Source organism: Sander vitreus, chromosome 12 (genome assembly GCF_031162955.1).
Source record: "Sander vitreus isolate 19-12246 chromosome 12, sanVit1, whole genome shotgun sequence".
In the NCBI taxonomy this organism is placed as follows: Eukaryota; Metazoa; Chordata; class Actinopteri; order Perciformes; family Percidae; genus Sander; species Sander vitreus.
In genome coordinates this window covers 9,070,731-9,192,626 of record NC_135866.1, presented here as the reverse complement: position 1 = coordinate 9,192,626, position 121,896 = coordinate 9,070,731, and the positions used below count along the sequence as shown (strand labels likewise).

Here is a 121,896-nt window from a genome sequence, read left to right as displayed (position 1 = left end):
GATTCATAAATTGTTTCACACCCCCCCTTCCCAGATGCCTTGGAAATGTGCAGTACTCAACTGAAGGAAAATGGGCTTGATCTGTAGTGAATGTTGGGACATGTAGTTTCGGGACTTTCTTAGCTTCCCATGTCATGAATAATGTAAATATCCAACTTGTCAAAAATACATTAAACACTAGGCTGTGTAATGATTGTTATTAGCGGTGGCACTAAATCAAGAAAGTACATAAAACTGATTTAAATTCCCAGAGTGCTTTGAGAGCTGCGAGTTCCTTCTGGTATTTGTAGTCCACAATCAGAGTTGTTTCCGTGTATCTAGCCTACGTGAGTTAGGTGGTGGAATCTGCTCTGTAAAGACAAACACATGTGAAATCATTGAACAGGTAAGGCAAACAGCTTATTCTGCCGGCTTCCGCCTATTGAATTTGTAGTTTGGCTTAAAACTGCCAGTTAATTTCTTATGGTCAGTCCTTATTTGTCCGTTATTCTAGAAGCTAAAATCAGTGTGCAAAACCAGCGCTTACATGGCGATGCATTTCCTTTTGTTCAGCTAGCTTATGTGTAGAAATGTTTAAGCCAAATTCTCAGAAATGTAAGTCATTTAAAATAAACAGTGACTGAAAGGATTCATTAACGATGGCTACCTAGCTGTTTCCTATTTTAGACACACTGTAGCTACACATTCCCCACGACACGTCGACATTAACGTCAATTTAGCTAGTCTCGGGGAAGTTACACATTTATTAGCCATATGGTTAGCTGTATTATATACTGTATAACCTGTGGTTACTTGGTGTATTAGCATTGAGCTACGTTAGTTAGCATTAGGCTTGTCGCAGCTAACGTTACGTTGTTTACATCGCGCGAATGCGGGTCTATTGGCTTATTTGCATGGCTGTGGTTGACTGAGACCTGCTGGGTAACATAACTGTTTGCTAAAAAAAAAGAATATTTATTTATTTAAATTAATATGAATTAAGGTTAGATAACAATGTAAGCGTCAGCTGGTCCTGTGATATTCACTTACTGAACTGTCTTGTGTCTTACAGGGTTGTGCGAATTTATGGAAACATGTCAAAGAAACGGGGCAGGTAGGATCACACAGCACGTCTGATTAAACCCCCTTTACCCTGATGTATTTCAGTGTATGACAGTTACTTCTCTATGTACATAGAATGACACAGCAGGAAGTACTCTTCAAACCTAATACCTTTTTTTATTAACAACTTTTTAACCCCAGCGTTTCTAGTATTCCTCTTATATTAGACTGCAGCCTAGTTGCTTTAAACTTGGATAAAAACATTATTCCAAAACAGTTTTGGCCTTTGTATTTAGATTGTAATCATAATGTAATGTGGGGTTGGCTTTTGTTAGTAAGCACAACATGAGCCTGTAATGTTGAACCTGCCAAACATCTTTGGGGTTTAAGGCATTGCCATATCATAAGCACTACAGATACCATTAATAAGATAGATAAGACTGACTAGTCCGACTAATAGATTTACAAACACGTTTTTGCTTCCATTTTACAGTACTATTGTTTACAGTGTGTTTGTTTGCTCCAGTGTGTTTGTTCCCTCTGTGCCATGTTTGCAGACACTTGGTGAAGTTACGCTGCCATTAGTAATGGCATGTTTAGAGGCACTAAAGCAAGTTTTCCTCAGTGGGAAGATGACTAAACATGACAGAAATTGGTTAAGCTGATAGCATGACACTTGTATATTAATATATGACAGATTTATACCTTTGTGTGCATAATAGAGATGTGGATCTTCACTGATCCCGATTCGATTACGATTATCATGTCTTCGATTCGATCAAATACATTTTTCTATTAAAGCCATATAGGATATTTAATTCCTAGCTTTTCAAGCTTCAAAAACAAAACATTCTGCAGTGCTCTAATACTAAATACATTGGATACATAAAACTACAGCACTGAACACATGGCACTTCCTGATTGTGCAAAACATACCAGAATATGTAAACAGAAAGGTTGTTAGGCATACATTAAATTGTAAACAGAAATAATCGATTATGGCCCGGCCGATTATCGATGCAGCATCGTCCATGTCCACGATTCCATGCATCGATTATTTGATTAATTTCAACACCTCTAGTGCATAATATGTAACATTTCAATGTTTGGGGGAATATTACCCATTTAGCACCCTGGATGTTTGGAAAAGGCCTTTTAGATCTACAACTACTACATTAATATTAATATGGACCTAATTCCCTCCATGTTCACAGGAAGCGAAGCAGTGGAGAGCTGAGCGAGAGCTCGGCGTCGACCCTGAGCCCAGACCCTGACAACCTGCTGGGCCGTAGGATTCAGCACACATGGAGGGAGAAGGGTAACGTGACCAAGTGGAAAGGCACCGTTCTGGAGCGCCTAACTATGAACAGCTCCCTCTACATGGTCAAATATGACGGCTTTGACTGCGTTTATGGCATTGAGCTCTTTAAAGACAATCGGGTGTCCAACCTGCAGGTCTTGTCAGAGAAAGTCGGTAAGTGTGTCAAGTTCCATCTCTAATCATTGACACATTTTTGCTTTGCTTTGGGTGTGCATGTGTAAGCACTTAAGTATTTAGAAGGTGTATTTTTAGCTTTTTTATTTTGGTAACTACTCTGGTCACACTTGGTCATATATAATGTTTCTCAGTACAGTTTCTCAGGAATCACTTTGCCTATTTCTTAGAATTTTCTGTTTCATGCTTGAGTTTGTGTCTTCTAATCACACCACTGTTTTGGCTTCCTGAAATGTGAAATGTATCACTTATTTTGTACCTGATTATGAATTAATGAGTTGTAGAAAACAACCAAAAGGGACAATCATTTATGAAAGAATGTTATACACTTGAAATGATAACACTGACAGTGTGAACACTTTAGCCTAGTCAATACTGGACATTTTTTAGTGAGAAGAATAAGTTATCTGATACATCTGCCAACAATTTTTGTTCTAGTCAGTTTAAAACATTTCTTTTTGGCAGCATCATAGGATAATTAGGGCTCGACCGATATGGATTTTTTTTTCAGTGCCGATACCGATTTATTATTATTTTTTTTTTCAGCCTTAGCCGATGACCGATACGGGCTGCCGATTTTCTTGAGCCGATACTGCTTTTGCTCCCTCAATTTACATCATAAAAATGTAAAACCTGCCACACTGGATTTTTATTCAGAATCTGCTCTGCCATTTCTTTAAAAATAATAAACAAAACCACAGATCAGTGTCACTTCTGCAATCATCATTCATATCACCCAAATAATGTGTGCAATGTGCATCATATGGGTGGTTGCACTGCATATGATTAACTGTGCAAGGGTAAAAGGCTTTCATCAACATCTACAACACAGCCTTGATGATGCATTGCTTGCTGACATATTATAAGACTGATATAATCAGGTCATCACAAAATGTCCTTTGTCAACAGATTTAAATAATTTAAGAAAACAATAAACCTGAAAAGTAGCCATTGAAATAAAGTGCTTGATTTGTAATTTAAGCACTCTGCTAGTGGGGGAGGGGCAGTGCATGGTCTGCACGTGAACTGCAGCGTCTCCAGCAACACAGAGCTGCCTGTGGATGCCTGCCTGTAAATAATGCCGGGGAAAAATCGGCGAACGCAGCAGCCGCGTATCGGCCGATACACGTAGAAACGCAAATATTGGCCCAATATATCGCCCGGCCGATAAAATCGGTCTATCGCTAAGGATAATATTGTAATTAGGGCTTCACAATATATCGTTTTTTTTATTGTCATCGCAATATCAACTGGCGCAATATACATATGGCGAAAGGTTGCGACATATCACGATAGACACGAGATTTTTTGTGTTTAGTTTAAAGAAAATATCAGTAGAAAATTGCACTTTAAAATGTATGTCATTCTCTTTTAGTAGTGCCTCAATTCAATGTTCAATTTGTTCAATAAGAGAATGTTAGAAATGATTATTTGTTTTAAATTTGACAAGCAATTTGTATTTTAAAAGAATACTGAAAGCAACAGAAAGGCAGAACTGAGTATACTCTAATATCTGTTAATTTATTGCAAGTGATATCGTTATCGAGATATTCAACGTTATCGCGTATCGCATATTTTCATCATATTGTGCAGCCATAATTGTAATGCCTTACTATACTGGGATCTATAAAGTTTGCCATTTAACACAGACTTATCAAAGTGTCTTCTTCCTGCAGTGAACAATAAGATTAAGGTGCCTCCCGGGGCGGAGGAGCTGGTGGGCCGGGCTGTGGAGCATCTGTTTGAGAAGGAGGACGGTGAGAAAAATGAGTGGCGAGGCATGGTGCTGTCCCGAGCCCCCATCATGACCCACTGGTACTACATCACCTACGAGAAGGACCCGGTGCTCTACATGTACCAGCTCTGGGACGACTATAAGGACGGAGATCTACGTGTCCTGCCTGAATCAGGTATATTAACAAGCGCTTTATTGTTTGTGTGCATAAAACTGTAAACGTTTCGTATTTTAGATGCTCCTGGGAGGCTGGGAGGAAGAGAGCAGGACACATTAACGTAGTCAGCAGTTTCTGCTTTTGTGAGAGAGTGTTCTGTTACGAGCACTTTGTGTCTTCTCATGAAGAGACAATGCTATCTACTAGGGCTCATGGAACGAATTTGGAAAGTTGAATATAATTTGAATAGTAAAAAATACTATCGAATGCTGAAATTACAATTCAAATGTGATTTATTTTTATAAATAGGTTGGCAAACGTTAGCTAATCTCCCTCTTCTCATGTCACGTCTGATGAACAATAAGTACGGGAGTGAGAAACACACGGCATTGTGAGCTAACGTTACGTACCGAGTAACGTTAGTACAGGGGGAGTGACGGGCTGCGGCTGGAAATTGGAAGAAGGATGGGAAATAGTTTTAACATGACTTTAAAATTGACATCCACCGAGCCACAATGCTTATGTTATCCAGAGCTCCAGACTAACTTTTTTTCACTAGGAGCACAGTTGCCCCCAACTGAAAATTTTAGGGGCGCAACCAGAAAATGTAGGGGCACACACCGTAAATCAACATGCTAACCAAATATTCACATTCTACTAACTGCCACTGTATTACTAATAAATATTTATAATATATTAAATGCAGAAATTACAATGTGCTGTTTCAAATTCAGTGTCACATTTTATTGTGCACTTTTGAAGACGCAACATAGAAGGTAAACCGACAGCACCGTCGCTGTCATGACAGTACAAATATTAAAATAAATATACCATATATATACATTCAAAATAAAAAAAAAGTGCTTAGTAACAAAGTGCTTAGTAACAAAGTGCATAGTAACCTTTCGGTCATTTCACAGTTAAAAACAATACTTAACAAATGTATGTAAACATTAGGGGTCGAGCTGACTTTTGAATTTGGTGAAGGGTAGTTCCTCCTTAGCAATGAAGTAGGCCATGTTCAATTTCAACATCACCTCTGCCTCATCTGCGCTCTGATTTACAGCCTCTCGTCTTCTAAAAGCAACCGGCAGTGGCGTTGCTTTTTCATTTATTAACATGTCACGGCATACTCTATGCTTGAGGCTAAGATTGTGTTTAACTAGTGTATTGTGTTTAAACAACGCGAAGTGCCTGCACTGTCGGCAAACTTCGTGTTCCCCGCAGTTCTGGGGTAGCGCTGCAACATTCGCAGTTCATGGAGTTCGTCTCCTTGCAGTACCTCAACCAGCTGAATTCTGACAGGTGACAGCCAGTCTTCCCGACAATGGTGGGTTCGGGCATTTTTCGCCACACAAACCTCTGAATCATCATCCGACTGTGACGCTGTAGACTCTGGCACAAGCACACTAGCCGCAGGTCGGAAGAACGGGTAAATAGCTGGCTTGCTCGTTGTTCAGACGCACAGGGCAGGTTGGGATATCTGTCTCCTTCCCACAGACAGACGTTTACGCGCTCGGTTATCTCTAGGACCCTCCCCCTCCACACATTAGCCACTTACAGTGGCCATTCCCTATCCTTCTCTTACTCATTGTCCTGCCACAGATTCCGGATTCATTGACGCGCCCCTTCCACAGGGTCCTGGCGGGTCACCTCGGCTGGCGCCTAGCAGCTGGCTTAGAACTGGATGTAAAATTTAGGCGCACACTCTCAAATTTTGGTCGCAAAATGCGACCATTTGGTCGCAGTCTGGAGCCCTGTTATCAATAGTTAGTTAGCTCGTTCTGGTTTCTTAACTGCGTCGCAAGTTATAGGAGCTTAGGAGCTTCATGGAGACAGCTAAAGATTATGTTAGCTGCCCTACAGCTGTCGGTTAGCTTCGACTTCATAGATTACCTTCTAATAGCTGTATTCTCAGTAACATGACAATCTGCAAGAAACGGGTTGCTTATAAATCACTAAAATAGTTGTTGCAGCACCGTTTGGCTTAGTTATCAATGCCGTTAGCATCGTGGCTAACACTATTGTTTACTTTATGACAAATCGTTTTGACTGTGCTTTCTAACATGATGTCATTGTGCTAACCGAGCACTGTTAGCCTTTACAACAGAGCCGCTTTACTAGCTACAGTTGTTAGATAATGTTTCACTACAGAGTTCTCTGTTGATTTGTGTTTGTCGCTGTGTGCTCGTGGTGGAATATAATGTGAACAGAGAGCAGCGTGCCAGAAATGCAGTGCGCCTTGACGTAGGTCCCCTTCATGGCCAGGCTGATGTTGGAAGTCCCTCTAGTGGACAGAACGTGTAACAACAACCACATGCTTATGGTGGCATTGACAATGCATAAGCCTGAGTAGTGTAGTACATATTTAACAGGCTGCATTTGAGCATTAAATATTGGAATATTTAAAAAAATAACAAATGAAATTCGAATGGTATTATAGAGGAAGACAGCTGTACTATCTACAAGGAATCAGAGGAGACAAGGAGAGGTGAATACATGAACTTTTAGGAGGCAATGTTCAGCTTCCAATTGTAGATGATTTATTATCTTAACCTTGCAGGTTTTTTTTCCCGCAAATGTTTAAGCTTTGCTTAAAAATGATAAAGGAAGAAATTGCTTGCTCTCGTTCTTATTTTGTCTTTCTCTGACTTATCTGGCCGTTATTTATCTGTCCGTCACCCAGAGAACAAACACCTGCTGCCAGCCGACAGGAAGCCAGGTGAGGAGCCAGAGAGCCTCGTGGGTAAACAGGTGGAGTATGTCACAGATAACGGTCTGAAGAGGACGGGCTTGGTCATCTACCAGGTCCCAGCTAAGCCCACAGTATACTACATCAAATATGACGATGACGTCCACATCCACGTCTATGATCTGGTGAAGACCACCTAGAACTGACTGTCCGATTCATCTTCAGCTGACGGCTCATCTCTGAACCTACCAGTCGTTACCTGTGAAAGTGTTACACATTTCAGTTTTCCTCCAGCGGGAGGCGATGTGCCGAAGATCAAAAGCCACGTCTTTTTTTTTTTTTTTTTTTTGGGGGGGGGTGGGGGAGGCTCCAGAGGCTTCTTTCATTCTCACATCACCAGATATCTCGGTTTTTGATTCTCAATTTTAAGTTGACCTTCTTGTATAACTGTGGGGTCCTCATCAATGTAAATAAAGCAGGTCTGAGACCGATTGTATAGCCCAGCAGATGAAATGGAGCTATAAGTATGTTTTGGTTAAATCATACTTGTATAGTGCAACTTTCAAACTCCAAATTCATACTTTTTGTAAGCAACACATCAAACAAATAATTCAGCTTTCTTACCTATATACCTCTGTGTTTTACTGTTATTTCATTTCACTTTTATATATGCCTGTGCTATTTATTCTGGAATACCTGGCTGTGCTGCTGGTGACATTTTGACAAGACTTGTCAGCTGTGCTTTATGTGTGTCACTGGGTAGGCCTCAAGTTTGTTGACTATAGAATTAATATTCATTTGACCAGTGTGCTTATCTTACCATCGCAGTGAACCGCGATTTCATTTCAAGTGTTTCAGGTTTGATGAGACTTGACAGTCTCACATCATGGTTATAAAACATGATGAAACAAGATATATAAAACAAGTCATTTATCATAGTTCTGTTTCATCATGTAATCTGCAAGTTTTCTACATTACGATAATATATGAAAAATACTGATGTTGATGTCAGGTTGTTTCAACGGTGTTTGTGCTACACACTTTATGTAGTTCAAATTGGCTCCCAACATTGTTTAGTGTTTTGGACTAAAGTCTTTATTATTTGCCAAAATATGAATGATGTGATATGATATATTCACGACTCAAAATATTGTTCATTGTGACCCTAAATATGTTTGTTTTTTTTGTTTTGTTTTTTTCTGTAAATATAATCAAACATTTTTATGAACGTAAAACTAAGCTGCTTGAAAATTATTTTCGCGTCAAGTTCTTGTTAAAGGCTGCTTGTGTTGCGGTGGCTGTTTTGTTCATTTGTGTGAATGAGTTCCACCATGGTTGAAAGTACAGTACATTAATATGATTGTACTGTCAGAGGTGATCAGGTAGTGCTTCTCTTAATTAATAGCATGCTACACTTTACACTTCAATTCATAATCCAAGGCTCTCACCATGTGACCTCCGTATTGTCTATATGTTGCTGATATAGTGGCACAATTGACCAATTCAGAATGTGAATATTATTAGAATTAAATGTAGGCTCTATGTGCGTATCTAACTGAATGTTAAATTCTTCTTTTTATACAATTTTGGGTTCTGAAGCCTCCTTGGCCCTCGCTGAATACAGTCATTGGATACTCTACATTACGCTGTTTTTTCCCAAAGCACCCATCTTCACCTTTCAAATGCAATTGTCAAATAACTAGTCCTAGTAAGTAAAATATACCTTTTTGCCACCAACTTCCGAAAACACAGTTTTATGTTATGAACAATTAGGGCTGGGCAATATATATGATATATATCTTAGATTTTTGGATATCAGAAGTGTTGTCCTGGTTTTACAGGCTGCATTAGAGTAAAGTGATATAATATTTTCTGAACTTACCAGGCTGTTCTAGCTGTTATATTATTTGCCTTTACACACTTAGTCATTATATCCACATTATTGTTGATTATTTATCTAAAATCTCATTGTGAAAATATTTTGTTAAAGCACCAGTTGTCAACTCTACAATATCGCCATCACTGTATCATTTACATGATATTTGATAGTGGGGGTGGCGCAGTGGATATGACACATGCCTATGGGGTCGGAGATCTGGGTTCGATTCCCACTGCAATACAGCAGCCAATGTGTCCCTGAGCAAGACTCTTAACCCCTAGTTGCTCCAGAGACGGTCAACCTCTGACATACATAGCAAGTGTATGTCACTTTGGATAAAAGTGTCAGCTAACTGACATGTAATTTTCTCCATATTGCCCAGCTCTATGAACAATACACATTATAGTAAAAAAACAATTCTTGTAGCACAGTATGAGACAGATTTAACAGCCTACTTTGGTCATTGCAAGAAAAAAAAATGTATATCCTTATTTAGCTTCTTAAACAGATAGATTCTGACATTGACACTGATGCCTTCCATGTTTAACAGTGAGGCAAAAACTGTTACAAGGGGATTGACAACAAAATAACCAAGATAATATTGGTCAAAAACAGGCAGTTACACATAAAAAAAAAAGAAGTGTAACAACGAGAAATAACAACAATCAGTGATGTGTGTCATGCTTTAAAAAGTTCGTAACTAACAGTTTAAAGTTTGACTCGACGTTTTCCCTCTAGTTCTTTAACTTATTTTAATCAGATTCCTGATACGCTTCTGTATTTAAAGGCCAATGAAATCAGGGGAACATAAACTATTAACTTACACAGTTGATAATTTGGCATCAGCAGTAGACACTCTGTATAAGCTAAACATTTTCATAATCCTGTGCACACATTGGCCGTGCAAAAGGCCTCTATTTTGTAGTGAATAGCTTTCCCTTATTTTCTGTAAGCAGCCGTTATTTGTCCTACAGTATTGCAAATTATTCATCATCAACAAAAAGATATGAGCGATGACCCTGCTTGGATATTTGTAATTATTTAATGCCAAGCACAATCTGCCATGAGGTGGAGCTTATGTCTGATAACAGGGTTGATCAGTGTCTGCTCATCAAACGTCAGCCCTGCTTTGATGACGGGCACCCATGTTCTCTCCTGATTCCCGTGTCTCCTGACCACACATGTAGCCACATGCTGACTGCCTCTCCCTCCCCCAGAGTCCCACCAGGGTGCCAGGGTGCTGGTGACGGGTGCCAGTACAGACAGCGGGGGAACAGTTGGCATACCATCACGCCAGGCTGGGTGCCCAGATAGTAATAACGACGAGGAGGGAGTACATGCATTACAGAAGGTCTGTGCTCTTGAGAATGTGTCTGATGCAATTTGTCAACTGTTGTGCACTTCCTTTTACACATCCATCATTATTTTCTAGCATTTTCTTTCTTCGTGAAACCATCTGTCTGGACTCTTGGCAACTGCTTTCATTGTTCAGACACAGTCATTATAAACTCAAGTGTCTTTGACTGTGAATCCATCGCTTCTCACAAGGTTATACTAGTTTTGTTAATTCAGGCGAAATGAGATAAATAAAGCACCATATGTGCATGGCGTCCTGTGCGTGGCAGAAGTTCTTGGGGCCCAGAAGGCTGCACATGTAAGGGGGCATGCTTTGTTCCTTAGATCTATATCTTTATTAATAACAATAGGCCAGAACGTAGCCAGAGTGTGTTATAAAATGGTCAGGTTCACTGCTGACCACCTCAGTAGATTTTAAATGTATAGAGCCTCTTTCAAGAGAAAAAGGTTTAGCGATAATTTTTCTTGTTCTGTATGGGGCTACAATCAACAATAAATCCAACACCTTTACCAAACAGGCTGAGAGCTGTTCATGAGCTCTGTGAAGGACGCGAGGCAGAAACATCTTTATACACTCATATGAAAAGGTTCTTCTCAGAGAATCCTCAGCTCTGCTTTGTTTTTTCTGAGAGTTACATTAGTATAGGACCTTCCTTGGAAACCTTGAAACTTTGTCTGCATTCTTATTGGCCAATAAATAAATGCACTTTACTCTTTTGTGTTGCTTAGCAACGCAAGCCAGTCCCTGGTTTTTATATATGAAAAAACAGCACGTCGCCAATCTGGAGACTTACAGGGTGCAGTGTGAATGAGACCAGCCACAATGCATATTTAATTTAAACGTTGCGAGCTTTTCTGAATTTTTAAGTTTACTGTCAGTGGAGATAAAGATGATTCGTCGTTCAAATGTATCATTGGTTTCATGTCAGCTTTGGGTTTCAATGATGCTAAATCAAGCAACCTTTACTTTGCATTTATCTGAAACATTTAACGTAAATATCGTTTAAAAAAAAAAAAAAAGAATGTGCTTTTTTCATTTGATATGAGCTTGCCTTGTGTTCTAAGCACCGTGTTTGCCATGCACAATAAAAATAGGGATCCTGTCAGGTCACTCATGCAGGTATCCTGGGGGAGGGAGAGGCATGTGGTGTGTTTGTGAATGTTTAGTGTCTAAAGCCTCAAGCCTTTTCCATCATTTTTATCCAATCCTTTTACAATTTCCCATTTCTAAGAAATAATTGTGCTCACCTCCACTTCTTTTTTTTAAATATATTTCAGCACCTCTGGTAATTTCTGACGTAATGCTGAAGAAGTGTGATTTGAAGTCTTTTAATTGTACATCTGTGTCTGTTACTATATTTATTCTTCAGTTAAATTTGCTCATCTCTGTGAATACAGCATCAGCCGTTACACCCGCACTGGAGCAGTGAGCAGGATCTATCAGACTTGTGTCTTCTTTAATGTGTGAGCTTGCCTCTCAGGCTTCTTGGTTGACTCTAGACATGTTACTGTATATTTTGCTCAGGTCTGTTTACTGATATTAATCAAAGCTCAGAAAAGGCCTGGCTCTGCATTCAGAGACTCATTCCCTAATTATTTCTGATCTAATGGGCTCCTAGCCAGGGGTGTCGGACTGGGGGGGAAAAGGGGACTGAGTACCCAGGGCCCTCATGCGAGGAGGACCCAAAAAGATGCTAGAATGAATAGCTGTGGATGCGGGGAGGGGCCCATAGAAAATGCCTTTCTACAGAGCCCAGAATTTTGTGCTACGCCCCTGATCCTATCACTGCTGCTAAGTTCACACTGAATGCTTTCTTCATAGCAATGTGTCAGTCAACATGCACGCAGTCAGGTCCGCCTCCATACACTTCTTTTAATTTAATAATTAGCATGATTTCCTGCATAGCTGGTTTTTGTGATATCTTTACCATTTGGTGTGCGTTAGAATTTAGTTGCATGCATTCATGTATTTACACAGCAGCATAACCTGATCATGACCATCACCTGGTCACTCAAAACTCACACGCACATTCTGAAGAAACTACTAAAGCACAGCGGGAAGCAAGTGCTCTCCACTGTCCATTACAGTGATTGAGGCAGCCACTGAAGAGGGATTGAGACCCCTCTTATTGATGGTTGACATGTATTTCAACCTCTGAGCACTCAAAGTGTTGCACATAGTACATCGTTAAGTAAAGCTTTCTGGCAGAAAGCCATCTCATCTAAGAGAGGTTAGGTTGGATTGGGGAATGGAGTGTGTAGTTAGTAGGATACAAGAACAGGATAGACCAGTTTTCGTTTTTTTTTTTCCTTTTGGAGCTCCTCAGCACCTGGTGTGTGTTGTATAGTGACATTGTGACATGTACATTCAATGCTGTCACGTTGGTGCCAATGTGAGGAAATGCAGAAATACACATAAAAGGTTTACATCCGTCTTTTATTTCACCAATATAAAAAGCTAGAAATAAGGTCCAATGCAGATTAATTAAGGAGCAATTAACATTTACACGAACAATTACATTCATGTAGCACAATTGGAAAGAAGTGAAGTGCAGAATAAACTATTGGAAAGGGAAAGGGAAGTGAGTAACGCTGGGTTATTGGGTCTGTTTTGTACGGCGTGTGCTGCTGTATGTCATTATTTCAGTATTTCCCTGAGGTTTTAGAACAGTTTTCATTGTGCGTGATTCAGTTCAGAGTATCGCTGATTAAACGGTGCTTTTGCAATTTTAAACATAGACACATGCAGGCAGGGATGAATCAGAACATTTACACATTTTTTTTTTTAAGGACAGGTTACATATTGTTGAAGCTGAATTAAACATGAAAACTCAATTACAATGTCAACACTGAAATGTGAACGCATTCTCAATTAAAGAGCCGTGCACGTTAAAGCTGACGTGGACTGAAGAGCACTGCTTGTGCTGAGAGGCAGACTGGGACTTGTTGTTCTTTGATCAGCGTCACAACAAAATCACTAGTCTTCCACTCAGCACTACCAACACTTTGGCAAAGCATCCTCTCATTTGTGTTTGGAGCGCCACATCCACTGCTTCAATCTGTAATGAAAGAAGAACTGTTGTAACACCATGGGGCCTTGAAATACTTGAAATACCTGTGAATACCTGTTAAACATGATACATCAATCTTGCATTGTCACCCAGAGTTACAGAGCATTTCAGGATATGCATGTGTCACAGGTGTTGCCGAGCACCCGACCACTGGCTAGGGGTGTGTGACAGGTTGTGAACTTCAGATGTCGGAGATGGAAACACTAATGCAATTCCTATATCTATGTTTCCCTCAACCCATTTCTCTCTGAAGCCTGTTGACATTCCATCCTTCCTTTGTTGTTGTAATGTCAACCTTTCAGTTTCTCTCAAAAGAGGGAGACAGGAGGAGGAGGGGAGGAACAGAGAGGATCACAGCACAGCACTAAACGCTGTTCACTATATGCAATGAACAGAAAACCCCAAGCTGTGCACAGTTTGCAATTACACCCCCATTTCGATTGAGAAAATAGAAAATCAACTCATTGATATGTGATTTCTTTCCAAAAAAGTCACATTTGGACTGAAAGAGAAAAAGAGGGAGAGAAAAGAGACAGACAGATTGTCCTGCATCTCCAGTATGTTTCTGAGCTGGTAGCTATGCAACAAGACTGGGAGCCAGTGGAAGAGGGGGATGGGAAGGTGGGGACAGTTAAGTGAGAGGAAGGAAGCAAGGAAGGAAGGAAGGAAGGAGGGAAAGGGGGGTCCTTGAGTGTAGAGTAGAGAAAAGAGGAGTGCTGAGCAGAGACAACACTATTTAGACCAAATGGAAAACCCTAAAAGAGCTAATCAATAATGTTCACCAGAGTCATTGTATCCTAGTATTGATAAACACAAATTACTTAATTTGCTGTTGCTCTTGCAGGCACACATTCAAGCATCTGCAGCTCAAAAATCGTCCATTTAGTTTCCAAGCAGCGGGGACATTTAAATGCTCACCATTAGGTTGTGTTAATATTCGCTAGACATGTCAACAGGATTGAAAATATAAGCTATAAAAGCGAAAAAAGAAACCTGTCATTCCGTCCAGATCGCAGCTATAGAGAAATGAGTAGCCCTCGACGTGGGAGCTGTCCAGCGTATTGGTGCTGAAATGACGCCCTACTTTCCTCCGGGTCCATCTCCTCTTCAGCATCTCGCCTCGATTCCGGCCCGGGAAAAGAAAAGAAAAAACATGCCACCTGTTGCTGCACCGAAGTTTTCTCTCAGGAGGTTATAGAGCCAAAAGACCTCTGCTATTTGACACATATAATGTGCAGGGACCTTACTCCCGGTCTAAAGTAAGGTCAGTTATATTTCTCTCTCTCTCTCTTTCTCTCAAATCACGACAACATGACGACATGATAAACATTTTCCCCTGCCAGGCGAGGCAGGAAGAGGAGGAAGGGGTTGCCATTTAATTTCCCGTAGACGCTGTCGGGGATTTCGACAGCTATTCGTGTTTTCTTTTTAATGGCTCGGAGGGTGTTTTTTTTTTTTTTGCTTCATCATATTTGTTTTTCAATCCTGAAGTGCAAAAAAAGAGAAAAGGTTGTGGAGCGATACACAATGCAAACATATGAATATCCTGCAGCCTAACATTGCATTCGCTTAATAAAAAGGAGCAAAGGCTGTAAGTGCTGGACTCACCGTGTATCGACCTGAACAACAGGTGATGCCGACATAATGCGATGCAGCGTGTGCTGGATGGGCAGCCAAGGCTGAGTCTCTTTTTCTGTTGAAATCAGCCACGATCTGAGGCTGTTGCGCCCTCCCATCTGAGCTCCACGTAATGGTTATCGTGATGTTACTGGGTAGGCTGGAGGAAGATGGATCAGCGTGTTTATATACGTCTGCTGCCCGGAGAAGACAAGGCGGAGGCGGAGGCGGGACGAGGTGGAGTGACGACTGCGAGGGGAGGCCAATTGACGTGGATTTTTTCCTCCAGACCTCGTTAAGGGTGCGGCCCAAACCAACATCCACGTTACATTATATGGTTATAAGGTTACGATGCTTATGAATAAAACATATGGGGAGATAGAATGTATGTCGATGGAAAATACCCCTTAGATTTCTATTTAAAGATTAATTCCTGTAGGGTTAAATCAACGCAGTTTTCTGACCTCGTGTCAGCGCGTAATTTTAATCTGATCAAGAAAACACCTTTCTCTCTCTCTCTCGCTCGCTCACACACACACACACACACACACACACACACACACACACACACACACACACACACAACGTAAATTGAAATATTGTGCCCCAAGAGTGTGAAAGACTGAGCACCTGTGTATAGTGAGGATCTGAGATGTAATTTAATTAAATCTGAGTTGTGCAGATCAGGACTATGCATCAAATGAATTGGTGAGGGAAACAACAAGAGTGGAACGTTACATACCTAAAGGGCTGTGGAAATTGTAAATGGTAAAATTAATTGCTTTGGAAAAAACAATTGAGCTTAACACAGTTTAATTTACCCTCCTGCTTGGAGCCAGTTATACACTTAGACTTAGCCTATTGGTTAATTTTGTTGAAACTAAAAGCCCAGTGGATCTGGGAGATTCAATACTTTATTGTCCTTTATTTTCAACATAGTTGATAGTTGCTTTTAGCTGACATAAAAACATAACCATCACACACAGTAACCACACTGAGACATAAAGCAATTGATAAAAACTTAAAATGACCATAGTCAACAATAAAATCTGTATGCATAAAATGATGAATGAATGAATGAAGAAATTTATTTCAGACATATCCAAATAATCCAAACAAAACATTACACAAAAATAAAAACTAACATAGACATGTCTGAAAAGGAGTAGGAGGAAGTATACACTTATTTAATCCTACCGCTTTTCCATAACTCAATAACTTATTGTAATTATTTCATTTAACACATACGTCGTATTCACAATTATCTTATTATATATAACCTATATATCTACTATTCATATACATAACACACATAAATACATATAAATACACCTACAAACACACCAACTTACACACACACACACACACACACACACGTCAACGAACATACAGTATATATTGCAGCTGTTAATGCCCTCCTTTCATATAATCTTTGAAAATCATTGCTTTGCACCTTTTTAAAAGAATATTAAAACAATAAATAAATACAACACGCATTCCCATGGGGATACTGTCAATGCCACAACCCAACTATGATGTATACCATTGTGTAGATACCATTACGGTGTCTTGTGGACAACAACACCCTTGGGTTGGTTTTGATACTTTTTTTAAGAAGGGAGGAAGCTAAAAAAAAGATGTTTTGCAGGGTGAGAGGAGTCCTGAATAGTATCAACTTTAGTTGTAGTTGTAGGCCTGCAGGGTGCAAGAGAGTGATTTAAATGTGCAGTTGTTGTACCTTTAAGAGTTTGGGTTTAGTATTATTAGTATAACATTATTTATCATTATTTTTTCTTCTAGTACAACGACTGTAAAACTGAGCAGCATTATCACAGTCAGCAGAGGTGCCTGCGGTTCTTTCGTGTTTTATGACTCTGCCCGCTCCTCACTCATCCTTTCTGAACCAGAGGAAAACTGCCAAACAATGACCCGTCAGAAGTGTGTTAAACAAAGAATTACAAACCAAATTTTAACATTTTTGGTTTATGTAAGGATTGGATTGTACCTCCTTGTGATTTAGAATTATAAAACATCATTGTCAGTGAGCCACGGGGCATTAAAAAGCTTTGTCAGCAATTAGACACTTAGGCGGCATCTCCCTTATGAAGAAATAGTCTATGAGTAATCTTTCCTTGGCATATAAACTGTTACAAGCAAATAAAAAACAACAGTTTGAAACCAATTCATATAAAACATATATAAACAATACGAATCCTGTTGATAATTCCATGTGAGTTTTATGCTTTACATGTTGACAAGTCTTCATTTTAGGGCTCCTGTTTTTACTTAATCTAGAAAATATCAAAAATGATTCTTAAATTCTCTTCACAAGCTACCAGTCCTCCTTGATGTAGTAAAATGCTGTTGTCCGTGTTCAATTTACAGTGACATGCATTGAAAAGGAAGCAACTCTTTATACTTGCAAAGCTGTTCTGAGCATTTTTATTTATATTCATCAATAATTGAGCAGTCACCACAGAAGGGCTTGATTTAAGGACGGAATAACTTCATTTTCCAAAAATAACAAGGACACCTTGACTTTCTTGCTCCTTTTAGGACCCTGTGTGACATTTTAACGTTTTCAATAGCCTCAAGACAATCAGGCACAACTGAACCTTTATGCTGCTCTGACCTTGTTTCAGCTGTTTTACATCATGGCATCTTCTCTGACAACTGCTATTTGAGGGCTCGTCACAGTCTACAGGCGGTGGAAGAACACCCTGTCAATCCAGCGTTGAATGAATGCAAAGGTGCTGCTGGGGTGAGTGACAAGAGTCTATTTGTGAAATAGGCACATGGGTGCTCTGAAAGAAATTACCCAAAAGAAGCCTGGGTGGCTGCAGCCATTAGTTCTCACAAAAGCCTTGTTCCTTTGATACAGCAGTAGTTCGGTTATCAATACATCTCAAGAGTCGGGCTTAGGGAGGAACCTGGCGGAAGATCCTGCTCTCTGTGTTGTGAGGCTTTAGTTGTATAACGAACACCCCACTCTGTGCCTCTTGATAGAAACATCAGGAGGTAGGATTATGCATATTAACACCCCCCCCCCCTTCTCTGTCCTCCCCTTTGCTTTCAGGCCTTAATGTTAACATCTGCCCACCGAGAGCCACAGATGAGTTGGAAGACTGTGTTGAATGTCTTCCATTCAGATGATTTATCTGATCACTATAATAGACTATGCATGTTATTTAGATGACATTATAATGGAGTCTGAAGGGGAGAAAGGCTCGGGCGTTGAGACAAGCTGAATCACGGAGGCCTACAGCCTCCTGATCGAAATAAAGACTAGTATTCAATATCAGCCATTTTCTGATTTATAATTGTAAATTATAGCAAAACCCACAGGAGCAAAATCATTTAAGATCCCCTGATTCTTCATGTATTTAGACCCTTCAGCTGTTTTTTACACTGAAAAAATAATCCATTTCCTGCTTAAATGTGTAATAGTGAGTTTGGATAGGCCACAGGGCACAAGCAGAGGTGTAGGAGCATTGGGAGGCGGAGAACATTCATTGTTTTTCATGCTCTGGGTAAAACATTATGCTTGTGTGGGCTGAACTGATAATATGATGAACATTTGCTGATGTTCAGGGAACAAGGTGAGGCCACAGGATGTTTTGCTGCCGTTGAAAACTCTCGCTCTTACATTGTGATGCATAATCGAGAACAAAATGAAACCAGATACAATCTCCGTTGGGATGTTTAACCTTCCTCAAAGACGGTTATAAAGCCAGTCAACATTACTGGCAGGATTTTTCTTTTAGTGAGTGTTTGAGGAATTTCTACTCCTGCACCATCGAGAGCGTCCTGACGGGGAACATCACTGCCTGATACGGAAACAGCACCAAACAGAATCTCAAGGCCATGCAAAGAGCGGTTCGACCGGCTGAACATAAAATAGGCGGTGCTTTACTCTGCCTAAAGGATATTTACACCAGGCGCTGCTATAATAAGGGTAGAAAAATCATTAATGATCCCAACCACCCGGATAGCAGCCTTTTCTCCCTGTTGAGGTCAGGAAGAAGGTTCCGATACACCAGGCCAGCACTGAGAGGCTCAGGAGGAGCTTCTACCCTCAGGACACTAGGAGTACGTGTCAGGTCCTTAAATTGCATCCACGTTTCCTCCACTTGCTTCCCTTCCTCGCGTCTTAGTCCGTGCCACTGAGAAAGCATGGGAGAGACGCTAGGAAATCAGGGGAGGAGAGGAAACGATGAAATGTGTTTTTAGAGGGATGAGACATCCTTTCCTCTGAAGCGTCACGTGAATTCATCGGCTGTGCGGATTAGCAATGGCTTTCAGCTGCACGGCTTCCGGGAAGGCTGCTCTCATGTATCCTCGCTCATAACTCCTCAGAGATCCATCCTCGCTCTTCACTCTGCACTCTTCGCTCCTCGCTCCTTGAGGCAGGAGTAAGAGCTTTGAGACGGCCTTCACAAAGGCGGACCGGATTACAAATCACTGGAATCATATTTTATATGATTTCATCCATCCATTCAACCGCTTATCCAGGGTCGGGTCGCGGGGGCAGCACATTCATCAGGGGACCCCAAACTTCCCTTTCCCGAGCCACATGAACCAGCTCTGACTTGGGGATCCCGAGGCGTTCCCAGGCCATGGTGCAGATATAACCTCTCCACCCAGCCCAGGGTCTTCCCCGAGACCTCCTCCCAGCTGGACCTGCCTGGAACACCTCCCTAGGGAGGCACCCAGGGGGCATCCTTACCAAGTGACCGAACCACCTCAGCTGGCTCCTTTCCACACAAAGAAGCAGCGGCTGTACTCCGAGTTCCTTACTGATGACTGAGATTCTCACCCTATCTCTAAGGGAGACGCCAACCACACTTCTGAGAAAACTCATGCCGACTGCTTATACCCACGATCTAGTTCTTTTGGATTGATTGATTGAAACATGGTTAAGGTTGATTGTGTGGGTGTGGTAGCAACAGTGTAGCACTGACTTGGAGCTGCTCATAGCATGGCTCCCTCTGGTGTTAACTTTGAATTTGGACAACACAGGAAGCCACATCTTCGGACAGGACGGGGACAAGTTAAAGGAATTATAATAACAATTCAGTTGAACTTCTTTTGGGATCTTTTGTAATTAAGAAGAAAGATAAAGGACCTGTGTGTGTGTGTGTGCGTGTGTGGGTGCAGACTGCAACTTTTCCAAATGTGGCCTCCAAACCTAGTATTGCCTCAGGTAACGTAAAAACGTTAAAGGCCCTCTCTCCGTTCTGGGCAACTGTAGAAACATGGCGGTGGAACTGTAACATGGCGGACTCCGAGGAAGAGGACCTGCTCCCTATATGAAGGGCTCATCCTAAGCTAATGAAAACGACTCTTAGTTTCAGGGGATTATATACTTAAATGAACATTATGAATATTTTATACCAATCCTGCCAATAGATCCACATAAATCCTACACACTGCTCCTTTAAAGGACTAGTGTAGGCAATATTGTGTTTATTTTTTTTATTCTTATTTACTTTTTTGACATTCCTACCCTGTGTGGCACGCTTTTCTCCTTCTGAAGATGTAAATCATTAAAAACAGGTCACAAGTGTGTAGTTTCCTTTCTAAACTAAAAACGGCTGGGCACTTTATCTTTTAGCTAACATTTACAACAGTTACTATTTCCGCCTGTGGAGAAATACACATTCGGTTCTCTAAAGAATATTTACGCCAAACTGAATTAAGAAAAACTACAATGCCCATGTTAATGGTAAAGAAGGAGCAGGTCATCCAGTGCAGCTCATTCATGTGTTTCGGAGCTCTATGACTCTATGAGTCATAAGCTATATAAGGCTTTGCCTACACGTTTCTATAGATCAATTAATTGATCTGATCTTGACTGAACTAGAGCATCATATTACAATGATTTCACACCTTTTACGTCACAGTGGCAGACTGATTTTATAGATGTATACTGTCGAGGTATGGGACAGTAAAACAGCGACGACCTGAGGTACAAGATATGATCATTTATTTGTTGATTATCTCTCAGTACAGAAATATTTTTCTTTTTAACATTCTTTTTGTAATTCAAGTTGGCAGCAATGTCTTGATTTTGAAGTGGCATTAAAAGAAATAAAGTCTAGCCCATCAACCTCCCTCAAATAACATTAGTAAACAAACAAGCCATTTCTGTACAAGAACTTTTCTTCACAACACAAATAAATAGCATTTGTTTAAATGTGACGCGCTAGTTGACTCAAAACATTCAAACAGGGGGGAAATAATCAAAACTGGGAGAAAACAAATTGCAGATGACATGTTTTTTTCCCCCAGATAAAAACAAAAAGTATAACTGAATGCTCAACACAGAAATGGTCTGAAGTAGCAAAAGACAACGTGCCCTGAGCTTGAATATCTAAGACACAGCACAAAGCAGGAGCTCTGCACAGAACAGCATTTCCCTCTCATTTACCCACATGTTTTACCGTGTGCTTTCGTTGCTGTTACAAACTACGCTGATAAGCCAAAGTGTGTTCATATGAACTTTCCTTGCCTGATCTTCCATTCAGGAAAGTCGGAAAACAAGATGAGTGAAAAGCATCTACACAAGTCACATTAAATCTTCTTGCTTTCATGTGAACTACTTTTGTAAGCGACCGTTCTACAGTGCTAGATTTGCTGTATGCCATAGCAAGAGAGATTATAAAACAATGAGCCAATACTGCTTAATATTATTACTAGACTAAAATTAACTTAATGCAAGATTAAAAAAAAAAGGTCCTGGTCCATTCGTCCAATCCTCGTTAATAATCAACAGTTCTCGAAATGGCATAGAATTATCTAATCGGTTATCAGTGTAAATGAAACATTATTGTTCCTCAGTAAAATACAAAAAGACAAGCTTGGATTTTTCTGCAAACCTGAACAAATCCAAACACACTCCACAGATCAGACCAGAAACTGCAGTTACACACATAAAAAGGAAAAAATCTACCAGCATTTGAAACACACTAGTAGGAATATATGTTAAAAATGATTTTGTTTTTGTTTTTAAAACAAAAGAAACCTAAATAAAATAAATAAGACAATCAAAAACGACAAACTCAAATTTTGGCAGGTAAGCACGTCAGTCTGTAAACAAAACATAATCACGTGGGGAGGGAAGCGACCCCAAAACTCTCCTCCTCTTCAGAGATCACTGGTCTGATGGAGGAGGCCGTGGCTCCATCGTTCAGGAGGAAGTGGAATACTGTACGTACGTGCGTGCGTGTGTGTGTGTGTGTGTGTGTGTGTGTGTGTGTGTGTCCTCTGCCCTCAACACTCTCCAGCTCTCTCCCACCTCCAGCTACAAATAGGCTAAACAAATAAGGGCAATCGAAGGGGGGGGGCCCTCTGTAGACTACTGTGGTGAAAACTCAAAGAAAGGGCCCATTTACAGCTTGATACATGCAAAGATGAATTCCCTTCCTGGCTTTATTCCATCATAGTACAGAGGCTTGCTTACTACCGGATCCTGGTGAAGAGGTTCAGCACTGACACAGATTCCTAAAAGGTAAAGAGGGAGGGAGACAAGAGAAAGAGGTAAGACAAAGACCACGGGGGAATCCAAAAAGTGAAAGACAGAGGAGGGAACAAAGAAAAACGAGTTTTTTTTGTGATTGGTGCGGGCAAAAATCCTTGATTATGCGGCACGTTTTCTTAAAAAAATGGAATATGCGGGATATTTATGCAATTTTATGCGATGAAATTGCGGGAACTTGCAAAAACTGCAGTTTCATCGTGGCTTCATCGCGGGGTTTGCAGCTTTTCGATTTTTTTTTTAGATGTTCACGTCGCGTAATTACGTCACTTCATAACGTTCCCATGGCAACAGGGGAAAATGGCTGCTCTTGTGTGAAGTAAACAACATTTTTCAACTTTCTGCTAAGATATATGTGACTTTTTTGCAACGAAAATGCGGGGATTATGAAATCATGCAAGCCCCGCATATTTTTCACGGAAATCGGCAATTTATGCAGCGAAAGTGCAGCGTATTTGAAAAAATGCGCCGCCCCCCCCCCCGTATAAATATACGTTTTATTGGAGGGACTGATCTTAGACGTAAAGTGAGAAGTAGCGAGGATACCTTAGTGGATCTCATCTTGCTAAAGACGTTCCAGAAGCGAAGTGTTTCATCTCCAGCTCCAGTCACAATGGCTTCTCCGTCAGGGGACATGGCCTGCACATGAACTCATTATCATACACTGAATATACAGCATCATAACAGTAGAACATCAAAGTAATCAGGGGTATTTCTTTTTGTTTTAGTTCCCTTCTTGCGTGGGACACTTCATAATTTCACTTCCGGAACAACATCCCGACATTTTGTTTGTCAGAGTTGATTCTATTTCCTTGATTTGCAGAAATAAACAAAAAGGAGAATTATAATACTTCATCGGCACATTTCTCAATTTTAATTAAAAGGTTTCAGTGAGTGCACATATTTTGTTTATTAGATTGTGTCGTATATTCATTTCCCAGCAATGTTTTTAGCACCTAGTTTGTTGCTTCACTTTTGGGACAGACAGACAGATATAAGTACACACTGACCAGGTAGAGTACTCTGTAGGAATGTCCGGTAAGTTTGGCCACTTGAGTGAGAGAGGGATACTTCCACACCAGGATCTGGTTCTGGGAATAGCCATGTGTGCTGACCTGCAGAAAACAAACAGTGCTTTTCACATATTTGCCTCAGACGAAGAACATTGTTCGTTTGGGACATATACTGCCTGCATACTGTCAAATAAAATCATTACAAATGCCATAACTCTGCTTATATTACAGAGAGATGCTTTTAGCTTAGCTCAAAGGTTGGAAGCAGGGTAAACAGTTTTCTTCAGTCGACCTTTCAACAACACTAGAATTGTGTCATTGACATGATGTATCTTATATCCAGGAGTCACCTTGACTTAGTTCAGTTACTACAGTGTGCAAAGACCGCAGTGGTCCGAATATAAGACGACCCCCCCCCCTTTTTTCAAGACTCATTTTTGGAAAAATACATATAAAAGTAATAAATACTATAAAAGCCAAATAATGTTTTCATAAAGAAAATAATTTTATTTGAAAAATAATTCTAATAAAAACACACTGAATAAATCAAGGTGGGCTGTTGTTTTGAACATCTTTTAAATACAATAATATTTTCAATATCTTTGATGAAAGTGCCACATTTAAATCAATGGTAAATATTTCCAAGGCCTTCAGCTGAAGATCTGTAATGGGCATCCCATCATTCCATTTTTTCTGTCACGTAATCACACACCCTCCTATCAATCCCTTGGAGGCGGCCGCTTTGAGGACCACGGTAATATTTTCTCTGGCTGTTTGCATTTTTAGACAGTATACCATCTCCGTGACAACGCCTCGTTGTACTTCCGTTCCACTTCAGACTTCCAGGCTTTTTGTAGCTGGATACATCATTTGTTTCGTCTATGTCTGAATGTGGATAACGTTAGTGATAGTGAGATGCCTGCCACAGTTACACTTCTAGTGATGAGTCAGCGAATCTCTCTCACTGCTTTTTCGACTAGATGTTTGTAACATTAAAATAAAATGGATTATGGATCATTTTATTTCTATAGTTTATATCTGACTTCTCTATTGACTGTTGAAACAGGTGACATCCCTTACGCTCTGCGACTTGAACAGCTGAAAGTCTAGACCCCGATTATAAGACGACCCCACTTTTTCAGACTTTTTTTCTAGGAAAGTCTATATTATAGTCTTATATTCGGACCAATACGGTAGCAACTTTACTATGAAAACATAACGTATAACATGCTGTATGCATGACTAGCAAAACTTCCAGTGACTCACCAGTTCATTGGTGTGCTTGGACCAGGCCAGGTTGCAGACCTGAGAGCCGGTGTCTGTGCACTGTAAGGGCTGCCCGGTCAGAGTGTTCCAGAAGCGGATGCAGCGGTCGGCGGTGCCGCCTCCAGAGGCCAGCAGGCCGTGCTGGTGGGGAGACCAGGCGATGGCCTTCACTGCAGCCAAGTGCTCTGTGTACTGCTGCACCGGGAGGACGCTCGAGTGGTTCCACACAAGCAACTACAGACAGGTTGAAACGAGGGGAGAGGAGGTCGAGAAACGGGACGTTGTATGAAAAAACGTGGTCCTGATGCTGACGTGTAGCTCACAGACACATACCTTGTTGTCATTTCCACCCGAGGCTAGCAGCTGGTGGTCTGTGCTCCACTTGAGCCCGCAGACTTCCTGTCTGTGTCCTTGGAGACGGCGCTCCGACTGGAGAGGCGGGGCTCTGATGTCCCTCTGCAGGATCACGCGATCGCGGCTCCCAGACGACAGCTGGTCCGCGTTCCATGCCAACGCACCTGGCAGCGAAGAATGAAATCGAAAGGGAAAGAGGATTCGCCGACCGCGAATGAGAGATGTTGATAAACAACTGTGTGTGAAAATGAACAAACGGTTGTAATATTTTACTCCTGCGACTGTCTCCGCCTCCATCTCTCCGGCCAATCCACTCACCCACTCTGGCTGTGTGTCCTTCTAGTACGGAGAGCTTCTTCCCTGCTGCTGCATCCCAGATCTGTACATAGCCTTTATGAGTCCCCACCGCCACCAGGTTACCCTAAAAGTAGACAACACACTCTGAATATCACACTGATATGCCAAGGGTCTGTAATGACTTCAAAACAGCATTTACAACAACAACAAAAAATACAGGCATTTGAAACACAGCCTGCACACCAAAACTAAATTTTCCTTTTCCATGACTGATCTTTGCCGGGTCAATCCGAGTCCTTTTGTCACCAACTCTTTGCTTGATCAGTAAAAAAAAAAAAGTGAATAGAGTTTTGCTGTGCAGGTTCTACCACAATCGTATTTTAGATGTTGAATGTTGTATATATTGTTATGTAACCCTGACAACAATTTGAAAAAAAGATAATAGATGACAGTGAAACTCACCCTCTCGGACCAGCCCACTGATGTTACAGAATCTCCTTCTACAGAAAGGTCACATAGGCGTGTCACCTAAAAAGACAAAAACACAGATTAACATGACGTCCAAGAGGCAGTTCAATGACATCCTAATACTCTTTTAGTAAACATGTGCGGTACGCGGGTGTTAACCGATCCCACACGCACACACCTGGCTGGTGCAGGCACTCCACAGGTAGACACAGGTACCCAGTCCAACACTGAGCACGTTCAGAGAGGACCAGTCCACTAGGTTGAGGTAGAAGTCGTCCTGAAGCTCTGGCGCATCCAGGACTTTGAAAGGAATTTTGGATATTTTGCGGGTAGGTTTCCTTGGCGACCGCAGCAGTTTCTGGCTGCAATGCACAACTCAATTTAGTTAAGGAATACGACGCTACTTCTCCAAAATGGAGGAGGAGATGACATTTGAGGAATGACAAGGAAAACACACTACCTGTTGCTACTGACAGGTGACAGAGAATATGGAGAGACCGTGTTTCCATCCTCTTCTGGCAGAGCCCTCTTAGCACTTACAGAATACTACAAAACACAAAGAGAGGATTACTGATGAAGGAAAAACTCCCCATGAAACCGATGCATTGAAAGTTATAGACATGTTTTTACACTAAAAAGGCTTCTCTTGGCAGGAGTGGATGGCTGCAGACGGCGGTCCTCTGACTGGGGGTCCTGGACTTTCTCGATGCCCGCTCCTAGCAGCTCGTTCTTCAGCAGGGCTGAGTAAGCCAGACCATCCGCTGAAGGCAGAGGGAGAGACAGAGGGGAAATCAGACCAGGCTGTCCAAATGATTAAGTTCAAACACTGTGCTCCCTCCGCAATTTTAGCTCTCTCTCTCTCTCACATCTGTGAAGATCAGGGGGAATTTTTCACAAAGCTTTGTTTCATCCTTATCTCCAGTTTCCATTAGCCTGTCCAGGCTTAGTAAACAAGAGAAGGTCAAAATGATCAACTTTGACTGGAGCAGACAGAGATACCTGCAGAAATGATCTGACAAAGGGATCCGACTCACACCAGCTATTACAGCCAAAGGATAACTCAGGGTTATATTACTATCAGGATCATTTTCATAATCAAGGTAATTCTGCAATGCACGATATACAGAAAGGCAGTCATCTCTAGAGCTGAAAATTAATCTGCAATTTTGATAATCACTTAGTCATTTTAAGCAAAAATGGCAAAAAATAAATAAAAAATATTCAAAAGGTAGCAGCTTCTCAAATGTGAATATTTTCTAGATTTCTTATTGTTTTATGACAGTAAATTTAATATCTTTGGGCTTTGGACTGTTAGTTGTACAAAACAACACATTTGAAGGCATCAACTTGAGACAGGCATATCTTTTTGCAATTTGCTGACATTGTATAGACCAAACAAGTAATGTTCAATAAAAATGAATGCGACTGTAGTTTCCGCACAAGTAGTCTTTAATACATCACAGCAATGAAACTGAAGAGAGAAAAATACACCCTAAAAATGGTGAAAAATCTTTTCTAAAACATAAATCCACCACATACTGTACTTATTCCTGCATTATAATGCACTTTTGGTCATTGTCTTTGTAACATCCAGCAACATGCATGTCATAAAATTATTCAACTGTCTGCAGTAAAGGAAGGATGCACCTGTGCCTCAGAAGCAGAGCACAATATTCCATATTGGTGCAAGGGTACCAATAATAACTGGCAAGACACTGTATCATGATCTATTATTATATTAACTTGTCCCATGCCTAGTCTCAGGACATAAAGGTGGATTGATTACCTTTGTTGCTGTCTGTTGTGCCATCTTTGGTTTTTCTGTTTTGATTGTGCGACTTTTCAATTTCCTACATCAGAAAGTGGAATACATAAACATTCATGGGAGGTAATTACAGGCAAGCAAAAGAAAAAACGGTTTGGGTTTTTTTCTTCATAAACTAATATCAACACTTAGATCTTGAGAACACAGCGGAGTCCTGGGTGGATTGCAGCGGACTCACATTGATGCGGTGGAAGTTGACACTCCAGTTGGCTCCAGCCCGGGAGGGAATAAAGCGATCACCATGCTTGCTAGGGGAGGACAGGGGGGAGCTGGTGGGTGTCAGCGCTCGCACCGCTCCTAACGCTTTCTACACAAGTGGGGAGAGGAGAAAGCCTTTTCTGACTGGAGGCCAAACACAAACAGACCTTGGACAGTGATGTGGAAACTTGGTAACAAAGCAGAAATATCATTTAGGTGGCAGATGGTACTTTTGTCTGAGGTGGTAACAACAGGAGGCATCATTCACAAAACACAGTCATTTGGCCGGGGAGGTCTTGTTTTCACTCAACACTAGCGACATCGTCAAAAGAAAGAGACTGGCCTGTTAAACCGTTTATTCTTCCAACACATGGAGAGTAACACCATCTCAGCCCATCTTGAGTCCTTTGCTAGTTAACAATCCTCTTTGGGAGGGGTTATCATCATGCTATCGTAGAGCTAATGACCTAAACACACCAGTGATACTAGTCAACACTGTAAGCCCTGAATAGATGAGGCAATTTAGGTTAATTTTTTTAGGAACTATTTGTTACAAAGAAAACACAACTCCTTAATATACAAGTGTGCGTATTATTTACTTACTACAGGGCTTGCATTCTCATTTTGAATGTTGATCTGTCTGAGCAGCCTGCACTCGTAGTCCTGATCCATGATGCCTGAAAACAGATTAAGACTGATCATCAACACATTTATAACATCATATAACAGTTTCCTGAATGCACATCTCAGATGACAGGTTAGTGAACTGACACCGGTACACTCATAGCTATGACTTGCTGACTTCTGGTCAGTCCTTTTGACACTGACAACTAAGCCTATTGTGCGCATACATGACTGTTGAGCAAAAGATATAATGTCACAGTTTAGGGGTTTCAACTAAAGATTTTTTTCAATCCATCAATCTTGATCTACTTTTTTTTTTTCTTCAATAAATGAATGGCAAAAACATTTCGTTGTGCAATCTAGTAGTGCACAATGACAAACCTTGAATGGATTGAATTGATTATCAACATTGAGTTTTCTGTAGATTCGATTAACAGACTAATTGTTTTCAGCAATACTGCAGTGTAGCATTAACGTTATATGTTTTGGCATGGCAAAATAAATGAGTTACTTACTACTAAATTGACTTATAAAGGCTGACTGAAAAAAAAAAAAACAACAATAAAAAGTATCCCTTCGATCCCGCCATGTAACGTTATTTCATTTGCTATTCGGTAAAGAAAATAAGAGTAATTCACTTGACATCACATTTAACTGGATAATAATGAAAAGACAAACTAACAGTCACCTTCAGGAAGCATTCCTAGAGATATAATGGCATAGCATAAGACATCGATCAATCCGATTACAAAGAGAAACAATCAAGTGTTAAACTCTAGTACCTTAATTTAAAACCCCCTAAAACTAGCTAACTAGGGGCAAATCTGTTCGCAAATGACAATGACATTAATTACAGTGCAAGTAATCAGCTGCGGGTGGGCTCAGTCTTCTGCTAACAACACTTAATGTTACCGGTAATTATCTTTGTGAGAACTAGCACATAGTTTCCTGTATAAACCATCCTAACTGCAGGTATTTGCTTGCTGGTTCCATTAGAAAATACAGTTGTAGTGGCTATCGATGATCGGTAATCGTGACGCTAAAATTATATAAAAAAAGACAAAAACAAATAATTATATAATCCAGCATACAGAGCTCTGCTAATGCTAACGCTAGCTCAGAAGTAAGAGACCTAACGTAAAATACGCTAGCTGTCCGGCTAATGAATTAGCAACATTGTTTGTCCACAATCTACTCCTGTTTTAACACCTACCGCTCCCGGATACACTCTCCTTGTTACGCGCCGTTGAATTGCTTTTCTTAGTGGTGTCAATTCCAGTTGAAATGTCTTGTTTTATGCGTTTGACTCTTTAAAACAGAGCATGCTAAATACAATTGTTTTCTTTTGCCGAGCGTTCAATTTGGGTTCGCTAAGCATCACGGGAAGGATGTGACGTCACTATTTTTGAATCACACATTTTGCGTTGCTAAGGAAACCATTAAAGAAACGTGTCAGTTATCAACAGAGTATCCTACATTTTCAGCCGACCGGTTATGAAGAGAAATTATGTCAAACAAAATAGCATTTGACGAATCAAACATAGCTTATTTTCAGTCAACTTATATAAAAGATATGAATATATTTCAAATGTAATTTTTTTTCTTGTATTTAATTTGAGTGTTATCAGGTATGCACATCTTGATAGTTGATTTGTCAAATGATCATCTGAACTGGCATAGAGTGATAAAGCCTCTGTTTTTCACGATAAACTAGATATCACGGAGGGTGACTGTCTTATTCAATCTATGTCGCAGCATCATTGCCAGCCGGCAGGGGTGTCGGGACTGTGAGAAGGGCCCAAAAAGATGCTACAATGAATGGGGAGGGGCCCATAGAGAATGCCTTTCTACAGGGACAAGAATTTTGTTCTACGCCCCTGCCAGCGGGTGAACGCTTTGTTGGACAAACCATGATTACATACACACAATAATTAAATAACGTTCTGGTGTTGAGAAATGTATTCTAATTAACAGAAGACACACTGCATCGATTTACAGTCTTTCAAATGGCTTTATTACTAAAAGAAAAATGGAAAAAAGTGAAACAAATATAATCTAACGAAGTAAAAACAGACTAAACACATTCCATGTGCAAAGGTTTGAAATATATACATTAAATGACAGATCCTGTATGTGGTTAGACTCCTGATCAATATCTTACCAATGTGCAGAATAGTAGTCTCACATTGCCAGACCTTACTCTACCAGTAGCAGAATAGTGAAATAGGAATGAGAGCAATGTTTCAACTAAGCATTAGCTGCAACTCTGTTGTAGTCAAAGAAGTTGGTGTGATATTCATAAATCATGTCAAGAGCCTGGTCCAACAGCTTATCTAAAATAAATCTGATTCAAAGTGCCACAGAAAAAGGTACAGTAGGTTCAAGTAAATGAGTGGAATTAGAATTAAAAAAAATCAACATCCAGTAAAGTAGTGTGCAAAAATATAGTTTTTCAAACTAAATAGTCTAAATGGGCTAAATACATAATGGGATAGCTAAAAATATCTGTCTCACAAGCAAAAATTTAGTGAAATGGGTGGCTCAGCTCAGCAAATCAAAGGGCCCATGCAGTTTAAATTGGGATAGTAAATACTGCCAAAGATTTTCTTAATTGGGCACTGTATTTAATAATCATAAGCTTCTTCAAGCAGCGTACATTTACTCAGTTATCAGTATTCATATGCCCTGGATTGATTCTTGTTAAACCCAATAGTGCTCATATTACAAACGGTCCTGAAAGAAAGTCACAGCTCTACAGCACATCATCAGACGCTCTGAAAATCACATTGTCTAAAAGTCCAGTAGAAAACATAGTACAAAACACGTTTATACAGACAACCAATTAACCAAGACAAAGTCGGAAAATGGCATGTAATGTCCCCTAAACCAAAATTAAGCATGCCCACTTTTCCACAGCCCCGTGTAACCTGTGATGATTTGAAATGAAAGAAATAATCAGCATTATCATTCCATTACTTTGCATGGCCTTAGATATCCCGCTATAAGGCCGCGTTCAGTCTGCCTGCGTCGGCCGTCCTACAAAAACGCAGGTCTTTCCATTTATTTTGAATGGGGGTATTACGTGTAGGCTGTAGCGGGGGAGATCAGACTTGTCAGAGTGTTTTGAGCTATGGTTTGAGGCGGTGTGAGATTCCCGTGTGGTAAAAAGGAAACATTACTGCCTTTATCACTGCCAGAAGAAAGTTTTACAACACTATGAGGGTAAAAGAAATGGGTGTGAATGCCCGGCAACAATAAATACATTCAGAGCAGTGAAGATCTAAAAAGTTGGTGTGCTTATGGTAATGCAGGGCGGACTGAAATGAAAATAAAGTACATCTGGACACAGGTAGCTGCTCTACAGGGAGGAGGTATCTCTAGGCATAAGTCGCAGGCCATTGTTGACCTGGAAGCGAGTTTCATCTGATATACCGTACTGCTCCAAGGGGTCCTGTGGAGAAAGGAGAAGATGAATGAAGTAGAGGCAAAGCAAAATCAACCTTTAAATAAAATGGTTAGAAGTTTGAGACTTCTGCCACCACCAAAATACAGTGTAGGTGATTGGAATTTAATTAGCGGCTCTTACAGCATCCAAAAATTACATTTGATAACCTAAACAACCATATTTCTTTACAGACTTTGCTATGAACAGTTTTCAGTGAGAACTATTTGAGGTCTCTGGATCATACAGGAAACATTTTCTGAAAAGACATATTGCTTTTAAGTTTTTCTAAAAGTACATAATATATGCTTTGAGCACCAAAAAAGAAATTTCACGTTTCTCTTTTGTTTGATGGAGTGGCATAAATCTCAACAGCAAAACCTTGTTGAATAAAACCTAAACTACTGAATTTTCCTATCCTGAGCTATCCATCTATCTTCTGTTATTGCTGATACTGTGCATTTCAGTGAGTCAAGCATGGCACAAATACACTTCACACCTAAATCCTTGCTAGTACAACACAGTTGGATACCAGCACCATCTGTGTGGCATTTAGTGCATCAAGATTGCTGCAATGACGGGTCTTACCTTGCCAGTGAGCCTGTGGATTTCAGTTCGATAGAATATAAGGTTCTTCCTCATGAACTCGTAACTGCAAGAGATGAGATGACAAATTAATTTGACATTCGAGGGGGGATATAATTCATGGTTTTCCCAAGTATACTTAAACACAAGGTCAAGTAGTGATGAATCAGTTAAAAACTGTTCAACACAAGTCACATTGTTGACATTGTGTCTCTGGAAACAGCTACATCATTCATTTGTGACGGATTCACCCATGTGAGTCTATTACTGGAGGCGAAGACACAATGAGGTGTAAATTCTCACTGCACATTGAGACCAGCCAAGCTGTTTATCGCTGCAGGTATGTGACCATATTCAGGTAGTATTCAGTAGAGAACACAGTTGCTGTACCGTTCATTCATATGGCCATAGTTGTGTAGTAAAGTTGGAAAAATGCAGACATGCTGCTTCTGCATTTTGTTTTATTTAGATTACTCAATGACCATATGCAATAAGCAGGGCGCCAACTACAGGGGAGCCAGGGGCCTCTTAATAAAACATGAGCTCCTGTAAAAACATGATTTGCGAAATGTTGGGGGTTCTCTTAAATATTGACAATATGTTATTTTTGCCATGCACTTGGATTTTTCTTCATTATTATGGATCGCGTGTACAATGAGGCTATCATTGATGTATGATATATGCATGAGGGTGATTCATGTGGTCGTTAGCTGATCATTATATTATTATTATTATACATCAGTTGTGCTGACATAGAGCAAGTAGGCCACAACTATTGTAAGGTTTCTTTGCAACAAAAGTCACATTCATTCTTCTCTTTGAGTCATGCATAAACAATTTAGTCTTTAAAATAAAAACATAAAAAGCTGACAAATTGCACAGTGATTAGTGCCTTAAACTGTATTGTGTTGTTATCAGCCATAGAACTCAAAGTCTTTAGCTTGTAATGGAGAAATTCTGGTATTTTTACTTGACAATTGACTGAAATTACTGATTATCAAAATTGTAATCAATTGATTGTCTTCCAGTTACCGCCAGGTCATCAAACATGTGTATATGATCGTGGTGTCTGTTGTAATAAGATGGAAAAGAGTCAGTCTTACCTGGCCTTCATAATCGACTCTACCCACTCCCTACACTGCTCTTCTGAGTCACACTCAAACAGATACTTCCTCTCTGCTTCATCCAGAAATGCTACAAAGAGAAACACATAGAATTACTCAGGAATAAATCATACACAAGCACAAACGGTAACTGTAATATGTTACAAACTGAAACTAAAACCAGTCAACAGGGAGGGCAGAGCCAGGCTAAGAAAGTGTAGGTGAGTCATGTGAATGTGAAATGGAAAGTGTAACTCACCAATAGAAAAGCTCTGTCTGTCCTCTCTTTCCACCCGACACTGCTCCAGCAGCAAAGCTCCAATTGGCTGACAAGTAAATAATGACATTGTTTCACTTTCTCAAGAGGAACAGGAGGAAATACAATGAATACATGGATGGAAATGCCCTACGGGCAGGTGAAAACCGTAGCCCAACTGACCTCCTCCTCATCAGTTCGGAAATAAAAGAGAAAGTTAACGACGAGTTTCACCAGCCTCTTCTTTACAACTGTAAAACAACAAAAGGGAACTGATATGAGACAGTACAGAGACGGTATACAGCTGATGCATGACATGAACATAAACTATATCTGATGGATGCTGATGCTAATATTAGGTATAACATGAAACGGAAGTAGGTGTGATAAGAACTGAATTGGTATGTAATGAAGCCTGTTACCGTCTCCTTTCTTGGGTCCTCGCATCCCCAGCTCGGCTGCCATCTCCGAGGGCTGGCGGCTCAGAGACACCAGCTCCTTCTCGTTGAAACGCATCACGTTAACTGACGCAGTACAAACTATGAGTAAAACACAGGTTAAAGGGGATACTTTGGCTACGACTGAGCCATTCCCACCGACAGCATAATGATGGAGTGAGACAGCAATAGTAGCTACGTAACGTTAGTGACAGAGTTGTCTAGCTATACCGTCGGTTAAACGTCGCCGTATCGTTATCTGGTGTACTCGAAATATGACGTGTGTTTGCTCATTTCTGCAGTCAAGCAAACACACTTCTCCTTTATGCTACACACTGGACACACACAACACTCTTCTCGGGTTGGCACCGCAGTGACGCGTTTCGCTAGTAATAGTACGGTAGTCGGTGAGGGTCACACTAGGCGAACAGTCAAGGGGGTAAGCTTCGGTTCAGAGATCTATGCGAACAGCGTTTCTTCTTCTTCTTTCTTCTTTATGTTTTTTTTGGCGGTTGGCAAACCAACTTAAAGGTGCATTACTGCCACCAACTAGACTGGAGTGTGAACGAGAGATAAATGCAGGAAGAAAAAAAAAATTAAACCTAAATCCTCTTAACTAAATACATTTTTAGTTTTTGAACTATAGTGTGAAATTGCAAGAACGTGTTGAAAGTCAGAGAGGAAGTCTATTTTATTTGTGATTGTTAGATGTGTTTGTGATTCAGCTGGAATAGTTTGTTTGAGAGGTCATAATATAATACAAATGTTGTGCATGGGGCAATAAAGACTACCACAGATGTCGCAAGAGAAGGTATAACACATGTTTACTCTGTACGCTCTTCTGTGGCTTTATTCAGTCATTCTCAATTTTTTTTGCTAAGCTTAACCCGAATATAATCGTTTTTTTTTTTAAACTGCATGTAAACGCACTGAGTGTGTCAGACCCATAGAAATAATTAAAATTAAAAAACATATTTCTATGGTCAGACCAGTACAGGAGGGGGCGGTAATGTACCTGAAGCCGTTTACCAACTACTGCCAAAAGCCAAAGAAGAAGCTACTTGGGCATGCGCACTCCAAATATACATGGGCAGGATCCTAACGTTGTGGAGTCGGTGAGTGTTTTGAACAGTAAACTATTTACAATATCACTTCATGTATAGCTAATTAGTTATTTTTTTGTCGTGTAACTAACCACCGTATTATCACACATACATAGCTAGATACGTTTTACTTCTAGTTTGATCGTTCAGATTTGTTAAAATCCATCAGTTACTAGCTGGTAACACGTTAGCTTAGCATTAGCGCAATGCATTCAGTAGGTAACGTTAGCGTTGCGTTATGCTAACATACTGCAGCTAACTGGAGTTCGTAGAAATCATTAAAAGGAATACATTTGTGTTACAGCGTGATAAAACCCCTCTTGACTGTGGTAAATGATCTGAAGTAATTCAGAAATATTTGGCTAAATAACTGTGCTGTTACCTTGTTGCCCCATTAAGAGAAGTTAGCATAAAGAACCTCAGCCAAGAAGGGACTGAGGAGCCATTGTATTGTCTTTAAAACATGATATGCAACCTAGATTAGAGTTAGGATGTATTTGTTCTATTCTCTTGGAATTAAAGGGGCACATACTTTACTTAATCTGCTATGCAAACTGTGTACATGCACATAAGATATGAACTTACATTCAAATCATATTATCTGAGCAATAGAGTATATTATTAATACAGTAAATACAATCCAGTCAATATTCTTGCAATGTTTACTCATAAGTGTTAGTCTAACTCCACACCTCAGTCCAGGAATGCATAGTACGGTAATAACAGTAAATATTATTCTTTATTTACATCCTTGGCAACACTGTGTGCTTTATTTTTCCTCAGATAATCAGGAAGGAGCTACGTTGAGTACCCATCCAGTGTTAACTGGGTAAACAGGTGTGGGTGTCTGTGTGATTGAACCCATCACATTGCAAAGATGGATTTCCAGCACCGAGCTGGAGGGAAGACGGGGAGCGGTGGGGTGGCATCTGCCTCTGAGAGTAACCGTGATAGGCGAGAACGGTTACGTCAGCTGGCCCTGGAGACCATTGACATAAACAAAGACCCCTACTTCATGAAGAATCATTTAGGATCATACGAGTGCAAACTTTGCTTGACACTTCATAACAATGAGGTGAGAAGGCACATGATGACACTTTCCTAGATTATGTTATCTGAACTTGGTGTTATTTCTTGTTATCCAAGTATCTTGTTTGACAAACTGCTCTCCTCTGCATCACAGGGCAGCTACTTGGCTCACACACAAGGAAAGAAACATCAGACCAACTTGTAAGTGCAATTTCTATTTCTATCTATTGATTCTGTTTATGTTGTGTTTTCTGTGACTGATTTATTCTACCACACCTTCCCATGACTGATAAACTTATCAAACCACACGCCCACTTTACATATACTCGACTTGTGTGTGGATCATCAGCTATTTTATGGTTGCTGTGAATTGACGGAGCAACAACCCACTGTGTGCACTGCATTGATTAACAGTTAAAAACTGTTTATTTTGTTTGTTTCAGAGCGCGGAGAGCAGCCAAAGAGGCAAAAGAAGCTCCTGCTCAGCCAGCTCCAGCGAAAGTAAAAGTTGAGGTCAAGAAGTTTGTCAAAATTGGTCGACCAGGATACAAAGGTAAGCTGGAATCAGTGTAGTCATTATTAAGTTTATGCTGATTGTGGTTTCACTGCACATGTATTGCATTTTAATATATGGTCCATGTCTTTCTCTTCTTTATAGTAACCAAACAGAGGGACCCAGAGACCGGACAACAGTCCTTACTTTTCCAGGTTAGTGTGTTTGGTGGGAATCCCACAGTAAAATCTGTTGATTTGAAGTTTTTTTTTTTTTTTAATTGTTTTGTGAAGATTCTTAAACAAAGCAAATTAACATTAAAGCTCCACTTAAGATAGTTGCTGGCTTTTGAGTGTGGTCTAGTCTCACCCCTTACAGCTGAAACAGCTGTAAATAGATGTTGTCCAGCTCCTCAAGCCTCATTCTCCCAAGTCTGGCTATATACTGTACGTCTAAGAACCTGACCTTTTCTCAGTCTGAAACTGCTGTCTAAAGACCGTTTTATGGTTGTGCGTAGAGTCGGCGGCGTACCCCCGCAGACCCCTCTGCGTCTACGCCGGACCCTATGCCGTAGCCTGACGTGCACCTCTCGAAAAATGTAACTGCGCGTCGCAGCGACGCACGTCACTCGGCCGTGGCTTGGTAGCGTTGAGTTTCCCCCGACTCATTTCCTGATTCTCCTTCTCCATAAACAACATGAAATCAAGGAGAGGGTTAACTTTTCCTGCTCCAGATTTCCCACTGTGGTCAGAAAACACAGGGGAGACACTTTGTTTCTCTCACTATGACTCTAGAGTCACAACTAGCTCCGGAGCTAATCGCCGTCACTCTCTCACTTCTCCCTCGCTCTACCACACACACACACACACACACACACACACACACACACACACACACACACACACGCTGGCTCGATGCACACACCGCAAGTTTAAAGATCAGGCCACTTACGTAGGCTACGGCGAAAGCTCTGTGTGCAGCCTCCGCAGAACTGTAAAACAGGCTTAATACATCAATTATTTTAGTAGTCGAGTATTCCACAGATTATTCCATCCATTAATCGAGGACTCTGATAAGAAGTACTTTTATTAAACAGCAATTGTAAATATACAAAAGAGAAAATAAGAGCTGTTACGCACCAACCAGACGGCCAACCGTCGGCGGAAAAGGCAGTCGGACTGATCAGTCGGGTCCCCGAGGTCCAAAAAAATGCCTCAAAACACACTGAGGCGACGCTGACTTGAGCGTACGCTCTGCGCTTGCGCAAAACGTAATACGTCTCCATAGCAGCAGGCGGCGCTTCTCTGTATTGTTTGACAGAAAATGAAAACCGGCAGCTGATAGGACGAACGAGTCACGTGGGGCTTTTTTCTCCGGAAATTCACAGCCAGACTGTCGTGGCGGCTTGTTCAGAATAGGATCGAAAGGTGTTTCTAAAAACATTTTAAGCGAGAAATAGGCCGTGCAGTTGCTGAATCTGTCTTCATTTCAGATCGACAAAGGTCAGTTTAAAAGATTTTCGTCAGATTTTGAGAGGCTCATCCGCTCGCCATTTCCGGGTGAGTCCCGACTGCCCTGTCTCCGACTGAGCATGTCGGGTCGGCCAAAATAAAGGCTGACGGCTCCTCCGATGGACGACGGCACGGAACACACCGAACAGACTCGAGTCATAAACGGGTTGGTGTGTCAGGGCCATAAGACAGATCTCTTAAAATGAACAACTAACCCAATCAGCTAATGTAATGTTAGACTGGATGCTTTCTGCTGAAATTCTGAAGCATTAAAAGTGTGCTATTGTGGTAGGCTAGTTGAGTTTTACAATAGACATACTGTATAGAATTTTCTTCTTCTCCGTCTTCTTCACGTTACCTGTACACAGCCCGTAAGCGTGTTGTGTGTAAAGTCGGTACTCGCTGTTAGTTTTTTTTTTTTTGGGCATCTCTTCGTATTGGAGGAGCTTGCAAGCTTGTGGTTCACAGCAGAGCAGATGTTGATAAGTTTGGCTTTTTATTCTACACAGTTTGTGTCTACATAAAACCAAAGTTGACACAAACTTGACAAATTTGGTCCAGCTGGCCAAATGAAGTAAGCGGCTGTATACTGAAATAGTCCCAGATACAAAGCATCATCCCACGTTTCAACAAACAAAATTGCTTACCGCAGCAGTAATGACTAAATTTGGCTGTTTTTAGTCGTCGTGGTTTGACTGTAAAGGACAAATCTATAACTACCTGTTGTTCTTATCTCTGTTCATCAGATTGACTACCCAGAGATCGCTGAAGGAATTGGGCCCAGGCATCGTTTCATGTCTGCCTACGAACAGCGCATCGAGCCCCCTGATCGTCGCTGGCAGTACCTGCTTTTGGCTGCTGAACCATATGAGACTATTGCCTTTAAGGTAAGTGGAAGCTGCACTTCTACTGTGCTTTTATAATATTTTTTCTCCTCGCTGTGATATAACGTCAACATATTTGCTCATTTAGGTCCCGAGTAGAGAAATTGATAAAGCAGAAAACCGCTTCTGGACCCACTGGAACAGAGAAACTAAACAGGTACTGATAAGCTGATTAACATTTGTTACCACAAAGCCAACCTGGGTATTTTATCAGGAAAGTGGAAGTATTCGGTCAAACCAATCTTTCTTGTTATTTTCCTCCTAGTTCTTCCTACAGTTCCACTTCAAAATGGAGAAAGCTGTTCCCCAGTCCAGCGGACCCCCACCTCCTGCAGGTGTGAAGCGTCCTCCTCCTCTCATGAGTGGAGTTGGACCTCGCCCACCAAATGATTCTATGCCCCCTCCCCCACCAGGTGGGATGCCCCCTCTCCCACCTGGGGCTCCGGGTAACCCCCATATGCCCCGTCAGATGCCCATGCCCCCCATGCCAATGAGGCCACCTCCTCCTGACGGTCTTATGTCTAATAATTGATCCCTACTAGCGTATCATGATTGCTTTCTTTCATGGTGTTTTCAGTTATGTTTAAAGTCCTACATTTAGTAAATCTTTATACATTTGTTTGGTTTATGTTAATGTGTAGGGCAGTCCGTATGACCACACTGTTTTGTATAAATGCTTAGATTCGGTATATGGAGCGATGATTGAAAATGGCTCCTCTTTTAAGATTCTGTTTTTGTAATTAAATTCCATGGAGAAAAAACATCTGCCTATCAAAGTCTGGGTTTTTACAAAGACAGAAATATTAATTGATGTATCCTGTGATTGTGTGAATAGGTCGTAGCAGAAGAGAGGTCCTTTTGAAGTGCTCATATTATGCTCATTTTCAGGTTCATAATTGTATTTAGAGCTTATATCATAATAGGTTTAATTTTCAAAAAACACCATATTTTTGTTGTACTGTACATTGCTGCAGCTCCTCTTTTCACCCTGTGTGTTGAGCTCTCTGTTTTAGCTACAGAGTGAGGCATCACGTCGCACATGCGCAGTAAGTACTGCTAGCCAGTCAGAAGCAGAGTATGAGGGCGTGCCACGCTAGCTGCTAGGCGAGCATTATAACGTGTGTTACAAAGTGACGCACGTTCATCACGGAAGTAAAGGCTGGACTACAACAGAGCTGTTTGGAGCAGTTTGTGAACAGTGTTTTCTGTTGGAGATGGTAAGTCCCTTTGGGGTGGACTTTGGGCTTTTTCACTTTGTAAACCTATAACATGCACAAAAAGATATATAAGACAATAAAGGAAAGGGGAAAAGCCAGAAAGCATAATATGAGCACTTTAACTGGGCTGAAGCAGCTCTCAGATGACATAAGCTTGGTGTGTCAACAGTGGGTCAAATTATTGATGACCCCCCCAATCTCAATCTTTTGTCAGCCATGTTCAGTGCCTACCAGCTACATACTATTGACAGTTTACTGAGCTGGCATGATTGACAAGCAGTTTATTAAAGCTGTTGTAGATCTTTCAACACTGAAGAAAATCAAATGATCACATGGATATTTTAAATAATGCAGTCAGCACATTAAATGTCTTTACAGGTAACTCAAAGCAAATCTGTCTAGCAAAGCAACAATATCTGTAACACATTGAGGTCATTTAACTGAAAGCACACATTATTTTTGAGCCTCATGATATTTGAAAGATTTGATAGAAAAGATCTTTCATTGAGTTCAATATTTCCTCCTTTAATAAATGTTATCGAATCTATTCAGGTGAACATTGTTTAGAAAATGAAATGGCCACTGTAGAAAGAATGAACTCATCCCTTTTGAGTCTTTTTCTTCTCTTTCTTTTCCTCCAGCTTTTTATTCTTCTCTGGCTGTTCCTCTATTCCTTCACCCCCATCTTCTTCATCTGCTGCTTCTTTAGGTTCCTCCTTTGTATCTCTTTCTTTCTTGTCTTTGATTTCTTCGTCCCTGGCTTTCCTGGCCCTCCTGTCCTTTATTTTCCCTTGTTTTGGTTTCATGAGTTTTTTGTCTGGCAGTGGCTTGTTTCTGAGACCTCTGCATGCTCGTGCTGTCGCTCCTCTCTTTGGCTTTCCTCTTTTGACTTCTCCATCGTCGTCATCGTCGTCTTCCTCATCCTCTTCATCATCAAGGTCTGGCAGCCACCAAAGCATGACCTCCCAAAGAGTTGGCTCGGGCTAGAATGGGGAGAACACATGAAGTATTTGACACAATACAAACTGTGGTACATGAACAGCTGGATGATGAAAGAGTCTAATAGGTGAATCCAAGTTACTTGTTGATGTCTTTACCTGTGGTGGTTGTCCCCTGTGTCGTAATATGCCTGACCGTCTCACTGTCAGTTCAACTTCTTCGTCCTCCTCTGCTCTCCCCTGACCACGCAGACTTTCTGTTTAAAAAAAAAAAATATGTATATATATACAGTCGTGAAAAAATTAGGACACCCATGCTAAAGTTGACTAAAAAGAGGAATAAAAAAATAATATTTAGGAAATTGATCTTAATGCCTTAATCTATCTATCTATCTAATACCTAGAGATTGGCATGGGGTACTTTCCATAAAATCATCTCTCAATGCAAATCAAACCAGCCATTAGGCTAACTGAAATAAAACCATGCCAGTTTCTAGGTATGGTGAAGGGTATGTGATGATGTGGGGCTATTTTAATTCCAAAGGCCAAGGGAACTTTATCAGGATGCATAGTATCCTGGATACATGAAATAACTGGCCTTTAAAAATAAAAATCTGCCTGCCTCTATGGGAATTCAACATAGGGGTGTACTTACTTATGCCCCCTGTATTTTAAGGAAGAACATTTATTTATTTACAATACATTATTCATTCACAAAGAAAATTGGTGTCCTTAAACGTTGGATTTTTCCTCTATTTTTTTAAGTAAGGCATTAAGATCAATTTCCAAAAGATGATTTTTTTTTTTTTATTCCTCTTTTTAGTCAACTTTAGCATGGGTGTCCTAATTTGTTCACATGACTGTAAGACCACTCAGTCACAGCAGGCATGTCATTTTGTAACAGTGGTGCTAATTTTGGTTTACTTCCCATGAAGCCTGTGAAAGCCTGAGGTGAGCACCAGGATGGTAATGGCCACAAACAGACAGCGGTTGAGGGTGACGTTCTCCCACGGTCTGTCAACCTGGTTTAGGTTTTGGCTGGACACAGCTTTATGCAAGGATGCTTAAGGAAATGCAAGAAAAAGGAGGGGACACTTTTATTGTAATCCAGTGAAGTAAACATTGAAAGCTGACAGGGGTTGAGGAGAAAGACGGTAATGACTCACTTGTTCTGGAGAAGCTGGGTTCCCTGGGTAAAATCTTTGGTTCTGCTCTTGGTTGCTGTGAAAATGGAGGCATTTCCTGTCGGAGAACAACATGTAGCTAATAAGAAAAGATGTATTAGGGATGCGAACACAGTACAAAAAAAAAAGTATGTTGGTGTTTTCCAACTAACCTCTCTGACTTTCCTTGTCGTGTACATTTCTGAAACAGACAGATGGACATTTACGGAGGGATTATATCACAAATCTTATAAACCACAAACAACCTTTCCCTCAATCTGGAATGTATTTATGAAACATTCATTTGATGCATATTCATACATTATTGTTGGCTGACACTTGCTGCATTTTATTAACCTCTCATTTACATAAAATTACAAGTCTACTGTGCCAAAGTTTTTTTTTTTTTTTACAAGCAGACAAAACCGGGGTCATCCCTATGTTCCCTTAGTTCCATGAAATGTTCCCACTATCCAAATTAGGCCCTGTGTCCCTCAGCCCTATGTTCCCTCATTTCTATTAAATTTCCCACACATCAAAATTAGCCCTATGTTCCCTCAGCCCACCGGTCATATATGATGTTTTGGATAAGTGACGTTGTATTCATTGCTGCAGTAATACTGATCATCTTGGTTTAGGGGTTAGGGCTGCACAGCGCTAGGGCTGAGGAAACATAGGGTTAAGGGAACACAGAGCTGAGGGAACACTTGGTTAAGGGAACATACTGTAGAGCTGAGGGAACATAGGGTTGAAGGAACACTGGGTTAAGGGAACGCAGGGCTGACGGAACATGGGGGATAGAAAAGTCGGGAGACCAAAGTCCTTAGGATTCATTCTCTGGAGACCTTAAAAGACTACAAAATTATTTCAGTCTGGACCAAAGTGCTGGCAACTAGATTATAGACTTTTAAGAGCTCTGCTTCACAAGTACTTTGTGTGTGTTTGGAGAGAGTGAGGCTGATTACACCCACCATCCATTCAGCACTTCTGAGCTGTATTGTCACTGTGTTGCCTTTGACCAGGAGTCATATTTCAGTCGCTGCCAATGCTGCTGCTCCCAAGTATTTATAGAGTACATACAATATATGCACAATGGATGAAGGCTTTTATATGCAGGCATTACAGATTCTGTGTGTGTGGGTGTTTGTGTGTCACCACCTGGTCTGCAGATCTGTCGAACAGGCTTAAGTGGAGGAGGATCTGCTCTTGGTGGCCTTAACTCCTCGTCAAATGTGTCATAGCTTTCTTCCATACCTTCCCTGAGAGACAGAGAGGGAAGAAGATGGACGTGGCTTAAAACTGAGTTTGTTTAAAATTGATTCAGCAGATTTAGACGTGCATATTACACAAAGCTTTGCATATGAATCTGACTGTAGTCAGAGGCCAGTTCAGATTGTTGGTATTTTTAGAAGTGCTTTTCTTGCCTGCTTTTACCTTCCAGAAACAAGATGATTCAAAGGATCACAATGTCTTTACAGCTGTTCTTATTAGTATTCTTGACTTTGTAAAAGTTATTTCCATTGTCTCATCAGTGTTCCACATTGGCTGCACAATATGATTTAAGTAAAAGGTCAACTTCTCTAGTTTATGAATAAAACTTCAAGTTTCTTGACCTTCACATTTACAGATGAATGCTGTGAGGCCCTGATGTCTTACATGACATTTCTACACAGACATTGAGCTAATGTCCTAGCAGCCCTATAAATAGATGAAGCAAAGTCACTGGAGAGACAGATGGATGCACACCGCATATAAATACACAAAAAATAAAGGCCTGATACCCCAGGCTAGCCTGTCCCCGTGATGAAGCCTAACCTTTGAACCTGATTGAAATAAGGACCTACCTGCCTCGACATTTGGGGTCCCCCTGGGCAGCGTCTGGGAACCTTTGTCACAGAGCCTGTTGTTCCCCTGCAGCGATGGCAGCAGAGTCACGCTCTGAATTCTGACAGCCAAGCACAGGTGGCAGAGAATGAAAAAAGAAAAAAAAATTGAATGTCAATCACAAGTGTTGACCGAGGGAGGGTGACATTAACATGTGCCATACAGCTTTAAAATCCCAAGAGAGGGCTGAGATGGTAAGAAAAGGACCACATCTTATACCAAGTTTTGGAATAATCATATAAAAATGTTTATTTTATCTGGTAACAGTCCCACAGATTTTGAGCAACTAGGACAGCATCCCTATAAATAAAAACTGGTTTTGTGTTTTGAAAACAGATAGAAAGAACAAATGGAGCTGCTTATGGTAAAGATATTATTTTAAGATGCTTTCACATTTTTGGTCTGAAAATGTGGACATTATAATGGACACTTTTACTAATCTCACCAGCAGAGAGTGCCACTGTACTTAAAAGATGTTTCAGGCTGCTTCACAGATGAAGTCTGTAGTCTGTCACACAGATTAACAGAAGGGCTGACACGTCTCCTTTTTATGAGCTAACCATCAGCCGCACCCTCTACATGAAACACTTTAGACACGCATGACCATTTTGTTAATCAAATTACAACCGTTATGTTGCCTTAGTGCATTCAGCAATCCTATCAACAGAATAAGGCAAGCGGATATTCTCATAGTGTGTGTGTGTGTGTGTGTGTGTGTGTGTGTGTGTGTGTGTGTGTGTGTGTGTGTGTGTGTGTGTGTGTGTGTGTGTGTGTGTGTGTGCCTGCGTGCGTGCGTGGCAGTGTAAACAGATGTAAAGATGATTGGGTTATAGCAGGGTGAGGTGGTTGCAGGCCACCTTTATGTGGGAGGGGAGGGGAAGTGTTAGTAAACAGACTTGTGGCAATGTTGATGACTCATACCTTTGCTGGGACTTTGCCCAATTCCAGCTGAATCACACATTGCTGTACCCATCAGGAATCATTTTGTAGTGGACATAAGCTCTGTAACCTTTTGCCGTGCGTAGACTGACCAAGAGAAGGCCGGGATCTCAAATGGTACACCCAGAGCTGAATCATATCACGTAATGTCCAAAAACTGACACAACCAATCTTTTTCAGTTGTGGTGCTTTTTTAAATCAAAATTAGGTGGCCCACCACTTTGGTCCAGAATGAAAGCTCTCAACAACTAATGCTTGCTCTTGGGGGGAATTGTTTGGTGTCTGTAAATTATGGAGTGCGGTCTAGACCCACTCTATCTGTAAAGTGTCCTGAGATAACTTCTGGTATGATTTGACACTATAAATTGACATTGATGTTTCCCTCAGGATGATTGTAACAACTGGTGATTCTCTCATGTTTTCATCTAGCGCTGTCATCAGATTAAGATTTCAATTCCACATCCAATTTGCATAGTTAGGTGCTGTGCACATGTGCTTCCACTAAAATCAAAACCAACCCTTTTCAGATTTTAAACAGTTTATTGTGTTCATTTAAGACGTAAAGTGTACAATATTGTATGCATGTTGTGCTGTAGGCTCTCCTATTACAGTATACAGAACACACACTGAATATTATAGTGGCATCATGTCTTCATTTAGTGTTATTCTTGCTTATGATGAGCTTGTCTGCAGACTTAATGACCAAGTACACACTCTCACCCCACTGATCTGTCAGTGCTTACACTGAAGTCCCAAGGATACGGCCCCATCACTAGTTAGAGTGCATCATGAGGAAACAGTTCTAATTCAAAAGCACATTTGATTTGGATAAATTAAATGAGCTCCTCCAATTTTAAACTGAGCCTTTAGATTTCCTTCTTAATGTCAATTAGTAATCTGAGCTCTTTCTATTTTATTCTCAGCACGTGTCGAGGTAAAAAGGTGAAACTCTGCCAAGTTTGGGCCAAAATCTTAAAGCAACTACAAGGAACTTTCATTTTGTGTTGATTTTGGCAGACCCCTGTGGACAAAAGTCCACCGCCTCGTGTGGTAAAGATGGTGATCTGGCTAGTGCGTGCATTTGTTTTCTTCTTTTGTAGTGAAAGAATGAGGCAACTTATTTTTTTAAACTATTACTATTAATACTGTTTGCAGGATGCATAGCGATAAGGTAATGTATCTATTTGTGGCTATGTAAGATAAATAACTGTAAAATGAAAATGGTGGAATACCTGGGATGAAGAGGGCCAATTCAGGATTGGTTTAAATCCTTTCAAATCCTGCAATTATCTCCATCTGTTGAATGACCGACCAAGGTTGACATGTGTTTTCACCTTTGCTCAATCAACTGTCCCTTTAAGCTTGGGTACAAACCCAAATCTCATTCACTGGTACTGTTCCTTGCTTACTAACAGGCAACAGCTGGTCAGGGTCAATAACACCTATTCCACCATGGTCACAACCAGCTGTGGTGCCCCACAAGGATGTGTTAGCTCTCCTCTGCTCTTCACACTCTATACCAATGACTGTGTTATCCGTGCACCCAACCACCATATCATCAAATTTTATGATGATACTGCACTGGTAGCTCTGATGAAGGAGGGGGAGGGGGCTGACCTCTATGTGGAAACAGTGAATCATCTGATAAAATGATGTGACTTAAATGCCCTCATCCTCAATACACAGATAACTGAGGAGATTATCTTTGGCACCTCTCATGAGTGCCACATCACACCAATAACCATTCACAATCAAACCATGAAACAAAAATCATTGTTCAAATACCTTGGAGTGCACATGGGCAGTGACCTTTCCTGGACCCACCATGTAGACTATATCTGCAGCAAAGTACAGCAGAGAATCTACTTTTTAAGGAGACTCAGGTCATTTGGAGCAAGCAGCAAAATCCTGTCTCTTTTCTTTGTGTCAACAATTCAAAGCATCCTGCAGTATGGAGGTGCAGTGTGGTTTGGGGGCCTCTCAGCTCATCTGAAGGCCAGGATTCGACGGCTCCTGGGAATCTGTTCCAAATTGGTGGGCCACTCAGTGGAGAATGCGTTCACTGAAAGCCACGTACTGCACACCGTCAGACTGGCTGACAAAATCTCCCTGGACTCTTCCCATGTGTTGCATGGGGAGTACCAACTCCTGCCCTCCGGGAGGCGCTATAGGTTCCCAGACTGCAGAAAGAACAAATATAAACACTTATTTGATCCTCTGTCAATATCTCTGCTGAATCAACACAGGAGGGCAAAGAAGTGATAGTTCCCCCCCACTTTCATCTTTATATTTATGACTATTAAAGACCACTATTGCAGGGCAGGTCCCCTCTCATATTATCTATTTATGTTTTTTTTTTTTTTTTTTAATGATGCCTATATGTTTTTAGCTTTTTGTCTTTAGGTTGTTGTGTTGTAATTGGGTTAAGGTTAGGGTTAGTTGCCTGGAAGGCGCCGTTGGAGGCAAAAAAAACACCATCGAGCTTGTATTGCAAGACAAATTTCCGTGTCTACGGACAATAAAGTGCTATCTATCTATCTTTGTTTTGTTCTTCAGTCAATTCTTTTCTTTTTTTCTTTGAGGATCCTGCCCCAGTGTCAGCCATAACCACAAAATATAGCATTAAAAATAAAATTCTCAAAGAAATAATCTCCTCCTGCTTCCTCTTAACTGCTACTCACTGTGAAAATGTAAACATAGGCTCTTCTGGCCTGCATAGCGTAAATGGTTGTAGTCTGATTTTGCTGGGAATCGACCCGGGGACAAACACTATGAAGAACAATATAGAAATAGCCAGTCTTCTCGCTGATGGTTTCGTTTGCTTATGTAGGTCATGTAGAGGCATCAGTATTAAATTGAGACTGTTTCATAACCAGTTAGCAGTAGCTGCTTTAAAGAATGTTTCAAGGACAACACAAGCCCCATGTGGACACGTCATGCCCTATAAGATGAGCAAACATTGCTCGCGGACATCTACGTTCCAAATTCAGTCACTGGAGAGATCCGTGCTGTCCCCTTTTTGTCCTTACCAAAAGTGTGAGCTGCTCTATGCTGCTCTATGCCCTCGTACACCAGAGATGGGGACTTGAGTCTGAGACTCGCACTCGAGTCGCACTTAAGTCGCACAAACAGCAGACTTCAGACTTGACTTGCGACTCGACCCAAAAGACTTCAGACTTGACTCGGACTCGAGCTTCGAGACTCGTCAACCACCTGTTTTCATGCAATTATTGCTTTTTAAATCAAAATGTATTCATGTATTTCTATTTTCTTTTATTGGTGCATATACGGGGAAATGTATGACGAACTGTATGTCCCCTGCCCTTTGCCATAATGTGCAACGTAACGCATGCGCCTATGTGCGCGCACTCACATATCAAAATATGCATTGCCGATGGCGACAACAAATCCTCCTGGAGTTGTGCCTTTTCCCATTAGTTTTGCTTTCAATTACTTGGTAAACAGAGGCAGCAAGCGAACAGCTACATGCAAGGTGTGTGGCACCAAGATAAATGATGCCGGATCAACAACGTCGAACTTCATCAGGCATCTCAAAACGCACCTAAATAGGTCAGTCACTCACACACTAATGTTAAAAGAGACGTTACATTTAGCATATATCGTCACAGGTAACAAGCTAACCATCGCAAAGTGTTGTGCTAATGCTGGGAACAGGCAAATTGTATCTTATAATTAGTAGTTGCTGAGGCTAAGAAATCCATGGCGCACAGGAGGCGGGACGCTGTGTCGGGTGGGCAAACTCCTGTGATGCGTAATTGATCCCGTGGATGATTTGTAGGCTATTGAGTGAACAAGGTGTACCCGGTCCACCAAACACTGGGCCGTCTTGACTGTCTTAATTCTGCACATATTTCTGTTACTGTAGTCCTATTTACTATTTCATTATTTCATTCATGCGTGGCGCAGCGGATCCGTGCGCACTGTCACCTGCCGTGGAGACGCTGGCCTCACTAACCTCTCCTCCTCTGAGTCGGGTCTCCCTCGCGCTGGACTCAGTTTCACTGAGCCTACTAACACTTAGAAAATAAATGGCATTACATCAGTGAGTTCATACTGCTTATTGTGCGTAATGCATGTTGTTCTGTAACTGGTGTTACATTTAGCTATATCACCACAGGTAACAAGCTAACCATCGCAAAGTGTTGTGCTAATGCTGGGAACATGCAAATTGTATCTTTATAGTTGTATCCATATGATTCAGACTTCACAGACCACAGATCACAGACTTAGGTTAATATTTCACCAGGTCCGAGGTCTAGAGGGATGTGTTAAGTAGACCCCATAAAGTTATCCTACAACTGATTTTTATAGTGTACTGTATGGATGGTAGCTACAGGACATGCGTTGAATTCATAAGATTTAACAATACAGTGTTAGGGACAGATCAGATGGCCAGAGACTTGAGACTTGACTTGGACTCAAGCTCAAAGACTTGAGACTTGACATGGACTTGCAAAAAATGACTTGTGACCATCTCTGTCGTACACTGAGGAGTATGGTGGAGCTTGAAACAACATTGACTGTGTAGTCTGTCTCAAACTAACATGCTTGAATGACTTACGGGGACTCTAATTAATATTGGATTTAATGTCTGCAGTCATTGTAAAGGCATATGTGTCTCTATAAAGCTAACGCTGACAGATTATGTATCCACAGCAGTAGACCTGAGACTTTGACTGCAGCCAGACCATAATTGGCCTCAAACAAACTGCTTCTTCGATCCTGTAAGTGTCAAAAACCTCCTCACCGCACACCTTTCTAACGTCAGGAGGTGAGAAAGTATGCAGGATGTAAACTTCTCTCTCAGGCTCACTTTTTGCATTCTACTTCTGCCACTTTTCATGTGTACACCTGAGCTCAACAGCATGAAAGCTTTTGAGGAAAAAGTGTACACCTTTTTATTCCCAGTTGTACAATTCATCACATCTCCCCCTTCTCTTTGACGGTCGGCTTTTTTGTCCCACCTGTTAGTGTGGTCTTTTGCAACAGCTGTAAGGTACTCTTGCCTTTCAGATCAAAAACTGTACGAACTAGGTATTTTAAAGCATACTTAACCCTTTAAGTTAGAAAAGTTAAGGACTTCACTTTTACTTTTCTGAGCCTTGATTTGCTTGAGTGTTTACACCCTGGCCTTCCTGACAATGGCGAAAAAATCTTATATATTTTTGACCCCACAATTATCCCCAGAGAGGGGCAATTATTCAAGGGCAGGGATAAATAAAATGTATGTTAACGCTGAATGAGTGTTCTTGTGTTTATTTTTGTGTATCGTCTTTGGAGAACCAAACCTATGGGGGGGTGGTATGTAACAGTTAATGCTTAATATGCTTAATATATTTGGTACCCCTAAAGCGAGCATGTCTCATGTATTGCCGTGGTAAAACCAGGAACAAATAGAAAAATAACACTGAATCAAACAGGCCTTGCATGTCTATACAACGTCCATATTTAACAATGAGGCCTATTGACTTGGTGTCAATTATGTAGCAATGTAAAAAGACTATTTATAACTTGGTCTTGCAAAGTTTGACAAAACAATCACAACTCAAAGTCTACGAAGTAGCCTTTTCCGGGGCTCTCAGTCGGTTTTTCTCTTTTGTCACACAGATGAGTCTGTTAATATGCATGCGTAGTAGCTGTTATGATTTTAGTCGTATTTCTTAAACATTTCCCATTTTGTGTTGGCTTTCAATTTAAGAATGAAAGTTAATTCGTGGCCTTGGAAATAGCAGTTCAATAAAACAAGTTCTATAACTTTGAATGTTCTGGGAAAAGCTATGGGCCTTGATTTGAGATTGTTTTGTGATAGTATTTATACAGCTTTGAAAGAAAAACCTCAAAAGCCGTGTCATTTTATTGGTCAGCATTCAAAGACTTGCATCTTGACTTTCAATTAGCAAAAGACTTGTGACTTAACTCGGCATTGTCCTGAAGAATTTGAGATATGACACAAACAAAGTTTTACATTGCAGTGTTTCTGCATAATATATGTTGTTTTTTAGCATAAATGATGCCTTTGCCTTGTGTGTGAGTGTTGTGAGTACTGTCTACAAACACCTCCCCTTATAGACTATACTTTATGAGTAGAACACCCATTACATATATATTATTTATCCTATAAACCAGACTTTGACTGCTTTTACTCTCATTTTGATTTATTCTGTCATTTTTATTGCCTCATTAGCTTTGTCCCTAAATGCCATTTTATATAATAAATGATATGGCCAAAACAAGCAGCTGCCACCATGAGAGTGAGTTAAGTGCGACGGAACCAGCAGCCCTTATCTACCAGACAGCCACAGATATCTGCCTGTGTGTTAAACATCTGCCCTCTCAGACATGTTGACAGTGTAAAACCTGTATTTGAAGAGGAATGACACTGGATCCAGCTCGCCTTTCACTTTGAATCTCAAACCAGAGCCTTCATGTTCTCTTGGAGTCACTGTGGGACTTGTGTGTTTCTCTGTGTCCCTTCAGACAGCTCGCTCAGCCTTTGATCTTTCGGGGGACCACAGCACGTAACTGACTGGATCATGAGTGCGAGTCCTGCCAAGTTCACTGGGGGAGCGCTCTGCTGTAATCTGGACTGTGCCCTTAGGCAGATAAATGTTCCAATATATGAACTGTCTCTTGCTGAAGGGGGAGGCAGAGGTGTAACGTCCAGAGAGATACGTCTGAGAGAAAGGAGCTGGAGTGAGACGCTGGCCCAGAGGAATGCTGGGACATTGGATGGGATGATCTGAGAAGAAGATTAGGCGAAAGATTTTTATCATGTGTAGGCTATGCATTTTACCCTATTGATCTTTTTCTCCAGATATCTTGAAGCCTCGTTTCATCATTATGGCGCAGGAGATGGAGGGAAGGTGAGAAGCAATGAAAGAGTAATTGGTGAGAGATATTGGATTTCTTAAAAGACCCGGGAAATCCAATTGATAGTGTTTGACTGTGAACATTAAGTTTAACTTTATCATCTCCCTGCTAAAGAGACCATTGCCTATTTTATGTAGCCTAACTTTGATGCCAAGGTGTTATGATACTGCAATCTTTTGCTTTAGCCTGCCACTTTAATCATTTATCATATATATATATATAGATATACATATCCTTCTCTCTGGTTTTGTTTTCTCCTCATTGTTCACTTTTGAACACTTGTTTTATGTTTGTCTTTCTAGGGAAGCATGACTTTCACAGTCAAATACCCAGAGAGTGTGCTTGCACCCCCCTCTCTCTCTCTTCTCTGTCTCTCATTGTGTCTGTAGGCCATTTTTATTGATAGGGTAATTTGCCCTGAGATTGTACTGCAGTCTCCCGGGTGCTATGTGTATTAATTACCATCTATTCATCTGAGGCTGTTCAGCCTTTCAGCGTGTTCCAGAGCAGTGGTTCCAGGCCAATGCTTCGCAGCTTCTGTCACAACCTTAATGCTCCGGCAGAAGCGTGTGTGCCTGTGGGAGACCAGTAATGTGAAACACTAATGCGCTGAGCAAGAGTGTGATACATTACTGCTGCTTGCCGATGACCACGTGAGTCTGGACATGTACAATTTTGAGCTTTGATCACGTGATATCACGGATTATGAGACGCTTTTTGGGCTTTATTGATGTCTTAACCCTCCACCTCCTTTCGATCCATGCTCTTGCAGCGACCTGTAGCCTATTACAGATAAGTTGTTAGGAATTTGTCAAACTGCTAATCACTTTCAGAAGAAGCTGTCATTTGCCCACAGTGAGAGTGAGACAGGAAGATGGAGAGAGACAGAGGACAAAAAAAGAGCAGGAGAGACTTTTGTTTTGTTTCTGGGAACTATTTGATGTAAGCACTGACAAAGACGCAATTTGCACTCTGATTCCCACTCCACTAACACCGCTCCTCTGTCAGGTACACGCACACAAGAGCTTTGACATGTATATTTAATAAGAAAAACATACAGAGCTGATTAACCCAAGCCTCTCTGCTTATTGTTTGTGCTCTCTTATCCTCTCTGACAGTCAGACATATTCAACAATAGCACAGTTAATTATCTCCCTTGCAGAATTCAAGCTCAGTTTGATCTCAGTTGTTCATTTATGATGACTGTTAAGAGGGATGACTGCCGCATGACAACATCCTAAACACTCTTATTCATCCATCGCCCTCTCTGCCTAATCAAGGAGCCTACATGCACTTAGTTTCTCTCTGCCTGTCTGAGCCATCAGTGGCAATGTTCAACCTGTGAAAGAATTTGATCTTCTATGGCATTATGGTCAATATTTTGTAAGTGGCGGAAGGGAAAGTGTGACAAAATACCGTGCACAAGTTGCAGTCTTGTGACTCGACCTAAATGTTTTACTCAAGTAGGAGTAAAATCAATGTAAACATATTCAATCAAATGTGAAAAGTAGGTTGTGTAAAATGTTGTGTTTATCCTTCAAAACAACATTTGGTATAGATGGTGTTTTTTGGGGAGAAACACAGGAAATACGAGGTTTTGTAGGAGACAGAAGGCTTTGGTGAGTCATTCCTGTTTTCATTTTTTACTCTGATTAGTATTCACATCTGCTGCGGCTTCATTTGTGATCTCAATTATAACTTGTTTTTCACAACCTTGCCAACTGATATTGAAACTAACATCGCCACCATTTTCTTTTCTTTTCCAGAGATATTTTACCCTCCGTGCCCCCTCGATGCCTCTTTCCCTCTGCTGTGTTTGTGTGCGAGCAGCCTTTCAGCCAGCCCCTGGATGTCAACTGATTGTAGATAATTACAGCTATTTGACTGCAGCTTTTACAGCCAGTCCTTTTCTGAAGGCACTTACAGAGGGAGAACATGCCAAGCAGAGGCCCTTAACTGCCTCTGCGGATAAATACAGACACAATGGGAGATGAAAAATGAATCATATATCTGGTGCTATGAGGTATTTCACACATAAAGCTGTCTTTTATTCTGTCCAAAACTCAATATCTAAACAGAAAAACTTTGCATCAGCAAAGACCGTGTATTATAACAATTTTAAATAATTTCCTTTTTTTCAAGCAGGAATGTTACAAAATGTAATTTAAAGTCTTTGAAATGTAACAAAAAATATCTGCACTTTAGATATTAAGGAATTAAGAAAAACTCTGGGATAAAATAACTAACAACTATGCATAATTTGGTGTCAGTTTTAATGGAAATTGAGTTCTTTCTCTCTGTAGCCTTGTAGAGACTGACCCGTACTCTCACATATTATGAGACTAATCCTGATTTGAAGGAATGTAATTGTTCTTGAGCTGTCGTACATCAGCTACATGCCTCTCAGCTCAGTGCTATATCCAGAACAGTAGGAATGAGTCAGAGTCTTTATGATGACAGCTCTCCTCTCTATCTCCCTCTCTTTCTCTCAATGCCTGCGTGAAACTTGTTCCTCTTCCCCTTCGTTCTCTTTTCTGTGCTCATTGTCTTCTGCGTCTCTGTCTCCCGCCCTCCTCCGCCGCCTCCTGCTTACATAAGCTGCGCCGTGTGCGGTGACAGCGGAGACTTGAGCACCCATCACAGCCCTCACTCAAACAGAAACCCCACTTTCTGCCTGCCTCCTTGTTTCGTGGGGAGCCATGACAGCTTCACACTTGACCGCAGGCAAAATACCAAGAGAGATCAAAGCAGAAAAAGATAACACAACACACACACACATGCACTTTCTCTCTCCCACATACACTCCTTCTCCCTGACTCTCACTTGACATACGTAAGGAATATTACTTTCAAAAGGGACCCAAAAGTAAGTTTAAATCAAGAATTTGTTGTTTAAATGTTTTATGATTAGATTCAGTGAAAGATGTATTAGACTTGTTCAGACATTGTCCCCATGATGAAAGGAGATGCAGGGTTGACAAGTTGGAAGTAAAAGAGGGATACGGATCCCCAACTCCTCTGTAAATGTTACAGTCTGAGTTTAAAGAAAAACTAAATGGTAACAATCACAAGCAAACCACCAAATCTATGATTGCATTACATTGAATTTTTTTTCATATACCAATCATCAGTACAATATCAGTCTGGTTAAACGGAAACACATTTCCAGGATAATTGCCTGACATCTTCCCTCTCTGTGTGTTGCCGTTCTCAAAATCCCAGTAGCCAGACCTTACTCCACAGCGCTGTGGAGATAGGTCTGGCAATGCGAGATTAGTACAATATAGAACCAATGTGACACCTATGTATTTATATGTGATATGTACAGTATATGAATCTTCTGTAAACTGCTTTGGCTAAATGTTTTTTGTTTCATGGCAATACAACAATTTGAATTTTGAATACATGAGTGTGCTTGTAGACATGCTCGAAACAATCCTATAAGTTACGATTGTAGATTTGTTTTTCACTGACACTATAATATGGTTCTTTTTGTGTCGACCTTGTAAAAAACAAGAACGTGTAAGTAATCAAAAACCAGTTCTGTCAGATATTGAATTGTTGAGCAATAGAGCTTAAATTATGACAGTCTAACAAGAATACCAAATGCTTTGGTGCGTGCCCTGATAGGATGTTTTTTCCTTCTTGCTGCTTTAGCACTGGTCTCAGTTTGTATTTATGGGCTGTGAAATGAGGCAGCCAGAGGAGAAGCAGGAGATAGAAGAACTATGGGGGGAAAGACGGCAGTAAGTATACAATTATTGAACTGAACTGTGCCCCTGGTCTCCTTCAGGCTTGTATTGTCCTGGAAGGTAGAGCACAGATTTAGATACACACACACACACACACACACACACACACACACACACACACACACTGATAAAAGGGCAAGCCTTGCTTTTTGTTTATCTCGCCAGTGCAGGCACTCTGATTTCCCATGCAGGCTCACATATGTGATTGTTATGCCCACTGAGTGTTTGCTGACGCCTGACGGCAGATTTCTTATTGCCTGTCTGTTGAGTGTGTGTTCACATTGTACATGCCTGTGCTTATTTGCGTGCAGTGATGAGTATTCTTTCTAAAAAAAACAGGGACCATCACTCGAGCTCAAAGGATGCTTTCAGCAAAATGTTCACCCCCTGTCCAGCTGTCTATATTCTTTTGCATGTGTGAATGGTTGCATAGATGAGAAGGATTTGCTGCCGCTTCCTTTGATTCATCCCCTCTGGGCTATTTGCATGATTGTGACCCTGTAGTGCCATCAGAGATCATCTAGAAATTTTGGTGATTATTCATGTCTTTTTTGCTTCTTTAGCGCTCTGGAGTTGTGCTTTTATCTAATCTGAGACTATTTGGCATTTACAGTAATCCAGTGAGCCAGATATACAGCCCAGTTCAACATACAACTGCAGCAAAAAATAACAATCGATATGGGATCAATACAGGAGGGAGATGTGTGACAAGCTGCTTGTAAACTGTATGTATAATGAAACATCTGCTTGACTGTGCACTTGTGTGTTTGTGTTTCTGTGGACCTGCAAATGGTGGTGAGAGGGTGATCAATGTATGCCTTGTAAAAATAGTCCAAGACTGTTTCAGCTGTGCGTAGGAGGCCCATGCCAGGTGCCAAAATAAAATAAGATTACCATTTATTTTCTCAGTGCAGTTAGAGTGCCATGATTAATGCAAATCTGAGCCTCATTTATCAATGTTTTCTCTTCTGTATGCATGAAATGCCATTGGTGTGAAAGTAAACAGAGCTCAGACTTAGCACACCTTGTGCCAGAATCAACCTTTCTACAGATGAGACGCATTATATAACTATTTTTCTGCCGTTGCTTTGGCAAGACTTAGACAATAACTCACCGTGTATGTGCCCTCTATAACAATGAGGCCTGTATCAGCTGTGGCTTGCTGTGTTGCTGGGACCCTGGTCTCAGGTGCTAGGTGGTCATGCCAGGCAGAAAGCAGCCCTGCATCAGAACACATCATCTATCCCCCTCTGTCTCATTCTCCACTTGGAGATAGAGCGCTCATCACTCACTGCTCTCCATCAGCCCAGGTGATTGGCTTATTATCAGATGTCCTGCACAGACCAAGAGTGGGCCATGCATCACTGCACACATCACAACACTTATGAAAACCCTTTACACACACACACACACACACACACACACTGACTACACAATTTGAAAGGATAATACCTTTTTTGTCTGTCAGTTGTAGCCTGGGTAGAAACAGGCATTACACACACAATTGAATGTGAATACACACTGGTGCACACACGGGAGAGTAAGCATCTCAAAGGACAATAAAACGATGCCTATTCAGAAGCTGCATCACAAAACCCACTTGTCGTCATTGTCGTTACAGTGGTTACCTTGATGGCGTGTTAAAGGGGTACTCCACCAATTTTGAATGTCAAAGTCAGTTTCCTAGTCATGGCTAGTGCTATCGAGCTCTTGAAAACAGTCTTATAATGTCCTCTGTGGCTTGTCACATCTGAAAAAATAACCCTGATGATGTCATAGTGATGTCATCGGGGTTGTCCCCACTTGGCCTTGGATAATTCAGATTTATATTCAGATTTATAACAGAAAGCCTGCATTACAAACTGGGGATGTAGAATTAAAAAGGTAGTGAGGGTGTAACAAAAGATGATGTTGAGTTGCATTATGGGAAGTGCAGGATTGAATGTTTTTGGAGCTTGACATGTACAAGGGACTACAAGTCAGGATATGTGGGCCTCTGCTGCTTCTTTTACTATTATTTTATTAGTCTGTGACTCGTTATGGAAAGGTTTGCTGGTTGTATGCTTACTTGCTCTTCACTTGGCTTTGGGCCCCATCTTCTACTTTAAAATCTTTATATAAAATCATTACCAAAGGGGAAACAACAATGAGTCAAGTGGTGAGGGCCTGTGCAGTTTACTGGCCAAGCAGCTCTTCACTGGAGGCATCTGCAGCAGAGCGTGGTTTTGTTGTAACAAACTGCAGTGTGCTTCAATAATCTCTCCGTGTTTCATGCCTGATTTCACTTCAGCCATAGAGAGACAGAGAGATGAAGACAGAGAGAGAAAGTGTGGTGGCACGGGCTCAATGCTGGAGTCATGGGTCCAGGGATCAGCATCCTACCTTGTGTGTGTGTGTCTAAGTATGTGTGAAAGAGAGAAAGTGAGCGCATGCACGTGGGTGTGTTGTTTTGCCTATAGCAGAGGATACATTTTCTAGTCTGAGGTGAGCAGAGGTAACAATCTTCGACAGTCTCCCATCTTCCTTCTACCTTATCCTCTTTGCACAATCCTTTCATTTCCTGGCCTCTCTGCCATCGTGTCTCCAAATGCACTCTAATTCTGCAACCAATTTCATACTGTATTTATGCCAAAGCATCCATTTTTCCTTCACTTCTACCCACTCACTTATCAATCCTCCTCTACTTCACGTTTCATATATTCTCATTTAGACCTCCCTCTTTCAAGCCAGTTAATCTCTCCCTCTGCTTCTCCAATCTCCACTTTTCACTTTCCTTCTTTCCAGGATCTTTTTCTCTTTCTCTGCTCCATTCCTCTGTGTCCTTCTCCCTGACCTCTTCCAACCTGGTTCTAAGCCTTCCTTCTCTAAACCCTGTGAGAGGCCCCAAGTGCTTAAACAGCCTGGCACTCTTCCGCTTTTCTGAGGGCTCGGATAGCTTGAGGGTGTGAGGTTTAGTATCTTTAATGTTTATGTGTGTGTGTGTGTGTGTGTGTGTGTGTGTGTGTGTGTGTGTGTGTGTGTGTGTCTTGTTTAACTATATTCGTGGGGTCCAAAAACCGGGAGTCCAGTATACTTGTGGGGTCCCGACAGCTTTGTGGGGCCAAAATGCTGGACCCCACAACTTTAAAGGGCTGTTTGAGGGTTAAGACTTGGTTTTAGGATTAGGGTTAGAATTAGGTTATGGTTAGGGTGAGGGTAAGGGTTAAGGTTAGGCATTTAGTTGTGATGGTTAAGGTTAGGATAAGGGGCTAGGGAATGCATTATGTCCCCACAAAGATAGTGCCACAAACCTGTGTGTGTGTGTGTGTGTGTGTGTGTGTGTGTGTGTGTGTGTGTGTGTAATACCAGTGGTGATTAATGCGCTGTCTTTTCTCCCCTCATGCAGATCAGACACCCTGGGAGAGGGTAAAGGCAACACAAGGACAGGAAGTGGGGCAGCAGTAAAGAGGAAGTCAGTAAATTAAAGAAATTGTTTCCACTTATTTTAGGGGAGAAATGTGCCAATTTGTCCACACTGGTGAGTTAATGCAGGGCAGCAGTGGAAGTGTAAAGATGAGTAAAGGTGAAAGAATCCTCGCACTGTAAGGAAAGTCTGGGCAGCAGAGTTAATCTTGGGCAAGGTTGTTGAAGGTCAGTAATTTGCATGTTTTTAGCCTATCAAAACTGCATATATCTTCCTATCCTTCCAAACGGCTGCTGGTTTCCACTCATGTATCAACAGTATGAAAATGAACTGGTTAGGGTTAGGCAAAACACTTTGGTTAAATCCAGGGAAGGATTAGGGTTATCCACTTTATAAAAACAAGCAATAATTGCAGGTCTGTGATAGAACAAGAACTCCAAATTGCAAGGTGCAGCATTGTCCAATATGGACACAATTCTCTGGGGATAGTGGAAACTTTAGGCAGATGCTTTTTTCAAAGCAAATTTAGCACACTTCAGCAGAAAAGAACAGCAGGAACCATGGATCGACCCGCCAAAACTACAATTAAACCATCAACCATCTGTCAACAGACAACCCCCTCTACCACCTGAGCCACACCTGACAACTATAGCTTTAGAGTCACTTTTGATAAATCCTTTTAAACTGAATTCACATTATTCTTGTCTTCTTGTTACAACATCCATGATTCCTTATTTTGGCCAAAAAAGAAACCTCCCATAAATAGATATATACATAAACAGATTAAATAAAGAGTCAGTTTTGTCACATACTTTCAATATTGGACATTGGTGTTGGAAAGCAGTGTAGCCTGCAATTTAAAACATTTTCAATTTGTAGATAACGTAATCGGCTAAAACACATGGTCTTTCAATCCCCAACTAATCTGGCCACCAGAGCTGTGTGCTAGTAAATGGAGAATATTGGCACGTTGGGTAACACTGAGGCGTGAATATATTTACCTGTGGAAGTGTAAGCTAAAGCGCTGATGGAAAGGGTATCTGTGCTCAGTCCTCAGTTTCTGGATGAAGGTTTTAAAAGAGAGAACTTGGGTGGATGAATGTGGTTATGAGGTGTGATAAGGGCGTTGAAGAAATAATTGCAATTCTCCCGTCATGGAGGCTTGGGCTTGACTCCAGGTTACATTCTGCCTGCTACGACTATAGAGCAGGTGGATGGAGGGAGATATAGACGAAGAAATTAATTAACATTTTCCCTCTCCTCCCCTTCTGTTTTCATGCATACATAAAACTGCTTGTGACCACAGGGTTGAGAGCCGCAAAACTAAGGGGAGGCAGAAAATGAAAGGTTAGGGTGAGGAGAGAGGGTTATACTCAAACTGAAAGAGGCGGAGAGAGGTAGCAGAGTGATGAAGGTGAAAGATGAATAACCATCTTGTCCGTCGCTAACAGGCTACTATATGTAGTTATATCCTCAGCCATCAGTATGTGTGTGTTGGCATTTATTAAACCTTTATTTATCCAGGGAAGGCTTACTGGGCTTGGATATGACATGTGCTTTACCTTTACACCTGGAAACTGCCCAAAAGTTCCTGAACCTGAACCAAGTTTTTATTATTGTGACTAGGACGAACCTCGCCAAACCTTAATGATAATGTTGTCACATCATAAAATGATGTGACATCAGTGATTTGTAAGTTTCGGTAGGCGGAGACAAATGATGTCGTCTTGCTGATGTTTTATATTATGGTAATTGGGATTAATTAACTGTTAATGTTACAGTTAATTAACAGTTAATGATACACTTTTTCTTATGATTAATACCAAATTACATGCAGCAGTCCTTTGCAGACACCTTCCTATGAATTTACAGTTATCAGTTCCTTTCTAGAGTAAAATTAGGACCTGTTAAAGATTTTAACATCCACTCTAGGATTCAAACCCCAGTAACATCATGTGATGTGTGTCAACATGATCCTTTACAGTGGAAGATTGTACCCTATAACAGGGATCTTCAACAGAGGGTCCAGGACCCCTAGGGGGTCCTCAGAGTCAATGCAGGGAGGCCTCCAAATTATTGTTAATTTTAGAGAAGAAAATTAAAAAATTAAAAAGTCTTAACATGAATCCAACATATTATTAGCAAATATAAATCCCCCACTGCTTACTGGCCTAGGTCCTAGGTTCTGCTTACTGCTTACACCTTGTTCAATTGTATTTGTCTGTTCTGTATGTTCAAAATTATAAAACAATAAAAAGTTGATCTAAAAAGAAAAGGAGCACAAAACGGCGAAAACAACCACTGGATGGGAAAAGAGTATTTTACAATAACTGAGAATGCACCACGAGGCTGGCGAGGCGAGGCTGAGTCTGTGTTTTTCAGACAACAGCAACTACAGTCTGGTGTTAAAATCCGCTCCAGTGAAATACAGTCACACTTTACACCGTTTAGCTGTCAGTATTTTAATCGTGTTTACTCCAGCTGCTAGCTAACAGTAGGTTAGCGTTAGCTGCTGCTAAGTGTAGTGTTGACTAGCGTCCCGTGCGGCGATGTTTCAGTTCCCTCTAACGTCCGTTTTTGGAGCATCAGAGAGAAGCGCAGGCATTTAAGTGGCACCGAAATACACGTTGCTATTCGGTCCGGTAGATAACGGTCGTTAAGGCATGGTCTCGGTCCCCATTCAAAACGGCGATTTTCGCCAAAAAGCGACTAGTTTGCTACTCTTTGGCCGGCTCGAAAGCCCAAACAAGTGTGTGCAGCGTGCCTGTTGTTTTGTTTCTGGTCTAGCTAGATCCGGTGTGGTGTTGTAGTTTTTCTAACGTTACTAGTTGTTGCAACAGCATGTGAAAAAAACTACAAAGTTTGCTAGGCCAAAAAGAACGTTAATCTTGCGGTAAAAAAATTTACGCCATTAAAATGGGTTTGCGTTAACGCCGTTAATAATGCGTAACTGACAGCACTAGTATAAAGGCTTTAGGCCACCTTGCAAGTTATTGTAGGCCCAGTTTAGTATGCAACTTAATTTTATACAATATATGTAGTAGGGGGTGCCTGTTCCATCTCTGGGGTCCTTGGCTTAAAAAAAAATGTTGAAGACCCCTGAACTAAAGAAAGAAAAGGTTTGGAGAGAGTAGTTTTAAAAGCAGACATGGATTGAGTGTGTGTGTGTGTGTGTGTGTGTGTGTGTGTGCTTTCATTGGGCTTTTAATCAGGGCGTCACGCTCTCAGTTCCGATTAGGTACAGCAGGCAGGGCTCTCCAGTTGGCTGCTTCTGAACAACACCCTCAGATAATGCTTCGACACGCAGACACAAAGAAAATCAACAACTCTGCCTCTCTCTCTAACTTCTCTCTCCTTCTCTCTCTTTCTCCTCCACATCTGCGGACTGCGGTCTAAATCAGATCGTTGCTAGGAGAAAATGAAACTCTGCATTAACAGGAAGGAGAGAGCGGCCTCAGGTATGAGATGTCTTGGGTCACGTGACAAAAAGAAAACAAGAGAATCTAATATGAGGAACAAACAATATGATGCATTGCTGTGTCCTCTGGCTTTTCACACAAACCATTTTCACACACACACACACACACTGCAGAGATGCACAGCTACAATAATTGTGTTTTGGTGTTTGCACATCTGCAGTGACAATATTGGAGCCTCGCACTTTATTTCACATGTCAAAAGACAGTATCCTTGTTGCTTCCCATTAAATGACTCATCTTTCTTTCATTTCATCTCTAGCCAGTGTGTACAAGGACTCATCTCCTGGCCCTGCACCCGTCTATTGGAGACATTATGACGAACAGAAAAAGAGAAGCAATGAAGATGAATATGTGCATAAACGATTGTGCTTCATGTGTGCCTTTTTATGAATAGAAAAATTAAGCTTAAATTTTGAGAAAAAAAGCAAAGTGTATCTCTGTGTGCCAGCAGCTTTTCATCTAGTCAAGTTAATATCATGAAATATGAGAGTAGCTCTTATAACAGAGGAGAGACAGCAACAGTTCAACATTGTCTTTCCAGTGTGATGATATTCATAAATACAATTCAGCACCAGCCACGAAAGATGCAATGCACACCTGGAGTCCCACACAGTATCACACAGCAAAATCAAGCCTATTTGAAATTAGTAGAAAACACAAGTGTGGGATAGATTGTAATAAGACAGGACTAGTTAAAATAAAGCTTTTTGTTCCAATTTACAAAAAAAAGCAACAATTACACAGTGTTAGAAAAATTATGCTTACTATAGTTTTTGCTTCTTTTTAGCGTTAAACTATTTGCAGTTGAAGTCTGTGTGCAACTATTTCTGTTTCTCATGAGATAATCATGAGGGCCACTGACCTTGTGAAAAGCACAGAATGCCCCTGAGGGCAGAGCGCATGTGGAGGAGACGCCAGGCCTGACCAGAGATAAGAATAAAGCTACTGATCGCATGAACCGAATAACTAACTTGACTCCCAACTCCTTTAAAAAGCCACTGTTGAGAACACTCATCAGTCATTTTCTGTACTTATGCTGAAGTGCTGTAAACTGACTCTACTTGCTGCAAGTAAACAAACTTTTAAGATAACTCCAGTGATTTTGTCCATTCTTTGATAGATAATTATCCTAACACACAGATAAGTTCTCCTCGGGCTACATTTTGGGCACCTTATTAGAGGGCTGTTTTCTTCTATCTTACATTTATACATTTATTGTTAATCTCCCTCTGTGAATCCATTATAAACTCTCTATTTCAAAACCACAATGATTATTTGAATATGTAGTTCTAAATAACAAGACTAAGAGTCTACAGCTATGCTAGCAGCTCTGTGAGGCTGTACTTAGGCACAGTGGTACTTTGAACTAAATGCTAACATCAGCGTGCTAACATGATCACAGTGACAATGCAAACATGCTGATAATAAGCAGGTATAATGTTTACCATGTTCATCTTAGTTTAGCATGTTAGAAAACATTTGCCAACTACCTAACACTAAACACTAAGTATAGCTGAAGCTGATGGGAATGTCATTAGTTTTATCATTATTTGGTCAGAAACCAAAGTATTTTACAAATAAAAATGTTGACCTGATGATGGCTCTAGATGTGGATCACCAAAGTTAACACAATTTGTCCTGAGAGACAGGTGAATGTCTGTACCAAATATCATGGCAATCCATGCAATTTGAGATGTATTTTAGTCTGGTCCAAAGAGGTGCACTGACCGACAGACATTGCCATCCCCATAGCCATGCTGTTAGAATGGCTAGAAATCGTAGTATTGTCTGTAGCTGTGAATGTGAGCATGAATGTCCGCCTGTCTTTATGTGTTGTGACACCTCGCCCCTCACCCAATATGAGCTATAAGTTCTTGAAAGCAATACTTGAGTAAAAGTACATGTATCTTACCAGAAAACGACTTTGGTAGAAGTTAAAGTCACCTTTTAGAATAGTACATGAGTAAAAGTCTTAGGCTACGTTCACACCGCAAGTCTTAATGCTTAATTTGGATTTCTTGCTCAGATCCTATTTTTTGTTTGGCTGTTCACATTACCTTTTGAAATGTGGCCTATATCAGATTCTAGTGTGAACTGTTTGCGGTTTCGAACTGACCCGCATGTGCAAAAGAACAATAACAATGACATCAGACGCAGCACGCTGTTGCACTAAAGTTAGGGAGGTTATAGAGGAAGTAAGCATTTTCGCTTTTATATCAACATGTTTGTGTATTGGCAGCCGTAACATTAATGAGTAGGTGCTGAGGAGGAGAAGAATGTGTTATGAGGTGCAGGGAATGGTGAACCCAAATGCAGAGAGCAGGCTGAGGATTAGTTGCTTGAAGATTTATTTCCAACACAAAAATCCAGGGTACAAACCAACAGGAATCCAAAATTGCAAAAATGCAAGAAACAACACAAGGAGTACAAACTGAGGTGAAGTACTGAAGTCCAAACTGCTAAAAAGGAAACAGAGCTGAATAACAAAACAAGAGCATGGAGACCGCAGGGAAGACTAACACATAACTCAGAGACTGGGGCAAACACGGACAGGAACAAACACAAAATGATCTGACACAAGACAAAGGGAACACAGGGGCTAAATACACAAGGTAAAGAGCAAACAAGGGACAGGTGATACAGCAGGTGAAACACATCAGGGCGGGGCAGGACAATCAGACAAGCGGGAAAACACAGGAAGTAAAACTAGACAAGACGAAACAGAAAACCAGACTACCAAAATAAAACGGGAAACAGAAACATAAACTACTCAGAATAATACACAATCCAAACAGAAACATAAACAATCCCAGAATGATACACAATCAGTATACAAAACAGGGAACAGCAACAGAAATATACAAACAGGCAACAGAAATATCCATAACCACAACAGTATGAAGAGAAAGAGAGCCAAATTGGCTATTTTGGCCTTTTGCGGAGTTATAGCTGCAAATTCACTACAGAGGTCTGTGTGGATGCCTAGTCCAGTTTTTAATTGTACTGTCTGTGTCTAGGGCTAACTCTTGCCGGTGCATAATCTTGACAAATGTCGATGTAGATTGACGTAAAAGTCGCATCAAATCCGCCTTGGTTGTTCACACTGCGGTCACATTGAATAAAATCAGACCTGGGTCTGATTCAGGACCACATATGGAAGTGGTCTAAATCTGATTTGAAGTAGTGTTCACACTACTTCTGAAGAAGTCTGACCTGGTCACTTGACCCCCAAAAAAAAATCAGATTTGGGCCACTTTTGCCTGCAGTTTGAATGTAGCCTTAAATGTATCTGATATTTACTGTAAAAGTATCAAAATTAATTTCTGATATTAAATGTATTTAATTATTAGAAGTAAAAGTTAAAGTTATTAACATTGATTATGAACTTAATTGTGGCTTCCTTAAAACAGAATTATAATTTAGGGTTTCCACCGGTGTTGGCCGGTCTCACGACCACTTTTTGAAGGTCTCAGTCTCGCCTCGGAATCGACCACATTTTTACTTGGTCTTGTCTCGGTCTCGGTTGAAAAGGCCTCAGGATTTTATTTCAAGACCACAACCTCAGGGATATCACTAAATTGCCTGTGTATCTTCTGATTATGTGTTAACATCATTACTGTGATTGGATGTAAAACTTCCTGCTTCAAATGCAACCATTAACTTGACTCATTTCTAGTTTGAAATGTGTTACTGTTAAATGTTAAAATGTAGGTGACAGGAGAAGAAGCTCTGGCTGTCTGGGAGATGTCAGCCAAATCATCGGTAATAACATTTAGTTTATTACATTTTATTATTTATTTTTTTTGAAAGACTTTATTTACAAAACAACATCTAACAGAAAACACACAGCGTTGTGTAAATTCTGCAATGTAACGCTAACCGACACAACTGGGACCACCTAAAATATATATCTGGGCTAAGTAAGGAAGCATAAAGAAAGGTAAGTGACGCTAACGACGCTAGCTAGCTAAAGTTATCAATCTGCCTCTGTACCAAAACTATCCAGAAATCTCTTCATCCCCATCCAAAGGGATTTAGCAAATATAACTATGTTTCAGTTGTATGGTCTGGTCTTGGTCTTGTCTCGATACACTCTGGTCTTGGTAATGACTTGGTCTCAGTTTAGGTGGTCTTTAGATGGCCTCAGGTGTGTAGCATTATCTTCATCACCACCCGATTCATCATGTTGGTCATCGTCTGTTACGTTGGCTGCAGGACTGGTGCTTCCATGACGCTATCAGTTAATATACTTCCATCTCTTCTTTAGTTTTGCACTATGGTTTTGGCGCTTGGCAAGAAACAGGCATTACATCATCATCTGGAATGGAGCGTGCATTAACTTGCAATCTAGGAGCAATGATTCCCCAAGCTGCTTTTTTGCAGTCTAACAAATTTCTTCTGATTTTATTTTGTAGTAATGAGTAACGAAGATGCTTGGGGGAAATGTATTGGAGTAAAAGTATATATTTTATTTAGGAAATGCAATGGAGTAAAAGCTTCCAGAAATATAGGCTAAATAACCAAGTAAAGTAGCCTACAGATACGTGAAAATTCTACTTAGGTACAGAAACAAAGTATTTGTACTTCGTGACATTACAACACTGCCTGTGACCCTGCACAGAATAAACAAGTAGCTGTTCATTTATTGTAAACTGTATCGAATGCTGTGGCACATCCTCAGCACGATCACTTCTGCTGCGATCAAAGCACAGAAACACAACATACTGTAATGAAATGGTTAGTTAAACCCAGAATTTGCCTATATTCCATATGGTCCGGAGCAGCTACGTGATGAAATATTTCATGAGCAACTGTGACTGCCTTCTGTTTATTCCAGCCACATTTTTGATCATGTTAAATCAGCAGGTGATGTTCAGAGGTAGTCAATCAGCCACAACCCCACTATCGACCCGCCGACACACACTGCACACCAACGTTTTCAAAGTCAATGAGGTATTATGTACCTCAAGCTGGACAATTGAGTTGTGAAAGCTGAGACAGACACTATTCTCCTCTGGCTCCACGTGTCATACTGATGAAATCTAAACACACATCAGACGGCACTCTGCTGCTCTCTTCTCTGCAGTGGCCCCTAGTGATTTTCAGATTTGATAGTAATGTTTTAATTAGCGCATAAAACGCCTCACTAGACCTTCTAGCTGACTCTGTTTTCAAGCTGCTATTTCCTTATATTCAATAAGATGGCACAGAGGTCCCCACAGGACCCCAGACCATTAGAGTCAATATGAAACTCAAGATGCAGCCAAGTCTTTATTTTTTAGTCTGAAACTAATAGAGCCTCTAAATCTCTGACTGTGTTGAAGGCAAACAACCTCATGGTCTCAGAGATTATGTTCATACATTCATCTCTTCTCTAATGGCTGTTAGGAGGATACCCACACTTCACATCTGTGAAGATTTCAATATTGCGCATTCATAGAAATGTGTAGCTCCATCCATGGACACAGTGCGGTCTCACTGCAGACTCTGCTCAGACCAATGATCTGATGGTCTGTGGGTCGAAGAGTAAAGACAGGTGGGGTAACTGGTATTTAGGCCATCCAAGGCCCAGTTTAGCCCTGTGTGAGGGTGTAACAGATGTAAATGAGCTTTTAAGCTGTGGCTAGTGAAGTGCCATTCTTTTGAGCTACCTCATTTATCCCCCTCATCCTTTCTTAAGCTGGGGATCCAAACAGCCGTTGGTGCCTGAGTTTTTGCGAGGGAGTCATTTGGGACGGTGACCCAGATACCCTGATCTTTTGTCAATCATGCCTCTCTGTTTTGGGCCTGAAATACGCTCATCCTCAAGAAGCTATGCCCGTCACTGTCTGGGCTCCCATCAGGAATTTTCTGACTAAGATCCCTGTGGTCTGCAGTGGCACGATAACAAAAACATCTCTTCCCTGTAAGGCTGCGAGCTCTTCTTCCCCAATGGTAAAAAAAATAAATAACATCAGGCGTGGATTATTAAAGACAGATCTTTGTATATCTGAAAAGATATTTAGCATCTGTAATTGCACTGTCAAACTTAATGTAATGTGTTCCCTACGTGTGTGAAGCTAGTGGCTGTTGGATTACAGTTGCTATGGTTTCTTCTGTTTTGATCATTCTTATGTAATGTTATTGGTGGCTGGTTGCTGTGAAAAATGAACACATACACACACACACACACACACACACACACACACACACACACACACACATCACAGTTTGTGTCAGTAAATGTTGCTAACCACCCCCACATCCTTGTCCTTCCTCGAAGAGAGCAGCCTGAGGACAAACAACAGCTCCTCTCACATCATCTTGCGCTCTCTTATATTCATCACACCCTCTCTTTTTCTCCTTGTCACCCTCTCATTCCCTCTCTCACCCCTTCCCCCTGCCTCCTTTACTCTTCTTTCGGTTTCATTGTCACCATTCTCCCTCCATCCCTGCCCCAGTTCTCCATCAATCCACTTTATCTCTCTCCAGTCATAGCTGTATTGATTTTTGCAAGGTCTCTCCTGTCATATCTCCATATCTCTTAATTCTCACACTCACTCCAGCTCTCTCCACCTTGCAGGGTGTTGTTTCCATTTTCCCACAATCACACAATCTCTGCCTCCCTCTCTATCATTATAATATATCTATCTTCAGCTATCTCTGTGGACCACACACTCGATCTGTCTGCCTCTTCCAGATATGATTATTCTTAATCTCGCTCTAAAATATCTCCATCCCCCTCATTTAAAAAAAAAAATATGACACTTGTTTTCATTTCCCCTCTCCTCACCTTTTTTCTTATGGCCGAGCTTTTTTTGCGACTTTCTGTTGTACTTCACACACACTGGCTTTGGCTGCTTGCTGTGGCTTCTGAGCGAGGCAATGTGTGTTTGCAGTGCCTTCAGGGCACGCTGCACAGCTGCACTGTGTTTGTAGGGCAAAACGCCAATAATGCCCTTTTCTTTCTGATGGTATCACAGAGAAAAACACAGCGTCCATGCCATGCTGAAGATTTGCATCCAGTTCAGAGAGCTTTTACTGCTCGTTACGGCACAGCAGTTGCTGGGGAGGTAAAGGAGAGAAACACCTTACAGCCATCGCATAGCAGTGAATCCACAATCTTGCCTGTACTGAAGGTCTGTGTGAAGCCCATGTGTGAAGGCTGAAACGTGCCACATGTATAGCTTTAGTGCCATATATGCCAAACAAATGCTGATTGGTTGAGCAGGGTAGGATAGAAAGTAGCACGGTGGTTATAGGCCAACATGGGACTACAGTAAAACAAGGAATCAAATTGGAAAAGCACTCCGATAGCTTATTCTCTTCGTTTTGTAGTTTATTGCTACTTTATTATTTTTCATGGTTGAAAACAACTTTTTATGTATGTATTTAAATCGATTAAAAAATGTAATCTAATTAATTACATACTATGTGATTAATTAATCGAAATTAATCGCATACATAATTAACGGTGCCTGAACCGATACTTTCTAAGAAAGTAAAAAAAGAAAAGAAAAAAAAGGGTACTAAACAACAGTTGGTGACATTAAAGAACGGCTTGTTTATTGCTAAGGCCATATGGTCAAAATTAAATGTTTAATAATAATGTATAACAATAGCAATAACTTATTTCACTTGTAAATTGAACGACAAAAACAACAACCAGATAGGAAAAGGACATTTACAATAACTTCAAATGCACCACCAGGCTGTAGTTTACCACTTTCATTGAACGCACCGTCTGTGTTGTTTCTCCGACGGCAGCTGCAGATTGTTACATCCCGGTGTTGAATCCTCTACAGTAAAACACAGTCACACTTTACACCGTTTAGCGTTAGCTGTCAGCATTTTAACCGTGTTTAATCCAGCTACTAGCTAGCGGTAGGCTAACGTTAGCTGCTGTTGAGTATAGTGTTAACTAGCGTCATGTGCAGCGGTGTTTGTGTTTCCTGTAACGTCTGTTTCAGAGCAGCAGAGAGAAGCGCAGACATATCAGTGGCACCAGATTTTCGTCTGTATGCAAACGTCAATATGGAATGGATTAATCTGCGTTAATTTTTTTAACGCGTTATTTTTTCTCAGATTAATTAATCGAAATTAACGCGTTATTTTGACAGCCCTAATTTAAACTTTTTAAATCCACTTTTATTTTCACAGATGACAGCGAGGTTGACTGGAGAACACAGGGAGAAAGCAATGGCGACAACGTCCAACAAGGGTCCTAAGACGGAATCGAATCAGTGATGTCGCAACCACATGGTATGCATCTTAGACCACAAGAGACAAGAGACACCCCATGAGAAGTACAAACTTTATTTCCATAGCATATATGAAATGCAGCGTTGTGTGCTTTTTATGTATTTCTGTGCTTAACATTAAAATGCAAAGAAAAAGACAAAATGAAAAATCATATTCAAAACAGTTAGACTAACAAATTCAACAGTTAAATAAACAATGAGTAAAAAAAAAAAAAAGTAGAAGAATACGTCACGTACATGTAGAAGAAGTCCTTAAAGTTCTCAGAATAATAGAATATTTGATTTCAGAAATTTGAATTCAGTAACAACTGGCCAAACCTCTATCTGATTGGGATGGTGAAAAACAAGCAAGCATGTAAACTTTGAGCGGAGATTGTTTTGTTACATGCAATGTTTGGTAGTGTGGCACTGAGTAAACATGATAGCTGTATGCCAGTATATGTTGGCAGACATTTGTTCATTACAGTAATTTGTGATTTATTATTGGCAGTTCTTAGAATCTTAAGCCTGGATGTGTTGGCTGTAACAACACCTATGGGTGGGACATTCACCTGAATCTATTTGTCAAGTTGCCAATTTGTTTTTAAAACATGATGCTATTCTTAATGTAATAGAGAATAGATTTTATTGGGAGCAGATGAAGGTGTTGGGAGTCTAGAGGGAGACATGAATCCCACTTATAGTTTTTTTTGGACTCAGCATATGGACAAGATAGATGTGCATGTGTATTCACTTTGGTTGTTTGGAGCAGAACACACACACACATTAGTCTATATCCTTCGCGTTCCACTTCCGGGATTGCTCCGGAGCTGCAGGAAATTCCGCCGGATGCATGTATTTTCCGTTTCCTTCCGCTTTCTTTGTGTTGGAATTTTAAATTCGGTGGATTTGTGAGGACTATGGTTAACTGCTCCTCAGATCTCTGCAGGTTAAATCCAGACAGCTAGCTAGACTATCTGTCCAATCGGAGTTTTCTCTCGCACGACTATTTTGAAGCGGCTCTGAGTTTAGCACCGCCCATGACGATTCTGATTGGTTTAAAGAAATGCCATTTAACCAGAGCACGTTTTCCTCCCATCCCCAAATGCTATGTGGAGTAGCCAGACCCTCCTTCAGCGCGCTTTGGAGGAGGGTCTGGCAAAGCGAGACATCACACACACAAACAACTTCACACAGTGCTCACAAATGTTTTCCTGCTCGCATGTTTCAGGCTGTTTAAACGTGGATTTATGAACCTGTTCAGTCGTACAGAACTGTAACATTTCCAGCTTTGTAATTGTGGGAAGTGGATACAAAATGCACTGGTGTCTTCTTTAGGGACACTGCCTAGCACAAGTGTTGTTTGGATGATCCTTTTTTGTAAGAGTCTGAGGGAATATCATAGGACATATGTTAAATAGGAGTGGGTTTGCTTGAGAGTGCTTCATGTAATTCCAAGCAGCCACCATCTTTTTATTGCAAGATTCAGAATATGCTGGATATTATGTATAGTAGATTAAAGCCACATCTTAACCAGCATGGCAATACTCTGAGCCCAAAATAAAAGATTAGTGGAATTTTACCACCCTCGAGGCACCTGCACGGGAGTTCAGTCCATCAAAAAATGTATTTCTGAAGCCTGCCTCCCCTCACCTGCCCAGTCTTCCTCATCACCTTTAAGGCATCTTCTCCCTCACACAACTTCTGTTGTCCTCTTCCTCCCAGTTCCTCCCTCTGCTCCCACTTTCCACCCGGATCACGTCCCACTTGGTCCCCGTTTCTCTCCCACAGTCCTCTTTTTTCTTCTTTTATTTCACGTTCTCCTCGATCACAACGCATTAATCCCTTTTTGATATCTTCCATGTGTCTATCGTCCATCTCTAAGTCTCTGCCTGCTTCCAGTCTCCTATTTCTTTTCTTATCCTTCATTTTCACTGTTGCTTTCATTTTATTATTTTATTTCTTTTATTCCCCCCCCCACCACCCACACCTTCCTCTTCCTTCTCGCCACCCTGCTCACGTCCAGGTCTGTTTCCACTGATAAGACTCTCAGTAACACCCACACGCTCACACTCACGAACATGCCGAGGAAGAGATAATGATGTTGAATTGCCAATATAGTTAGCATCACCGCTAACTGCTATTTCTCTCTTCCCTAATGTCATCGCTAATGAATGTGTCATCAGTGATCTTTCTCTCTGAGCCAAATAGAAGCAATGAGTAGACAGGAAAGAAAAAAAGAGATGGAGAAGGTGAAAAAGAGAGGACAAAAAGTTCTTGCCTTCTTTGTAAATCCATTTTGTTTAGGGCTGCACTGAAAACAACGTTATTACCTGGCACAGTTAAGGTGAGAGTGGTGAATAAGCTGCTCTATCACAGGCTGAGCTAAAGGGCAGTCAGTTTATTATTGTCAGACACAGATGAAGTGTTTCTGTCTGAGCCACACAAACAGACTTTTACCCAACCAAGCACCAGTAAACACAAGTCTCAATTAATGCTACATTTATCCAATCTTATTGTAGGCATTTTTGGGGAGAGTGACACAAACATATTGTACACACGTATCATTTTTAAAGTGAAAGTAAAAAGTGAAATTTTTATTCCGAGCATAATAAAAACAAAGTGTGACAGCAACATTTGCTATATCCAAGTCTATATATATTTTTCAGATTTCCTCTGTACTTAAATAAGAATACTTTGTATAGGACTAATTTGACCTGCTTATGTTTTGCGTAAATATATATATATATATATATATATATATATATATATATATATATATATATATATATATATATATTTATTATATATTATATTTATATTATATATATATATATATATATATATATATATATATATATATATATATATTTATTATTATTATTATTATATATATATATAACCACAAGGTTTGGACTGAAATGGGATTTCAATTAGGATTATTTTTAGTAATGCATTTTAGGCCTTTATATCCATAGGACAGATGAATACATGAAAGAGGAGAGAGAGGGGGGAATGACATGCAGTAAAAGGTCACAGGTCAGAGTCAAACCCGTGGCTACTGCATTGAGGAGTATACCTCTATATATGTGCGCCTGCTCTACCAACTGAGCTAACCCGGCCACATAATGCATGTACATTAAAAGAGTTATTGGTATCGCTGTAATCACTCATCCTATTGGCGGAGAAAGCACTGCAACCTAACGTCGTGCAAATAAATAAAACAAAAAAAGTAACATCTTCACTACTTTGACAACCCGTGTGAAACACATTCACTTATTTACATACACAGCACAAAGTGCTGCAAATACATAAATGCTGCAAGTCCAACTTAACACAATATCAATATCTGGGTGACACTGAAAATGTCATGATCCTGGGTTATGTTTTATTTCCTGTTTTATTTTGTAATAACAAAATAAAAACGGGCAATGAAAACAGGAAATAACGAAACCCAGGTTCATGACAAAAAGCTGATGAATACGGCATCCGATTTTCAAAGATGTTTTAAGATGAGCTAACAATGCTTATTTTAAAATCCTGATTGCATGATTACAATATTACTGAAGATATTGGCTGTACAGCTAGGATTACTAATTACTACAGTTTTTAGTGTCACCCTGAAGTGTTTTAGTGTTGTACCAGCTATAAAATATAACTGTATATGACTTGCTGCATCCAGCGAAACACAAATGCAGTTTTGCAATTTTAGCTTCAGCTGAACTTTGTAATACATTTTTATACGGAAAAAAGGACTGTGGCTTTTGCCCCACATCTCCTTCACTGTAGTCGTGTTATAACAGCGACCTTTCAACAGTTTAAACAGAAGAGATTACAGCAACTGATAACTTGATAGACTTGAAAAATCAACACATTCTTTACGTTTTTTTTTTTTTTTAGGACTTAATTATAAATTACTCACAATTTTAAAGGGACCACTAGGACTACACTGTAGTATAGAGTTACTTGATGGGAAATAGCTCAGGTCATATGAGAAGTGTGTAGTATTTTTATGAGTGTGACCACAGTTAGAGATGTAATTCCACTTGGCTCTTGCCTGTTGGCCTTTTGAACAGGCTGAAATGCAGAGAAGTTGCCAAACGCAACAGTGATGAAAAGACTGTGATTAGTTTCACAACACAGCTGCTGATGGGGAGCATGTAGACTGGAACAAAAAAAAGACATCCATAATGTATGCATGTTTAAATCAAATTTCCTGTCTCATCACTGAGAAGTTGCTCCAATTATGGAATTGATTTGCATATTTTGAGGTACTTAAGAATAAGATGACAAGGAAGGGTAAATGTGAGCATGACTCATTCCCACAACTGAAGTTACAGGTATGATTTGTACCAGTTAGTCCCTGCTGCGTTCCATCCGAACCATCTGATACATTTATGTCTGACCCCCGTCCCACATACACTCGCAACTCAAATGTCATCCTATTCTGTCCTAAATGTCAGTGCAAATGAAAGTCCTCCCAAAAGTGGGGCTTCGAGAAAGAAGACTGTCACTTGGCTGCTGTGTAAGACCCACGCTGGTATCAAATTCTTACATACATTTGCAGCTATAATCTTCAAGCTATGCACCCACTGTGAAGACATCTCGTGTATGCAGTCACTGCACCCACGAGGATATCTTTGCCGTCGTTCAAGGTGGCGCTAAGAAAACAAAGACCAGAATTGTCAATGGAGCTGGAAATGATTTCATGACCTTGAAGTAGAAAAAGTGGTTCCAGCAAGATAGTACCTCTGCATGCCTGTTTCAGCAAGAGTGGGTGAAAAACACATTTCAACACTAAGTGTATTCATCAAACTGACAAATCTGGTTAAAGTAATGTTTAATCCTGAGAAAAAATGTCTACATTGGAAATGTTGTTCATTAAGTACACAGCAGTAGGACAAACACTTTTCAGTCAAATAATGTCGAAATAAATCTGAAACATAACCAAAATGGCTCGCCTAACAAATGTCGCAACAAATTATGTTACAGGCTCTAACAAGATGTCATCCGTTTATCTGTTTAGGAGCACATAACAACTGAACACCTTATTAATTAAAATAGATCTGTAGGTGAGAAAGTTCACATCTTAAACAGATGCAACAAGCAGGTTTGCTAGATGTGCACCACTCATTTGAAGCCCAGTGGTTTCCCTGTCATCAGATAAGAGCAACCCTAAACCGACTCGGTCATGACAGTCAACGCTGCAGTGGACTCATCTGTAAATAAAACCCCTCTAACTGACAGGAATCTGATTGTGTTGTTCCACTGCACCATTTGTCTGTTTCTCAATTTAAGGAACCAAGGCAAAACTGATTCTAGTGGTAAAATATACTAACATGCATAGGCGTAGATTTCAGGGACGGGGTGCAGGGGATATGTAGCCTGGCTCCGCCCTCCTACGTACTTCCGCTCAATTTTCATTTTCCTTCAGTAATACGTCTGGGTTTGTGGTATAGCCTTGGGTTTTCTCCGACCAAATATTTGGCGGTCCAATCAGCGAACGGAGGGAGTGGCTGAGAACGATGACGTTGAGGTTGTGATGTGCACGTGCGCTAGTTTTAGTTACAGTTCCGTTATGGCGATGGAGAAAAATGCGGTCTGTTGTGGCAACGCTGCCGAATATCAGGTTAAAGCCTGAGCAAGAACAATCTTTGCTGAGTTTTGTTGGTGGCCATGATGTTGTGGCCCTCCTCCCCACGGGGTTCGGGAACAGTTAGATTTTCCAGCTCGCTCCGTTAGTGGTGAATGAGTTGGCTAAGGCTAACGGTAGCGATGCTAAGCCGATAGTTGTTGTTGTCTCCCCTCTTGTTAGCCTGGTCCTACCAGACGGTAAGTAGGAGGGCAGAGCCAGCCTACCAGAGTGGCTCTGGGCAGATCCAATAGTTTTAAACTTCAACAGAGTACCCGCCGTCAAGGAAGTTAACACTTCAACACGTCAATGGAGAGTGGCCAGACTCTCTGTACAAATGAAATGTACCAGAGTCTGGTAGGACCAGGCTAGGGGATATGTCCCCTCTAATATTTAGAAGCGGTAGATTCGTCCCTGTCATGTACGGAAAACAAAAACTGTGTCTACTTGTGCTACATCGTGGGCTTGAAAAACACAACAGGAGTGTGAACATTAAAGATGTGATTTCTTTTGATTTTGTTGTCTTTTATGTAGATTTAAACGTTGGAGCTTTTGGCTTTAACAAGGTCTCATTCTCTAACAGATTTGTTGTTGAGATGTACATGATTCCTAAAAAAAACAACAAAAAAAACATCCTGAGACACGTGTGATGTTTTGAATATGCAGAAAGTTTTGAACAATGCAGGAGAATAATAATTTCCTTTTACATAAATAAATACATTTGCACCATAAATTGTTGCAGAAAAATTCACCAGAATGCAGAAATTAAGTGTTTGACGCTCAAAATCAGACCCCCGGTGTGTGTGTGTGTGTGTGTGTGTGTGTGTGTGTGTGCGTGCGTGCGTGTGTCTCCAAATGTTGAAACAAAACCTACGCCCTTGCTATTGGAGGTAGGCTACAAAAAACAACAAATACACAATAAACAAGGCATAAAAAAACCTTAGCAGCACACAACCAACATATTGATTAAGAACAATTGCATCACTTTAAAAGTGGTCAGTGTCAAATAAAATCCCTTTCAATTATCTTAATTAAAAGTAGGCCTATCAATTATCAGCACGAATACAGTTATAAACAACTGGATCATTGGTCTGCAGCAGCATTAGATAGTAAGTAGTTTACAATTTTAAGTTTAGTAAGTACATCCCAGTTAATGATGCTTGACTTTATGCCATCTGACCAAATGTGGTAAGTTTGCTTGTTGGCCGGTTTACCCATAGGGTTTACCAGGATGATTGGATGCAGTCAGTGGATAGACTAGTCCCGGATGCGTTAGCTTGGCGCAGGAGCTCAAGGTGTGGAAAGGCAGCTAACCCAAAGAGTACGAATACGTCTTCTGGGAAGTCTAAAGTTGTCTCTTTTTTACATGTTGTGTCATCTTAGCTAAAATGCTAACATTAACCAATGGCAGGCCTACGTTCAGAAGTCTTCTGGAGTGCCGTGTGCAGTCACTGGGGCTAACCTTGAGCTAGCTGTAGGCTGGCTGCTTGTTAAATCACAATGTCACATTTTTTTAATTTCATTTCTAGACGTGTTAAACACAGAACATGCAGCATATGGGTGTGGAGACGTTGGAGTTGTTTAAAGGCAGAGCTGGGCTGGGTAACAGAAAGCAAACGGATCAGATTCATGTAACTACATTTTAGAATGATTGATTCACTACATTTTCCCCAGTGGTGGAAAAAGTATTTAGAAGTACTAATACCACACTGTAAACAAGTAAAAGTCCTGCATTGAAAATGTTACTATGTAAATATCATCGGGAAAATGTACTGAAAGTGTTAAAAGTAAAAGTACTCAATGCAAAACAATCCTCACATTTTAGAGACTGGACAGTTCTGTTAATCAACTAAGTGTTTAATCGACTAATCATTTCAGCTGGACTTGTAGGCCTGTATATTGTTGGGTAGTTTAATTTATAATAAAACATAATATTTTATAAACTGCATGTGTTTTGTGTGCAAAAATCTTAATTTGCAAAGTAACTAGTAACTAAAGCTGTCAGATCAATGTAGTGGAGCAAAAACGTAAAATATTTCTCTCTGAAATGTAGTGGAGTAGAAGTAGAAAGTGGCATGAAAAGACTCAAGTAAAGTACAAGTACCTCAAATGTGTACTTAAGTACAGTACTTGAGTACTTACTTTTAGTTACAGTCCACCACTGGTTATTACCAGTAACTTGCACGCACTTTTCAGGAGAGCTGTTCTATGCCAGTTATTGTCTAGCCGGATGTTGAACTTCCTATAAATAACAGCAAATGGGTAATATAGGTTTAACCAAAGATAAGTGAGAGAAAGAATAATAATATTTTTTTTAGAATAATTGGTGGTAATGCTGTAAATGAGTATGATGTTTTGTTTAGAAGATAACAGTGCTTTAGACTTTTTACACAGAGGAAAAACACAGGTGTAAATACAATAAATGAAGGCTGAATTCCATTTAGCTGCTTCAGTTTCAGGGTCCTAGTATTGTGCATACTGGCTTACTGTCATGGCTTACAGGGACACTAATGGAACAGAGCAGTCAGTAATGTTAATAGTAACACCCTCGATGCTGTGTGTGAGGAATAAGATGGTGAAACTGATGCATTTAGACATATTTTGGCAGTGATAGGAGTGTTTGAAACACACTGAATATGCAGTGAAGAAGTGCTGCCGGAGTGGGAAGGAGTATTTGGGTAGTATTGAGTAATGTTTTAGCGACACAAATGGCACGAACATGTATTCTCACGAATTGAACTATTTCATCTCAAGCGAGAAATTTGCCTACGGTTGTTTTGCGAAAGCCTATCAGCGTTGAGATTCTCCTGCATAGCATAGCCCTGATCGATCCAAACTCCAATCAGAAAACAAGCATCGTCTTGCGGACAGACCTGACAAAGCATGAATTTTGACTTTTTACTAAACGGCATCTTAACGTTATTATATCGAGTCAACATACTTTTGGTAGGTTTATTGCAATTAAATCACAGCAAAATTGGTACCTCAAGTAGCGCTGGAAGTGGCAGTTATCAAGAAGGAAAAGGCAGGGAAATTTACCGAGCTGTGTGTTCCTCCAGATGATGAATCCAGACACAACGCTATTTGGTTTCCCGACATATGTGGGACTACAACAGGTACAAAGTTTTCAGTCATGGTTGATGACGGAAAGAAACCTTGTTTGTGCCTACAGCTCTGCACCGTAGCGTGTAACCCAAGTAAACACAAATTATTCCAATATGATCCCACAATTAAACTAGCGCCAGTAAGGCAACGCAAAGCAAATGTACTTGGCCTGTGTAAACCCAGCATTAAATAAAAAAACTGAGTAGAGGTTAGTGAAAAGATGTGTGTGTGTGTGTGTGTGTGTGTGTGTGTTTAAATAAAAAAACTAACTGAGTAGAGGTTAGTGAAAAGATGCACTTGTGTGTGTCTGTGTGTAGGGTGTGTGAGGAGGATGTTTGCTGGACTTGGCCTCCACAAGGCATCCTGACGTGCCGGACCCCTGGCCTCGGGGTCGCAGGCCAGACTTATCCTTTCCTGCGATGAGCTGTTAACTGACCTCAGGGGCAGTCAGTCAGGCTAGAAGAGTGTGTTTCTCAGCGTGCGTTTCTGTGTGTGTTGGAACCGTAGTACCCTGTGATCTGATTTACTCTGACAAGGCAACAGGACCGAACAATAAAAATGTCTATTTCTCTCTCTCTCTCTCTCTCTCTCTCTCTCTCTCTCTCTCTCTGCATGCTCCAGGCGAAATGGAGGAGATGATTAAACAGAACAAACCCACTGGAAGAATGTCATTCCCAAAGAGTCATTTTTGGAGCCTAAATCCCCTATTGTATGTTATACTCATAATTCTACGTCAGGAACAGTTTGGTGTCGTTTGGCTCAGAATGCTGCAGCAAAATTACCTACAAGACCCCGTAAATGAATGCATATAACCAATTTTGACACGCTAACCCCATGTGATCCAGAGGAGACCGGACCTTTGCAGTCACGGTGCCCCGGCTCTGGAACAAAATGCTGAAGTAGATCAGGCAAGCTAGTTCTTTATCTTTGTTTGAATCGCTCCTAATAACTTTTTATTGTTTCTATTTGTAGTCTCTTTTAGCAACAATTTGTGTCTTGTGTATTGTCAGTATATTCAAGTCACAGAACTAAGCCTCTGTTTTTCTGAAAGCTAAATCCCTGTTCATCTTTGTTAAACCCAGAAGATTTAAAGTTTAACACCACTTTCTGCTGTTGTGGAGGTATTTCCAGAATCTTTGCAGGCTTTTCTAACCATCTGGGTGAAAAAAGTATTCCGTTTGCCATGTATGGAAATATATAATAAGTGGTCGCAACTTGGGAAATGGGTTGAATAAAACTGTAATGTGCAGCAAACCAAATATTTTTTTCATCCAAATGAACAGAAATTATTTTAAGACTTTAGAGCCATGTTAGTAGCATGAAATCATTCCGCACATATTTGATGGATTTCCATGAAATTGACATTCATGGTCTCCAGACTAGCACCACCATGACGTTGACTGTTTGTGATTTTGAGTTTCCATAAAATCTGGTACACACATTCATGTCTCCCTCAGGATAAATTGTAATAACTCATGGCGATGCTCTGACTTTAAATCTAGAGCCATCATCAGGTAAATGGTGTTTGACCAATTTCCTGCAAAACTAATGACACTCCCATCAGCCTCAGCTGTACTTTGTTTAGTGCTAAATAGCAAATGTTAGCATTTACACACTAAACTCTAACATACTAAACTAAGATGGTGAAGATGGTAAATATTATTCTAAATATCAGAATGTTAGCATTGTCATTGGGAGCATGTTGGCATGCTGATGTTAGCATTTAGCTCAAACCACAGCCTCACAGAGCTGCTAGCCTGGCTGTAGACACTTAGTCTTGTTCAAAGATCGCCACCTTTCAGAAAAATGTTTCTTAGTTCCGTAAATCGAATACATGATGGCATGTATTGTTTTAATTTGAATATGTTTTTAAATTGTATTTTATATCTATCTATATTATATATTATATTATATCTGAATCTAATTTCTCTATATTTATTTTATCATTTATTTTCTCAAAATGCAATAATCTTCTTTTCCGCCTCCTAAATCGGTGCTCTCAGTCTTAGGGCTGTGCAATTAAAAGTGCTGTAGGTAGGATTGTGAAGATCCAGGACTTTTTTCCATAATCAAGCAGCCCTACTCAGTCTCTTCGTTTTTCTCCCTGCCTGGCTGTTTAGACAGACTCCCTAAGCCTTACGCCCGGAAGCCCACTGAATTGTGAATCCAAACAGCCGGAGCAGCAGCAGATAGACAGTGACTGAAAAACGGGAAGGGGGGGGGGGAGGTAGTTAGACATAAACAGTGAGAGAGCAGAGCGAGAGAGAGAGGGAGCGTTGAGTGAGAGATGAAAAGCATGCTAAGCGAGAGAGAAGCACTCACACTGAAGGAGGCAGAGGCAACAGCTACAGCAACAGCACGCTCCTTTCCCATCCTCCCTTTCCTCTCTCATAATCCCACATCCACGCCGGGGGAGATGGAGGGCACCCTGACCCGCTGAGGAGCACTGTTTAAAGGAGGAAAATCTCACATGACCCCCCCTCTCCTGTGAGTGCCTGGATCATATTTTTGGGACAATAACCAACGAGGAGTGAAACGGGGGTGTGTACACAAACGAGCCTGCCGGCAGGAGGGAGGAAGGGAGGGAGGGAGAGAGGGAAGTAGGAGAGAAAAGAGGGGGATGAGTGGCAGGTTTGGTACAGCTGCTGATGCCAGGGTCTGCGAGTGAGACAGAGACAGACTGAGGAGTGGAGGGCAGCACGTGTGGAGCAGTGTCAACTTGTGGGCCAAGAGCAGAGGAAAAAAGATTCACATACGCACGCAGCTGGACAGATGAGGAGACATCAGGGACCACGCTTCAGTCCTGGGTACGTCCACGTATACTACACACTCATGCATGCAGGCATGTACATTTTATCCTCAATGGTTGCTGTGTTTTTTTACCAATAGAGCACAGAAACACTTGAAACGCAACAGTGCGCGTTTGCAGATCTTCAGAGTTGACGACTACCCACCCTGACAAGTCTCCCTACTTGCCCTCAGATACTTGCAACAAAGGAAAGAGGATGAGGAGGAGAGATTATGTGTGTGTCTGAGAGTGTGTGTGGTCATGCTTTGCCATCTACATCCTGTTATAACATTATTGTATAGCACTAGAGGCATTTCATAATGGGTTTCGTGAGCTGTCAGAGTGATGCATGTAAATAAACCTCCACTGGCGGAATGTTGCCATTTTTCACGTCGCCGGGCAAATTAAGCAATCACTCTCATCTCAACACTTGTTTTCGCGGCTGTAACATTGCTCATTACATTAACTTTGTTCTGCGAGTTATTTGCAGTCATAAATCGTGTACAATAAAAAAATCAGAGAGGTATAACTTGCGTGAGCCCTGAAGCCAGGGCTTGTTTATGTACTCTGGTCTGAGACATGTACTGTATAGCTCTGCTTACCCATGCTACACTGCAGGATGCCATGAGCATTAACATGACATGCATGGCCATGTGTTATGTCACGTTGTGCCAGAGTGCATATGGTTTATGACAGCAGGTTTGCATTAGGTGTATCAGTCTTCCGCTTCTCTTTCTCTCTATCTAACCCCCCCCCCCCCCCCCCCATCTCTCTCTTCCTCTTTTTCCACCATCTTCTTCCTTTCTCCGTTTCCAATTATAGGCTGTCATCTCTCTCCCTTTCCTCCTGATGCTATCTCCTGTTTCATTCTCTTGCTAAGCAATTACCTTTACCTGCCTCTGCCCCTCCGGACACCATGGCTGGCTAGTTTCCTCTCTGCCTTTTCAACAATCAAAGTGAAGGATGGGTGGGGATTTCATGGCAATTTTCTTATGGTTGCCCCAACCTGAGCAAAGAGTGACCTCAGTGAAGCCTAAACACAGGAGCCACTTCATATTATTGCTGCTCTCATAGATCCAGAAAAGATATGTAAATAGGAAATAGCTCTGGGGGTGGTTTCAGTGTGCAGAAGAATTATGCCTCTAATCATGCAATCAGCTCATTATTTCCTGCTCCTCATTAACTTGTTTGGGTTTCTAACTTTATCGCTGTTCGCTGTTTCATCTTTCTGAAAACAGAAGAAAAAAGACTCACCCAGACAGAGCTGGTGGGTGCGTTGCTCCAAGCATTTGGGCAAACATTCTGCTGGTGTCTGGGAGAGGAAAGGCTTGCCAGAGAGCTGAAACCCCTCCAATCACAACCTCTCCCCCACACTGACTCTTTGACTTTCATTCCTTTAGGTATACAAACCTCTGTCTTTATAGCTTTCTTTTTCTCTATCTTCTTTTCCTTAAACCTCACTGGTAAGGATCCCACCTTATAACCTCTTCACTACAACAGTACAACGTCAACAGAAACGCACATATTTACATAAAAACAAGCATACACTCCCACACACCAGTATAAGCCTTTTAGCGCCGCAGTGTGACAGCTACCTAAAGGATAGCAACACTGTCCTTTCTGCTGGCAAGCCTTTAAAAATGTGTGAAAAGACACAGATGGAGTTAGGGACTGGAAATAAGGCATAGTAGGATCATGGATGAGAAGGATAAGAGGAAGAGGTCAACAGGTCATAATTAACAGAAAGCGGAAGATGGGAGTAGTGACATAAAATGAAATAAAAGAAGATTGATGCGATAATGGAAGGAGGTGGGGAGTCAAAGGGAAAGAGAGTTCAGATGGTGACTGAAAAATGAAAGAATGTGGTCGGACATGTTTGGTCTTTGTGTTGACAGACAGCTACTGATTGCTGATGTCTTTTTTCCTGTGAATGGACACAGCAGCAAAGTGATAGTTTTCAGACACCCCCGAGGAAAGAAAGTGAAGAAAGACACAGAGAGAGGGAGAGACACAGCTCGCCGCAGGAAACAGAGGGTTTTTGATTTATTTTTAAAAGCATTTTGCTGCTTCTCCTTGAAGGAACATTGGACAATTCTGGTTTTTTACAGGTTGGGTCAGTAACAGGAGAGGATGTTAGACAATCACACAAGTTGCAAACCATTATCTCAATTTGGCTTAATTTTGGAGGTAAAACTGCATGTGAGCACACTCAAAATGATGGTAATGGGGAACAGAAAAGCTATGCACGTCAGGTACAATGCAGTCGGAACACTTGTTAACGTTTTAACTATTTATTTAAACGCACAATATGTAATTTCTTCTGTTGGGGTCTCTCAATCAAAACAATAAAAAAGATGGACTTTGATGACGTCATGAAGTAGCGTGGGATCATTGCTAACTTACCATTAGATGGGTCAACTACTCATGCAGCTACTGTAGCTAATAGTGGTGTGATGAGAGACCCAGATCACGAGACAAAACGACACACGAGATTGGGTTCACGAGATTGAGACGCAAATTTAACACTATTTAAAAAAAAACCCAAAAAAAAACAACTTCAATGAAGAAATAAGGCTGGAAAAATTGGCCTTTATTCAATCGATAGTCACAAGCACTGAAAGGTTTTGCCACAAACTCAAATGACTGGCTTCTCTCCTGTATAACTAACAGTTACACTGTTACTTATTCCATACGTTCGCTGGAGAGAGAGTCTCTTCACTCAGAGAACCAAGGTTCAGTGGCGGTGGCAAATTTTACAAAGGAAGCCAGTGAGCTTAGTACGGAGATCATATTGCCTTATGGTTACATAATGACTGTTGAAACAAACTGCGGAAGTCGAATGTAATTTGAAGAGTATCACATAACAATTGATACTAATCAAATGCTGAAATTACTATTCGAATGTGTATTTTTTATAAATGTGTTGGCCAGTGTTAGCAAATCTCGCCCTTCTCACGCCTACACGCGTGTAAAAACGAAATGCTTTTGTCACCGTCACTTCTGATGAACAATAAAGTTAGTGGGAGTGAGTAACACAAGATTCAAGATTCCTTTATTTGTCATTTTTATGCACCAGCACCAGAAGTCAACACAAGGCCTTGTCTTAGGGCACAGAGCTAACTTTACGGTAGAAAGATTGAGTAACGTTAGTAGTACTGTTTTAACATGAATTTAAAATTGACATACACCAAGTCAAAATGCTTCTGTTGTCATTAATTGGCTCGTTCTTGTTTCCTAACTGCGTCGCGGCTTAACGTTAACATTACAGGACCTCAGCTGGGAGCTTCATGTAGACAGCTAATGTTAATCCATCTGTCAGAATCCGCATCAACTTCATATATTAACATCTGTATTCTTATTAACGGAACATTTGCATGAAACAGATTGCTTATAAACCACAAAAAAATAGTGATACTAGTTGTAGTAATAGTAGCACCGTGTGGTTTGGTTACCAATGTCGTTAGCATCGTGGCTAACACTATGTTACGCCGTTTATGACATATCGTTTCAGCTGTGCTTTCTAACATGCTGTCATTGTGCTAACCGAGCACCGTTAGCCTTTACAACAGAGACTACACTTGTAAGATAATGTTTCATAACAGGGTTCTCTCTTGGTGGAAAATGAATGTAAACAAAGTCAGAAATGCAACGCGTCATAACGTAAGTCCCCTTCGGTGTAGGCCTACCGTTGTGTTTCATTTTCAGTTGTAGCTCAAAAGCAAGTTCAGTGAAGTAATTTTTCACAAAAAACTCAAGATCGCCATACATTGTGAAATCTTGCCGCCTATAACTTACTGTTAGCTGACGCCGGCTGGCACTGCTGCGTACGTGTAGTAACCATAGTTACGCGTCTGGTCTGAGGCATGTCATTGGTGAGAAGCCAGGTTCAACCTGGCCTCCCTGTTTTTTTTATTTACGATGAATTGACCATTCAATGTCGAGCTCGGTCAAACCTGGCCTCAATCTGATTGGCTGAAAATGTTTACTTTTTCTCTTAGGGATGCCAGAAAAAGCTGGCCTCCTTTGAGCGTTCGTAGCATTTTACTAACCACTAGACAGAGCACAGACAGGACTGTACAATGCACGCAGTGGCAGAGGGGCACTGTTTCGCTCCACAAGCTAAAGAAGACAATTAAAATGGGATGTTTTGGTAAGCAAAATCAGTAAAATGCACAACTAAATTACCATCAAACACTGAACAGATGATTTTTGTGAAGACATTTTATTCATTGCAGCAGTAAACAAGGAAGTAGGCTACTCTAGTCTCGATTTATGACCATTATAGGACGAAGGGAGAACTTTTCTCTTTGGTTACTATCATTAAAAGTAAAGTTAGGTTTTGCTGTCGGCTTCTCGACTCATTTTAAAAAGGACAGAGAGTGTTCTGCGCGAGACAGCGCCACAGTAAACTGCACGTTTTAATCTCGCGAGATCTCGTCCTCTAGTAGCTAACGTTATGTGGCGAATTCAATCGTGTGTTAGCCGAGCGCTGTTATCCGAGGTCAAAGCAATCGTGTTAAAAATAACTTTATGAGCATGTTGAACGTTGTTGTATTGTTATAACGTTACCCTATGCATTAGCTTGGTGGCTGGCACCACTAACCACTAGTCTTAGCATATTACATTTAGCTTGTCGTAGCACATCGTAGTAAGCTGGATCGATATTGAAATATTTTATCAATAAATGAAGTCTCTACTGGATTACTGTTGCAAAATGGCATGTAACTAATGAAAACATGAACAACAAATATAATTCTGTGACATTGTATGATTTACAATTACTCTCTGATGTATATGTAACATAAGACTCAACAAATGGCTCCATTAGGTTCAAATCGAACCATGAAGTCCATTTGTAAAATGTGATGGATGTTTACAACATTTTTTTCTTGTTTTCTTGTTTTTCGAACGTGGGACTTAGCACAAACATTTCCACGTTGTTAATTCTATTCTAAACCTCTGTGATCATTTGAGTGCTTGTGATTCTTGCCCTGTCTGGCATGTTTTAGCCCTGACTAACCGTTTTAATATAAATCGAAAGGAATGATGGTCAAAAAGCTATGAAAAAAAAGTTACACGTTGTATTAAAACAGAATTTCCCTTTGAGGCTTAAACGCCTCAGCAGAGTGAGGAGTTCAGGAAACATGGGAGTTTCTGAAACACAGAAGGTTAAGACTTGAGGGAGAAAAATGTGAGAGTGATGAGAGGAGAGAGGGGCTATGATGGGCTGCGTAGTGAGAGGATTTGATTGGCAAGGTGACCGGGGGTATGGGGGCGTGTTGAAGCAGCTTTTGTGTGTGTGTCCGTGTGTGTGTGTCCGTGTGTGTCTGCTGATGATGGTTAACCTTGAGAAATGCACCAAGGGTCTTAAAGGCTGTCCTGTGTTGAGGATTCCTGCTATTAGACTGCTTGATGGTGATTGAGGTGTGTGCATGGACAAGGGCACAACACCCACAGCTATCTACACACGCAGCCTCCATGCCATCACACACGCACAATAAAACATGGGGCTGGGACAATATGCTTTTGTGCCGATTTGATTTGTATTGCGATTTTCATTTATTCTGATTCGATAGTATTGAGTATTGCGATTTTCTTTTCCTTCTTTAACAAAAAACTAAAGTTTAATAATACACTTCTAGAGACAATATATCATGAGACAAAAACTGATTGTTTTCTAAAGAAGAATGCACGTCAGTTAGTCAATTTGAGATTTATTTCATTTATTTCACATGGATTTTCTGCTTTCGGTCTGTTTCGCTGGAAATGGATATGATGTAGTCGCCGTCGGCGGTACCATGTAAACAGAATTTTTTTAGGTACATACTACTATCTTTTAGGTAGAGACATACTGTACATGAATCTAGAGGTTATATCAGAATAGGTTTACATGGTTTAATAAAAAAAAAAACATAAAACATATATTTGTTGTACTGCACATTGCTGCAGCTCCTCTTTTCACCCTGTGTGTTGAGCTCTCTGTTTTAGCTACAGAGTGAGGTATCGCACTTCTGTTCCATCTTTGTTGGGAGTCGCACATGCTCAGTACCTAGGTAAGGACTACTAGCCAGTCAGAAGCAGAGTATGAGGGCGTGCCACGCTAGCAGCTAGGCGAGCATTATAACGTGTGTTACAAAGTGACGCACGTTCATCACGGAAGTAAAGGCTGGACTACAACAGAGCTGTTTGGAGCAGTTTGTGAACAGTGTTTTCTGTTGGAGATGGTAAGTCCCTTTGGGGTGGACTTTGGGCTTTTTCACTTTGTAAACCTATAACGTGCACAAAAAGATATATAACACAATAAAGGAAAGGGGAAAAAGCCAAAAAGCATAATATGAGCACTTTAAGTAAGTGTGGAATTACAGTACAGAGCCTTGTGGTTGCATCAGAGGTCGCTCACAAAACTGAATTTAAACGGCCTTGCTTTCAGTATGATTCAACAAGGCATCATGAGCGTGTCCACAGAGGCAATTAGGCTCTTAAGATGCGGGCCGCTAGTGTTGTCGCACATGTACAGTGTGGAATAAAGGGCATGATCCCAGTCAATAATGAACAAGTGGGCTTCTGTCTCAGAGCAAATAACCAGCAGGTGGGAACTACGACTCCTCTGCAGTCTCACGGCTCTCTTACCACCTCCTGGCTCTCTTCCCCACCTCCTCTTCCTCTCGCCGTTTCGCTTTCTTTCACTCCATCCCTCACCATACATTATTCTCTCTGGCACTTTCCCTGTTTTCCTCATTCTGACCTTTCACTTTCTGTTTTGCTTACTTTAATTTACTTTCCCGCCTACATTTTCTCATATGTAACCCCCATGCCTTAAGATTCTCTTGTTTATTCTTCCTCTCATAGTTGCCATCTGTCTGCCTCCACAACTTTCCCTTTCTGTCTCTCTCTTCCTCTTTCTCTCTCTCGTCTGCTTGGGTCTGATAGGAGAGTTTTAAGGTCACCTGGTGTCTCTCGCCGAACGCTCATAATAAATTAGCATTTAGCTTTGCTTCATTATTCAGTCTGACACAACCATCCCTGGAGTCATTCTCAATCTCTTTCAAATAAACTCTCAAATTGAATTCGGTGATGATTGAATCTTTCCTTTAAAATTACAAAAATCTTAAAGATACAAAGTCCTTGAAGGTTTGTCCATCCCATTTTCCTGTTAAAGAGTTCAACACCACTGTGACATATTCATTTAAAAGTAAGAAAAGGGGGTCTCATCTCACTGACCTTTAAGGGGTTTCTCTGTCAAATGCATATTAATTGGATTTGATTGTTCACAGTTGCACTATTGTTTTTGTCTCATTAAGAAGAAAGCTTCTTACATTGACACCTCACTCTGAGCCTTCCTAATAAGGTTTCTTGTTCAACAGCTGTAAGCAGAAAAATAAACAATTTGAGACAAACAACATTACAAACTGCAGTTAATGTAACACTCTGCCAAGAGCCATTATTATCAAACTGTATCTAAAAGCAGAGTAAAAAAAAAAAGTCATGAAAATACACTGGCTAAGTGACAAATACAGTTTGGTTCTTAGGATGGAGACAACAGAGCAGGCAGTGTACTGACCTTCAAGCAAAACCTTGAGCAGACACTGCCATGTTGTTGCAGTAGCAAGACTACTCTATGAATCTTTGTTCAATCAGTACATGTCGTCATTTTACTGATTTTGACCACTTCCCAGTCTGTGACAGATTTGGTCTGACAATCGCACCGTAAGATTTCTCTCGTTGCTACAAACGAGACTCAAAACATCTCACTTCCTACCGCAAAATGTGACTTAAATTAGAAGCTTATGAGAGTTTGAGAAAGAATCGTGTGTGTGTGTGTGTGTGTGTGTGTGACCATCTGTAGAACAGACCTTTGGGGCAGGGGGGATGTTATTCATTAACTTTAGCCGCATGACTTCTAGGCAAGAGCACTATCGAAGTGTGTGTGTGTGTGTGTGTGTGTGCGCGCGCTCTTTACACACATAAGGTCAATCTGTCTCACTTGTACGCTTCACTTTTTTCCTCTCCTCTCTCTTGTCTTTCACTCTGTCACTCTTTCTTCTGCTTCTCTGAGTGGATGAACAGCTTTCTGATCTGTAAGGACTCTGTTAATGAATGCTGTATTGCTATTGATTTCTCCTCTGATCCCTCAGTTTGTTCAGGTGCAATACAAACCACGCTTTCCTGCGATGTGGAGAGGAGGGATCAGCTGATAGCCGTGATGGAGTGTTGTGACCCTGGTCTTGCAAATTGGATTTTAATGATTCAAGTATCATTTCAAACACTGCTCTCTGCTCCCCGCAGAAATTAAAATGTGCTGCCCTCTGTAAAAGATCCAAAGAAAGGGTCAGGAAAGAAATGTTTTGGCCTTCAAGCTGAAATTATGTTAAAATACCTTAAAGGCAATTTTACATCATTGTGAAAAAATGCTTTTATTTTGCATTGAAGTTACATTACATGGACGTTTAAAATGCGTCTAGATAACAGCTCTTAAATGTCAGTCAACTGCTGCTGTGGGAAACGCTTAACCCAAAGAAATGATTTCCACAAATATGTCGGTAAACTAGGTTTGTATCTTATTTGTAGTTTGTATTTCCTTACACAAAATGTTGGGGACAATTCCAATTTCAATTCAACTTTAACAGATGCTCAAATGCCATGATTGTCAGTCTAAGATTTCTGTCATTTAAATCTGGTTGTGCATTTTTTCCACATAAAACATCCTCCAACCTGCTGTGGGAATAGTTTGTTGTTCGGGTGAATGTAGATGGACAGCTTTTCTGTAATGTCCTTCAGCACTGACACCCTATTATAGACACACACACACACACACACACACACACACACAAACTCAAAGACTCACTGACATACACACACACACACACATTTCGCTCTGAGGGAGCACAGATTCAGACATTATTTCTGCCTCACTGCTACACAAACAGGCTAGCAGAAGCCCGGAGACGGTTTGTGTCTATATGTGTGTGTGTACACACACACAGACACACATATAGACACACACACATTCAGGCAGGCACACGTGTGTCACCCTCCCCGAAGGACTGGAGGCATGTGGAAGTGGAACTACACTTGGGGGTGCCAGCACAGATGTGTCGCTTTGTCCTTTATATGTGTCAGGTATAATAAAGAGGCCAGTAGTTGAGTTAATTTGTAAATGTATACAATATCTGACTCTTGTAGAGCTAAAGGTTAGTCGCCTCTTTAAAATGAAATCCCTTTTTGCTTGGCTTCCTCTCTCGTTTATACAGCAAAACTCTCTCAAATCATGTGCTCCATTGCGTGTTGACGTCTGTGTTTTTCACCAGTTAAATTGGTCCGAGACTTGTTGCCCTTTAGCAAGGCAGCCAGGGCGTTTTTCGTAGCAATTCAAAAGAAATTCCATGAACAGAGGCTGCATCTACTGAGAACTTCCTGTTTCTCTCTTTCTCGAAACATAAAACCAAGAGAGAAAGGAGGGCTGCGTTATTACTGTGCATTCACAGACGTAAGAGTGAGTGTGGATGAACCTGCGTGACTGACCGTGTGGAGCTGTGTCCCCTGACTCAGTGTGTTTCAGCTGCTTGTTACTGTAAAGTCACTGTTGTTTGTTTAGAGAGGACAAACCCCTGTGGCAAGTTACTTTTCTTCTTCTTTGTCTTCTTGTCTCTCCTGTTATTATCTGGTACCTTGTTTTGTGCAAGCTAACTATATTGGCCCGATTATAAGAACACTTTACTTGTGTTGCTCAGCTGCTCTGAAATTTCCTACATGTAGGCTACAGCCTAGGTGGCCTGCATTTCCACTAGTCTATATCAAAGACGTTTTAGTACCGGGATTGCCGGATGCCCCTCATTTCGGTCGGATGTCCGTCACCTTCTACTTTCTTTGTGTTGGCATTCTAAACTCCGGTGGATTTCTGAGGACTATGGTTAACTGCTCCTCAGATCTCTGCAGGGTAAATCCAGACAGCTAGCTAGACTATCTGTCCAATCTGAGTTTTCTGTTGCACGACTAAAACAACCTTTGAACATATACATGTTCCACCAAAACCGCCCAAGACGATTGTGATTGGTTTAAAGAAATGCCAATAAACCATGGAATGCTGTGTGGACTACAAGACTACATTTCCACTGACCTGCTAAAAAGTTCTGTCAATGACTTTTCCCATGCTGTTTCCAGATCAGTGATTCAGCCTACCTGAGCTGCTGCCCATGAAGTGGAATACAGGCTATCATATCCTACGTATAGATAGGGAGGATGTGCTTATAATTGTAAAATCAGCCTAATCAATACACTTTCCGGTGCCCCCTTTATGTTTACATTGGTCCTACTCACACATATTCCATGCCTTATTTGCTTTTTGGGCTGTTTAACTCCAAAGCAATCACACTATAAATGGACTTCAAGAAACTTGCTAGCATAGCAACATTAGGGCTACAAACATAATGCAACACTCTCTGTAGGAGCCAGTGTCGCATTAAAAATTTTTTAAAAAGTGTTGTGAATACTGTACATAAATGTCCAGGGGCGTCGGACTGAGTACCCAGGGCCCTCATGTGAGGAGGGCCCAAAAAGATGCTAGAATGAATAGCTGTGGATGTGGGGAGGGGCCCATAGAAAATGCCTTTCTACAGGGCCCAGAATTTTGTGCTACGGCCCTGTAAATGTCTTGTCCTTGAATATTACATGAAATGTTATCTCAAATGTGTGCCAATGCAGTATTCACCTTTTTGGTTTGACTTGCAGTCTTTCCGCTTCAACCTCAGCTGATTCTGGGTTAATATGCTGTGTCAGCTCCTTCATATGTGTGTGGATTTGTACCGAGAAGCTACTTCAATGCATTTATCTCCAAACCCTACACATCCTTTTGTATTTAGAGTCTTTATTCCTTAATCTACTGTTTCCCCTGCCTCCCCTCTTTCCTGTTTCATCCCTTGTTTCACACTTTCCAGCACTCCCAACCTGACCTGAGCCCTGTCTCCCCCCTCCTTCTCTTCCTTTTAAATATTGAGTCATGAATTTATTATGCGAATCAAAATAGAGCAATGACTCTTTGTCCCCGTCCCTGCATGTCATTGGTCTAGAATGAATAATTCAGCCACTGTGGTTGAAGTTAGGATCAGGGGGAAAAAAGGGAATTATTTTGGAGCCGTACTATTCAGGCTATTTTCGAACGCCGAGCTGTCAGTGCCTTTCCTGCAGCGCTCTTTCTTTCTTCTCTCTCTCTACTTGTTCCCTATCATTCCACCTCCCAGTTCACTTGCTATCACATAAAGATACAGTCGAACAGATTCTTCTCTGTCCTTGGAAAGGACTGCGTACTAAGCAGATTGGATAAAGTCGGCCTCGGTCTTTGTGTGCTTGTTCTATATGGTTAGCGGGTGTGTGTTGTGTTCTTTCCTGGCTGTCTTTCACAATATGTTTGTTGATAAGTTTGTGCATCATCCAGTGCCAATCCTTAAGGTTGTTTGTCATGTTGTTTGTAAGTGGTGATTACGCATGCTGTTTTTCAGATGTTCCACTGAATGGCTCTGATGGCATAACATGCAACAGACAGTTTATTTCACCAGCTTTCTATTCAAAGACAGCCATTGATCTCATTACGGAGCGCTTGCCGTCTCACTCTCTTTGACTTTCATGCAAAGTTTGCCGTTTTTAGATGTGAAGCGACGGTTATTGAATGCCCAAAAGGAGTTTCACAAGCTCTCAGTTTGCATTTTGTGATACTTCACGAAAAGGAAATCAAAGGAGAGAAGCTAAAGTGCTTATCACTTCACATCAGACAGCCTGTTTGGGAAGCAAAATGGTGCAGCAGGGGATCTGATGACCCTGCGAGGGTCCGACAGAGGCCGCCGAGCGGTCAACCATGTACACGTCAATATATAAACTTCACATGGACAAAAAGACACATGCACAAGCTCTGTGCACACATAAGGTCAATCATGTGCTTGGATACACACACATAGATGCAGATGCACACTTGGATGATTATTCTCGGCCTCCTGGGGCATCATTGAAACTTTTCAGCCATGACCTCACTAAGAGGGAGAGAGATGAGCATTAGAGGGAGCGAAAATGAGAGACAGAGAGAGAGTCCTTGAATTTTAACCGGATGCTCCCTGGGGAGAACTACTATCAGCTCTTTGTGTCTTCAATGCCAGAGTCCCACAGCTTGCTTTAGGAGCTCAAGGACCCTGACTGCTCCGATATTCTCGTCTGCCGTGGCTCACTTTCTCACTGCTTTTTGGGAGAAAAATCATTTGACGAATCAATAGCAAAGGGTTTCTCTTATCCGGTTTTAGCGCTGGATAATGACATTCCTCCAGCGGTAGCCAATTCTACCGCAGTAGAAGATGTACCAGAGGATAAATGTCACTATCAGTTATCAGTAATGTGTTTAGGGTTGCAACTAAATCATCCCTAGTCTATATCCGCGATGTTCCACTTCCGGGATTGCTACTGTGCCGCATGAAATTCCGCCGGATGCATGTATTTTTGCCGATGTCCATTTCCTTCCGCTTTCTTTGTGTTGTAATTTTAAACTCTGGTGGATTTCTGAGGACTATGGTTAACTGCTCCTCAGATCTCTGCAGGGTAAATCCAGACAGCTAGCTATACTATCTGTCCAATCTGAGTTTTCTGTTGCACGACTAAAACAACCTTTGAACATACACATGTTCCACCAAAACAAGTTCCTTCCCCAAGGCTATTTTGCAGCAGCTCCGTGCGGATCTTAGCGCCGCCCATGACGATTGTGATTGGTTCAAAGAAATGCCAATAAACCAGAGCACGTTTTACTCCCATCCCGGAATGCTGTGTGGACTAGCCAGACCCTCCTCTGCAGCGCTGTGGAGGAAGTCTGGCAATGCGAGACTATCGCAGACATGGACAGGCTAATAGAGGCTGTCAACAGTGCTGGGACTCCAGATAGTCTGCTGTCAATCAAATCAACAAAACAAACCTGAACTCTCCCCAAACCTGGCAACCTGTTCAAGCTCTTTCTACCTCTCTCTTCCTCCAACTCATCGTCCCTTTCATCTTCAACTCTTATCTGTTTCCTCATCCTGTGTGTACCTTCTTGTCACTCCTCCAACATCGCTTATTTGTTCAACCGCTTTTATGACCTTTCCAGAAACGTCCTCCTCTGTGATCCCACTTCTTCTCCTCCTCCTCACAATGACCTGTTTCTTATAACCACCTTGTCCTGCAGTGTTTACAAAGCCTTTACAACCATATATGTATACGTACATGTGTATATGGGGGTTTGTGTATCCTCCTCTGGGATCTCTGGTGAGAAGAGGATCCATGTGATGAAATGTGATGATCACCTTATGTCCTGTGAAGCACCGTCTTCTTACACACACAAAGCTGCACAGCACAAACACACACATGTACACACACGCACACATACACATACATATGCTCTGTTGGTGTTGTACAACCACAAGCTGAACGCTTTTATCGGTGCTCAGGTATTGCCGCCTTTGTTTTTCAGTACAAAGGATTCAGCTATCTCCTGCTTTCTTTTATTCTGCATCTCCATCCTTGTCACTCTCCATTTCTCTCCCCACGTCACCCATTACTGTTTTTCTACCGCCTTCACCCCCATTTCTCTGTGTTTCACACACACACACACACACACACCCCCCTCTTCATGCCCCTTCTTCCCCACATCTGAAACGGTAGCGACAGCTCCTATTGGTTGCGCCGACAGAATCAAAGAAACGGAGAGCCAATAAGCTTTCAGGCTAACAGGGTCACTATTATCCATGAAGCACTGCAATTACTCTGCCGTCTACATCCATGCCATGTATGCATATGCAGTGCTTTCCCCGTGCTTGTACCTATAATGCACATTTCTACAGTACTTGAACATTCTTCTTATAGTATATGGTTTATTTTCAACAGCTTGGATGAGAGTGAAAGGTCACTTTATATTCTGGGGGATCATTTGATGTCAAGTTATTCCATTTTTAGACCAGACGCAATTTTAGAAAAAAGAATAAGAAACTGTGTCAGAGTCTGAGTGTAACTTAACATACCATACATTTGCAATCAGTTTATGCATTCAGGTCAAAGCTATGTACATATTCATTGTGAATTCTCCCCCATGTGAATCCGGAATCATGGTGCTCTTCAAAGACTGGCAATGAAAAGCTGTCACACTCCTCCCCTCCCCCATCTTTCTCCAACTCATTCCTTTTCTCGCTGTTTACTTGCTACACAGACAGTTGTATATTTGTACTAGTCAGTCAGCCAGGCTGCGTTCAGTATATATATATATATATATATATATATATATATATATATATATATATATATAATTTTATTTTTTTTTATTTTATTTTTCTTCTTTGGACAGATGTGGCCTTTTCACTCAGTAAAATGCCACTGACGTCTAGTGTTATAAACTGAGGATATTTAAAAAACAAAATTCCTCGCTGTGTGTTGTCGAGCAACATCAAGATTCCCCGGCCTCTCTTCTGGCATCTGACTGAGCGTCAGACCTCATTTGCATCATTAGATTCTTTCAGCTGCGGAATAGCTTTGACCTTCCTCCATCATCAGTGACAGAGTGAGACAGTGTCCCTCTGTTACCTCCCTCCTGCCCGATCTTTCCCTCCTCTTTCATCCATTACACTCACTTTCCTTTCCTGTCCTCCATGTCCATCATCTCCTCCCCTGATACCCAAATCTATCAATCGCTCACATTGTGGTCGTATTATGCAGCTCTGCTCTAATACTTATCTATTTCAATCTCCTCCCTTCAATTTCTTTTCATTACACTTCTTCCTGCAGTCGTCTTATTTGCGGCGGTATATCGAGGAGGCGTCTGCTGTCTTGGTTTTAAATTCCCTGTTTGGCTTTCACCTATCTAACGAGCTGGAGAATTGAATTAATTTCTTTTCTTCTCCATACCGAAGGGATATAAAAACACACTCCCACAACTCATGCACACTCGCAAAGATACACACACACTGAGCTGTACAGGGTAAAAAGGGGCCGTTGCCTTTCAGGTGAGACGTCTCAAGGGATATGTTTTCCTTAGCAGCAATCGCCCAGCTATCAACGCAATCTGCGGCAGCCCCGTTGGAACTGAGAAGAAAGACGTGATTTTACTTCCCAATGACTGACCAACCCTTGGGATTACCCCACCATTTTGTTATCTGGAAACTCATTAGCCTTTAGAAAGGAACACCAGAAATGAACTCCCTTCATATCCCGTCTAGAAACCGGGAATCACAACTGTGATAGCAGAGTCTCCTGTTTGCGTGAAGGAAAAGTTTGTCTTCTTTGGCAAACAATATAAGACCTAATTTATCAGCATGACCCACACATGACTGAACTGAATATGCACAAATAAGACAAATAAATATTCTGCGAGCATTTTACAAACATAAGGACATACTGCCGAATAAAGCTCACGGCAGTGACCACGCTTTTTGGAAGCATGTGTGGGATAATAAATCATCAGTTACTTCAATCCACGACATTAATAAGGCCACAGATCCCCAAAGGGCAAGACTAATTCAAGGCTGTTCAGTCACTTGTCAGACTGTGTGTCACTCACAATGATTGGTGTCTGCATGTGTGAAAGTTATTTTTTTTTCTATACCCAGAGACAGTTCAAGTTTGATTAAATGATTTTATCTCCCTGCTATTCTTAACTCTTTCTCTCTAACTTGCACTCTTGCTAATAGTGTAATAAGCTCTGCACATGCTGGTTAATTACACCCCAGCTTAAACAGTTGCCGCACTAAATGCTTTTCCTGAATTCACTTAAAAAAAAAAAAAAAAGCCATGTAAACACAGGCTTATTCACGTGCACACACAGGCACAATTTGTGTAGCTTTAGTAGTGCACGCACCCGATTTAATGACTTGTAAGTCTTCTCTCTGCCTCCCAGCTGGCGGGAGTCCAAACCTCTGATCAGCAGAGCGAGCTCTTCATCGTTCCTGAAAAGACATTATGGTGCACATATAGCATGCCATTTCAACACATCACAGCGACTCTGCTTGGATCTGAACCGAGAACAAAAGGTGATTTTGTACATTTTTCAGCGAGGAGATGGGCTCTGTTGTTGCTCCAACCTGCTCGCTAATGAGGCAAAGTCCCATCCTGGATAACAGGACTACACTTGTAGTGACACTGCCATACTGTAACTGCTGAATGCATTAGGTTTAGGAGTTCCATATGTTTAGGCAAGTAAAATCCATCAATTAGGGAAACATTCTTGTACTTTACTTACTTGTGAGCCACGTCACAGGAAATATTTCAATCATCTTGTGATTGACAAAGTTTTTCTCATTCACTCTTAAGGACCTGCCTAAAAGCTTGTCTAAAATGTCCATGTATGTATGCTTTGAGTGTGTATGTACACGGGAGTCAGAGCTGCCTGTGACGTTGGTGGATATATGTTTGGAGCTTAAACAGACTAAATTTAGTGATAATGTGTGGGGGACTTCTGTTGGGATGTAAACCAATCTGTTCCCCTTTTAGCCCTGGCATTTCACTAATGTCTGCTGACTAAGCCGAAATGGAGATTTATGATAACACCGTAACCCCTGAACCTCCAGATCACATGAGTTCATTAAGAGTTGGAGGGGGAAAAGTGACGTCACATGGTAGAAAGTGTATGTGGGTGCACTACGGCTGAAAACCTACAGATGTAACACCTGAGCAGAGACCATATGGTTGCAGGCAAGGTTACCCATCTAATAAGCTGGATTCCCGGGTAGCCCTCTGTTGTTTGTTTACTACACTGTGTGTGTGTCTGTGTGTCTGTGCTCTCAGTATGTGTAGCCATGTGCTCGGGTTTTAGCTAGAGAAAAGCAGGTCAAAACACTGCAGGGTGTGAGAATGATCAAAATAGCTACCGCTAATTAAACGTGCCAAGCTTTTGTGTGAAACAGAAGGATCCATGTTCTCTAAATGTGATCGTTGACTGAAAGGCTCTCTGATTTCAACATGTTATGAGTTTAGATGGCCAGAGTAACTGTTAAACCCCTTCAGACCCACTGTAAGGAGACACCAAATATGTTGTGGTCTCTGCTAATGAAAATGATCACTTACTCCAGACTAAAATATCTCGACAACTATCAGATGGATTGCAATGACATTTTGTACAGACATTCATGTTCCCCAGAGGATGAATCCTCATGGCTTTGGTGATCCTCTGACTTTTCCTCTAGCTCCACCATGAGGTTCACGCTTGTGAATTTTAGTGAAATGTCTCGTCAACACAAAATGTACTGTAATCCCAAAACTAATATCCCATCAGCATCAGCTTTACTTTATGTTTAGTGCTAATAAACAAAGTTAGCATGTTAACACACTAGACAATTAGATGGTAAATATTATACCTGCTAAACATCAACATGTTAGCATCGTCATTTTGAGCATGTTAGCATATGTCGATGTTTGCATTTAGTTTAAAGCACCACTGTGTCCTAAGTAGGGGTGGAACGGTACACAGAAGTCATGGTTTGGTTCAGACATCACGGTTCGGTACAATGGAGGGAAAAGCAAAACAAAAATGCAGAAGGATATTTTTTTTTTTATTGTGCATGTCTCAGGCTGTACCACCTAGTGTCATACCATCTCTCCCCTGAACTAGCTGCAACAGCCTGAAGTGTGTAAAGTAAGATGTAAACAGTAAACAATAAGTACCCCACATCATCTCCAGACTCCATCTGTAACTTGTAAACAAAATAAGACAATCAGCTATAGAACGCAGGTTTAGTGAAAACTCTGAGTTTGTTAACCCTGAGATGAGGGAAACTCTGGGTTTTCTGTTTCAGAAAGAGAGGTAACTTAACCTCTAGGTGAACCTAACCTGGTCGGGAGCAGGTTTTCTTCAATAAACCTCGAGTTTCTCTCAGTCTCCTCCCTCTGACACAGCGCTCTTTCATTTATTCATTCATTCATTCAGTCTGTAGCAGGCGCATTTTAGCGCAGTTTGTTATCCGCATGAATAAAAAAAACAGGGTTGGTTTATTAACTATGTTAGGCAGACTATAAAACGTTTTTTTTTCTCAAAACATGGCATTTCCTCTTGTCGACGATCCCATTGATGAAGAAGCTGTATTACTTCTCAGGGTGTTAAACATACGTCGGGAGATGATATAGAGGCTCCGACACATTTTCATTTCCAGATAACTACCTATTTGAGCGGTATCGTTTTTTTCTTCCCAGTCTATCAGTTATGTAGCCTACATAACCTTATCCGTCCTCATATCACTAACGTCACCCATTGTGGACATGCTCTACATCCCAGCAGATTATTTCTGTCACATTACGTTTTTTTTTTGCAAACGGCAGTTTTCTTTACAACATTGGTGATGCGGAGCATTTTAGTAAATCCACTGTAGCGCCGTCAGAAGAATGTGACTCTCTGAAACGTGTTTTAAAGTTTTTGTAGTGTTCCCTGGACACAAACCAGTGAGAGCCATTAAAAAGGAGTTCCACAGTATTGTAGGTGAATGATGTAAACCCAATACATCCATGTGTACCCTTTGAAATAAAAGATTATGAATTATAATTGTGTTAATGATTGTACTACAGCCTCAGAATGGGATTAGTAGGCCTAGTTCTTTTTTCGCCCACAGTATTGCACCTAAATGAAATAGATTATAGGTTCAATACCATTTCACCAGTAATATTAGGCTATACTTATGATTAAATATGATATATACTATATTGGAATATACGCATTTACTCTAGCAGCAATTTTCTCCCACGCAAATTTTCTCTCTTTTGCAGCAGCAGCCGTGTTGCTTTTTTAACGAAATACATGTTCCAACTCGCTGTATGTGCGCATGAGTATTTCTGCCAACCCGTTTGTTTGTGGTTGTTACCATGGTGAATCGTAGTATCATAGCTCCATTCATGATGTCTTTTTATTGTGGTGGTGCACGTGCGTCAACCTACTCTGAGTTGATTGATCCAACTCAAATCAGCTGTTCTGAAATCAAAAACTCAGTTTCCCATCTCAAGGTAAAAAAAAACTCAGACATCAGGGTTAGACTCAGAGTCCTTCCTGAAACGGGCCCCAGAAAATACAGCATCTCTGTTGTCTGCAAAGACAAATTAAATTACCTGATTAATGCAACGTTATCACAACGTCTCCCGGACATTATTCACTGCTGAAAGCTGCTCCCAACGTTATCACAACGTCTCCCAGACATTATTCACCGCTGAAAGCTGCTCCCAACGTTATCACAACGTCTCCCGGCCATTTTTCACCGCTGAAAGCTGCTCCCTGCCTGGCTAAAGCTAATATAGTTAGCCTGAAGAAACAAGGCGTCTGTCCCAACTAACGTTACGGTTCGGAACCGTGATGCTGGAAACGTAACACTAATCTACAACAGCAGTCTTAACCACCACTCTCTCTCCTGTACTACTGTAACTGACGGAAGAACAGAAGTTTTCCCAAACTTGCGATCTTAAAGAGGCCGGCGGGTCCTCTAACTCTTGTGGGTTGCCACCACTCGCCGTACTCGTCCTCAGTGCTGCTATCTCTGACTCACTAAAACTGCATACATAGGCGGAGCTCGGCTACATAGAGCGCCAATCAGAGCTTCAGAGCTAAGGCGGGGCTACAGATTAGGTGTCCCTAAAGAACCCGCGTATCTAACAGTAGTTCCACATTACATTAGTTCCGCATTACATTAATTAATTTGCACGCAAGTTTTATTTATTTTTATACCATGTATTCTCCGTGTAAATTCATGCACCGAACCGTGACACCCGTACCGTTTCGGGTTCAATACGAATATGTACCGTTCCACCCCTAGTAGCTAAAGCCTCACAGAGTTAGTTTTGTTTACTGTTTAGATCAGTTAATATACTGTAAATACTTCTTGAATTATTTTAATATTAAAGCAATAGTGTGTGACTATTTTTGTATTAATGAAGGTCCGACTGTTACATTCAAGCTATTGCCAAATGAGTTGATACAAAGCTTATTAAGCTTATCAGCTCCACAAAACTCTCTCTGTATTTCTCAGTATCGCTATGTTTACAAAATTATGTAGACCGGCGAAATTTGCGCGCAGCAGCTCATGTGATGCGTTTTACGTCACCTCTGAGAAAGGACAACAGCAGCGTTCAGCTTTGGAGACGAAGAGGACTTAAAAATCACAAGATAATTACCTGAGGAGTGGGGGTGGTGCACGATCACGGAAGGCTTGCGTCTTGTGGATGCGACGACAGTGTTGCTGTCATTACTTAGAATTCCTCATGGGGGCGACAGAAACTACGCACTATAGCTATAAAAAAACTAAATTCATCGCAGGAATTTGTCAACATTGTACAGCCCAGGTAGCTCAGTTGGTAGAGCTGGCGCCCATTTCAAAAAGGGCAGAGGTTGCGGGTTTGATTCCAACCTGCGGTAGGTTTCCTGCACGTCTTCCCCTCTCTCGCCTTTCGTGCTGTCCTGGTGATTAAATGCCAAAAAAATATAATCTTAAAAAAAAAAAAGTACATCCCAGTGGTGGTGTCTGATGGTTTTTTATTACATAAAAATATTTTCTATATCACGTCAATGTTCGTTTTATCAAGAGTGGTGAGTTCATTGACTTGTAAATCAAAAAACTTTCAGATCTTAACAACTTCGATTTGGGGGGTGAGAATGAAAATTCTGACTGGGTCGAGTAAATTTAAACACAAGTCTGGAAGGGTTTAACTTCAGATCAGCACCTCTCTCTCTTTTTGACACCTGTTGTGTGCGGGTATGTGTAGATACAGTACGTCTTCATGTATGAAAATTGCAATATATTGGTCTAAATATTTATAGTTTTACGTGTCTTTTGATAATCTTTTTCTTCAGTTATGTCAATGTGTGTATGTTCTATAAGGGTCAGTAATACACAGTTGCCACAAAAAGGCAACAGATGCATTTGTTTGTTCTGCTTTTGAAGAGAACAGTGTTTGAAGTGATTTATTGGATGCTGCAATGTTTTGTTTTTCCCTTTAATCTTACCATCCCTCTGTGTATATTCATCACAACTGTCACACACAGAACGCTCTTTAGCTGTCAGATTACACCCAGAAAGATAAAAAAGGAAACAAAAACAAGGAGAGAGAGAGAGAGAGAGAGAAAGAGAGAGAGAGAAGCTTTACATTTATGATTCCAGTTTAAACTATTTTGGGTGCACAGGGGATTTCACATGAAGTTTGAAATACCAATGCTGTGAAAGCTGAGACACTGCAAACTATTTAGCGCATAGTTTTGTGATCGGTAATACTTTCTACTAATTTTCATTGTTGACAATTGTCAGTTATTACTGTAATCAGACTGACTAGACAGGATCAACTGCTGCAGAATAGATGGTCGGTTGATTCGACAGGTGCATGGTTTAGTGAAGCGTTCACAGAGTTTCTTTTTCTGGTCTCTTTTGCAGTGAGCCCAGAGAAAATAATTACAGCAGAAAAAAAATAGAAAGATACAATCACTTCAGAGGATTGAAACATGCCCACACACATCTACTCATACACACACAGACACACACACACACTTCATTGACGTTTGTCATGGATTTGATGATCTGGACTGCACAGCACTGCTCATTATGACAGAGAGGAAAATAACAAAGCCAGTATTGAGTGGGAGCAAAATCAAGCAAGGAACAAAGTAGCACAAGACATCAAAGAAGTAAAGCAAAAATGTCTCTTTCTCAATATGCATATTCTCAGGTACACATTTGATCCAACATTTTATCCGCCTATAGGAACAGCAACAGCAGCTAGATGTCGGTACCAATCAAGTGTGTATCCGATACTGACTTACTGGTTAAAGAAAAGTGAAACAGTCAACAGCACAGAGACATTTGAAACCAATGAGGAAGTTAACTCCTGTGTCTTATGATTGATTCAAATTGAGAAGTTTGTTCTTTTCAAGACACATACAGTATTTCTACTTTGCATTTGTGGATTTCAGAATGTCCGGAAATTTCATTTATTTCACATTTCTTCGCACGTGTGTAAGGTGTTGTTGACCTGAGACCACACGCATAGACCGTACTGTAATATTACAGGAAGATAAACATTTTGAGTGTGTTTACATGTACAGAGCGATCTCACCCAGGACAGGCTACTTATACAGTCTTCATGTTAATATTCAAGTCATGACCCTTCATGAATAAACTCAATATTCCAAATAGTACTGCAGGATAACTCAAATTTCAATACAGGATGGATGGATGGATGGATGGATGGATGGATGGATGGATGGATGGATGGATGGATAGATAGATAGATAGATAGATCTTTTAGAGCTTCTCTTAATCTAAAACAGAAAAATGCATTAACAAAGGTGATCAAAGTCTGTAGCAGTATCATGGGTACTCAACCGAAAAGTCAAAACCGTTGTTAAAGAAAGAAGAATCCATCCTGTCTGACGGCACACCCTGTACTGCACCTAGAGTTTCGAACCTTGCTCTTTGGTTCCCACTTCAAATACCCACTAGCCAAAACCAACAGATACAAACACTCCTTTATACCCAAAATGGACCAACAGATCCCGTTGCTCTGGACGGAGACCAGTGAAGGAAACTGCCTGCGATCTTCTCCTGTACTATACGGTAATTCCTCTACTATGCGACAGTAAGTCGCGTGGTTATGACACAATCGTTAGCCTATTTTTACAAAAACGTCTGCTACGGAGCCATAACGTGAGGTACAAGGTAATGGAGCCCTTTATACATTGTCGTGTTTCTTTAGAAATAAAAAATGGACAAATAGAGTCGTTAAACGCTTCAGATGTAAAGTTATTCGCTGTCAAAGTGACGTCAAAATGAATGGGAGTCAATGGAATGCTAACGGGAGGTGATGGCTTGGTAGCATCAAAATGGCGCCGTAGGAGCTACACGTTCCTGGGAGAGGCTTACCCCCTTGGTACCCTCAGCCAGCTCACTGCTGAACTCAAATAGAAAAAGATTTATCAGCTTGACCACCAAACCACGCTTGGTAAATACGGCTTTACTTTAGGTTTTTACTTTTTATTAAAAGGTTTATTATTAAAGTTCTACTTGACTTGACTTCATACACACACAACAGGTGTATAAAAAAAAAAAGGAGAGATGCTGACCTGAAGTTAAACCCTTCCAGACTTGTGTCTACATTTTCCTGCCTGAGTGTTCATTCTAATTGATTAATTGCTTCTATATTTTATAGATCAGCTGCTCTTCACATGACTAATCACGTTAATTAACTTGCTGCACTGAGCGAAACTGATACAAACCGAAGCTATCAGTGTCATGGGATCAGACTCCCCGCTGTGCCCGGCGCCCCTCACTGAGGTCTCAGTGTTGTTGAAGTTCAAAGTGAAAACGTGACAAGCGAGACACACACACACACACACACACACACACACACACAAATAGGGATGAAATGACCTTTTGGGGCTCATCTCCCTTCTAATCCACTTATTGTTGTCTAACTTTGGCCCACACACCAACCCAGACAGCTCCTGTCTGAATGCAGGGACATTTATAGTGTGTGTTTATGTTGGAGTATTATTAAGCATCATGATTATTTTTAGCATAATGAAAGTAAATAGTTTTGGGGTGGGGGGGGGGGGGGGGGGTGTGTTTGTTGAAAAAGTCATTTGGGGACGTGGAGAGATACTTTTCCCCTTAATGAACAAGCAACACGTAGTTTTTATTTTTTGGTCTTGTGGGGTTTTATCTTCGCTTGTTTTAGCTTTGTTGTGTTGTTCCTCTGTGGCTGTCAGGCATTGCATTGTTCGTGATGCACTTTGCATCCTACACGCTGATGTTCAGTTTCAATGCGACTCTGGCTGACTTTGAAGCAGTCGGAGAACAGAGGCTGGAGTTTGGCTTCCACAGCTCGTGCCACTTTTTTCGCTAACTAACTCTCGGTTTTGGTGGCGTGTCACTTTGGTGTGCTTCTCAGGAAAGATGCACACATACAGACATCAGCTCAGAGAAATCACAGAGATCTGTTTTTTGTGTGTGTGTGTGTGTGTGTGTGTGTGTGTGTGTGTGTGTGTGTGTGTGTGTGTGTGCGTGTGTGTGCGTGCGTGCGTGTTGCGGCTTCTCAGGAGTATATGAGAGGATTGAGAGTGAAAGTGTGGATATGTTACCTTGCATTCTCAGCTCAGCAGCCCGTCTACACACATGCAAAGGCTGTGTGAAAACTGTCTGTGTGACCTGGGCCCATGCTTATCAAACCTCAAAGAATTACAATTAAAATGCTTTGAAAAGCCACTTTGCAGTAAAGTTGTTTTTTGATGAAGGTGAAGAATAAGACACATTTATCAATGAACCTACTCCGACTCCCAGCAACATGTCAGGGAAACCGTTTACACTTTACAATATGGTACGAACATCTAGTTACCAGGGAACAAATAAGGAACTTACTGCTATAAACCATTAGTTAATGTCAAATTTTATAAAAGAGTAGCTAATGATTAGTTTATGATGAATTCATTGAGAAACGAGTGAGGAAAGAATCAAGAACTATTTGATAATTGATGAATTGATAATAAGTACTTCTCTAATAATTCCTAATGGACTACTTTTAGTAGATAATGATGAGTTAGAACAGACTCGGAGATCCTATATTAATGAATCATAAAGTAATGAACTAAGGAAAAGCCAATCAGAAGCAAGTATATACGTACCCCTCATTCACAGCTACAGGAGATTACTTCTTTAAATGATTGTTTAAATACTAGATAGTTAGTCGGTCCAATGAAACATTACTGCAGCATTCAAGTCAAAGGTTTGTGGCTCTAATCAGCTAAAGGTCAAACCAGGCAGCATGTCAGCCTCAATCAGTTAACACTCGCTGCCTCAGTGACACAGAGGAAGAGGATGCAGCTACAGTAGGATCGCGTGGCACCGAGCGCCTTCGTGAGTATCGTCTCTCTTTGCAAACTCAAAACAACTGCAGTGTCACTCTGCAGCCCACTGAACAGCTCTGAAAAAAACAATGCTCAGTTTTCTATGTGAACATCGGGAGCAGTGGTTTATGGTCACTGGTGTCGCTGTAATGATGTCCACGATGTGGACAAGCGACCGAGACTTTGTGAATGTTGACCAAGTGTTCGTATTCCGTTGATTCTTTGTGAGTTCTTTCCCTTTCAGGTTTTTATTCATATTGTATCTTTGTGTTCCCACTCCAGGCTGTGGATATCCCCCTCTGTGAGCCACCAACTAGGGCTTCTTTCATTTTTTTCTCCACCTAATTATGTTGTGATGACAGTTTTCCTTTATCTTCGAGGCTCTTAAGTTTGGGCATTGTTGTTTTTGTTTTCCACTGATAATGTGGGCATTGTGAAACCTTTTTGAGTCTCAAACTTTGACTAGAGGAGACACAAATAAACTTTATTTGACCTTTTCAGACTTTCAGACAGAAACTTTCATGTTGACTTGGACTAGTTGATATTGCTTAGAGAATAATATGACCAAACTTAGAATTTCCAGAATTACTGAAATCATAAATCTCTGCTTTGAACAAATTCACCACAGTTGTTTTCCCTCCCGACTGTTTACTTCCCCCTTCTCTCTCCCCATTCATTGCAGTTGTATTAGAGAGCTACTAATCTGTACTCCACACTTGACTTTGGCTTAAAATGAAGTGACTAAGCACAGATTTAATATTGGACTTATAGCTACTCAGGAATGGAAAGCACAAACTGTCAGCTTTCCTCTGAAAAGTAAAAAACTTGTCATGTTTGCACCTCGGTTGCAATAAAATGCAAAAGCCCTCTCTAAAAACCTGCTTACTGCTCGATTGCGCCTACATCACTGATGCTAAATTGTGAGAGTTTTTGTGTGTGTGTGTGTGTGTGTGTGTGTGTGTGTGTGTGTGTGTGTGTGGCGGCGGGCTCAGTGTGTGTGATAAAGAAAAGCGAAAAAGCCAGACAAAGCTCACGAAGCAGGGATGCGAGGGTTGAGGAGAACCACGCTCTGCTGGCTGAATATAAAGGCTTTTAAAGGCTACCAGTCAACATAGAGGACCTATTTATGGTCAGACACACTGCCACACAAACACACAAATACACACCAGACAATGACCACAACCTTATTTTTTTCTATAGTTATTTTGGAAGCCTCTTTTCTTGGCAACATGGTGTTTTTAATCAGGCTATCCTGTCTGTAAAATCAGGTGTAACATCTGGTGTTTGAGACATCTGGCTATGGTCATCAGTGTTGTGCCTGTGCAGGCTGATGATATGCTGTATGTGTGATTGGACGGGGATGTTGCTCCCCAACATCTGTTCATTAGGTCTTCCTACAAGTTAGTTATTTTTAGCTTCTGGGCTGATTTTCCTCCCATTCTTCTCTGCCGTTCTCCCTGGACAGCTGGCCTGTGTCAGAATCTTTCTGGATAGTTTTTGGATTTGCCACTGCTGTGGCCTTAACATCTGGCAAACATTGACTTACAGTTTGTAGTGTAGATTTAGGTACCCCTAGTGTGATTTTATGTGTGTTGGCTGTCCAGCTGCAGGAACAAGCTGTAAGATTTACCTTGAGCTTTGAAGCAGAATAAAGACGCAGGCTGCTGATAAAACCTAATAAAAAAAAAAAAGTTATCCTCAGTATTTGCCACAGGAGTGAGAGTAAAGGTGTGTCTTCGCCTGCACACTGTACTCCTCTGGGTCCATGTGCTTGATAAAGTGTGTGTGTGTGTGTGTGTGTGTGTGTGTGTGTGTGTGTGTTTTTAAAGAGTCCTGCCTGTCCTTGAGTCCAGCAATGAGGACCTTGTCTGCCTCCACAATGTCAGCTGACTGATTCATGCTACGACGCTGCCACTGACCCGTAGAATGACTATCAGGGGTGTGTGGAGACAGGCGGCATCCATCACAGTGCCTAAGGGCTGGGAAGATGTGAACTGACACACACAGGCACTATATACTGTACTAGGGCTGCAGCTAACGATTATTTTCATTGACGATTAATCTGTTGATTATTTTCTCGATTAATCGATGAGTTGTTTGTCCTATAAAATGTCAGAAAATGGTGTCGATCAGTGTTTCACAAAGCCCAAGCGGATGTCCTCAAATATATTCGGTTTGCTGTCACACAGGAGTGAAGAAAGGCTAAGACTCTATGCTAGCTTAACCCACGGACGGAGCTAGCATGTTATTTGAATCATGTGTGTTAACATGGACATTAATATTCCGGTTATGAGGCTTATCCCCTTTTTTGATCATATTAAGGATATGATGTGTACATGGCACACAGAGAAATCAGGTTATTCTTATCCCTGTACATGCTCACCATCTGCTCTGAGCGCATCCACCTCTCTATCTCTCTCTCTCTCTCTCTCTCTCTGGAACTGATTTTATCATTGTGTTACATTTAGCCAATGAAAAAGACTTCAAATAAGATGGTAAACATGCCAAGTTTAACAAACCGTAGCCTTAACAGCGAAAGAAGTTTGATCCCAGGGCCCAGACTCCCTTTAAAGCCGTTTCGCCAGGTGTTGAGTTAGGGCTACATCTTAAACTTTGTGAAACCTGTCTAATTCATAAATGTATAAATTGTTCATGCCTTGTATTCGGCAAAAGTAATAGGCACACAGCGTTTTTTCTACTCTATAACATAGCCTATATCATTCATTTCCCTCTCTAATCCTACTGACGTGTCTCCTTAAGCCATCTCGCTCCTACTTTTGCATAAAACAACCACCTGTAGCCTAATATTTTCATGACCTGGTCATTATTATATGATAAAAGTACGCTACAGGAGCACACTCTCATACTCATCAAATATTATAAGAACAGCTCATTTCTGGCACAGTAAACAGCTTCAGCGCGTTTTTTTGTGCGTACTATAAAATAGAATCCTGTCGGCGCCACTGGTCCATTCTGTAGGAATTGAAATATTTCACTAAATAAGTGAAAAGTCACTAGGATTCACCCTCTAGGCAACATTAGTAGTGAAGTAAAAGGTGCAAGAAGAGGAAATATCATCATGTCATCATGTGCCACAAAAAATGATCTAGCCTGTGCAGGGACGCAGACGCTAATTTTGTTTGTAGCTCGTTATTTCAGAACATCTGTATACTCCTGTTTGTTTTTCCGATCTCTCTGGGCTCGACTCCACGGAGACGCTGAGGTTTGCTGCTCCGTTGTTGTGGTCATGATGAGTTATTGCTGGTTGACAGTGCGAGGCTGATTTGCTGCTGAGAACTGGGTCAGTTTGTGCAGCGGTCTGCACAGCAGCTTCTCTCTGTCTGCGTTTTTTGTCTCCCAGCGAATAAAAAAATTGAGCGAGATTTCGACCAGATCCTTCAGATATGGGATCTGTAAACAAGAGTGTTTTCCAGACCTGTCACAAAACTGTGGGACTTACCATATCAACCCTGAGGCTCAGTAGATGAGACACAATCTCTGGAGGTTTTACTGCCGTTTGTGTGTGTGTGTGATGATGTGTGAAAATATCTGAGGTTTGAGCATGTGCGCAAAGAATTATGTCTGCCATCGTTTAAATTTAGCTTAAATCTCATTTCATCCTGCCAACACATTGAAACAGTCAGATATGATTAGACTTTCAAGAGGCTGTTTTCTAAATCCAACTTACAAGAAAGACTTGACGCAAAGAGAGACTGGCGACTTTTGTGAATACTGCCCTTTAAGCACAAACCAACCCATATATTATTAATCTGCTTGGCTTTGCCTTTCTCCACTGCCAGCATCAGAGTGTATTTAAACATGATACTCCCTGGTGGTGATGATGATATAGTCTCTCTTATTTCTACCTTATTTGAAAGCAAAACCAACCAAGTAGTGCAAATAGTGAAGAGTTAAACATTTCTAACATTAAAGCAAACAACTTTCCTGTTTCTACACTGAAGTATAAAAGTATTACTACTTACTTCTAGTTAGACGGACACTGAGTTGTGTTCCAGATTTAATGCCAGGTGCTCTTTGACTGTCCCTGAGTTAAAACCAGTGTGTGGGAGAGATGACAGGTTGCCTGAAGGAATGTTAAAGCACGAGTGATTCATCTCCAGGAGGACCAAAACGATTTTTAATTCATGCCCAGCAAAATGCCACGTCCTACGCATACATGCATCAACACATACCTGATGAAACACATAATGTGACTTGAGTACACAGGGATTCAAACACCTTTTTCTCTTCACGTTTCATAGCCGCGGCGTGCGTGGCTTCCGGGCATAATGTGACTGTTGAGCTCAGTCTGTGTTTATGCGTGGTGAAAATAAATTCATTGTGTTCGTCAAAATGGAGCAACCGTTTCAGTGCGGCAAGGAGAGCTGAGGAGATGCAGCATGCATGAATTCAGCTGAAGCAAGAAGCTCTCTCGCATGGCTCCCAGTGTCCCAGTTCTCCAACTGAAACCATAGTTCAATTCGTGAAAAAGACAAATCATCTTAAATATCTTACACAGATCCATGTTCCTGTAATGGGCTCCCGTCAGCTGTATTTTAATGACGTGTCATGATATGTCTCAGATCTTCGCAGCTTTCGGTACAATATTACTTAAACTGCAGGAAATATAGATAATTTACAGCCGTGTGGATGTAATTTTCAGCTTGGGAGATGATCTTTTTCACATCCTCTTATAATGTCTTTAGTCATTCTTTTTTTTCTGTCTCCACTTTCTCTCTCTCTCTTTGCTTCTATCCTGTCCCTTTCTTCCCTCTGTTTCATCTTGCAGGTGTATGGTGTACTGACCCTGCCTGTGACAGGCGAGGAGTCAGAGGGCCAGGGCCATGATTGGCTCTCCTGGCTCTGGTGGGCGTGCCTTAGTGCCATGGCCGAGGATGTGGCGATTGGTCCTGGCTGCTTCTCTGGTTGCCATGATAACCTTGACGCTGCCAGGAAGTGGCCAGGCCTGTCCACCACGGTGCGAGTGCTCGGCTCAGCTGAGGTCGGTGTCGTGCCAGCGGCGGCGCCTTATCAACATCCCAGAGGGCATCCCCACCGAGACACAACTCCTGGACCTCAGCAAGAACCGGCTCCGCTGGGTGCAAGCAGGGGACCTGGCACCGTACCCGCGGCTGGAGGAGGTGGACCTCAGTGAGAACCTTATCGCCACATTAGAGCCCAATGCCTTCGCCTCTCTCCAGAGTCTTAAAGTGTTGAAGTTGAGGGGAAACCAGCTGAAGTTGGTGCCCTTGGGGGCTTTCGCTAAGCTGGGCAATCTGACCAGCCTGGACCTGAGCGAGAACAAGATGGTGATTTTATTGGACTACACCTTCCAGGATCTGAGGAGTCTGAAACATTTGGAGGTGGGAGACAACGACCTGGTTTATATCTCCCACAAGGTAAGCTCTCCAGCATCTTGTCTGTATCATCCCTGTGTTACTAATGAAGAACTGCATGGAAGAATTTTTATTTCTTTTTAAATCCCTGAAAGGAAATTAGATCCCACAATCCCACTTTCATACTGACAGTAGTGGAATATACTGTGTGGTTGTAAATAAACAGTAATGCCAAGCCGCTATTTGCCAGCCATAGTGCCTGTATCAGTGTTTGGTTTGGCTCAGAAGTATGTAGTTCAACATTTGGGAAAATGGGCTTATTTGTTTTCTTGCCAAGAATTAAATGAGAGGATCGATAGAACTCTCTTGTCTGTATGCTAAATATGAATCTACAGCCAGCAACTGGTTAGCTTAGCTTAGCACAAAGACTGGAAACAGGGGAAATAATTAACATCTTATATCTCATTTGTTTAATCCGTACAAAAATTGAAGTGGAAAAATGACAAATTGTGGTTTTATGGGGGGTTGTGTGTGAGGCTATTTCTTATTTGGGTGCTGCTGGCAACCTCACAGTGACAACAAGGCAGATTTTGTTACCATTTGTTGGAGCAAGGCTAGCTGTTTCCCCTTTTGTTTCTAGTCTTTATGCTAAGCTACCTAACTAACTAACTAGCCTTCTATTTAAATGTTGAGCTATTCCTTTAACAAAGGAAGATAATGTGTATCATGAAAAAGAGGGAAACGAAACTGAAAGTTTAGCAAGTGTGGGGGGAAATTGTTGTCAAATTAGTTTGTAGGCACTTTCCACAGCACTCATGGCACCACAAACTCCTAGAATTTCTTAACAGAAACAAAACATGTATTTGCTCACATCATTATAATTGACCTTTCAGTTTTAGTCACCAGTTTGGTCTTTCTACTGTTTGTTTAACATCACAATTGAACATTCCATTTATCGTTCTGATTCCCAGGCATTCTCAGGGCTGCTGGGGCTGGAGGATCTCACAATAGAGCGCTGCAACCTGACATCCATCTCTGGCCAGACGCTGTCCTACCTGCGCAGCCTGGTCACCCTTCGCCTCCGTCATCTCAGCATCATTGCCCTGGAGGACCAGAACTTCCGAAAGCTCTCCAACCTGCGGGGTCTGGACATTGATCACTGGCCGTACCTGGAGTACATCTCCCCTGTTAGTTTCCAGGGCCTGGACCTCCACTGGCTCTCCATCACCAACACCAACATCACCTCTGTCCCCTCCGCTTCCTTCAAGAACCTGGTGCACCTCACACACCTCAACTTGTCCTACAATCCCATCAGCACACTAGAGCCCTGGGCCTTCAAGGACCTGCTGAGGCTGAAGGAGCTCATCATGGTAAGCACAGGGTTGATGACAGTGGAGCTCCATGCCTTTGGAGGCCTTCGACAGATCCGAGTCCTCAACTTCTCCTCCAACGACCTGCAAACTCTGGAAGAGGGCTCCTTCCACTCTGTCAACAGTCTGGAGACCCTCAGAGTGGATGGGAACCCCCTGATGTGTGACTGCCGTCTGTTGTGGATCCTGCAAAGACGCAAGACCCTCAACTTTGACGGCAGAGTGCCGGTGTGTGCGGGGCCGGTGGAGGTGCAAGGGGTCAGCCTCAGCGCCTTCACCGATTCTGCACTCTTCGATCACTTTACATGCCAGAAACCTAAGATACGCAACCGTAAGATGCAGCAGGTAATGGAGATGATTACATTTAGATTTAATATTTAGCAACAAATGAATACATGCTCATGGTTTGATTAGTAAGGTTACTCTAATTGATTCTACAAGCACAAACAGCATTTTTTTATAACACTGGCAGATTTTGTTGTGTATATATTCTGCTGTGTTTTTCTCACTCCCCTGCATTTATTAGTCCGTGCACTCCTTTGTTCCACCTCCCGCAGGTGATCGCTCGTGAGGGCCAACCCGTGAGTTTTCTGTGTCGAGCTGAAGGAGAACCTGCACCTGCTATTGTCTGGATTTCCCCGCAGCGCAGACGGATCACAGCTAAGAGTTCAGGGCGCATTACTGTTCTCCCAAGTGGCACCCTGGAGATCCGCTACGCCCAGCTTACCGACAGCGGAACATACATCTGCATCGCCAGTAACGCCGGAGGCAATGACACCTACTTTGCCACACTCACAGTGCGTGGCCAGCCGCTGGATGCTGCCTCAGCTTTCTTTCTCAACCGCTCGCTGTACAGCGGCGAGTTCTTCAACGACACAAATCTGAACAGCACGCGCGTTTATCTTAAGTTCACCTTGGACCTGACCACCATCTTAGTCTCGACAGCAATGGGTTGCATCACGTTCCTGGGGGTGGTTCTCTTCTGTTTCCTGCTGTTGTTCGTGTGGAGCCGGGGACGCGGGCAACGCAAGAACAACTTCACAGTGGAGTACTCCTTCCGGAAATCTGAACCCGTCACCGGCAGCTCCTCGGGAGGGACCAGGAAGTTCAACATGAAAATGATATGAAACAACGCAGCCAGGGGTCGCTCGGGGGAGGCATGAGCACGTCCCAAAAACGTGTTTGACACACGCAAACACACACAGCCACTGACTCGCAAAGAAGTGTGAAAGCACAATAAAAGATCCTGTCTATCATGGCTCTATTCAAAAGTTCCGCGCCCACGTCAAAAACATGCCATGACACGATTTGGTTTAATTTGTGAATGAAAACAAAATAACACTGAACTCTCGGCCTCTCAGGGGTTTTATATTCAGCTTGCGTTGAAATGATACTGTAAAGAACTACAGTATTGATAGACTTTAAAGAGCTACTTGCCATCCATGCTTGATAAGAATAATAGAGGAGATAAGTTTTGGAAATTGGCATGAATACTGAGCTGTGTGATACCGGTAGCCCTGTCTCTTTGTTACAGTAATGAGATAATAAAAAATCTCTCTTATCATTTAAAATTTCCCTTTACTGTATTATATGCAGTCTGGGATTTTAAAACATATGTGATGCAGAGAGACCTGGCTACCATCCATTAATATAATTTGTAGCTATGCTCTTCTAAAGTCTGCCTTGTTAAGAATCATGCATGTAGAAATTTAAGGAAAAATAAATAAATTAAGAGTTAAGTTGTAAGTTCATACCACTGAATAAAAAAAGATGTTTTGAAAGACAGTTTGATCCGGTTTTTCTATAGAAATATAGCAGCCTCCTTTATCTATTCTGACCATGGCTGAACAGTGAGGGTTCTCCATTAACATTATGATATGTCAAGCTCAATGGATGTAAAATATGAACTGATAGTATCTGATAAGAAGCACTAGATTTGGACCATTCACATAAATGACAAATAGACAAACAATTTGGCCTTTTCCTCTTTGTGAGATTTTGCGACAATGTTAGCTGTGTGAGTTTGGGACGAGCGCACTGGCCGAGAGCTGCCCGTGGCCCGGAGGGTTTGGTTAGGAAGTCAAGCCCACCGGACACGGGCAGCCACAGTAACCATAGCGACCAACACAACAGAGAGCAATTGGGACTGGGCTCATGGCCACAGGAGGGTTGCAGGGTAGAAGGAGAGGGAGATAAAGAGGCCCGTACATCACAAGTCCCGTTCATGGGTCAACCTGGCAGCCTCCGCCCCCGCCCTCTGCTGTGTTGGTGAACGCTTGACCTTCCCAGCGCTGCCAGGGGGGAGCAGCCTGGTGAGTTGGGTCATACTCAGAGGCAGAGAGAGGACACACAGTCACACTGTCTGGGTCTTCAAACAAACACACTCATTCCAGTAGGGGAAAACACACATAGCAACATATGAATAGCACCTTTTCTCAGGAAAAGTGAGCCTACGTAACCACACATACATGCTCTGTTCAAATATAACATTCCAGCAATACTGTATGTATGTAGAGCCATAAAGCCAAAATGAATTCTCTAAGAGAGAAATGATGTAAATGTTTGAGTTATGAAACAAAGCCATAGTATGTGTAGGTTGTTTTTTATATAGTAGCGTGTGCATGATTCAGTTATATAATGATAATTATTGCTACTGCCATCTTTGGTGTGATGATCACAGGACCATCTGCTGTCGCTGGTCTTGCATAAAATTGCACTTCATTACACACACATAAACACACATAAACACACACATAGAAGTGAAGGTTATTTGGATTGATAGGAACAAGAATCACAGTTGAACACACATGAATAAACGCACAAATTGATGAAGCACCGTAGCGATCACAAAGTGTGACACTGACTGCTCTCTCTCTGCCTCTGAGACGGTCGGTGTGCGAATGTCTCTGCCCCCCTAGCCCAGTGCATCCCCCCTCCTCACCCCCACCCCCACCCCCACCCCCACTGGGTCCTCCTTTGGGAGGGGTCCCTGGCTGGAGACCAAGGATTCAAAATGTAAATGAAGTCGTGTTAACCCTACCCACGCCATGTGCATCGTATAGTGGAGAGTAGTACTGTGGTTTAAAAAAAAATGAAAAAAAAGAAAAACTTTATTTGAAGTGTTCTGTTACTTCTTGTTTTCATTTCCTCAGTTGTTGTTCTCCGTGACCTTTTGGCTGTTAACCGTGTTAAAGTTCCCTGTCCTCCATGTGGGACTGTTCTGTTCTCAACACCTAATAAAGTTCCCACACACTAGACAGTGCTTGTGCCTGTTTGCATCTCAGTGTGCATATCAAATGGAACCAGGCATCAAGAAATGAGATATAATCTAAAACAGTGGTTCCTAACTTAGTGTCACAACTGAATAGTTTACCTTTTCTCGAGTTGATGCGCCAGCTTTTCCTAAGTTCAAATGTAGCCTATAGTTAAAAGTATTTATTAACTGCTGCACCAAGCAAACTAGCTCTTACATTGAGATTAGTTGTTTACACACAGTAACAGTCGGCTAATGTATGACCCGTTCACAGTGAAGAGTAAATGGAATATGGTCGACATATCGGACCTGACACAACAGATTTGCTGTTTACTTATAATGTAAATTGGGAATATTTTAGCAAATATCCCTCAAGTTACTAAACATTATGCCAATAATGTAACGTTAGTATAATCAGATATTTCAGAGTCATTTGAAACTGCATGAATACTAACTCTGAAACACATTTCTAGGTATGCAGAAAAATAACAAAATCATACCTACACTTACAAAGGACCGGCAGTTAAGTTTAATATTTATTGTTTGGCATTTTGAAACTGTTGTTGCACAAAAAGAGGTTTGCAGATGTGTGGTTTATTTTATTGAGAAGAAGTGCAGGTTAACATTTGAACTCAGTTTTATAGTGTCCAAAAAACATTCTACATAAAGGCATTACATCACGTTTTTCGTCTCAAGACAGCCTTGCACGCACACATTGTAGACAGCTACTAATTGTCCATAACAAAGTCTGCCTGACTTGGCTCTTGCTTAATGTTATTTAAAGAGCCTTTCTTAATGTCCTCAGATTCTTTGGCCTGATATTCTTTGATTCTTTGGCCTGATATTCTATCTCCAGTATGTTATTTATGTTCAAAGTTCCCTGGAGATGTCTATTGTTTGGCAGAGGACATTTTAGACTAGCATGATGACTTTTAGTTTCGTACACCACAAAGTCAATCTGAGGGTGTTTGTGAACTATTAAAACACACTATAAAACTAGCTAGTAGGTAATAAGAACTTATAAAGGACACACAAACTTTTGGAGAACCTCAAACTCACGAAACATTTGCAAAAAGAAAATCCTGCAAACTCCATTTTTGTCCCTTGTGAGGGATGATCAAACCACGGTTTTTGTATCAGCCTTTTTACATCGCCTTTAACAGTGTCAGTGGCCATTTTTGTGTTGAGAACAGGACATCTCCTTTATGGACGTCTCCTATCCCTGAGCTGACCCTTTTGTGTTTCCATTCCCCGGTATTTCTCAGTGAAAACTAGGCTTAGAAGACAGTGAGAATGTCTGTAGTGATTGTCGATGGTGTTATTGTGCAAACATCGATCACAAATGTAAGCGTAGATGAGGGTGTTTTGGGGTTTTATTATCTTCTTCTCCTCCCCTCTTTACCCTCCTCCTCTTCCTGTTCCCTGTCTTCTTAACATTTCCAACCCTTGCTGTCCCTGTTCACAGTATTAGGCTGGATTATGGTTGTGTGGTAGTAGACACGTGTTCTCTGTGGTCGGTGAGTCAGTGTTGTCGTGTTATGATTTGTTGCTCCTCGTGATGCCATCGAACACGGAGCAGTGATAGGATCAGTGGAGACAAAAGATGAAAGGGGTGACCCAGGTTCCCTAAAAAAAACAAAAAAAACATTGGTTCCCATTTCACGCCCTATACTCATTCCTGAAAAAGCACTTCTGGAACTTTCCCAGTTCTGCTCAGTGCCGCTCTGGGATCTTTCTCTGGATATGAAAACCCACGGACTGTACTGTATGTATTTTCTCTGATGATATCTTGTCACACTTTAACTTGCAAATGTAGAAAGGGGGGTTGGGTTGTTTTAGTAACACCGTGACTATGAACCTACACTCACTTTCTGCCTACTGTGGTTCACTGAGTCATTTTGTGAAAGAAGCAGCCCGTTAACTGAAAACAGACATTTTCATGTTGGTCAAGGTTGAAAATAAGCGCTTGTATCTACTCCCCCCACAAGTCCTTGAAAGCTAGAAGATGCTTTCCTGTCCCCTCCAGCTTCAATTTTCTACCAGAGAACCATTATCTAAGGCTTTACGAAACAAAGAAATACGTTAAACATTTTAATTGAAAGACACTGCCAAACAATTGTTCAGCTCTCTTTTTTTTAAAAGGTGCCTGTACACACAGCTTTGCAGCCAAGCCACTGCTTTAGTCTGGCTGACAGACTCTGTGTTTGTAGATACCAGTGGAGCTTAAACTTAATTCATCTCTTCTGCCGTGATACTTGAGAAAGTAGGCTGAGCCATCCCCTGCTCCCTCCTCCGGTTCGCCCTTGCCTGGGGTTGGTGTACTGTAGTCTAGACGCCCCATTTACAGCAGCAGCAACCTCACTACCTTCCACTTGGGAACTTTTCAAAGACGCAGACCAAAATTAGAACCGAGACACCAATAATCATGGCCTGAATTATTCCGTTTTTTTTATTTTGTAACATTGTTACCATTCTATTTCTCAATTAAAGCTGGGGTAGGCAGTTTTCTAGAAAAGGTCAAAAGTATATTTTTTTAAATACAGTCCTCCTGCAGCTCTCCCCTCTCTGTCCTAAGCCCCTCCCATCAGACCTGCACTGGCATATGCACACGCTTCATACAGTAACCTGTACGAGTACTAGTCATACAGTCATCATCCCGATCATGGCTTGTGATCCAGATGCCGTTATATAGCGGCAATTCTATGAGAATTACCGTCCTGTTTTCTTTGCAAACTTGGCACACAAGTTTGAGATGACATACTGAGATTCAAGGCTCTACTCTAGCTTGCTGCATGCACATTATTTTGAGTTAGCCGCAGCCTTGAGCCTTTGGCTAAGGTTAGCAATAGGCTCAACTATTAGCAACATTTTCTCTCCATCTCTGAAAAGCTTCGCCGACGCTGACATGTGTTTTATTGCATTTATTGACAGACTCTTTAGACTCTCTTTTAAACTGTCTGTCTTCCTTTTTTGGGTTGCTTTGCAGTGTAGGCCGTTGTTGCCAATGCAGGAACAGCAACTTTTTCTGCAGGATTTTCTACCGTTCTCTATGAAATGACCTGTGATTGGTCAAAGTCTCCCGTCATGGACTAGATTTTCTAAAGCCTTAAAAACAGAGCCAGGACGAGGTGCTGAAGTCTAGTTTTCTCTCAGACCACTTGAATTGCAATATGCTAAAGGTTTTGGTCGATTATCCCCCCAACGACACCAAAGAAAAAGTGCCTACCCCAGCTTTAAAGGGCCAGTCCTCTCAGCTGTTCTCTCATTATTTGGCCAAGAAGAATGCATTTTTACATGCATTACCTTGCTTTCCCATCATGTCTTATTCTATAGTTTCTGCTCTAAATGAATCCAGCTCCCATTCCAGATCTTAGAGCTGCTGTTGCGCTTGGATTGGACCCGAATTGAATTATGAGAGCTGAGAGGAGCAGTAAGGGGATGACGGAGAAGTGAGCCCGGCTGATTGGGTGATTACTCTGCTTATTAGTTTCATTTCCATAACAGACCTCTCTGAACATAGAAATACTGGAGGCTAAATTCATGGTGTTATTTTAGCTTCTTCTTTTTTTACATATGTGTTAAATAGAGATATGGTAATTTATTCTAATTGGACAAAGATATGATAATGCAAAGCAGTCGTTGTTAACTGACATTCAGGTTTAACTGGACGTGTTTCAGAGTATTGCTGCAGGATTGTTTAAAGCACCTTGAACAGCACATCTGCTTCATCTTAACCTTGACCAGACAATTGCAACTGCCTCCCTTTCTATGTGGCAATACTGACCCCAAGTGGTCACTGTGAGTAAAAGTCTCAAATGGGACAATACTGCTGATGCTGATGTACCATTATTATTGTATGTGGTGGGAAAATAAAAGCTCTGGGTCTCATACAGTGAAAAAACTAAAGGGAGAAGGGGAAATTGACTGTTAGATTCATAAGTCAGTAGTTCACTGATTGTTTTCCTATAGCCATAGCGTGACCTCCTCTCCGCCGTGGGTGTCTGCCCTCAGCCACCGTCGTGTAAAGGGAGTTCTGAGGAGAGGCCTCCATCTGACCAAAAGCAACCGTTCTGACCTGGTTTGCTGGGACTCAGTTTGTAGATTAGACAAATACTCTCTGACGCCCCCCGCCAGTCTCACTGCCATCAAAACAAACAGTAACAAACCATGATAAAAATGTCAGCATCATTCATTCTCTGCATACGACTGA

At 41.3% G+C, this 121,896-nt stretch overlaps 5 protein-coding genes and 1 long non-coding RNA gene across 6 annotated transcripts in view; 4 read left to right on the top strand and 2 right to left on the bottom strand.

The window, feature by feature from the left end:
* The first annotated feature begins 295 nt into the window (after window positions 1–295).
* On the top strand, window positions 296–8,417 carry LOC144526644 (spindlin-Z-like). Its single transcript, XM_078264249.1, has 5 exons — window positions 296–385; window positions 1,052–1,093; window positions 2,256–2,515; window positions 4,213–4,446; window positions 7,115–8,417. The coding sequence occupies exons 2-5, from the start codon at window positions 1,074–1,076 to the stop codon at window positions 7,318–7,320; spliced, it is 720 nt and encodes a 239-aa protein (XP_078120375.1). The 5' UTR covers window positions 296–385; window positions 1,052–1,073; the 3' UTR covers window positions 7,321–8,417.
* A 12,595-nt stretch (window positions 8,418–21,012) lies between these two features.
* LOC144526568 (fizzy-related protein homolog) lies at window positions 21,013–30,001 on the bottom strand. Its single transcript, XM_078264120.1, has 14 exons — window positions 29,839–30,001; window positions 28,605–28,678; window positions 27,982–28,110; window positions 27,765–27,828; window positions 26,609–26,739; window positions 26,439–26,524; window positions 26,157–26,340; window positions 25,973–26,038; window positions 25,532–25,634; window positions 25,193–25,377; window positions 24,860–25,093; window positions 23,591–23,695; window positions 23,127–23,219; window positions 21,013–22,546 (listed from the first exon to the last, which is right to left on the bottom strand). The coding sequence occupies exons 2-14, from the start codon at window positions 28,671–28,673 to the stop codon at window positions 22,505–22,507; spliced, it is 1,491 nt and encodes a 496-aa protein (XP_078120246.1). The 5' UTR covers window positions 28,674–28,678; window positions 29,839–30,001; the 3' UTR covers window positions 21,013–22,504.
* A 615-nt stretch (window positions 30,002–30,616) lies between these two features.
* plekhj1 (pleckstrin homology domain containing, family J member 1) lies at window positions 30,617–34,877 on the bottom strand. Its single transcript, XM_078263734.1, has 6 exons — window positions 34,434–34,877; window positions 34,195–34,262; window positions 34,015–34,081; window positions 33,756–33,846; window positions 32,656–32,719; window positions 30,617–32,076 (listed from the first exon to the last, which is right to left on the bottom strand). The coding sequence occupies exons 1-6, from the start codon at window positions 34,525–34,527 to the stop codon at window positions 31,984–31,986; spliced, it is 477 nt and encodes a 158-aa protein (XP_078119860.1). The 5' UTR covers window positions 34,528–34,877; the 3' UTR covers window positions 30,617–31,983.
* Window positions 34,878–35,460: 583 nt separating this feature from the next.
* sf3a2 (splicing factor 3a, subunit 2) lies at window positions 35,461–40,231 on the top strand. The gene is made up of 8 exons (XM_078263733.1): window positions 35,461–35,563; window positions 36,335–36,626; window positions 36,735–36,781; window positions 37,024–37,133; window positions 37,239–37,288; window positions 39,331–39,471; window positions 39,557–39,625; window positions 39,734–40,231. Exons 2-8 carry the CDS (start codon window positions 36,429–36,431, stop codon window positions 39,998–40,000), a joined length of 882 nt encoding a protein of 293 aa, XP_078119859.1. The 5' UTR covers window positions 35,461–35,563; window positions 36,335–36,428; the 3' UTR covers window positions 40,001–40,231.
* Window positions 40,232–62,915: 22,684 nt separating this feature from the next.
* LOC144526896 (uncharacterized) lies at window positions 62,916–63,532 on the top strand. Its single transcript, XR_013502784.1, has 2 exons — window positions 62,916–63,112; window positions 63,393–63,532. It is a non-coding gene; the product is annotated as an uncharacterized LOC144526896 (long non-coding RNA).
* Window positions 63,533–82,346: 18,814 nt separating this feature from the next.
* lingo3b (leucine rich repeat and Ig domain containing 3b) overlaps window positions 82,347–121,896 on the top strand; it is a 41,070-nt gene continuing 1,520 nt past the window's right edge. Inside the window, exons 1-4 of the mRNA XM_078263571.1 lie at window positions 82,347–82,896; window positions 112,517–113,126; window positions 114,035–114,778; window positions 114,991–121,896. The exon at window positions 114,991–121,896 is cut by the window's right edge and continues 1,520 nt beyond it. Of these exons, the coding sequence (XP_078119697.1) occupies window positions 112,572–113,126; window positions 114,035–114,778; window positions 114,991–115,560 (1,869 nt within the window). The 5' untranslated portion in view covers window positions 82,347–82,896; window positions 112,517–112,571 and the 3' untranslated portion in view covers window positions 115,561–121,896. The remainder of the gene's footprint in view (window positions 82,897–112,516; window positions 113,127–114,034; window positions 114,779–114,990) is intronic.

Bases quoted from the DNA above. Each gene is read 5' to 3' on its own strand.
- LOC144526644 (XM_078264249.1), top strand. From the start codon at position 1,074: ATGTCAAAGAAACGGGGCAG. The intron at 2,516-4,212 runs GTAAGTGTGTCA...TTCTTCCTGCAG, and splicing joins GGTCTTGTCAGAGAAAGTCG to TGAACAATAAGATTAAGGTG. The intron at 4,447-7,114 runs GTATATTAACAA...TCCGTCACCCAG, and splicing joins ACGTGTCCTGCCTGAATCAG to AGAACAAACACCTGCTGCCA.
- LOC144526568 (XM_078264120.1), bottom strand. From the start codon at position 28,673: ATGGATCAGGACTACGAGTGCAGGCTGCTCAGACAGATCAACATTCAA. The intron at 25,378-25,531 runs GTGAGTGGATTG...CTTCGCTGCCAG, and splicing joins AGGACACACAGCCAGAGTGG to GTGCGTTGGCATGGAACGCG. The intron at 23,696-24,859 runs GTGAGTCACTGG...TGTTTTCTGCAG, and splicing joins CCAAGCACACCAATGAACTG to GTCAGCACACATGGCTATTC.
- plekhj1 (XM_078263734.1), bottom strand. From the start codon at position 34,527: ATGCGTTTCAACGAGAAGGAGCTGGTGTCTCTGAGCCGCCAGCCCTCG. The intron at 34,082-34,194 runs GTCAGTTGGGCT...TTTACTTGTCAG, and splicing joins TCCGAACTGATGAGGAGGAG to CCAATTGGAGCTTTGCTGCT. The intron at 33,847-34,014 runs GTGAGTTACACT...TTCTCTTTGTAG, and splicing joins CAGACAGAGCTTTTCTATTG to CATTTCTGGATGAAGCAGAG.
- sf3a2 (XM_078263733.1), top strand. From the start codon at position 36,429: ATGGATTTCCAGCACCGAGCTGGAGGGAAGACGGGGAGCGGTGGGGTG. The intron at 37,134-37,238 runs GTAAGCTGGAAT...TCTTCTTTATAG, and splicing joins TGGTCGACCAGGATACAAAG to TAACCAAACAGAGGGACCCA. The intron at 39,626-39,733 runs GTACTGATAAGC...TTTTCCTCCTAG, and splicing joins GGAACAGAGAAACTAAACAG to TTCTTCCTACAGTTCCACTT.